Here is a 141,286-nt window from a genome sequence, read left to right as displayed (position 1 = left end):
TATTGGTACCATTACAAAGCGATATCAACTCATTTTCACAAAAAATAGCTAACAGAAGGTATCACCCCTCGTAGGTTCCTCGACAGAAATGGAGGAGAAGCCTGAGAAGGTATTATCATGTCCAGAGCTTTGTTGTAGAAATGATCTGTCCATCAATGTGTGACTTATTCCATGTATCAGAGAGATTCTCCGTCCAGGAGTCGCAGCCATGCAGGCCTCCCACACGACCCAATCTCACCGGAACCAAATCCTGGCATCCACATATTCCACTGGCGCTCAAGGTGCAGTTCAACATCCTGACTTCCAGCGTGTTTAACCCGCGGTGAGATGCCAGTTACATACAGCATTCGCCACACCAAGAAAAGTATCAGCAATCTGCGAAAGCTTTTCTTCAACAGTGTTAGCAGGTGGCCCATTTGGATCAATGTCTCACATCAGGTCCCACCACGCTTTCTTGCTTCAAACCAGATTGCCTTCTGGATTCATACCTCCCCCTGAGCCTGATGTTCCAGCACACAGGTATCTTTAAAAAAATTGTCTTTCTTTCTGGCTACAGAAAAGAAAGGAAACAGGAACAACTGTCTTAAGCATCTGCAGCCACCAGCAGGAGCAAGCAGCAAACACAATTGCAGCTGTGACGTGCTCTCATAACTAACAAGGCTAATTCGTCATTTGCAATAGCTTTCAGTTGTGAAGCTAGAGGCTGGTCACAGTCAAAGGGAGTGAGATTGACTTTCAGCAGTGAAACCACAGCAAACTCTGTCCTGGAAATGTTTGGTGGGCAGACAGACTGAAGCTGTGATGGCCCCTGTTATGGGCCTACACAATATTTAAAGATGGCTTGAAGGTCTCACAGGCACAAAGCCCCTCACTCCGCCGCCTCAGGGATGACCCCCAACCTGGTACGCTTCACCCCCCCCGACCAAGCCAAACACCCCCCCACCCCTCCCCCCCACCCAACCAAGCCGAACTCCACCCCCACCCCTCCCCCCACCCCCCACACCACCCACCCCTCCCCCCTCTCAACCCCCACCCCTCACAACCCTCCCCTCACCCCTCCCCCCATTGCTAGCAGTGTTAGTCCATTCAGGTAAATCATTTTAATTTTCAATGAGCTGATTTATTTGAGAAAATACTGCAGTTGTGCATCTGTAAACCCTCGGAAGGCTGAATTCGGAATTCCAGATAATTTTAGAAATAAATGATGTCTCCCTGTTTCAAATTTTTTTCGTGACGTCAGTGTGCTGTCCTGCTACTGCCTCCTCCTGATGTCAGTGCGCTGTCCCGATACTGCCTCCTCCTGACGTCAGTGCGCTGTCCCGGTACTGCCTCTACCTGACGTCAGTGCGCTGTCCCGGTACTGCCTCCTCCTGACGTCAGTGCGCTGTCCCGGTACTGCCGCTACCTGGCGTCAGTGCACTGTCCTGCTACTGCCTCCTCCTGACGTCAGTGCGCTGTCCCGGTACTGCCTCCTCCTGACGTCAGTGCGCTGTCCCGGTACTGCCTCCTCCTGATGTCAGTGCGCTGTCCCGGTACTGCCTCCTCCTGACGTCAGTGTGCTGTCCTGGTACTGTCTCCTCCTGATGTCAGTGCGCTGTCCCGGTATTGCCTCCTACTGACGTCAGTGCGCTGTCCCGTTACTGCCTCCTCCTGACGTCAGTGCGCTGTCCCATTACTGCCTCCTCCTGACATCAGTCCGCTGTCCCGGTACTGCCTCCTCCTGACGTCAGTGCGCTTTCCCGGTACTGCCTCTTCCTGACGTCAGTGCGCTGTCCCGGTACTGCCTCCTCCTGATGTCAGTGCGCTGTCCCATTACTGCCTCCTCCTGACGTCAGTGCGCTGTCCCGGTACTGCCTCCTCCTGACGTCAGTGCGCTGTCTCAGTACTGCCTCCTCCTGACATCAGTGCGCTGTCCCGTTACTGCCTCCTCCTGACGTCAGTGCGCTGTCCCGGTACTGCCTCCTCCTGACGTCAGTGCGCTGTCCCGGTACTGCCTCCTCCTGACGTCAGTGCGCTGTCCCGGTACTGCCTCCTCCTGACGTCAGTGCGCTGTCCCGTTACTGCCTCCTCCTGACGTCAGTGCGCTGTCCCGGTACTGCCTCCTCCTGACGTCAGTGCGCTGTCCCGGTACTGCCTCCTCCTGATGTCAGTGCGCTGTCCCGTTACTGCCTCCTCCTGACGTCAGTGCGCTGTCCCGTTACTGCCTCCTACTGACGTCAGTGCGCTGTCCCATTACTGCCTCCTACTGACGTCAGTGCGCTGTCCCATTACTGCCTCCTCCTGACGTCAGTGCGCTGTCCCATTACTGCCTCCTCCTGACGTCAGTGCGCTGTCCCGGGACTGCCTCCTCCTGACGTCAGTGCGCTGTCCCAGTACTGCCTCCTCGTGACGTCAGTGCGCTGTCCCGGTACTGCCTCCTCCTGACGCCAGTGCGCTGTCCCCGTACTGCCTCCTCCTGACGTCAGTGAGCTGTCCCCGTACTGCCTCCTCCTGACGTCAGTGCGCTGTCCCGGTACTGCCTCCTCCTGACGTCAGTGCGCTGTCCCGGTACTGCCTCCGACTGACGTCAGTGCGCTGTCCCGGTACTGCCTCCTCCTGACGTCAGTGCGCTGTCCCGGTACTGCCTCCGACTGATGTCAGTGCGCTGTCCCGGTACTGCCTCCGACTGATGTCAGTGCGCTGTCCCGGTACTGCCTCCTCCTGATGTCAGTGCGCTGTCCCATTAGTGCCTCCCACTGACGTCAGTGCGCTGTCCCATTACTGCCTCCTACTGACGTCAGTGCGCTGTCCCATTACTGCCTCCTCCTGACGTCAGTGCGCTGTCCCATTACTGCCTCCTCCTGACGTCAGTGCGCTGTCCCGGGACTGCCTCCTCCTGACGTCAGTGCGATGTCCCAGTACTGCCTCCTCCTGACGTCAGTGCGCTGTCCCGGTACTGCCTCCTCCTGACGCCAGTGCGCTGTCCCCGTACTGCCTCCTCCTGACGTCAGTGAGCTGTCCCCGTACTGCCTCCTCCTGACGTCAGTGCGCTGTCCCGGTACTGCCTCCTCCTGACGTCAGTGCGCTGTCCCGGTACTGCCTCCGACTGACGTCAGTGCGCTGTCCCATTACTGCCTCCTCCTGCGTCAGCGCGCTGTCCCATTACTGCCTCCTCCTGATGTCAGTGCGCTGTCCCGGTACTGCCTCCTCCTGATGTCAGTGCGCTGTCCCGGTACTGCCTCCTCCTGACGTCAGTGCGCTGTCCCGGTACTGCCTCCTCCTGACGTCAGTGCGCTGTCCCATTACCGCCTCCTCCTGATGTCAGTGCGCTGTCCCGGTACTGCCTCCTCCTGACGTCAGTGCGCTGTCCCATTACCGCCTCCTCCTGACGTCAGTGCGCTGTCCCGGTACTGCGTCCTCCTGACGTCAGTGCGCTGTCCCATTACCGCCTCCTGCTGACGTCAGTGCTCTGTCCCGGTACTGCGTCCTCCTGACGTCAGTGCGCTGTCCCATTACTTCCTCCTCCTGACGTCAGTGCGCTGTCCCGGTACTGCCTCCTCCTGATGTCAGTGCGCTGTCCCGGTACTGCCTCCTCCTGACGTCAGTGCGCTGTTCCGGTACTGCCTCCTCCTGACGTCAGTGCGCTGTCCCGGTACTGCCTCCTCCTGATGTCAGTGCGCTGTCCCGGTACTGCCTCCTCCTGACGTCAGTGCGCTGTTCCGGTACTGCCTCCCACTGACGTCAGTGCGCTGTCCCAATACTGCCTCCTCCTGATGTCAGTGCGCTGTCCCGGTATTGCCTCCTCCTGACGTCAGTGTGCTGTCCCGGTACTGCCTCCACCTGATGTCAGTGCGCTGTCCCATTACTGCCTCCTCCTGATGTCAGTGCCCTGTCCCGGTACTGCCTCCTCCTGACGTCAGTGCACTGTTCCGGTACTGCCTCCTACTGACGTCAGTGCTCTGTCCCGGTACTGCCTCCTCCTGACGTCAGTGCGCTGTCCCTTTACTGCCTCCTCCTGACGTCAGTGCGCAGTCCCATTACTGCCTCCTGCTGACGTCAGTGCGCTGTCCCATTACTGCCTCCTCCTGACGTCAGTGCGCTGTCGCGGTACTGCCTCCTCCTGACGTCAGTGCGCTGTCCCGTTATTGCCTCCTCCTGACGTCAGTGCGCTGTCCCGGTACTGCCTCCTCCTGACGTCAGTGCGCTGTCCCGGTACTGCCTCCTCCTGATGTCAGTGCGCTGTCCCGGTACTGCCTCCTCCTGATGTCAGTGCGCTGTCCCATTACTGCCTCCTCCTGATGTCAGTGCGCTGTCCCAATTCTGCCTCCTCCTGACGTCAGTGCGCTGTCCCATTACTGCCTCCTCCTGACGTCAGTGCGCTGTCCCGGTACTGCCTCCGCCTGATGTCAGTGCGCTGTCCCGGTACTGCCTCCTCCTGACGTCAGTGCGCTGTCCCGGTACTGCCTCCTCCTGATGTCAGTGCGCTGTCCCGGTACTGCCTCCTCCTGACGTCAGTGCGCTGTCCCGGTACTGCCTCCTCCTGATGTCAGTGCGCTGTCCCGGTACTGCCTCCTCCTGATGTCAGTGCGCTGTCCCGTTACTGCCTCCTCCTGATGTCAGTGCGCTGTCCCATTACTGCCTCCTCCTGACGTCAGTGCGCTGTCCCATTACTGCCTCCTCCTGACGTCAGTGCTCTGTCCCGGTACTGCCTCCTCCTGATGTCAGTGCGCTGTCCCGGTACTGCCTCCTCCTGATGTCAGTGCGCTGTCCCGGTACTGCCTCCTCCTGACGTCAGTGCGCTGTCCCGGTACTGCCTCCTCCTGACGTCAGTGCGCTGTCCCATTAATGACTCCTCCTGATGTCAGTGCGCTGTCCCGTTACTGCCTCCTCCTGACGTCAGTGAGCTGTCCCATTACTGCCTCCTCCTGACGTCAGTGCTCTGTCCCGGTACTGCCTCCTCCTGATGTCAGTGCGCTGTCCCGGTACTGCCTCCTCCTGACGTCAGTGCGCTGTCCCGGTACTGCCTCCTCCTGACGTCAGTGCGCTGTCCCATTACTGCCTCCTCCTGATGTCAGTGCGCTGTCCCGTTACTGCCTCCTCCTGACGTCAGTGCGCTGTCCCGGTACTGCCTCCTCCTGACATCAGTGCGCTGTCCCGGTACTGCCTCCTCCTGACGTCAGTGCGCTGTCCCATTACTGCCTCCTCCTGACATCAGTTCGCTATCCCGGTACTGCCTCCTCCTGACGTCAGTGCGCTGTCCCGGTACTGCCTCCTCCTGATGTCAGTGCGCTGTCCCGGTACTGGCTCCTCCTGACGTCAGTGCGCTGTCCCGGTACTGCCTCCTCCTGACGTCAGTGCGCTGTCCCGGTACTGCCTCCTCCTGATGTCAGTGCGCTGTCCCGTTACTGCCTCCTCCTGATGTCAGTGCGCTGTCCCGGTACTGCCTCTTCCTGACATCAGTGCGCTGTCCAATTACTGCCTCCTCCTGATGTCAGTGCGCTGTCCCGGTACTGCCTCCTCCTGATGTCAGTGCGCTGTCCCGTTACTGCCTCCTCCTGATGTCAGTGCGCTGTCCCGGTACTGCCTCTTCCTGACATCAGTGCGCTGTCCAATTACTGCCTCCTCCTGATGTCAGTGCGCTGTCCCGTTACTGCCTCCTCCTGATGTCAGTGCGCTGTCCCATTACTGCCTCCTCCTGATGTCAGTGCGCTGTCCCGGTACTGCCTCTTCCTGACATCAGTGCGCTGTCCAATTACTGCCTCCTCCTGATGTCAGTGCGCTGTCCCGGTACTGCCTCCTCCTGATGTCAGTGCGCTGTCCCGTTACTGCCTCCTCCTGACATCAGTGCGCTGTCCCGTTACTGCCTCCTACTGATGTCAGTGCGCTGTCCCATTACTGCCTCCTCCTGACGTCAGTGCGCTGTCCCGGTACTGCCTCCTCCTGATGTCAGTGCGCTGTCCCATTACTGCCTCCTCCTGACGTCAGTGCGCTGTCCCATTACTGCCTCCTCCTGACGTCAGTGCGCTGTCCCGGTACTGCCTCCTCCTGATGTCAGTGCGCTGTCCCGGTACTGCCTCTTCCTGACATCAGTGCGCTGTCCAATTACTGCCTCCTCCTGATGTCAGTGCGCTGTCCCGTTACTGCCTCCTCCTGACATCAGTGCGCTGTCCCATTACTGCCTCCTCCTGACGTCAGTGCGCTGTCCCGGTACTGCCTCCTCCTGACGTCAGTGCGCTGTCCCGTTACTGCCTCCTCCTGATGTCAGTGCGCTGTCCCGGTACTGCCTCCTCCTGATGTCAGTGCGCTGTCCCGTTACTGCCTCCTCCTGATGTCAGTGCGCTGTCCCGTTACTGCCTCCTCCTGATGTCAGTGCGCTGTCCCGTTACTGCCTCCTCCTGATGTCAGTGCGCTGTCCCGTTACTGCCTCCTCCTGATGTCAGTGCGCTGTCCCGGTACTGCCTCCTCCTGATGTCAGTGCGCTGTCCCGTTACTGCCTCCTCCTGATGTCAGTGCGCTGTCCCGGTACTGCCTCCTCCTGATGTCAGTGCGCTGTCCCGATACTGCCTCCTCCTGATGTCAGTGCGCTGTCCCGTTACTGCCTCCTCCTGATGTCAGTGCGCTGTCCCGGTACTGCCTCCTCCTGATGTCAGTGCGCTGTCTCGGTACTGCCCCCTCCTGACGTCAGTGCGCTGTCTCAGTACTGCCTCCTCCTGACATCAGTGTGCTGTCCCGGTACTGCCTCCTCCTGATGTCAGTGCGCTGTCCCATTACTTCCTCCTCCTGACGCCAGTGCGCTGTCTCGGTACTGCCCCCTCCTGACGTCAGTGCGCTGTCTCAGTACTGCCTCCTCCTGACATCAGTGTGCTGTCCCGGTACTGCCTCCTCCTGATGTCAGTGCGCTGTCCCGTCACTGCCTCCTCCTGACGTCAGTGCGCTGTCCCGGTACTGCCTCCTCCTGACGTCAGTGCGCTGTCCCATTACTGCCTCCTCCTGACGTCAGTGCGCTGTCCCGGTACTGCCTCCTCCTGACGTCAGTGCGCTGTCTCAGTACTGCCTCCTCCTGACGTCAGTGCGCTGTCCCATTACTGCCTCCTCCTGACGTCAGTGCGCTGTCCCGGTACTGCCTCCTCCTGACGTCAGTGCGCTGTCTCAGTACTGCCTCCTCCTGACGTCAGTGCGCTGTCCCATTACTGCCTCCTCCTGATGTCAGTGCGCTGTCCCGGTACTGCCTCCTCCTGACGTCAGTGCACTGTCCCATTACTGCCTCCTCCTGATGTCAGTGCGCTGTCCCATTACCGCCTCCTCCTGACGTCAGTGCGCTGTCCCTTTACTGCCTACTCCTGACGTCAGTGCGCTGTCCCGGTACTGCCTCCTCCTGACGTCAGTGCGCTGTCCCGGTACTGCCTCCTCCTGACGTCAGTGCGCTGTCCCATTACTGCCTCCTCCTGACGTCAGTGCGCTGTCCCGGTACTGCCTCCTCCTGACGTCAGTGCGCTGTCCCGGTACTGCCTCCTCCTGACGTCAGTGCGCTGTCCCATTACTGCCTCCTCCTGACGTCAGTGCGCTGTCCCGGTACTGCCTCCTCCTGACGTCAGTGCGCTGTCCCATTACTGCCTCCTCCTGACGTCAGTGCGCTGTCCCGGTACTGCCTCCTCCTGACGTCAGTGCGCTGTCCCATTACTGCCTCCTCCTGACGTCAGTGCGCTGTCCCTTTACTGCCTCCTCCTGATGTCAGTGCGCTGTCCCGGTACTGCCTCCTCCTGATGTCAGTGCGCTGTCCCATTACTGCCTCCTCCTGACGTCAGTGTGCTGTCCCATTACTGCCTCCTCCTGACGTCAGTGCGCTGTCCCGGTACTGCCTCCTCCTGACGTCAGTGCGCTGTCCCATTACCGCCTCCTACTGACGTCAGTGCGCTGTCCCATTACTGCCTCCTCCTGACGTCAGTGCGCTGTCCCGTTACTGCCTCCTTCTGACGTCAGTGCGCTGTCCCTTTACTGCCTCCTCCTGACGTCAGTGCGCTGTCCCGGTACTGCCTCCTCCTGACGTCAGTGCGCTGTCCCGATACTGCCTCCTCCTGACGTCAGTGCGCTGTCCCGGTACTGCCTCCTCCTGATGTCAGTACGCTGTCCCATTACTGCCTCCTCCTGACGTCAGTGCGCTGTCCCGGTACTGCCTCCTCCTGATGTCAGTGCGCTGTCCCGTTACTGCCTCCTCCTGATGTCAGTGCGCTGTCCCGGTACTGCCTCCTCCTGACGTCAGTGCGCTGTCCCATTACTGCCTCTTCCTGACATCAGTGCGCTGTCCCGGTACTGCCTCCTCCTGATGTCAGTGCGCTGTCCCGGTACTGCCTCCTCCTGACATCAGTGCGCTGTCCCATTACTGCCTCCTCCTGACGTCAGTGCGCTGTCCCGGTACTGCCTCTTCCTGACGTCAGTGCGCTGTCCCGGTACTGCCTCCTCCTGATGTCAGTGCGCTGTCCCATTACTGCCTCCTCCTGACGTCAGTGCGCTGTCCCGTTACTGCCTCCTCCTGATGTCAGTGCGCTGTCCCGGTACTGCCTCCTCCTGATGTCAGTGCGCTGTCCCAGTACTGCCTCCTCCTGATGTCAGTGCGCTGTCCCGTTACTGCCTCCTCCTGATGTCAGTGCGCTGTCCCGGTACTGCCTCCTCCTGATGTCAGTGCGCTGTCCCGGTACTGCCTCCTCCTGATGTCAGTGCGCTGTCCCGGTACTGCCTCCTCCTGATGTCAGTGCGCTGTCCCGTTACTGCCTCCTCCTGATGTCAGTGCGCTGTCCCATTACTTCCTCCTCCTGACGTCAGTGCGCTGTCTCGGTACTGCCCCCTCCTGACGTCAGTGCGCTGTCTCAGTACTGCCTCCTCCTGACGTCAGTGCGCTGTCTCAGTACTGCCTCCTCCTGACATCAGTGTGCTGTCCCATTACTGCCTCCTCCTGATGTCAGTGCGCTGTCCCATTACCGCCTCCTCCTGACGTCAGTGCGCTGTCCCGTTACTGCCACCTCCTGACGTCAGTGCGCTGTCCCTTTACTGCCTACTCCTGACGTCAGTGCGCTGTCCCGGCACTGCCTCCTCCTGACGTCAGTGCGCTGTCCCATTACTGCCTCCTCCTGACGTCAGTGCGCTGTCCCATTACTGCCTCCTCCTGATGTCAGTGCGCTGTCCCTTTACTGCCTACTCCTGACGTCAGTGCGCTGTCCCGGTACTGCCTCCTCCTGACGTCAGTGCGCTGTCCCTTTACTGCCTACTCCTGACGTCAGTGCGCTGTCCCGGTACTGCCTCCTCCTGATGTCAGTGCGCTGTCCCGGTACTGCCTCCTCCTGATGTCAGTGCGCTGTCCCATTACTGCCTCCTCCTGATGTCAGTGCGCTGTCCCATTACTGCCTCCTCCTGACGTCAGTGCGCTGTCCCATTACCGCCTCCTCCTGACGTCAGTGCGCTGTCCCGTTACTGCCTCCTTCTGACGTCAGTGCGCTGTCCCTTTACTGCCTCCTCCTGACGTCAGTGCGCTGTCCCGTTACTGCCTCCTCCTGGTGTCAGTGCGCTGTCCCGGTACTGCCTCCTCCTGACGTCAGTGCGCTGTCCCGGTACTGCCTCCTCCTGACGTCAGTGCGCTGTCCCATTACTGCCTCCTCCTGACGTCAGCGCGCTGTTCCGGTACTGCCTCCTCCTGACGTCAGTGCGCTGTCCCGATACTGCCTCCTCCTGACGTCAGTGCGCTGTCCCGGTACTGCCTCCTCCTGACGTCAGTGCGCTGTCCCGGTACTGCCTCCTCCTGACGTCAGCGCGCTGTTCCGGTACTGCCTCCTCCTGACGTCAGTGCGCTGTCCCGATACTGCCTCCTCCTGACGTCAGCGCGCTGTTCCAGTACTGCCTCCTCCTGACGTCAGTGCGCTGTCCCGGTACTGCCTCCTCCTGACGTCAGCGCGCTGTTCCGGTACTGCCTCCTCCTGACGTCAGTGCGCTGTCCCGATACTGCCTCCTCCTGACGTCAGTGCGCTGTCCCGGTACTGCCTCCTCCTGATGTCAGTGCGCTGTCCCGTTACTGCCTCCTCCTGACGTCAGTGCGCTGTCCCGATACTGCCTCCTCCTGATGTCAGTGCGCTGTCCCGTTACTGCCTCCTCCTGATGTCAGTGCGCTGTCCCGGTATTGCCTCCTACTGACGTCTGTGCGCAGTCCCGGTACTGCCTCCACCTGATGTCAGTGCGCTGTCCCATTACTGCCTCCTCCTGATGTCAGTGCGCTGTCCCGGTACTGCCTCCTCCTGACGTCAGTGCGCTGTCCCATTACTGCCTCCTCCTGATGTAAGTGCGCTGTCCCGGTACTGCCTCCTCCTGACGTCAGTGCGCTGTTGCGGTACTGCCTCCTCCTGACGTCAGTGCGCTGTCCCATTACTGCCTCCTCCTGATGTCAGTGCCCTGTCCCGGTACTGCCTCCTCCTGACGTCAGTGCGCTGTCCCATTACTGCCTCCTCCTGATGTCAGTGCGCTGACCCGGTACTGCCTCCTCCTGACGTCAGTGCGCTGTTGCGGTACTGCCTCCTCCTGACGTCAGTGCGCTGTTCCGGTACTGCCTCCTCCTGACGTCAGTGCGCTGTCCCATTACTGCCTCCTCCTGACGTCAGTGCGCTGTCCCATTACTGCCTCCTCCTGACGTCAGTGCGCTGTCGCGGTACTGCCTCCTCCTGACGTCAGTACGCTGTCCCGTTACTGCCTCCTCCTGACGTCAGTGCGCTGTCCCATTACTGCCTCCTCCTGACGTCAGTGCGCTGTCCCGGTACTGCCTCCTCCTGACGTCAGTGCGCTGTCCCATTACTGCCTCCTCCTGATGTCAGTGCGCTGTCCCATTACTGCCTCCTCCTGACGTCAGTGCGCTGTCCCGGTACTGCCTCCTCCTGACGTCAGTGCGCTGTCCCGGTACTGCCTCCTCCTGATGTCAGTGCGCTGTCCCATTACTGCCTCCTCCTGACGTCAGTGCGCTGTCCAATTACTGCCTCCTCCTGATGTCAGTGCGCAGTCCCGTTACTGCCTCCTCCTGACGTCAGTGCGCTGTCCCGTTACTGCCTCCTCCTGACGTCAGTGCGCTGTCCCGGTACTGCCTCCTCCTGACATCAGTGCGCTGTCCCGGTACTGCCTCCTTCTGACGTCAGTGCGCTGTCCCGTTACTGCCTCCTACTGAAGTCAGTGCGCTGTCCCGGTACTGCCTCCTCCTGATGTCAGTGCGCTGTCCGATTACTGCCTCCTCCTGACGTCAGTGCGTTGTCCCATTACTGCCTCCCACTGACGTCAGTGCGCTGTCCCGGTACTGCCTCCTCCTGACGTCAGTGCGCTGTCCCAGTACTGCCTCCTCCTGATGTCAGTGCGCTGTCCCGGTACTGCCTCCTCCTGACGCCAGTGCGCTGTCCCATTACTGCCTCCTCCTGACGTCAGTGCGCTGTCCCTTTACTGCCTCCTCATGACGTCAGTGAGCTGTCCCGGTACTGCCTCCTCCTGACGTCAGTGCGCTGTCCCGGTACTGCCTCCTCCTGACGTCAGTGCGCTGTCCCGGTATTGCCTCCTACTGACGTCAGTGCGCTGTCCCGTTACTGCCTCCTCCTGACGTCAGTGCGCTGTCCCATTACTGCCTCCTCCTGACATCAGTTCGCTGTCCCGGTACTGCCACCTCCTGACGTCAGTGCGCTTTCCCGGTACTGCCTCTTCCTGACGTCAGTGCGCTGTCCCGGTACTGCCTCCTCCTGATGTCAGTGCGCTGTCCCATTACTGCCTCCTCCTGACGTCAGTGCGCTGTCCCGTTACTGCCTCCTCCTGACGTCAGTGCGCTGTCCCGGTACTGCCTCCTCCTGACGTCAGTGCGCTGTCCCGTTACTGCCTCCTCCTGACGTCAGTGCGCTGTCTCAGTACTGCCTCCTCCTGACGTCAGTGCGCTGTCCCGTTACTGCCTCCTCCTGACGTCAGTGCGCTGTCTCAGTACTGCCTCCTCCTGACATCAGTGCGCTGTCCCGTTACTGCCTCCTCCTGACGTCAGTGCGCTGTCTCAGTACTGCCTCCTCCTGACGTCAGTGCGCTGTCCCGGTACTGCCTCCTCCTGACGTCAGTGCGCTGTCCCGTTACTGCCTCCTCCTGACGTCAGTGCGCTGTCTCAGTACTGCCTCCTCCTGACGTCAGTGCGCTGTCCCGTTACTGCCTCCTCCTGACGTCAGTGCGCTGTCTCAGTACTGCCTCCTCCTGACGTCAGTGCGCTGTCCCGTTACTGCTTCCTCCTGACGTCAGTGCGCTGTCTCAGTACTGCCTCCTCCTGACGTCAGTGCGCTGTCCCGGTACTGCCTCCTCCTGACGTCAGTGAGCTGTCCCGGTACTGCCTCCTCCTGATGTCAGTGCGCTGTCCCATTACTGCCTCCCACTGACGTCAGTGCGCTGTCCCGGTACTGCCTCCTCCTGACGTCAGTGCGCTGTCCCAGTACTGCCTCCTCCTGACGTCAGTGCGCTGTCCCGGTACTGCCTCCTCCTGACGCCAGTGCGCTGTCCCGGTACTGCCTCCTCCTGACGTCAGTGAGCTGTCCCGGTACTGCCTCCTCCTGACGTCAGTGCGCTGTCCCGGTACTGCCTCCTCCTGACGTCAGTGCGCTGTCCCATTACTGCCTCCTCCTGCGTCAGCGCGCTGTCCCATTACTGCCTCCTCCTGATGTCAGTGCGCTGTCCCGGTACTGCCTCCTCCTGATGTCAGTGCGCTGTCCCGGTACTGCCTCCTCCTGACGTCAGTGCGCTGTCCCATTACCGCCTCCTCCTGAGGTCAGTGCGCTGTCCCGGTACTGCCACCTCCTGACGTCAGTGCGCTTTCCCGGTACTGCGTCCTCCTGACGTCAGTGCGCTGTCCCATTACTGCCTCCTCCTGACGTCAGTGCGCTGTCCCATTACCGCCTCCTGCTGACGTCAGTGCGCTGTCCCGGTACTGCGTCCTCCTGACGTCAGTGCGCTGTCCCATTACTGCCTCCTCCTGACGTCAGTGCGCTGTCCCTTTACTGCCTCCTCCTGACGTCAGTGCGCTGTCCCATTACCGCCTCCTCCTGACGTCAGTGCGCTGTCCCGGTACTGCGTCCTCCTGACGTCAGTGCGCTGTCCCATTACCGCCTCCTGCTGACGTCAGTGCGCTGTCCCATTACTTCCTCCTCCTGACGTCAGTGCGCTGTCCCGGTACTGCCTCCTCCTGATGTCAGTGCGCTGTCCCGGTACTGCCTCCTCCTGACGTCAGTGCGCTGTTCCGGTACTGCCTCCTCCTGACGTCAGTGCGCTGTCCCGGTACTGCCTCCTCCTGATGTCAGTGCGCTGTCCCGGTACTGCCTCCTCCTGACGTCAGTGCGCTGTTCCGGTACTGCCTCCTCCTGACGTCAGTGCGCTGTCCCGTTACTGCCTCCCACTGACGTCAGTGCGCTGTCCCAATACTGCCTCCTCCTGACGTCAGTGCGCTGTCCCGGTACTGCCTCCTACTGACGTCAGTGCTCTGTCCCGGTACTGCCTCCTCCTGACGTCAGTGCTCTGTCCCGGTACTGCCTCCTACTGACGTCAGTGCTCTGTCCCGGTACTGCCTCCACCTGATGTCAGTGCGCTGTCCCATTACTGCCTCCTCCTGATGTCAGTGCCCTGTCCCGGTACTGCCTCCTCCTGACGTCAGTGCACTGTTCCGGTACTGCCTCCTACTGACGTCAGTGCTCTGTCCCATTACTGCCTCCTCCTGACGTCAGTGCGCTGTCCCTTTACTGCCTCCTCCTGACGTCAGTGCGCAGTCCCATTACTGCCTCCTCCTGACGTCAGTGCGCTGTCCCATTACTGCCTCCTCCTGACGTCAGTGCGCTGTCCCGGTACTGCCTCCTCCTGACGTCAGTGCGCTGTCCCGGTACTGCCTCCTCCTGACGTCAGTGCGCTGTCCCGTTATTGCCTCCTCCTGACGTCAGTGCGCTGTCCCGGTACTGCCTCCTCCTGACGTCAGTGCGCTGTCCCGGTACTGCCTCCTCCTGATGTCAGTGCGCTGTCCCGGTACTGCCTCCTCCTGATGTCAGTGCGCTGTCCCATTACTGCCTCCTCCTGATGTCAGTGCGCTGTCCCATTACTGCCTCCTCCTGACGTCAGTGCGCTGTCCCATTACTGCCTCCTCCTGACGTCAGTGCGCTGTCCCGGTACTGCCTCCGCCTGATGTCAGTGCGCTGTCCCGGTACTGCCTCCTCCTGACGTCAGTGCGCTGTCCCGGTACTGCCTCCTCCTGATGTCAGTGCGCTGTCCCGGTACTGCCTCCTCCTGACGTCAGTGCGCTGTCCCGGTACTGCCTCCTCCTGATGTCAGTGCGCTGTCCCGGTACTGCCTCCTCCTGATGTCAGTGCGCTGTCCCGTTACTGCCTCCTCCTGATGTCAGTGCGCTGTCCCATTACTGCCTCCTCCTGACGTCAGTGCGCTGTCCCATTACTGCCTCCTCCTGACGTCAGTGCTCTGTCCCGGTACTGCCTCCTCCTGATGTCAGTGCGCTGTCCCGGTACTGCCTCCTCCTGATGTCAGTGCGCTGTCCCGGTACTGCCTCCTCCTGACGTCAGTGCGCTGTCCCGGTACTGCCTCCTCCTGACGTCAGTGCGCTGTCCCATTAATGACTCCTCTTGATGTCAGTGCGCTGTCCCGTTACTGCCTCCTCCTGACGTCAGTGCGCTGTCCCATTACTGCCTCCTCCTGACGTCAGTGCTCTGTCCCGGTACTGCCTCCTCCTGATGTCAGTGCGCTGTCCCGGTACTGCCTCCTCCTGACGTCAGTGCGCTGTCCCGGTACTGCCTCCTCCTGACGTCAGTGCGCTGTCCCATTACTGCCTCCTCCTGATGTCAGTGCGCTGTCCCGTTACTGCCTCCTCCTGACGTCAGTGCGCTGTCCCGGTACTGCCTCCTCCTGACATCAGTGCGCTGTCCCGGTACTGCCTCCTCCTGACGTCAGTGCGCTGTCCCATTACTGCCTCCTCCTGACATCAGTTCGCTATCCCGGTACTGCCTCCTCCTGACGTCAGTGCGCTGTCCCGGTACTGCCTCCTCCTGATGTCAGTGCGCTGTCCCGGTACTGGCTCCTCCTGACGTCAGTGCGCTGTCCCGGTACTGCCTCCTCCTGACGTCAGTGCGCTGTCCCGGTACTGCCTCCTCCTGATGTCAGTGCGCTGTCCCGTTACTGCCTCCTCCTGATGTCAGTGCGCTGTCCCGGTACTGCCTCTTCCTGACATCAGTGCGCTGTCCAATTACTGCCTCCTCCTGATGTCAGTGCGCTGTCCCGGTACTGCCTCCTCCTGATGTCAGTGCGCTGTCCCGTTACTGCCTCCTCCTGATGTCAGTGCGCTGTCCCGGTACTGCCTCTTCCTGACATCAGTGCGCTGTCCAATTACTGCCTCCTCCTGATGTCAGTGCGCTGTCCCGTTACTGCCTCCTCCTGATGTCAGTGCGCTGTCCCGGTACTGCCTCTTCCTGACATCAGTGCGCTGTCCAATTACTGCCTCCTCCTGATGTCAGTGCGCTGTCCCGGTACTGCCTCCTCCTGATGTCAGTGCGCTGTCCCGTTACTGCCTCCTCCTGACATCAGTGCGCTGTCCCGTTACTGCCTCCTCCTGATGTCAGTGCGCTGTCCCATTACTGCCTCCTCCTGACGTCAGTGCGCTGTCCCGGTACTGCCTCCTCCTGATGTCAGTGCGCTGTCCCATTACTGCCTCCTCCTGACGTCAGTGCGCTGTCCCATTACTGCCTCCTCCTGACGTCAGTGCGCTGTCCCGGTACTGCCTCCTCCTGATGTCAGTGCGCTGTCCCGGTACTGCCTCTTCCTGACATCAGTGCGCTGTCCAATTACTGCCTCCTCCTGATGTCAGTGCGCTGTCCCGTTACTGCCTCCTCCTGACATCAGTGCGCTGTCCCATTACTGCCTCCTCCTGACGTCAGTGCGCTGTCCCGGTACTGCCTCCTCCTGACGTCAGTGCGCTGTCCCGTTACTGCCTCCTCCTGATGTCAGTGCGCTGTCCCGGTACTGCCTCCTCCTGATGTCAGTGCGCTGTCCCGTTACTGCCTCCTCCTGATGTCAGTGCGCTGTCCCGTTACTGCCTCCTCCTGATGTCAGTGCGCTGTCCCGTTACTGCCTCCTCCTGATGTCAGTGCGCTGTCCCGTTACTGCCTCCTCCTGATGTCAGTGCGCTGTCCCGGTACTGCCTCCTCCTGATGTCAGTGCGCTGTCCCGTTACTGCCTCCTCCTGATGTCAGTGCGCTGTCCCGGTACTGCCTCCTCCTGATGTCAGTGCGCTGTCCCGATACTGCCTCCTCCTGATGTCAGTGCGCTGTCCCGTTACTGCCTCCTCCTGATGTCAGTGCGCTGTCGCGGTACTGCCCCCTCCTGACGTCAGTGCGCTGTCTCAGTACTGCCTCCTCCTGACATCAGTGTGCTGTCCCGGTACTGCCTCCTCCTGATGTCAGTGCGCTGTCCCATTACTTCCTCCTCCTGACGCCAGTGCGCTGTCTCGGTACTGCCCCCTCCTGACGTCAGTGCGCTGTCTCAGTACTGCCTCCTCCTGACATCAGTGTGCTGTCCCGGTACTGCCTCCTCCTGACGTCAGTGCGCTGTCCCGTTACTGCCTCCTCCTGACGTCAGTGCGCTGTCCCGGTACTGCCTCCTCCTGATGTCAGTGCGCTGTCCCATTACTTCCTCCTCCTGACGTCAGTGCGCTGTCCCGGTACTGCCTCCTCCTGATGTCAGTGCGCTGTCCCGGTACTGCCTCCTCCTGACGTCAGTGCGCTGTTCCGGTACTGCCTCCCACTGACGTCAGTGCGCTGTCCCGGTACTGCCTCCTCCTGATGTCAGTGCGCAGTCCCGGTACTGCCTCCTCCTGACGTCAGTGCGCTGTCCCATTACCGCCTCCTGCTGACGTCAGTGCTCTGTCCCGGTACTGCGTCCTCCTGACGTCAGTGCGCTGTCCCATTACTTCCTCCTCCTGACGTCAGTGCGCTGTCCCGGTACTGCCTCCTCCTGATGTCAGTGCGCTGTCCCGGTACTGCCTCCTCCTGACGTCAGTGCGCTGTTCCGGTACTGCCTCCTCCTGACGTCAGTGCGCTGTCCCGGTACTGCCTCCTCCTGATGTCAGTGCGCTGTCCCGGTACTGCCTCCTCCTGACGTCAGTGCGCTGTTCCGGTACTGCCTCCCACTGACGTCAGTGCGCTGTCCCAATACTGCCTCCTCCTGATGTCAGTGCGCTGTCCCGGTATTGCCTCCTCCTGACGTCAGTGTGCTGTCCCGGTACTGCCTCCACCTGATGTCAGTGCGCTGTCCCATTACTGCCTCCTCCTGATGTCAGTGCCCTGTCCCGGTACTGCCTCCTCCTGACGTCAGTGCACTGTTCCGGTACTGCCTCCTACTGACGTCAGTGCTCTGTCCCGGTACTGCCTCCTCCTGACGTCAGTGCGCTGTCCCTTTACTGCCTCCTCCTGACGTCAGTGCGCAGTCCCATTACTGCCTCCTCCTGACGTCAGTGCGCTGTCCCATTACTGCCTCCTCCTGACGTCAGTGCGCTGTCGCGGTACTGCCTCCTCCTGACGTCAGTGCGCTGTCCCGTTATTGCCTCCTCCTGACGTCAGTGCGCTGTCCCGGTACTGCCTCCTCCTGACGTCAGTGCGCTGTCCCGGTACTGCCTCCTCCTGATGTCAGTGCGCTGTCCCGGTACTGCCTCCTCCTGATGTCAGTGCGCTGTCCCATTACTGCCTCCTCCTGATGTCAGTGCGCTGTCCCAATTCTGCCTCCTCCTGACGTCAGTGCGCTGTCCCATTACTGCCTCCTCCTGACGTCAGTGCGCTGTCCCGGTACTGCCTCCGCCTGATGTCAGTGCGCTGTCCCGGTACTGCCTCCTCCTGACGTCAGTGCGCTGTCCCGGTACTGCCTCCTCCTGATGTCAGTGCGCTGTCCCGGTACTGCCTCCTCCTGACGTCAGTGCGCTGTCCCGGTACTGCCTCCTCCTGATGTCAGTGCGCTGTCCCGGTACTGCCTCCTCCTGATGTCAGTGCGCTGTCCCGTTACTGCCTCCTCCTGATGTCAGTGCGCTGTCCCATTACTGCCTCCTCCTGACGTCAGTGCGCTGTCCCATTACTGCCTCCTCCTGACGTCAGTGCTCTGTCCCGGTACTGCCTCCTCCTGATGTCAGTGCGCTGTCCCGGTACTGCCTCCTCCTGATGTCAGTGCGCTGTCCCGGTACTGCCTCCTCCTGACGTCAGTGCGCTGTCCCGGTACTGCCTCCTCCTGACGTCAGTGCGCTGTCCCATTAATGACTCCTCCTGATGTCAGTGCGCTGTCCCGTTACTGCCTCCTCCTGACGTCAGTGAGCTGTCCCATTACTGCCTCCTCCTGACGTCAGTGCTCTGTCCCGGTACTGCCTCCTCCTGATGTCAGTGCGCTGTCCCGGTACTGCCTCCTCCTGACGTCAGTGCGCTGTCCCGGTACTGCCTCCTCCTGACGTCAGTGCGCTGTCCCATTACTGCCTCCTCCTGATGTCAGTGCGCTGTCCCGTTACTGCCTCCTCCTGACGTCAGTGCGCTGTCCCGGTACTGCCTCCTCCTGACATCAGTGCGCTGTCCCGGTACTGCCTCCTCCTGACGTCAGTGCGCTGTCCCATTACTGCCTCCTCCTGACATCAGTTCGCTATCCCGGTACTGCCTCCTCCTGACGTCAGTGCGCTGTCCCGGTACTGCCTCCTCCTGATGTCAGTGCGCTGTCCCGGTACTGGCTCCTCCTGACGTCAGTGCGCTGTCCCGGTACTGCCTCCTCCTGACGTCAGTGCGCTGTCCCGGTACTGCCTCCTCCTGATGTCAGTGCGCTGTCCCGTTACTGCCTCCTCCTGATGTCAGTGCGCTGTCCCGGTACTGCCTCTTCCTGACATCAGTGCGCTGTCCAATTACTGCCTCCTCCTGATGTCAGTGCGCTGTCCCGGTACTGCCTCCTCCTGATGTCAGTGCGCTGTCCCGTTACTGCCTCCTCCTGATGTCAGTGCGCTGTCCCGGTACTGCCTCTTCCTGACATCAGTGCGCTGTCCAATTACTGCCTCCTCCTGATGTCAGTGCGCTGTCCCGTTACTGCCTCCTCCTGATGTCAGTGCGCTGTCCCATTACTGCCTCCTCCTGATGTCAGTGCGCTGTCCCGGTACTGCCTCTTCCTGACATCAGTGCGCTGTCCAATTACTGCCTCCTCCTGATGTCAGTGCGCTGTCCCGGTACTGCCTCCTCCTGATGTCAGTGCGCTGTCCCGTTACTGCCTCCTCCTGACATCAGTGCGCTGTCCCGTTACTGCCTCCTACTGATGTCAGTGCGCTGTCCCATTACTGCCTCCTCCTGACGTCAGTGCGCTGTCCCGGTACTGCCTCCTCCTGATGTCAGTGCGCTGTCCCATTACTGCCTCCTCCTGACGTCAGTGCGCTGTCCCATTACTGCCTCCTCCTGACGTCAGTGCGCTGTCCCGGTACTGCCTCCTCCTGATGTCAGTGCGCTGTCCCGGTACTGCCTCTTCCTGACATCAGTGCGCTGTCCAATTACTGCCTCCTCCTGATGTCAGTGCGCTGTCCCGTTACTGCCTCCTCCTGACATCAGTGCGCTGTCCCATTACTGCCTCCTCCTGACGTCAGTGCGCTGTCCCGGTACTGCCTCCTCCTGACGTCAGTGCGCTGTCCCGTTACTGCCTCCTCCTGATGTCAGTGCGCTGTCCCGGTACTGCCTCCTCCTGATGTCAGTGCGCTGTCCCGTTACTGCCTCCTCCTGATGTCAGTGCGCTGTCCCGTTACTGCCTCCTCCTGATGTCAGTGCGCTGTCCCGTTACTGCCTCCTCCTGATGTCAGTGCGCTGTCCCGTTACTGCCTCCTCCTGATGTCAGTGCGCTGTCCCGGTACTGCCTCCTCCTGATGTCAGTGCGCTGTCCCGTTACTGCCTCCTCCTGATGTCAGTGCGCTGTCCCGGTACTGCCTCCTCCTGATGTCAGTGCGCTGTCCCGATACTGCCTCCTCCTGATGTCAGTGCGCTGTCCCGTTACTGCCTCCTCCTGATGTCAGTGCGCTGTCCCGGTACTGCCTCCTCCTGATGTCAGTGCGCTGTCTCGGTACTGCCCCCTCCTGACGTCAGTGCGCTGTCTCAGTACTGCCTCCTCCTGACATCAGTGTGCTGTCCCGGTACTGCCTCCTCCTGATGTCAGTGCGCTGTCCCATTACTTCCTCCTCCTGACGCCAGTGCGCTGTCTCGGTACTGCCCCCTCCTGACGTCAGTGCGCTGTCTCAGTACTGCCTCCTCCTGACATCAGTGTGCTGTCCCGGTACTGCCTCCTCCTGATGTCAGTGCGCTGTCCCGTCACTGCCTCCTCCTGACGTCAGTGCGCTGTCCCGGTACTGCCTCCTCCTGACGTCAGTGCGCTGTCCCATTACTGCCTCCTCCTGACGTCAGTGCGCTGTCCCGGTACTGCCTCCTCCTGACGTCAGTGCGCTGTCTCAGTACTGCCTCCTCCTGACGTCAGTGCGCTGTCCCATTACTGCCTCCTCCTGATGTCAGTGCGCTGTCCCGGTACTGCCTCCTCCTGACGTCAGTGCACTGTCCCATTACTGCCTCCTCCTGATGTCAGTGCGCTGTCCCATTACCGCCTCCTCCTGACGTCAGTGCGCTGTCCCTTTACTGCCTACTCCTGACGTCAGTGCGCTGTCCCGGTACTGCCTCCTCCTGACGTCAGTGCGCTGTCCCGGTACTGCCTCCTCCTGACGTCAGTGCGCTGTCCCATTACTGCCTCCTCCTGACGTCAGTGCGCTGTCCCGGTACTGCCTCCTCCTGACGTCAGTGCGCTGTCCCGGTACTGCCTCCTCCTGACGTCAGTGCGCTGTCCCATTACTGCCTCCTCCTGACGTCAGTGCGCTGTCCCGGTACTGCCTCCTCCTGACGTCAGTGCGCTGTCCCATTACTGCCTCCTCCTGACGTCAGTGCGCTGTCCCGGTACTGCCTCCTCCTGACGTCAGTGCGCTGTCCCATTACTGCCTCCTCCTGACGTCAGTGCGCTGTCCCTTTACTGCCTCCTCCTGATGTCAGTGCGCTGTCCCGGTACTGCCTCCTCCTGATGTCAGTGCGCTGTCCCATTACTGCCTCCTCCTGACGTCAGTGTGCTGTCCCATTACTGCCTCCTCCTGACGTCAGTGCGCTGTCCCGGTACTGCCTCCTCCTGACGTCAGTGCGCTGTCCCATTACCGCCTCCTACTGACGTCAGTGCGCTGTCCCATTACTGCCTCCTCCTGACGTCAGTGCGCTGTCCCGTTACTGCCTCCTTCTGACGTCAGTGCGCTGTCCCTTTACTGCCTCCTCCTGACGTCAGTGCGCTGTCCCGGTACTGCCTCCTCCTGACGTCAGTGCGCTGTCCCGATACTGCCTCCTCCTGACGTCAGTGCGCTGTCCCGGTACTGCCTCCTCCTGATGTCAGTACGCTGTCCCATTACTGCCTCCTCCTGACGTCAGTGCGCTGTCCCGGTACTGCCTCCTCCTGATGTCAGTGCGCTGTCCCGTTACTGCCTCCTCCTGATGTCAGTGCGCTGTCCCGGTACTGCCTCCTCCTGACGTCAGTGCGCTGTCCCATTACTGCCTCTTCCTGACATCAGTGCGCTGTCCCGGTACTGCCTCCTCCTGATGTCAGTGCGCTGTCCCGGTACTGCCTCCTCCTGACATCAGTGCGCTGTCCCATTACTGCCTCCTCCTGACGTCAGTGCGCTGTCCCGGTACTGCCTCTTCCTGACGTCAGTGCGCTGTCCCGGTACTGCCTCCTCCTGATGTCAGTGCGCTGTCCCATTACTGCCTCCTCCTGACGTCAGTGCGCTGTCCCGTTACTGCCTCCTCCTGATGTCAGTGCGCTGTCCCGGTACTGCCTCCTCCTGATGTCAGTGCGCTGTCCCAGTACTGCCTCCTCCTGATGTCAGTGCGCTGTCCCGTTACTGCCTCCTCCTGATGTCAGTGCGCTGTCCCGGTACTGCCTCCTCCTGATGTCAGTGCGCTGTCCCGGTACTGCCTCCTCCTGATGTCAGTGCGCTGTCCCGGTACTGCCTCCTCCTGATGTCAGTGCGCTGTCCCGTTACTGCCTCCTCCTGATGTCAGTGCGCTGTCCCATTACTTCCTCCTCCTGACGTCAGTGCGCTGTCTCGGTACTGCCCCCTCCTGACGTCAGTGCGCTGTCTCAGTACTGCCTCCTCCTGACGTCAGTGCGCTGTCTCAGTACTGCCTCCTCCTGACATCAGTGTGCTGTCCCATTACTGCCTCCTCCTGATGTCAGTGCGCTGTCCCATTACCGCCTCCTCCTGACGTCAGTGCGCTGTCCCGTTACTGCCACCTCCTGACGTCAGTGCGCTGTCCCTTTACTGCCTACTCCTGACGTCAGTGCGCTGTCCCGGCACTGCCTCCTCCTGACGTCAGTGCGCTGTCCCATTACTGCCTCCTCCTGACGTCAGTGCGCTGTCCCATTACTGCCTCCTCCTGATGTCAGTGCGCTGTCCCTTTACTGCCTACTCCTGACGTCAGTGCGCTGTCCCGGTACTGCCTCCTCCTGACGTCAGTGCGCTGTCCCTTTACTGCCTACTCCTGACGTCAGTGCGCTGTCCCGGTACTGCCTCCTCCTGATGTCAGTGCGCTGTCCCGGTACTGCCTCCTCCTGATGTCAGTGCGCTGTCCCATTACTGCCTCCTCCTGATGTCAGTGCGCTGTCCCATTACTGCCTCCTCCTGACGTCAGTGCGCTGTCCCATTACCGCCTCCTCCTGACGTCAGTGCGCTGTCCCGTTACTGCCTCCTTCTGACGTCAGTGCGCTGTCCCTTTACTGCCTCCTCCTGACGTCAGTGCGCTGTCCCGTTACTGCCTCCTCCTGGTGTCAGTGCGCTGTCCCGGTACTGCCTCCTCCTGACGTCAGTGCGCTGTCCCGGTACTGCCTCCTCCTGACGTCAGTGCGCTGTCCCATTACTGCCTCCTCCTGACGTCAGCGCGCTGTTCCGGTACTGCCTCCTCCTGACGTCAGTGCGCTGTCCCGATACTGCCTCCTCCTGACGTCAGTGCGCTGTCCCGGTACTGCCTCCTCCTGACGTCAGTGCGCTGTCCCGGTACTGCCTCCTCCTGACGTCAGCGCGCTGTTCCGGTACTGCCTCCTCCTGACGTCAGTGCGCTGTCCCGATACTGCCTCCTCCTGACGTCAGCGCGCTGTTCCAGTACTGCCTCCTCCTGACGTCAGTGCGCTGTCCCGGTACTGCCTCCTCCTGACGTCAGCGCGCTGTTCCGGTACTGCCTCCTCCTGACGTCAGTGCGCTGTCCCGATACTGCCTCCTCCTGACGTCAGTGCGCTGTCCCGGTACTGCCTCCTCCTGATGTCAGTGCGCTGTCCCGTTACTGCCTCCTCCTGACGTCAGTGCGCTGTCCCGATACTGCCTCCTCCTGATGTCAGTGCGCTGTCCCGTTACTGCCTCCTCCTGATGTCAGTGCGCTGTCCCGGTATTGCCTCCTACTGACGTCTGTGCGCAGTCCCGGTACTGCCTCCACCTGATGTCAGTGCGCTGTCCCATTACTGCCTCCTCCTGATGTCAGTGCGCTGTCCCGGTACTGCCTCCTCCTGACGTCAGTGCGCTGTCCCATTACTGCCTCCTCCTGATGTCAGTGCGCTGTCCCGGTACTGCCTCCTCCTGACGTCAGTGCGCTGTTGCGGTACTGCCTCCTCCTGACGTCAGTGCGCTGTCCCATTACTGCCTCCTCCTGATGTCAGTGCCCTGTCCCGGTACTGCCTCCTCCTGACGTCAGTGCGCTGTCCCATTACTGCCTCCTCCTGATGTCAGTGCGCTGACCCGGTACTGCCTCCTCCTGACGTCAGTGCGCTGTTGCGGTACTGCCTCCTCCTGACGTCAGTGCGCTGTTCCGGTACTGCCTCCTCCTGACGTCAGTGCGCTGTCCCATTACTGCCTCCTCCTGACGTCAGTGCGCTGTCCCATTACTGCCTCCTCCTGACGTCAGTGCGCTGTCGCGGTACTGCCTCCTCCTGACGTCAGTACGCTGTCCCGTTACTGCCTCCTCCTGACGTCAGTGCGCTGTCCCATTACTGCCTCCTCCTGACGTCAGTGCGCTGTCCCGGTACTGCCTCCTCCTGACGTCAGTGCGCTGTCCCATTACTGCCTCCTCCTGATGTCAGTGCGCTGTCCCATTACTGCCTCCTCCTGACGTCAGTGCGCTGTCCCGGTACTGCCTCCTCCTGACGTCAGTGCGCTGTCCCGGTACTGCCTCCTCCTGATGTCAGTGCGCTGTCCCATTACTGCCTCCTCCTGACGTCAGTGCGCTGTCCAATTACTGCCTCCTCCTGATGTCAGTGCGCAGTCCCGTTACTGCCTCCTCCTGACGTCAGTGCGCTGTCCCGTTACTGCCTCCTCCTGACGTCAGTGCGCTGTCCCGGTACTGCCTCCTCCTGACATCAGTGCGCTGTCCCGGTACTGCCTCCTTCTGACGTCAGTGCGCTGTCCCGTTACTGCCTCCTACTGAAGTCAGTGCGCTGTCCCGGTACTGCCTCCTCCTGATGTCAGTGCGCTGTCCGATTACTGCCTCCTCCTGACGTCAGTGCGTTGTCCCATTACTGCCTCCCACTGACGTCAGTGCGCTGTCCCGGTACTGCCTCCTCCTGACGTCAGTGCGCTGTCCCAGTACTGCCTCCTCCTGATGTCAGTGCGCTGTCCCGGTACTGCCTCCTCCTGACGCCAGTGCGCTGTCCCATTACTGCCTCCTCCTGACGTCAGTGCGCTGTCCCTTTACTGCCTCCTCATGACGTCAGTGAGCTGTCCCGGTACTGCCTCCTCCTGACGTCAGTGCGCTGTCCCGGTACTGCCTCCTCCTGACGTCAGTGCGCTGTCCCGGTATTGCCTCCTACTGACGTCAGTGCGCTGTCCCGTTACTGCCTCCTCCTGACGTCAGTGCGCTGTCCCATTACTGCCTCCTCCTGACATCAGTTCGCTGTCCCGGTACTGCCACCTCCTGACGTCAGTGCGCTTTCCCGGTACTGCCTCTTCCTGACGTCAGTGCGCTGTCCCGGTACTGCCTCCTCCTGATGTCAGTGCGCTGTCCCATTACTGCCTCCTCCTGACGTCAGTGCGCTGTCCCGTTACTGCCTCCTCCTGACGTCAGTGCGCTGTCCCGGTACTGCCTCCTCCTGACGTCAGTGCGCTGTCCCGTTACTGCCTCCTCCTGACGTCAGTGCGCTGTCTCAGTACTGCCTCCTCCTGACGTCAGTGCGCTGTCCCGTTACTGCCTCCTCCTGACGTCAGTGCGCTGTCTCAGTACTGCCTCCTCCTGACATCAGTGCGCTGTCCCGTTACTGCCTCCTCCTGACGTCAGTGCGCTGTCTCAGTACTGCCTCCTCCTGACGTCAGTGCGCTGTCCCGGTACTGCCTCCTCCTGACGTCAGTGCGCTGTCCCGTTACTGCCTCCTCCTGACGTCAGTGCGCTGTCTCAGTACTGCCTCCTCCTGACGTCAGTGCGCTGTCCCGTTACTGCCTCCTCCTGACGTCAGTGCGCTGTCTCAGTACTGCCTCCTCCTGACGTCAGTGCGCTGTCCCGTTACTGCTTCCTCCTGACGTCAGTGCGCTGTCTCAGTACTGCCTCCTCCTGACGTCAGTGCGCTGTCCCGGTACTGCCTCCTCCTGACGTCAGTGAGCTGTCCCGGTACTGCCTCCTCCTGATGTCAGTGCGCTGTCCCATTACTGCCTCCCACTGACGTCAGTGCGCTGTCCCGGTACTGCCTCCTCCTGACGTCAGTGCGCTGTCCCAGTACTGCCTCCTCCTGACGTCAGTGCGCTGTCCCGGTACTGCCTCCTCCTGACGCCAGTGCGCTGTCCCGGTACTGCCTCCTCCTGACGTCAGTGAGCTGTCCCGGTACTGCCTCCTCCTGACGTCAGTGCGCTGTCCCGGTACTGCCTCCTCCTGACGTCAGTGCGCTGTCCCATTACTGCCTCCTCCTGCGTCAGCGCGCTGTCCCATTACTGCCTCCTCCTGATGTCAGTGCGCTGTCCCGGTACTGCCTCCTCCTGATGTCAGTGCGCTGTCCCGGTACTGCCTCCTCCTGACGTCAGTGCGCTGTCCCATTACCGCCTCCTCCTGAGGTCAGTGCGCTGTCCCGGTACTGCCACCTCCTGACGTCAGTGCGCTTTCCCGGTACTGCGTCCTCCTGACGTCAGTGCGCTGTCCCATTACTGCCTCCTCCTGACGTCAGTGCGCTGTCCCATTACCGCCTCCTGCTGACGTCAGTGCGCTGTCCCGGTACTGCGTCCTCCTGACGTCAGTGCGCTGTCCCATTACTGCCTCCTCCTGACGTCAGTGCGCTGTCCCTTTACTGCCTCCTCCTGACGTCAGTGCGCTGTCCCATTACCGCCTCCTCCTGACGTCAGTGCGCTGTCCCGGTACTGCGTCCTCCTGACGTCAGTGCGCTGTCCCATTACCGCCTCCTGCTGACGTCAGTGCGCTGTCCCATTACTTCCTCCTCCTGACGTCAGTGCGCTGTCCCGGTACTGCCTCCTCCTGATGTCAGTGCGCTGTCCCGGTACTGCCTCCTCCTGACGTCAGTGCGCTGTTCCGGTACTGCCTCCTCCTGACGTCAGTGCGCTGTCCCGGTACTGCCTCCTCCTGATGTCAGTGCGCTGTCCCGGTACTGCCTCCTCCTGACGTCAGTGCGCTGTTCCGGTACTGCCTCCTCCTGACGTCAGTGCGCTGTCCCGTTACTGCCTCCCACTGACGTCAGTGCGCTGTCCCAATACTGCCTCCTCCTGACGTCAGTGCGCTGTCCCGGTACTGCCTCCTACTGACGTCAGTGCTCTGTCCCGGTACTGCCTCCTCCTGACGTCAGTGCTCTGTCCCGGTACTGCCTCCTACTGACGTCAGTGCTCTGTCCCGGTACTGCCTCCACCTGATGTCAGTGCGCTGTCCCATTACTGCCTCCTCCTGATGTCAGTGCCCTGTCCCGGTACTGCCTCCTCCTGACGTCAGTGCACTGTTCCGGTACTGCCTCCTACTGACGTCAGTGCTCTGTCCCATTACTGCCTCCTCCTGACGTCAGTGCGCTGTCCCTTTACTGCCTCCTCCTGACGTCAGTGCGCAGTCCCATTACTGCCTCCTCCTGACGTCAGTGCGCTGTCCCATTACTGCCTCCTCCTGACGTCAGTGCGCTGTCCCGGTACTGCCTCCTCCTGACGTCAGTGCGCTGTCCCGGTACTGCCTCCTCCTGACGTCAGTGCGCTGTCCCGTTATTGCCTCCTCCTGACGTCAGTGCGCTGTCCCGGTACTGCCTCCTCCTGACGTCAGTGCGCTGTCCCGGTACTGCCTCCTCCTGATGTCAGTGCGCTGTCCCGGTACTGCCTCCTCCTGATGTCAGTGCGCTGTCCCATTACTGCCTCCTCCTGATGTCAGTGCGCTGTCCCATTACTGCCTCCTCCTGACGTCAGTGCGCTGTCCCATTACTGCCTCCTCCTGACGTCAGTGCGCTGTCCCGGTACTGCCTCCGCCTGATGTCAGTGCGCTGTCCCGGTACTGCCTCCTCCTGACGTCAGTGCGCTGTCCCGGTACTGCCTCCTCCTGATGTCAGTGCGCTGTCCCGGTACTGCCTCCTCCTGACGTCAGTGCGCTGTCCCGGTACTGCCTCCTCCTGATGTCAGTGCGCTGTCCCGGTACTGCCTCCTCCTGATGTCAGTGCGCTGTCCCGTTACTGCCTCCTCCTGATGTCAGTGCGCTGTCCCATTACTGCCTCCTCCTGACGTCAGTGCGCTGTCCCATTACTGCCTCCTCCTGACGTCAGTGCTCTGTCCCGGTACTGCCTCCTCCTGATGTCAGTGCGCTGTCCCGGTACTGCCTCCTCCTGATGTCAGTGCGCTGTCCCGGTACTGCCTCCTCCTGACGTCAGTGCGCTGTCCCGGTACTGCCTCCTCCTGACGTCAGTGCGCTGTCCCATTAATGACTCCTCTTGATGTCAGTGCGCTGTCCCGTTACTGCCTCCTCCTGACGTCAGTGCGCTGTCCCATTACTGCCTCCTCCTGACGTCAGTGCTCTGTCCCGGTACTGCCTCCTCCTGATGTCAGTGCGCTGTCCCGGTACTGCCTCCTCCTGACGTCAGTGCGCTGTCCCGGTACTGCCTCCTCCTGACGTCAGTGCGCTGTCCCATTACTGCCTCCTCCTGATGTCAGTGCGCTGTCCCGTTACTGCCTCCTCCTGACGTCAGTGCGCTGTCCCGGTACTGCCTCCTCCTGACATCAGTGCGCTGTCCCGGTACTGCCTCCTCCTGACGTCAGTGCGCTGTCCCATTACTGCCTCCTCCTGACATCAGTTCGCTATCCCGGTACTGCCTCCTCCTGACGTCAGTGCGCTGTCCCGGTACTGCCTCCTCCTGATGTCAGTGCGCTGTCCCGGTACTGGCTCCTCCTGACGTCAGTGCGCTGTCCCGGTACTGCCTCCTCCTGACGTCAGTGCGCTGTCCCGGTACTGCCTCCTCCTGATGTCAGTGCGCTGTCCCGTTACTGCCTCCTCCTGATGTCAGTGCGCTGTCCCGGTACTGCCTCTTCCTGACATCAGTGCGCTGTCCAATTACTGCCTCCTCCTGATGTCAGTGCGCTGTCCCGGTACTGCCTCCTCCTGATGTCAGTGCGCTGTCCCGTTACTGCCTCCTCCTGATGTCAGTGCGCTGTCCCGGTACTGCCTCTTCCTGACATCAGTGCGCTGTCCAATTACTGCCTCCTCCTGATGTCAGTGCGCTGTCCCGTTACTGCCTCCTCCTGATGTCAGTGCGCTGTCCCGGTACTGCCTCTTCCTGACATCAGTGCGCTGTCCAATTACTGCCTCCTCCTGATGTCAGTGCGCTGTCCCGGTACTGCCTCCTCCTGATGTCAGTGCGCTGTCCCGTTACTGCCTCCTCCTGACATCAGTGCGCTGTCCCGTTACTGCCTCCTCCTGATGTCAGTGCGCTGTCCCATTACTGCCTCCTCCTGACGTCAGTGCGCTGTCCCGGTACTGCCTCCTCCTGATGTCAGTGCGCTGTCCCATTACTGCCTCCTCCTGACGTCAGTGCGCTGTCCCATTACTGCCTCCTCCTGACGTCAGTGCGCTGTCCCGGTACTGCCTCCTCCTGATGTCAGTGCGCTGTCCCGGTACTGCCTCTTCCTGACATCAGTGCGCTGTCCAATTACTGCCTCCTCCTGATGTCAGTGCGCTGTCCCGTTACTGCCTCCTCCTGACATCAGTGCGCTGTCCCATTACTGCCTCCTCCTGACGTCAGTGCGCTGTCCCGGTACTGCCTCCTCCTGACGTCAGTGCGCTGTCCCGTTACTGCCTCCTCCTGATGTCAGTGCGCTGTCCCGGTACTGCCTCCTCCTGATGTCAGTGCGCTGTCCCGTTACTGCCTCCTCCTGATGTCAGTGCGCTGTCCCGTTACTGCCTCCTCCTGATGTCAGTGCGCTGTCCCGTTACTGCCTCCTCCTGATGTCAGTGCGCTGTCCCGTTACTGCCTCCTCCTGATGTCAGTGCGCTGTCCCGGTACTGCCTCCTCCTGATGTCAGTGCGCTGTCCCGTTACTGCCTCCTCCTGATGTCAGTGCGCTGTCCCGGTACTGCCTCCTCCTGATGTCAGTGCGCTGTCCCGATACTGCCTCCTCCTGATGTCAGTGCGCTGTCCCGTTACTGCCTCCTCCTGATGTCAGTGCGCTGTCGCGGTACTGCCCCCTCCTGACGTCAGTGCGCTGTCTCAGTACTGCCTCCTCCTGACATCAGTGTGCTGTCCCGGTACTGCCTCCTCCTGATGTCAGTGCGCTGTCCCATTACTTCCTCCTCCTGACGCCAGTGCGCTGTCTCGGTACTGCCCCCTCCTGACGTCAGTGCGCTGTCTCAGTACTGCCTCCTCCTGACATCAGTGTGCTGTCCCGGTACTGCCTCCTCCTGACGTCAGTGCGCTGTCCCGTTACTGCCTCCTCCTGACGTCAGTGCGCTGTCCCGGTACTGCCTCCTCCTGACGTCAGTGCGCTGTCCCATTACTGCCTCCTCCTGACGTCAGTGCGCTGTCCCGTTACTGCCTCCTCCTGACGTCAGTGCGCTGTCCCGGTACTGCCTCCTCCTGATGTCAGTGCGCAGTCCCGGTACTGCCTCCTCCTGACGTCAGTGCGCTGTCCCATTACTGCCTCCTCCTGACGTCAGTGCGCTGTCCCGGTACTGCCTCCTCCTGACGTCAGTGCGCTGTCCCATTACTGCCTCCTCCTGACGTCAGTGCGCTGTCCCGTTACTGCCTCCTCCTGACGTCAGTGCGCTGTCCCGGTACTGCCTCCTCCTGACGTCAGTGCGCTGTCCCATTACTGCCTCCTCCTGACGTCAGTGCGCTGTCCCGTTACTGCCTCCTCCTGACGTCAGTGCGCTGTCCCGGTACTGCCTCCTCCTGATGTCAGTGCGCAGTCCCGGTACTGCCTCCTCCTGACGTCAGTGCGCTGTCCCGTTACTGCCTCCTCCTGACGTCAGTGCGCTGTCCCGGTACTGCCTCCTCCTGACGTCAGTGCGCTGTCCCATTACTGCCTCCTCCTGACGTCAGTGCGCTGTCTCAGTACTGCCTCCTCCTGACATCAGTGTGCTGTCCCGGTACTGCCTCCTCCTGATGTCAGTGCGCTGTTCCGGTACTGCCTCCTCCTGACGTCAGTGCGCTGTCTCAGTACTGCCTCCTCCTGACATCAGTGTGCTGTCCCATTACTGCCTCCTCCTGATGTCAGTGCGCTGTCCCATTACCGCCTCCTCCTGACGTCAGTGCGCTGTCCCTTTACTGCCTACTCCTGACGTCAGTGCGCTGTCCCGGTACTGCCTCCTCCTGACGTCAGTGCGCTGTCCCGGTACTGCCTCCTCCTGACGTCAGTGCGCTGTCCCATTACTGCCTCCTCCTGATGTCACTGCACTGTCCCATTACTGCCTCCTCCTGACGTCAGTGCGCTGTCCCGGTACTGCCTCCTCCTGACGTCAGTGCGCTGTCCCATTACTGCCTCCTCCTGACGTCAGTGCGCTGTCCCATTACTGCCTCCTCCTGACGTCAGTGCGCTGTCCCTTTACTGCCTACTCCTGACGTCAGTGCGCTGTCCCGGTACTGCCTCCTCCTGATGTCAGTGCGCTGTCCCATTACTGCCTCCTCCTGACGTCAGTGCGCTGTCCCGGTACTGCCTCCTCCAGACGTCAGTGCACTGTCCCATTACTGCCTCCTCCTGATGTCAATGCGCTGTCCCATTACTGCCTCCTCCTGATGTCAGTGCGCTGTCCCGTTACTGCCTCCTTCTGACGTCAGTGCGCTGTCCCTTTACTGCCTCCTCCTGACGTCAGTGCGCTGTCCCGGTACTGCCTCCTCCTGACGTCAGTGCGCTGTCCCGATACTGCCTCCTCCTGACGTCAGTGCGCTGTCCCGGTACTGCCTCCTCCTGATGTCAGTACGCTGTCCCATTACTGCCTCCTCCTGACGTCAGTGCGCTGTCCCGGTACTGCCTCCTCCTGATGTCAGTGCGCTGTCCCGTTACTGCCTCCTCCTGATGTCAGTGCGCTGTCCCGGTACTGCCTCCTCCTGACATCAGTGCGCTGTCCCATTACTGCCTCCTCCTGACGTCAGTGCGCTGTCCCGGTACTGCCTCCTCCTGATGTCAGTGCGCTGTCCCGTTACTGCCTCCTCCTGACGTCAGTGCGCTGTCCCGTTACTGCCTCCTCCTGACGTCAGTGCGCTGTCCCATTACTGCCTCTTCCTGACGTCAGTGCGCTGTCCCGGTACTGCCTCCTCCTGATGTCAGTGCGCTGTCCCATTACTGCCTCCTCCTGACGTCAGTGCGCTGTCCCGTTACTGCCTCCTCCTGATGTCAGTGCGCTGTCCCGGTACTGCCTCCTCCTGATGTCAGTGCGCTGTCCCGTTACTGCCTCCTCCTGATGTCAGTGCGCTGTCCCGGTACTGCCTCCTCCTGATGTCAGTGCGCTGTCCCGGTACTGCCTCCTCCTGATGTCAGTGCGCTGTCCCGGTACTGCCTCCTCCTGATGTCAGTGCGCTGTCCCGTTACTGCCTCCTCCTGATGTCAGTGCGCTGTCTCAGTACTGCCTCCTCCTGACGTCAGTGCGCTGTCCCGGTACTGCCTCCTCCTGACGTCAGTGCGCTGTCTCAGTACTGCCTCCTCCTGACATCAGTGTGCTGTCCCATTACTGCCTCCTCCTGATGTCAGTGCGCTGTCCCATTACCGCCTCCTCCTGACGTCAGTGCGCTGTCCCGTTACTGCCACCTCCTGACGTCAGTGCGCTGTCCCTTTACTGCCTACTCCTGACGTCAGTGCGCTGTCCCGGCACTGCCTCCTCCTGACGTCAGTGCGCTGTCCCATTACTGCCTCCTCCTGACTTCAGTGCGCTGTCCCATTACTGCCTCCTCCTGATGTCAGTGCGCTGTCCCTTTACTGCCTACTCCTGACGTCAGTGCGCTGTCCCGGTACTGCCTCCTCCTGACGTCAGTGCGCTGTCCCTTTACTGCCTACTCCTGACGTCAGTGCGCTGTCCCGGTACTGCCTCCTCCTGATGTCAGTGCGCTGTCCCATTACTGCCTCCTCCTGATGTCAGTGCGCTGTCCCATTACTGCCTCCTCCTGACGTCAGTGCGCTGTCCCATTACCGCCTCCTCCTGACGTCAGTGCGCTGTCCCGTTACTGCCTCCTTCTGACGTCAGTGCGCTGTCCCTTTACTGCCTCCTCCTGACGTCAGTGCGCTGTCCCGGTACTGCCTCCTCCTGACGTCAGTGCGCTGTCCCGGTACTGCCTCCTACTGACGTCAGCGCGCTGTTCCGGTACTGCCTCCTCCTGACGTCAGTGTGCTGTCCCGATACTGCCTCCTCCTGACGTCAGTGCGCTGTCCCGGTACTGCCTCCTCCTGATGTCAGTGCGCTGTCCCGTTACTGCCTCCTCCTGACGTCAGTGCGCTGTCCCGATACTGCCTCCTCCTGATGTCAGTGCGCTGTCCCGTTACTGCCTCCTCCTGATGTCAGTGCGCTGTCCCGGTATTGCCTCCTACTGACGTCTGTGCGCAGTCCCGGTACTGCCTCCACCTGATGTCAGTGCGCTGTCCCATTACTGCCTCCTCCTGATGTCAGTGCACTGTCCCGGTACTGCCTCCTCCTGACGTCAGTGCGCTGTCCCATTACTGCCTCCTCCTGATGTCAGTGCGCTGTCCCGGTACTGCCTCCTCCTGACGTCAGTGCGCTGTTGCGGTACTGCCTCCTCCTGACGTCAGTGCGCTGTCCCATTACTGCCTCCTCCTGATGTCAGTGCCCTGTCCCGGTACTGCCTCCTCCTGACGTCAGTGCGCTGTCCCATTACTGCCTCCTCCTGATGTCAGTGCGCTGACCCGGTACTGCCTCCTCCTGACGTCAGTGCGCTGTTGCGGTACTGCCTCCTCCTGACGTCAGTGCGCTGTTCCGGTACTGCCTCCTCCTGACGTCAGTGCGCTGTCCCATTACTGCCTCCTCCTGACGTCAGTGCGCTGTCCCATTACTGCCTCCTCCTGACGTCAGTGCGCTGTCGCGGTACTGCCTCCTCCTGACGTCAGTACGCTGTCCCGTTACTGCCTCCTCCTGACGTCAGTGCGCTGTCCCATTACTGCCTCCTCCTGACGTCAGTGCGCTGTCCCGGTACTGCCTCCTCCTGACGTCAGTGCGCTGTCCCATTACTGCCTCCTCCTGATGTCAGTGCGCTGTCCCATTACTGCCTCCTCCTGACGTCAGTGCGCTGTCCCGGTACTGCCTCCTCCTGACGTCAGTGCGCTGTCCCGGTACTGCCTCCTCCTGATGTCAGTGCGCTGTCCCATTACTGCCTCCTCCTGACGTCAGTGCGCTGTCCAATTACTGCCTCCTCCTGATGTCAGTGCGCAGTCCCGTTACTGCCTCCTCCTGACGTCAGTGCGCTGTCCCGTTACTGCCTCCTCCTGACGTCAGTGCGCTGTCCCGGTACTGCCTCCTCCTGACATCAGTGCGCTGTCCCGGTACTGCCTCCTTCTGACGTCAGTGCGCTGTCCCGTTACTGCCTCCTACTGAAGTCAGTGCGCTGTCCCGGTACTGCCTCCTCCTGATGTCAGTGCGCTGTCCGATTACTGCCTCCTCCTGACGTCAGTGCGTTGTCCCATTACTGCCTCCCACTGACGTCAGTGCGCTGTCCCGGTACTGCCTCCTCCTGACGTCAGTGCGCTGTCCCAGTACTGCCTCCTCCTGATGTCAGTGCGCTGTCCCGGTACTGCCTCCTCCTGACGCCAGTGCGCTGTCCCATTACTGCCTCCTCCTGACGTCAGTGCGCTGTCCCTTTACTGCCTCCTCATGACGTCAGTGAGCTGTCCCGGTACTGCCTCCTCCTGACGTCAGTGCGCTGTCCCGGTACTGCCTCCTACTGACGTCAGTGCGCTGTCCCGTTACTGCCTCCTCCTGACGTCAGTGCGCTGTCCCATTACTGCCTCCTCCTGACATCAGTTCGCTGTCCCGGTACTGCCTCCTCCTGACGTCAGTGCGCTTTCCCGGTACTGCCTCTTCCTGACGTCAGTGCGCTGTCCCGGTACTGCCTCCTCCTGATGTCAGTGCGCTGTCCCATTACTGCCTCCTCCTGACGTCAGTGCGCTGTCCCGTTATTGCCTCCTCCTGACGTCAGTGCGCTGTCCCGGTACTGCCTCCTCCTGACGTCAGTGCGCTGTCCCGTTACTGCCTCCTCCTGACGTCAGTGCGCTGTCTCAGTACTGCCTCCTCCTGACGTCAGTGCGCTGTCCCGTTACTGCCTCCTCCTGACGTCAGTGCGCTGTCTCAGTACTGCCTCCTCCTGACGTCAGTGCGCTGTCCCGTTACTGCCTCCTCCTGACGTCAGTGCGCTGTCTCAGTACTGCCTCCTCCTGACGTCAGTGCGCTGTCCCGGTACTGCCTCCTCCTGACGTCAGTGCGCTGTCCCGTTACTGCCTCCTCCTGACGTCAGTGCGCTGTCTCAGTACTGCCTCCTCCTGACGTCAGTGCGCTGTCCCGTTACTGCCTCCTCCTGACGTCAGTGCGCTGTCTCAGTACTGCCTCCTCCTGACGTCAGTGCGCTGTCCCGTTACTGCTTCCTCCTGACGTCAGTGCGCTGTCTCAGTACTGCCTCCTCCTGACGTCAGTGCGCTGTCCCGGTACTGCCTCCTCCTGACGTCAGTGAGCTGTCCCGGTACTGCCTCCTCCTGATGTCAGTGCGCTGTCCCATTACTGCCTCCCACTGACGTCAGTGCGCTGTCCCGGTACTGCCTCCTCCTGACGTCAGTGCGCTGTCCCAGTACTGCCTCCTCCTGACGTCAGTGCGCTGTCCCGGTACTGCCTCCTCCTGACGCCAGTGCGCTGTCCCGGTACTGCCTCCTCCTGACGTCAGTGAGCTGTCCCGGTACTGCCTCCTCCTGACGTCAGTGCGCTGTCCCGGTACTGCCTCCTCCTGACGTCAGTGCGTTGTCCCGGTACTGCCTCCTCCTGATGTCAGTGCGCTGTCCCGGTTCTGCTTCCGACTGACGTCAGTGCGCTGTCCCATTACTGCCTCCTCCTGCGTCAGCGCGCTGTCCCATTACTGCCTCCTCCTGATGTCAGTGCGCTGTCCCGGTACTGCCTCCTCCTGATGTCAGTGCGCTGTCCCGGTACTGCCTCCTCCTGACGTCAGTGCGCTGTCCCATTACCGCCTCCTCCTGAGGTCAGTGCGCTGTCCCGGTACTGCCACCTCCTGACGTCAGTGCGCTTTCCCATTACCGCCTCCTGCTGACGTCAGTGCGCTGTCCCGGTACTGCGTCCTCCTGACGTCAGTGCGCTGTCCCATTACTGCCTCCTCCTGACGTCAGTGCGCTGTCCCTTTACTGCCTCCTCCTGACGTCAGTGCGCTGTCCCATTACCGCCTCCTCCTGACGTCAGTGCGCTGTCCCGGTACTGCGTCCTCCTGACGTCAGTGCGCTGTCCCATTACCGCCTCCTGCTGACGTCAGTGCGCTGTCCCATTACTTCCTCCTCCTGACGTCAGTGCGCTGTCCCGGTACTGCCTCCTCCTGATGTCAGTGCGCTGTCCCGGTACTGCCTCCTCCTGACGTCAGTGCGCTGTTCCGGTACTGCCTCCTCCTGACGTCAGTGCGCTGTCCCGGTACTGCCTCCTCCTGATGTCAGTGCGCTGTCCCGGTACTGCCTCCTCCTGACGTCAGTGCGCTGTTCCGGTACTGCCTCCTCCTGACGTCAGTGCGCTGTCCCGTTACTGCCTCCCACTGACGTCAGTGCGCTGTCCCAATACTGCCTCCTCCTGATGTCAGTGCGCTGTCCCGGTACTGCCTCCTCCTGACGTCAGTGCGCTGTCCCATTACTGCCTCCTCCTGACGTCAGTGCGCTGTCCCGGTACTGCCTCCTCCTGACGTCAGTGCGCTGTCCCATTACTGCCTCCTCCGGATGTCAGTGCGCTGTCCCGGTACTGCCTCCTCCTGATGTCAGTGCGCTGTCCCGGTACTGCCTCCTCCTGACGTCAGTGCGCTGTCCCTTTACTGCCTCCTCCTGACGTCAGTGCGCTGTCCCGGTACTGCCTCCTCCTGATGTCAGTACGCTGTCCCATTACTGCCTCCTCCTGATGTCAGTGCGCTGTCCCATTACTGCCTCCTCCTGATGTCAGTGCGCTGTCCCATTACTGCCTCCTCCTGACGTCAGTGCGCTGTCCCATTACTGCCTCCTCCTGACGTCAGTGCGCTGTCCCGGTACTGCCTCCTCCTGATGTCAGTGCGCTGTCCCGTTACTGCCTCCTCCTGACGTCAGTGCGCTGTCCCGGTACTGCCTCCTCCTGACATCAGTGCGCTGTCCCGGTACTGCCTCCTCCTGACGTCAGTGCGCTGTCCCATTACTGCCTCCTCCTGACATCAGTTCGCTGTCCCGGTACTGCCTCCTCCTGACGTCAGTGCGCTGTCCCGGTACTGCCTCCTCCTGACGTCAGTGCGCTGTCCCGTTACTGCCTCCTCCTGACGTCAGTGCGCTGTCCCGGTACTGCCTCCTCCTGACGTCAGTGCGCTGTCCCGGTACTGCCTCCTCCTGATGTCAGTGCGCTGTCCCGTTACTGCCTCCTCCTGATGTCAGTGCGCTGTCCCGGTACTGCCTCTTCCTGACATCAGTGCGCTGTCCAATTACTGCCTCCTCCTGATGTCAGTGCGCTATCCCGTTACTGCTTCCTCCTGACGTCAGTGCGCTGTCCCATTACTGCCTCCTCCTGACGTCAGTGCGCTGTCCCGGTACTGCCTCCTCCTGATGTCAGTGCGCTGTCCCATTACTGCCTCCTCCTGACGTCAGTGCGCTGTCCCGTTACTGCCTCCTCCTGATGTCAGTGCGCTGTCCCATTACTGCCTCCTCCTGACGTCAGTGCGCTGTCCCATTACTGCCTCCTCCTGACGTCAGTGCGCTGTCCCGTTACTGCCTCCTCCTGATGTCAGTGCGCTGTCCCGTTACTGCCTCCTCCTGATGTCAGTGCGCTGTCCCGGTACTGCCTCCTCCTGATGTCAGTGCGCTGTCCCGTTACTGCCTCCTCCTGATGTCAGTGCGCTGTCCCGGTACTGCCTCCTCCTGATGTCAGTGCGCTGTCCCGATACTGCCTCCTCCTGATGTCAGTGCGCTGTCCCGTTACTGCCTCCTCCTGATGTCAGTGCGCTGTCCCGGTACTGCCTCCTCCTGATGTCAGTGCGCTGTCCCATTACTTCCTCCTCCTGACGCCAGTGCGCTGTCTCGGTACTGCCCCCTCCTGACGTCAGTGCGCTGTCTCAGTACTGCCTCCTCCTGACATCAGTGTGCTGTCCCGGTACTGCCTCCTCCTGATGTCAGTGCGCTGTCCCATTACTGCCTCCTCCTGATGTCAGTGCGCTGTCCCATTACCGCCTCCTCCTGACGTCAGTGCGCTGTCCCGTTACTGCCTCCTCCTGACGTCAGTGCGCTGTCCCTTTACTGCCTACTCCTGACGTCAGTGCGCTGTCCCGGTACTGCCTCTTCCTGACGTCAGTGCGCTGTCCCGTTACTGCCTCCTCCTGACGTCAGTGCGCTGTCCCATTACCGCCTCCTCCTGACGTCAGTGCGCTGTCCCGTTACTGCCTCCTTCTGACGTCAGTGCGCTGTCCCTTTACTGCCTCCTCCTGACGTCAGTGCGCTGTCCCGGTACTGCCTCCTCCTGACGTCAGTGCGCTGTCCCGGTACTGCCTCCTCCTGACGTCAGCGCGCTGTTCCGGTACTGCCTCCTCCTGACGTCAGTGCGCTGTCCCGATACTGCCTCCTCCTGACGTCAGTGCGCTGTCCCGGTACTGCCTCCTCCTGATGTCAGTGCGCTGTCCCGGTACTGCCTCCTCCTGATGTCAGTGCGCTGTCCCAGTACTGCCTCCTCCTGATGTCAGTGCGCTGTCCCATTACTGCCTCCTCCTGACGTCAGTGCGCTGTCCCGGTACTGCCTCCTCCTGATGTCAGTACGCTGTCCCATTACTGCCTCCTCCTGATGTCAGTGCGCTGTCCCATTACTGCCTCCTCCTGACGTCAGTGCGCTGTCCCATTACTGCCTCCTCCTGACGTCAGTGCGCTGTCCCGGTACTGCCTCCTCCTGATGTCAGTGCGCTGTCCCGGTACTGCCTCCTCCTGACGTCAGTGCGCTGTCCCGGTACTGCCTCCTCCTGACGTCAGTGCGCTGTCCCATTACTGCCTCCTCCTGATGTCAGTGCGCTGTCCCGTTACTGCCTCCTCCTGACGTCAGTGCGCTGTCCCGGTACTGCCTCCTCCTGACATCAGTTCGCTGTCCCGGTACTGCCTCCTCCTGACGTCAGTGCGCTGTCCCGTTACTGCCTCCTCCTGACGTCAGTGCGCTGTCCCGGTACTGCCTCCTCCTGACGTCAGTGCGCTGTCCCGTTACTGCCTCCTTCTGACGTCAGTGCGCTGTCCCTTTACTGCCTACTCCTGACGTCAGTGCGCTGTCCCGGTACTGCCTCCTCCTGACGTCAGTGCGCTGTCCCGGTACTGCCTCCTCCTGATGTCAGTGCGCTGTCCCGTTACTGCCTCCTCCTGATGTCAGTGCGCTGTCCCGGTACTGCCTCTTCCTGACATCAGTGCGCTGTCCAATTACTGCCTCCTCCTGATGTCAGTGCGCTGTCCCGTTACTGCCTCCTCCTGACGTCAGTACGCTGTCCCATTACTGCCTCCTCCTGACGTCAGTGCGCTGTCCCGGTACTGCCTCCTCCTGATGTCAGTGCGCTGTCCCATTACTGCCTCCTCCTGATGTCAGTACGCTGTCCCATTACTGCCTCCTCCTGACGTCAGTGCGCTGTCCCATTACTGCCTCCTCCTGACATCAGTTCGCTGTCCCGGTACTGCCTCTTCCTGACGTCAGTGCGCTGTCCCGGTACTGCCTCCTCCTGATGTCAGTGCGCTGTCCCATTACTGCCTCCTCCTGACGTCAGTGCGCTGTCCCGTTACTGCCTCCTCCTGATGTCAGTGCGCTGTCCCGTTACTGCCTCCTCCTGATGTCAGTGCGCTGTCCCGGTACTGCCTCCTCCTGATGTCAGTGCGCTGTCCCGTTACTGCCTCCTCCTGATGTCAGTGCGCTGTCCCGGTACTGCCTCCTCCTGATGTCAGTGCGCTGTCCCGGTACTGCCTCCTCCTGATGTCAGTGCGCTGTCCCATTACTGCCTCCTCCTGATGTCAGTGCGCTGTCCCGGTACTGCCTCCTCCTGATGTCAGTGCGCTGTCCCGGTACTGCCTCCTCCTGATGTCAGTGCGCTGTCCCATTACTTCCTCCTCCTGACGCCAGTGCGCTGTCTCGGTACTGCCCCCTCCTGACGTCAGTGCGCTGTCTCAGTACTGCCTCCTCCTGACATCAGTGTGCTGTCCCGGTACTGCCTCCTCCTGACGTCAGTGCGCTGTCCCATTACCTCCTCCTCCTGATGTCAGTGCGCTGTCCCATTACTTCCTCCTCCTGACGCCAGTGCGCTGTCTCGGTACTGCCCCCTCCTGACGTCAGTGCGCTGTCTCAGTACTGCCTCCTCCTGACATCAGTGTGCTGTCCCGGTACTGCCTCCTCCTGACGTCAGTGCGCTGTCCCATTACTGCCTCCTCCTGACGTCAGTGCGCTGTCCCGTTACTGCCTCCTTCTGACGTCAGTGTGCTGTCCCATTACTGCCTCCTCCTGATGTCAGTGCGCTGTCCCATTACCGCCTCCTCCTGACGTCAGTGCGCTGTCCCGTTACTGCCTCCTTCTGACGTCAGTGCGCTGTCCCTTTACTGCCTACTCCTGACGTCAGTGCGCTGTCCCGGTACTGCCTCCTCCTGACGTCAGTGCGCTGTCCCGGTACTGCCTCCTCCTGACGTCAGTGCGCTGTCCCGATACTGCCTCCTCCTGACGTCAGTGCGCTGTCCCGGTACTGCCTCCTCCTGATGTCAGTGCGCTGTCCCGGTACTGCCTCCTCCTGATGTCAGTGCGCTGTCCCGTTACTGCCTCCTCCTGACGTCAGTGCGCTGTCCCGATACTGCCTCCTCCTGATGTCAGTGCGCTGTCCCGTTACTGCCTCCTCCTGATGTCAGTGCGCTGTCCCGGTATTGCCTCCTACTGACGTCTGTGCGCAGTCCCGGTACTGCCTCCTCCTGATGTCAGTGCGCTGTCCCGGTACTGCCTCCTCCTGATGTCAGTGCGCTGTCCCGTTACTGCCTCCTCCTGATGTCAGTGCGCTGTCCCGGTACTGCCTCCTCCTGATGTCAGTGCGCTGTCCCGATACTGCCTCCTCCTGATGTCAGTGCGCTGTCCCGTTACTGCCTCCTCCTGATGTCAGTGCGCTGTCCCGGTACTGCCTCCTCCTGATGTCAGTGCGCTGTCCCATTACTTCCTCCTCCTGACGCCAGTGCGCTGTCTCGGTACTGCCCCCTCCTGACGTCAGTGCGCTGTCCCGGTACTGCCTCCTCCTGACGTCAGTGCGCTGTCCCATTACTGCCTCCTCCTGACGCCAGTGCGCTGTCTCAGTACTGCCTCCTCCTGACATCAGTGTGCTGTCCCGGTACTGCCTCCTCCTGACGTCAGTGCGCTGTCCCATTACTGCCTCCTCCTGACGTCAGTGCGCTGTCCCATTACTGCCTCCTCCTGATGTCAGTGCGCTGTCCCATTACCGCCTCCTCCTGACGTCAGTGCGCTGTCCCGTTACTGCCTCCTCCTGACGTCAGTGCGCTGTCCCTTTACTGCCTACTCCTGACGTCAGTGCGCTGTCCCGGTACTGCCTCTTCCTGACGTCAGTGCGCTGTCCCATTACTGCCTCCTCCTGACGTCAGTGCGCTGTCCCATTACCGCCTCCTCCTGACGTCAGTGCGCTGTCCCGTTACTGCCTCCTTCTGACGTCAGTGCGCTGTCCCTTTACTGCCTCCTCCTGACGTCAGTGCGCTGTCCCGGTACTGCCTCCTCCTGACGTCAGTGCGCTGTCCCGGTACTGCCTCCTCCTGACGTCAGTGCGCTGTCCCGATACTGCCTCCTCCTGACGTCAGTGCGCTGTCCCGGTACTGCCTCCTCCTGATGTCAGTGCGCTGTCCCGGTACTGCCTCCTCCTGATGTCAGTGCGCTGTCCCGTTATTGCCTCCTCCTGACGTCAGTGCGCTGTCCCGATACTGCCTCCTCCTGATGTCAGTGCGCTGTCCCGTTACTGCCTCCTCCTGATGTCAGTGCGCTGTCCCGGTATTGCCTCCTACTGACGTCTGTGCGCAGTCCCGGTACTGCCTCCTCCTGATGTCAGTGCGCTGTCCCGGTACTGCCTCCTCCTGACGTCAGTGCGCTGTCCCATTACTGCCTCCTCCTGATGTCAGTGCGCTGTCCCGGTACTGCCTCCTCCTGACGTCAGTGCGCTGTTGCGGTACTGCCTCCTCCTGACGTCAGTGCGCTGTTCCGGTACTGCCTCCTCCTGACGTCAGTGCGCTGTCCCATTACTGCCTCCTCCTGACGTCAGTGCGCTGTCCCGGTACTGCCTCCTCCTGACGTCAGTGCGCTTTCCCATTACTGCCTCCTCCTGACGTCAGTGCGCTGTCGCTGTACTGCCTCCTCCTGACGTCAGTACGCTGTCCCGTTACTGCCTCCTCCTGACGTCAGTGCGCTGTCCCATTACTGCCTCCTCCTGACGTCAGTGCGCTGTCCCGGTACTGCCTCCTCCTGACGTCAGTGCGCTGTCCCGGTACTGCCTCCTCCTGATGTCAGTGCGCTGTCCCATTACTGCCTCCTCCTGACGTCAGTGCGCTGTCCAATTACTGCCTCCTCCTGATGTCAGTGCGCAGTCCCGTTACTGCCTCCTCCTGACGTCAGTGCGCTGTCCCGTTACTGCCTCCTCCTGACGTCAGTGCGCTGTCCCGGTACTGCCTTCTCCTGACGTCAGTGCGCTGTCCCGTTACTGCCTCCTACTGACGTCAGTGCGCTGTCCCGGTACTGCCTCCTCCTGATGTCAGTGCGCTGTCCCATTACTGCCTCCTCCTGACGTCAGTGCGCTGTCCCATTACTGCCTCCCACTGACGTCAGTGCGCTGTCCCTTTACTGCCTCCTCCTGACGTCAGTGCGCTGTCCCATTACTGCCTCCCACTGACATCAGTGTGCTGTCCCGGTACTGCCTCCTCCTGACGTCAGTGCGCTGTCCCAGTACTGCCTCCTCCTGATGTCAGTGCGCTGTCCCGGTACTGCCTCCTCCTGACGTCAGTGCGCTGTCCCATTACTGCCTCCTCCTGACGTCAGTGCGCTGTCCCTTTACTGCCTCCTCATGACGTCAGTGAGCTGTCCCGGTACTGCCTCCTCCTGACGTCAGTGCGCTGTCCCGGTACTGCCTCCTCCTGACGTCAGTGCGCTGTCCCGGTACTGCCTCCTCCTGACGTCAGTGCGCTGTCCCATTAATGCCTCCTCCTGCGTCAGTGCGCTGTCCCATTACTGCCTCCTCCTGATGTCAGTGCGCTGTCCCGGTACTGCCTCCTCCTGATGTCAGTGCGCTGTCCCGGTACTGCCTCCTCCTGATGTCAGTGCGCTGTCCCGGTACTGCCTCTTCCTGACATCAGTGCGCTGTCCCAATACTGCCTCCTCCTGATGTCAGTGCGCTATCCCGTTACTGCCTCCTCCTGATGTCAGTGCGCTGTCCCAATACTGCCTCCTCCTGACGTCAGTGCGCTGTCCCATTACTGCCTCCTCCTGATGTCAGTGCGCTGTCCCGGTACTGCCTCCTCCTGACGTCAGTGCGCTGTCCCGGTACTGCCTCCTCCTGACGTCAGTGCGCTGTTCCGGTACTGCCTCCTCCTGACGTCAGTGCGCTGTCCCGATACTGCCTCCTCCTGATGTCAGTGCGCTGTCCCGTTACTGCCTCCTCCTGATGTCAGTGCGCTGTCCCGGTATTGCCTCCTACTGACGTCTGTGCGCTGTCCCGGTACTGCCTCCACCTGATGTCAGTGTGCTGTCCCGGTACTGCCTCCTCCTGACGTCAGTGCGCTGTCCCGGTACTGCCTCCTCCTGACGTCAGTGCGCTGTCCCATTACTGCCTCCTCCTGACGTCAGTGCGCTGTTCCGGTACTGCCTCCTCCTGACGTCAGTGCGCTGTCCCATTACTGCCTCCTCCTGACGTCAGTGCGCTGTCCCGGTACTGCCTCCTCCTGATGTCAGTGCGTTGTCCCGGTACTGCCTCCTCCTGATGTCAGTGCGCTGTCCCGGTACTGCCTCCTCCTGACATCAGTGCGCTGTCCCATTACTGCCTCCTCCTGACGTCAGTGCGCTGTCCCATTACTGCCTCCTCCTGATGTCAGTACGCTGTCCCGTTACTCCCTCCTCCTGACGTCAGTGCGCTGTCCCCTTACTGCCTCCTCCTGACATCAGTTCGCTGTCCCGGTACTGCCTCCTCCTGACGTCAGTGCGCTGTCCCGGTACTGCCTCCTCCTGATGTCAGTGCGCTGTCCCATTACTGCCTCCTCCTGACGTCAGTGCGCTGTCCCGGTACTGCCTCCTCCTAATGTCAGTGCGCTGTCCCGGTACTGCCTCCTCCTGATGTCAGTGCGCTGTCCAATTACTGCCTCCTCCTGATGTCAGTGCGCTGTCCCGTTACTGCCTCCTCCTGACGTCAGTGCGCTGTCCCGTTACTGCCTCCTCCTGACGTCAGTGCGCTGTCCCGTTACTGCCTCCTTCTGATGTCAGTGCGCTGTCCCATTACTTCCTCCTCCTGACGTCAGTGCGCTGTCCCGGTACTGCCTCCTCCTGACGTCAGTGCGCTGTCTCAGTACTGCCTCCTCCTGACGTCAGTGCGCTGTCCCGGTACTGCCTCCTCCTGACGTCAGTGCGCTGTCCCGGTACTGCCTCCTCCTGACATCAGTGCGCTGTCCCGGTCCTGCCTCCTCCTGACGTCAGTGCGCTGTCTCAGTACTGCCTCCTCCTGACGTCAGTGCGCTGTCCCGGTACTGCCTCCTCCTGATGTCAGTGCGCTGTCCCGTTACTGCCTCCTCCTGACGTCAGTGCGCTGTCCCGGTACTGCCTCCTCCTGACGTCAGTGCGCTGTCCCATTACTGCCTCCTCCTGACGTCAGTGCGCTGTCGCTGTACTGCCTCCTCCTGACGTCAGTACGCTGTCCCGTTACTGCCTCCTCCTGACGTCAGTGCGCTGTCCCATTACTGCCTCCTCCTGACGTCAGTGCGCTGTCCCGGTACTGCCTCCTCCTGACGTCAGTGCGCTGTCCCGGTACTGCCTCCTCCTGATGTCAGTGCGCTGTCCCATTACTGCCTCCTCCTGACGTCAGTGCGCTGTCCCATTACTGCCTCCTGCTGACATCAGTGCGCTGTCCCGTTACTGCCTCCTCCTGACGTCAGTGCGCTGTCCCGTTACTGCCTCCTCCTGACGTCAGTGCGCTGTCCCGTTACTGCCTCCTCCTGACGTCAGTGCGCTGTCCCGGTACTGCCTTCTCCTGACGTCAGTGCGCTGTCCCGTTACTGCCTCCTACTGACGTCAGTGCGCTGTCCCGGTACTGCCTCCTCCTGACGTCAGTGCGCTGTCCCGTTACTGCCTCCTCCTGACGTCAGTGCGCTGTCCCGTTACTGCCTCCTCCTGACGTCAGTGCGCTGTCCCGGTACTGCCTTCTCCTGACGTCAGTGCGCTGTCCCGTTACTGCCTCCTACTGACGTCAGTGCGCTGTCCCGGTACTGCCTCCTCCTGATGTCAGTGCGCTGTCCCATTACTGCCTCCTCCTGACGTCAGTGCGCTGTCCCATTACTGCCTCCCACTGACGTCAGTGCGCTGTCCCTTTACTGCCTCCTCCTGACGTCAGTGCGCTGTCCCATTACTGCCTCCCACTGACATCAGTGTGCTGTCCCGGTACTGCCTCCTCCTGACGTCAGTGCGCTGTCCCAGTACTGCCTCCTCCTGATGTCAGTGCGCTGTCCCGGTACTGCCTCCTCCTGACGTCAGTGCGCTGTCCCATTACTGCCTCCTCCTGACGTCAGTGCGCTGTCCCTTTACTGCCTCCTCATGACGTCAGTGAGCTGTCCCGGTACTGCCTCCTCCTGACGTCAGTGCGCTGTCCCGGTACTGCCTCCTCCTGACGTCAGTGCGCTGTCCCGGTACTGCCTCCTCCTGACGTCAGTGCGCTGTCCCATTAATGCCTCCTCCTGCGTCAGTGCGCTGTCCCATTACTGCCTCCTCCTGATGTCAGTGCGCTGTCCCGGTACTGCCTCCTCCTGATGTCAGTGCGCTGTCCCGGTACTGCCTCCTCCTGATGTCAGTGCGCTGTCCCGGTACTGCCTCTTCCTGACATCAGTGCGCTGTCCCAATACTGCCTCCTCCTGATGTCAGTGCGCTGTCCCATTACTGCCTCCTCCTGATGTCAGTGCGCTGTCCCGGTACTGCCTCCTCCTGACGTCAGTGCGCTGTCCCGGTACTGCCTCCTCCTGACGTCAGTGCGCTGTTCCGGTACTGCCTCCTCCTGACGTCAGTGCGCTGTCCCGATACTGCCTCCTCCTGATGTCAGTGCGCTGTCCCGTTACTGCCTCCTCCTGATGTCAGTGCGCTGTCCCGGTATTGCCTCCTACTGACGTCTGTGCGCTGTCCCGGTACTGCCTCCACCTGATGTCAGTGCGCTGTCCCATTACTGCCTCATCCTGATGTCAGTGCGCTGTCCCGGTACTGCCTCCTCCTGACGTCAGTGCGCTGTCCCATTACTGCCTCCTCCTGACGTCAGTGCGCTGTTCCGGTACTGCCTCCTCCTGACGTCAGTGCGCTGTCCCATTACTGCCTCCTCCTGACGTCAGTGCGCTGTCCCGGTACTGCCTCCTCCTGATGTCAGTGCGTTGTCCCGGTACTGCCTCCTCCTGATGTCAGTGCGCTGTCCCGGTACTGCCTCCTCCTGACATCAGTGCGCTGTCCCATTACTGCCTCCTCCTGACGTCAGTGCGCTGTCCCATTACTGCCTCCTCCTGATGTCAGTACGCTGTCCCGTTACTCCCTCCTCCTGACGTCAGTGCGCTGTCCCCTTACTGCCTCCTCCTGACATCAGTTCGCTGTCCCGGTACTGCCTCCTCCTGACGTCAGTGCGCTGTCCCGGTACTGCCTCCTCCTGATGTCAGTGCGCTGTCCCATTACTGCCTCCTCCTGACGTCAGTGCGCTGTCCCGGTACTGCCTCCTCCTAATGTCAGTGCGCTGTCCCGGTACTGCCTCCTCCTGATGTCAGTGCGCTGTCCAATTACTGCCTCCTCCTGATGTCAGTGCGCTGTCCCGTTACTGCCTCCTCCTGACGTCAGTGCGCTGTCCCGTTACTGCCTCCTCCTGACGTCAGTGCGCTGTCCCGTTACTGCCTCCTTCTGATGTCAGTGCGCTGTCCCATTACTTCCTCCTCCTGACGCCAGTGCGCTGTCCCGGTACTGCCTCCTCCTGACGTCAGTGCGCTGTCTCAGTACTGCCTCCTCCTGACGTCAGTGCGCTGTCCCGGTACTGCCTCCTCCTGACGTCAGTGCGCTGTCCCGGTACTGCCTCCTCCTGACATCAGTGCGCTGTCCCGGTCCTGCCTCCTCCTGACGTCAGTGCGCTGTCTCAGTACTGCCTCCTCCTGACGTCAGTGCGCTGTCCCGGTACTGCCTCCTCCTGATGTCAGTGCGCTGTCCCGTTACTGCCTCCTCCTGACGTCAGTGCGCTGTCCCGGTACTGCCTCCTCCTGACGTCAGTGCGCTGTCCCGGTACTGCCTCCTCCTGACGTCAGTGCGCTGTCCCGGTACTGCCTCCTATGACGTCAGTGCGCTGTCCCGGTACTGCCTCCTCATGACGTCAGTGAGCTGTCCCGGTACTGCCTCCTCCTGACGTCAGTGCGCTGTCCTGGTACTGCCTCCTCCTGACGTCAGTGCCCTGTCCCGGTACTGCCTCCTATGACGTCAGTGCGCTGTCCCGGTACTGCCTCCTACTGACGTCAGTGCGCTGTCCCAATACTGCCTCCTCCTGCGTCAGTGCGCTGTCCCATTACTGCCTCCTCCTGATGTCAGTGCGCTGTCCCGGTACTGCCTCTTCCTGACGTCAGTGCGCTGTCCTGGTACTGCCTCCTCCTGACGTCAGTGCTCTGTCCCGGTACTGCCTCCTCCTGACGTCAGTGCTCTGTCCCGGTACTGCCTCCTCCTGACGTCAGTGCGCTGTCCCGTTACTGCCTCCTCCTGATGTCAGTGCGCTGTCCCGTTACTGGCTCCTCCTGATGTCAGTGCGCTGTCCCGTTACTGCCTCCTCCTGACGTCAGTGCGCTGTCTCAGTACTGCCTCCTCCTGACGTCAGTGCGCCGTCCCATTACTGCCTCCTCCTGATGTCAGTGCGCTGTCCCGGTACTGCCTCCTCCTGACGTCAGTGCTCTGTACCGGTACTGCCTCCTCCTGACGTCAGTGCGCTGTCCCATTACTGCCTCCTCCTGACGTCAGTGCGCTGTCCCGGTATTGCCCCCTCCTGATGTCAGTGCGCTGTCCCGGTACTGCCTCCTCCTGATGTCAGTGCACTGTTCCGGTACTGCCTCCTCCTGACGTCAGTGCTCTGTCCCGGTACTGCCTCCTCCTGATGTCAGTGCGCTGTCCCGTTACTGCCTCCTCCTGACGTCAGTGCTCTGTCCCATTCCTGCCTCCTCCTGATGTCAGTGCGCTGTCCCGGTACTGCCTCCTCCTGACGTCAGTGCGCTGTCCCGTTACTGCCTCCTCCTGACGTCAGTGCGCTGTCCCGTTACTGCCTCCTCCTGATGTCTGTGCGCTGTCCCGGTACTGCCTCCTCCTGATGTCAGTGCGCTGTCCCGTTACTGCCTCCTCCTGATGTCAGTGCGCTGTCCCGGTACAGCCTCCTCCTGATGTCAGTGCGCTGTCCCGGTACTGCCTCCTCCTGATGTCAGTGCGCTGTCCCGGTACTGCCTCCTCCTGATGTCAGTGCGCTGTCCCGGTACTGCCTCCTCCTGACGTCAGTGCGCTGTCCCGGTACTGCCTCCTCCTGATGTCAGTGCGCTGTCCCGTTACTGCCTCCTCCTAATGTCAGTGCGCTGTCCCGGTACTGCCTCTTCCTGACGTCAGTGCGCTGTCCCATTCCTGCCTCCTCCTGATGTCAGTGCGCTGTCTCGGTACTGCCTCCTCCTGATGTCAGTGCGCGATCCCGGTGCTATCTCCTCCTGACGTCAGTGCGCTGTCCCATTACTGCCCCCTCCTGACGTCAGTGCGCTGTCTCATTACTGCCTCCTCCTGACGTCAGTGCGCTGTCTCAGTACTGCCTCCTCCTGACATCAGTGCGCTGTCCCGGTACTGCCTCCTCCTGACGTCAGTGCGCTGTCCCGGTACTGCCTCCTCCTGACATCAGTGCGCTGTCCCGGTACTGCCTCCTCCTGACGTCAGTGCACTGTCCCGGTACTGCCTCCTCCTGATGTCAGTGCGCTGTCCCGTTACTGCCTCCTCCTGACGTCAGTGCGCTGTCCCGGTACTGCCTCCTCCTGACGTCAGTGCGTTGTCCCATTACTGCCTCCCACTGACGTCAGTGCGCTGTCCCGGTACTGCCTCCTCCTGACGTCAGTGCGCTGTCCCAGTACTGCCTCCTCCTGATGTCAGTGCGCTGTCCCTTTACTGCCTCCTCCTGATGTCAGTGCGCTGTCCCGTTACTGCCTCCTCCTGACGTCAGTGCGCTGTCCCGGTACTGCCTCCTCCTGACGTCAGTGCGTTATGCCATTACTGCCTCCCACTGACGTCAGTGCGCTGTCCCGGTACTGCCTCCTCCTGACATCAGTGCGCTGTCCCGGTACTGCCTCCTCCTGACGTCAGTGCGTTATGCCATTACTGCCTCCCACTGACGTCAGTGCGCTGTCCCGGTACTGCCTCCTCCTGACATCAGTGCGCTGTCCCGGTACTGCCTCCTCCTGACGTCAGTGAGCTGTCCCGGTACTGCCTCCGACTGACGTCAGTGCGCTGTCCCGGTACTGCCTCCTCCTGCGTCAGTGCGCTGTCCCATTACTGCCTCCTCCTGATGTCAGTGCGCTGTCCCGGTACTGCCTCTTCCTGACGTCAGTGCGCTGTCCCGGTACTGCCTCCTCCTGACGTCAGTACTCTGTCCCGGTACTGCCTCCTCCTGACGTCAGTGCTCTGTCCCGGTACTGCCTCCTCCTGACGTCAGTGCGCTGTCCCGTTACTGCCTCCTCCTGACGTCAGTGCTCTGTCCCGGTACTGCCTCCTCCTGATGTCAGTGCGCTGTCCCGTTACTGCCTCCTCCTGACGTCAGTGCGCTGTCCCGTTACTGCCTCCTCCTGATGTCTGTGCGCTGTCCCGGTACTGCCTCCTCCTGATGTCAGTGCGCTGTCCCGTTACTGCCTCCTCCTGACGTCAGTGCGCTGTCCCGGTACTGCCTCCTCCTGACGTCAGTGCGCTGTCCCGGTACTGCCTCCTCCTGACGTCAGTGCGCTGTCCCGGTACTGCCTCCTATGACGTCAGTGCGCTGTCCCGGTACTGCCTCCTACTGACGTCAGTGCGCTGTCCCATTACTGCCTCCTCCTGCGTCAGTGCGCTGTCCCATTACTGCCTCCTCCTGACGTCAGTGCGCTGTCCCGGTACTGCCTCCTCCTGATGTCAGTGCGCTGTCCAATTACTGCCTCCTCCTGATGTCAGTGCGCTGTCCCGTTACTGCCTCCTCCTGACGTCAGTGCGCTGTCCCGTTACTGCCTCCTCCTGACGTCAGTGCGCTGTCCCGTTACTGCCTCCTCCTGATGTCAGTGCGCTGTCCAATTACTGCCTCCTCCTGATGTCAGTGCGCTGTCCCGTTACTGCCTCCTCCTGACGTCAGTGCGCTGTCCCGGTACTGCCTCCTTCTGATGTCAGTGCGCTGTCCCATTACTTCCTCCTCCTGACGCCAGTGCGCTGTCCCGGTAATGCCTCCTCCTGACGTCAGTGCGCTGTCTCAGTACTGCCTCCTCCTGACATCAGTGCGCTGTCCCGGTACTGCCTCCTCCTGACGTCAGTGCGCTGTCCCGGTACTGCCTCCTCCTGACATCAGTGCGCTGTCCCGGTACTGCCTCCTCCTGATGTCAGTGCGCTGTCCCGTTACTGCCTCCTCCTGACGTCAGTGTGCTGTCCCGGTACTGCCTCCTCCTGACGTCAGTGCGCTGTCCCGGTACTGCCTCCTCCTGATGTCAGTGCGCTGTCCCATTACTGCCTCCCACTGACGTCAGTGCGCTGTCCCGGTACTGCCTCCTCCTGACGTCAGTGAGCTGTCCCGGTACTGCCTCCTCCTGACGTCAGTGCGCTGTCCCGGTACTGCCTCCTCCTGACGTCAGTGCGCTGTCCCGGTACTGCCTCCTATGACGTCAGTGCGCTGTCCCGGTACTGCCTCCCATGACGTCAGTGCGCTGTCCCTTTACTGCCTCCTCATGACGTCAGTGAGCTGTCCCGGTACTGCCTCCTCCTGACGTCAGTGCGCTGTCCCGGTACTGCCTCCTCCTGACGTCAGTGCGCTGTCCCGGTACTGCCTCCTATGACGTCAGTGCGCTGTCCAAGTACTGCCTCCTCCTGATGTCAGTGCGCTGTCCCGGTACTGCCTCCTACTGACGTCAGTGCGCTGTCCCATTACTGCCTCCTCCTGCGTCAGTGCGCTGTCCCATTACTGCCTCCTCCTGATGTCAGTGCGCTGTCCCGGTACTGCCTCTTCCTGACGTCAGTGCGCTGTCCCGGTACTGCCTCCTCCTGACGTCAGTGCTCTGTCCCGGTACTGCCTCTTCCTGACGTCAGTGCGCTGTCCCGGTACTGCCTCCTCCTGACGTCAGTGCGCTGTCCCGGTACTGCCTCCTCCTGACGTCAGTGCGCTGTCCCGGTACTGCCTCCTCCTGACGTCAGTGCGCTGTCCCATTACTGCCTCCTCCTGATGTCAGTGCGCTGTCCCATTACTGCCTCCTCCTGATGTCAGTGCGCTGTCCCGGTACTGCCTCCTCCTGACGTCAGTGCTCTGTCCCGGTACTGCCTCCTCCTGATGTCAGTGCGCTGTCCCATTATTGCCTCCTCCTGACGTCAGTGCTCTGTCCCGGTACTGCCTCCTCCTGATGTCAGTGCACTGTTCCGGTACTGCCTCCTCCTGATGTCAGTGCACTGTTCCGGTACTGCCTCCTCCTGATGTCAGTGCTCTGTCCCGGTACTGCCTCCTCCTGATGTCAGTGCGCTGTCCCATTACTGCCTCCTCCTAACGTCAGTGCTCTGTCCCGGTACTGCCTCCTCCTGATGTCAGTGCACTGTTCCGGTACTGCCTCCTCCTGATGTCAGTGCTCTGTCCCGGTACTGCCTCCTCCTGACGTCAGTGCGCTGTCCCGGTACTGCCTCCTCCTGACGTCAGTGCGCTGTTCCGGTACTGCCTCCTCCTGACGTCAGTGCTCTGTCCCATTCCTGCCTCCTCCTGATGTCAGTGCGCTGTCCCGGTACTGCCTCCTCCTGACGTCAGTGCGCTGTCCCGTTACTGCCTCCTCCTGACGTCAGTGCGCTGTCCCGTTACTGCCTCCTCCTGATGTCTGTGCGCTGTCCCATTACTGCCTCCTCCTGACGTCAGTGCTCTGTCCCGGTACTGCCTCCTCCTGATGTCAGTGCACTGTTCCGGTACTGCCTCCTCCTGATGTCAGTGCAGTGTTCCGGTACTGCCTCCTCCTGACGTCAGTGCTCTGTCCCGGTACTGCCTCCTCCTGATGTCAGTGCTCTGTCCCGGTACTGCCTCCTCCTGACGTCAGTGCGCTGTTCCGGTACTGCCTCCTCCTGATGTCAGTGCGCTGTTCCGGTACTGCCTCCTCCTGACGTCAGTGCGCTGTCTCAGTACTGCCTCCTCCTGACATCAGTGCGCTGTCCCGGTACTGCCTCCTCCTGACGTCAGTGCGCTGTCCCGGTACTGCCTCCTCCTGACATCAGTGCGCTGTCCCGGTACTGCCTCCTCCTGACGTCAGTGCGCTGTCTCAGTACTGCCTCCTCCTGACGTCAGTGCGCTGTCCCGGTACTGCCTCCTCCTGATGTCAGTGCGCTGTCCCGTTACTGCCTCCTCCTGACGTCAGTGTGCTGTCCCGGTACTGCCTCCTCCTGACGTCAGTGCTCTGTCCCATTCCTGCCTCCTCCTGATGTCAGTGCGCTGTCCCGGTACTGCCTCCTCCTGACGTCAGTGCGCTGTCCCGTTACTGCCTCCTCCTGACGTCAGTGCGCTGTCCCGTTACTGCCTCCTCCTGATGTCTGTGCGCTGTCCCATTACTGCCTCCTCCTGACGTCAGTGCTCTGTCCCGGTACTGCCTCCTCCTGATGTCAGTGCACTGTTCCCTACTGCCTCCTCCTGATGTCAGTGCGCTGTCCCGGTACTGCCTCCTCCTGACGTCAGTGCGCTGTCCCGTTACTGCCTCCTCCTGACGTCAGTGTGCTGTCCCGGTACTGCCTCCTCCTGACGTCAGTGCGCTGTCCCGGTACTGCCTCCTCCTGATGTCAGTGCGCTGTCCCATTACTGCCTCCCACTGACGTCAGTGCGCTGTCCCGGTACTGCCTCCTCCTGACGTCAGTGAGCTGTCCCGGTACTGCCTCCTCCTGACGTCAGTGCGCTGTCCCGGTACTGCCTCCTCCTGACGTCAGTGCGCTGTCCCGGTACTGCCTCCTATGACGTCAGTGCGCTGTCCCGGTACTGCCTCCCATGACGTCAGTGCGCTGTCCCTTTACTGCCTCCTCATGACGTCAGTGAGCTGTCCCGGTACTGCCTCCTCCTGACGTCAGTGCGCTGTCCCGGTACTGCCTCCTCCTGACGTCAGTGCGCTGTCCCGGTACTGCCTCCTACTGACGTCAGTGCGCTGTCCCATTACTGCCTCCTCCTGCGTCAGTGCGCTGTCCCATTACTGGCTCCTCCTGATGTCAGTGCGCTGTCCCGGTACTGCCTCTTCCTGACGTCAGTGCGCTGTCCCGGTACTGCCTCCTCCTGACGTCAGTGCTCTGTCCCGGTACTGCCTCTTCCTGACGTCAGTGCGCTGTCCCGGTACTGCCTCCTCCTGACGTCAGTGCGCTGTCCCGGTACTGCCTCCTCCTGACGTCAGTGCGCTGTCCCGGTACTGCCTCCTCCTGACGTCAGTGCGCTGTCCCATTACTGCCTCCTCCTGATGTCAGTGCGCTGTCCCATTACTGCCTCCTCCTGATGTCAGTGCGCTGTCCCGGTACTGCCTCCTCCTGACGTCAGTGCTCTGTCCCGGTACTGCCTCCTCCTGATGTCAGTGCGCTGTCCCATTACTGCCTCCTCCTGACGTCAGTGCTCTGTCCCGGTACTGCCTCCTCCTGATGTCAGTGCACTGTTCCGGTACTGCCTCCTCCTGATGTCAGTGCACTGTTCCGGTACTGCCTCCTCCTGATGTCAGTGCTCTGTCCCGGTACTGCCTCCTCCTGATGTCAGTGCGCTGTCCCATTACTGCCTCCTCCTGACGTCAGTGCTCTGTCCCGGTACTGCCTCCTCCTGATGTCAGTGCACTGTTCCGGTACTGCCTCCTCCTGATGTCAGTGCTCTGTCCCGGTACTGCCTCCTCCTGACGTCAGTGCGCAGTCCCGGTACTGCCTCCTCCTGACGTCAGTGCGCTGTTCCGGTACTGCCTCCTCCTGACGTCAGTGCTCTGTCCCATTCCTGCCTCCTCCTGATGTCAGTGCGCTGTCCCGGTACTGCCTCCTCCTGACGTCAGTGCGCTGTCCCGTTACTGCCTCCTCCTGACGTCAGTGCGCTGTCCCGTTACTGCCTCCTCCTGATGTCTGTGCGCTGTCCCATTACTGCCTCCTCCTGACGTCAGTGCTCTGTCCCGGTACTGCCTCCTCCTGATGTCAGTGCACTGTTCCGGTACTGCCTCCTCCTGATGTCAGTGCACTGTTCCGGTACTGCCTCCTCCTGACGTCAGTGCTCTGTCCCGGTACTGCCTCCTCCTGATGTCAGTGCTCTGTCCCGGTACTGCCTCCTCCTGACGTCAGTGCGCTGTTCCGGTACTGCCTCCTCCTGACGTCAGTGCTCTGTCCCATTCCTGCCTCCTCCTGATGTCAGTGCGCTGTCCCGGTACTGCCTCCTCCTGACGTCAGTGCGCTGTTCCGGTACTGCCTCCTCCTGACGTCAGTGCTCTGTCCCATTCCTGCCTCCTCCTGATGTCAGTGCGCTGTCCCGGTACTGCCTCCTCCTGACGTCAGTGCGCTGTCCCGTTACTGCCTCCTCCTGACGTCAGTGCGCTGTCCCGTTACTGCCTCCTCCTGATGTCTGTGCGCTGTCCCGGTACTGCCTCCTCCTGATGTCAGTGCGCTGTCCCGGTACTGCCTCCTCCTGATGTCAGTGCGCTGTCCCGTTACTGCCTCCTCCTAATGTCAGTGCGCTGTCCCGGTACTGCCTCTTCCTGACGTCAGTGCGCTGTCCCATTCCTGCCTCCTCCTGATGTCAGTGCGCTGTCCCGGTACTGCCTCCTCCTGATGTCAGTGCGCGATCCCGGTACTATCTCCTCCTGAAGTCAGTGCGCTGTCTCATTACTGCCTCCATTCTGACGTCAGTGCGCTGTCTCATTACTGCCTCCTCCTGACATCAGTGCGCTGTCCCGGTACTGCCTCCTCCTGACGTCAGTGCGCTGTCCCGGTACTGCCTCCTCCTGACATCAGTGCGCTGTCCCGGTACTGCCTCCTCCTGACGTCAGTGCGCTGTCTCAGTACTGCCTCCTCCTGACGTCAGTGCGCTGTCCCGGTACTGCCTCCTCCTGATGTCAGTGCGCTGTCCCGTTACTGCCTCCTGCTGACGTCAGTGCGCTGTCCCGGTACTGCCTCCTCCTGACGTCAGTGCGTTGTCCCATTACTGCCTCCCACTGACGTCAGTGCGCTGTCCCATTACTGCCTCCTCCTGATGTCAGTGCGCTGTCCCGGTACTGCCTCCTCCTGACGTCAGTGCGCTGTCCCGTTACTGCCTCCCACTGACATCAGTGCGCTGTCCCGGTACTGCCTCCTCCTGACGTCAGTGCGCTGTCCCGGTACTGCCTCCTCCTGACGTCAGTGCGCTGTCCCGGTACTGCCTCCTATGACGTCAGTGCGCTGTCCCGGTACTGCCTCCTACTGACGTCAGTGCGCTGTCCCATTACTGCCTCCTCCTGATGTCAGTGCGCTGTCCCATTACTGCCTCCTCCTGATGTCAGTGCGCTGTCCCGGTACTGCCTCTTCCTGACGTCAGTGCGCTGTCCCGGTACTGCCTCCTCCTGACGTCAGTGCGCTGTCCCGGTACTGCCTCTTCCTGACGTCAGTGCTCTGTCCCGGTACTGCCTCCTCCTGACGTCAGTGCGCTGTCCCGGTACTGCCTCCTCCTGACGTCAGTGCGCTGTCCCGGTACTGCCTCCTCCTGACGTCAGTGCGTTGTCCCGGTACTGCCTCCTCCTGACGTCAGTGCGCTGTCCCGGTACTGCCTCCTCCTGATGTCAGTGCACTGTTCCGGTACTGCCTCCTACTGACGTCAGTGCTCTGTCCCGGCACTGCCTCCTCCTGATGTCAGTGCGCTGTCCCGGTACTGCCTCTTCCTGACGTCAGTGCTCTGTCCCGGTACTGCCTCCTCCTGACGTCAGTGCGCTGTCCCGGTACTGCCTCCTCCTGACGTCAGTGCGCTGTCCCGGTACTGCCTCCTCCTGACGTCAGTGCGCTGTCCCGGTACTGCCTCCTCCTGACGTCAGTGCGCTGTCCCGGTACTGCCTCCTCCTGATGTCAGTGCACTGTTCCGGTACTGCCTCCTACTGACGTCAGTGCTCTGTCCCGGTACTGCCTCCTCCTGATGTCAGTGCGCTGTCCCGTTACTGCCTCCCTAAACGTCAGTGCGCTGTCCCGGTACTGCCTCCTCCTGATGTCAGTGCGCTGTCCCGGTGCTGCCTCCTCCTGACGTCAGTGCTCTGTCCCATTCCTGCCTCCTCCTGATGTCAGTGCACTGTCCCGGTACTGCCTCCTCCTGACGTCACTGCGCTGTCCCGTTACTGCCTCCTCCTGACGTCAGTGCGCTGTCCCGTTACTGCCTCCTCCTGATGTCTGTGCGCTGTCCCGGTACTGCCTCCTCCTGATGTCAGTGCGCTGTCCCGTTACTGCCTCCTCCTGACGTCAGTGCGCTGTCCCGGTACTGCCTCCTCCTGACGTCAGTGCGCTGTCCCGGTACTGCCACCTTCTGACGTCAGTGCGCTGTCCCGGTACTGCCTCCTATGACGTCAGTGCGCTGTCCCGGTACTGCCTCCTACTGACGTCAGTGCGCTGTCCCATTACTGCCTCCTCCTGCGTCAGTGCGCTGTCCCATTACTGCCTCCTCCTGATGTCAGTGCGCTGTCCCGGTACTGCCTCTTCCTGACGTCAGTGCGCTGTCCCGGTACTGCCTCCTACTGACGTCAGTGCGCTGTCCCATTACTGCCTCCTCCTGCGTCAGTGCGCAGTCCCATTACTGCCTCCTACTGACATCAGTGCGCTGTCCCGGTACTGCCTCCTCCTGATGTCAGTGCGCTGTCCCGGTACTGCCTCTTCCTGACGTCAGTGCGCTGTCCCATTACTGCCTCCTCCTGCGTCAGTGCGCTGTCCCGGTACTGCCTCTTCCTGCTGTCAGTGCGCTGTTCCGGTACTGCCTCCTCCTGATGTCAGTGCGCTGTCCCATTACTGCCTCCTCCTGATGTCAGTGCACTGTCCCGGTACTGCCTCCTCCTGATGTCAGTGCACTGTCCCGGTACTGCCTCCTCCTGATGTCAGTGCACTGTCCCGGTACTGCCTCCTCCTGACGTCAGTGCTCTGTCCCATTCCTGCCTCCTCCTGATGTCAGTGCGCTGTCCCGGTACTGCCTCCTCCTGACGTCAGTGCGCTGTCCCGTTACTGCCTCCTCCTGACGTCAGTGCGCTGTCCCGTTACTGCCTCCTCCTGATGTCTGTGCGCTGTCCCGGTACTGCCTCCTCCTGATGTCAGTGCGCTGTCCCGTTACTGCCTCCTCCTGACGTCAGTGCGCTGTCCCGGTACTGCCTCCTCCTGATGTCAGTGCGCTGTCCCGGACTGCCTCCTCCTGATGTCAGTGCGCTGTCCCGTTACTGCCTCCTCCTAATGTCACTGCGCTGTCCCGGTACTGCCTCTTCCTGACGTCAGTGCGCTGTCCCATTCCTGCCTCCTCCTGATGTCAGTGCGCTGTCCCGGTACTGCCTCCTCCTGATGTCAGTGCGCGATCCCGGTACTATCTCCTCCTGACGTCAGTGCGCTGTCCCATTACTGCCTCCTCCTGACGTTAGTGCGCTGTCCCGGTACTGCCTCCTCCCGATGTCAGTGCGCTGTCCCAGTACTGCCTCCTCCTGACGTCAGTGCGCTGTCCCATTACTGCCTCCTCCTGATGTCAGTGCGCTGTCCCGGTACTGCCTCCTCCTGATGTCAGTGCACTGTCCCGGTACTGCCTCCTCCTGACGTCAGTGCGCTGTCACGGCACTGCCTCCTCCTGATGTCAGTGCGCTGTCCCGGTACTGCCTCCTCCTGACGTCAGTGCGCTGTCCCGGTACTGCCTCCTCCTGACGTCAGTGCGCTGTCCCGGTACTGCCTCCTCCTGACGTCAGTGCGCTGTCCCGGCACTGCCTCCTCGTGATGTCAGTGCGCTGTCCCGGCACTGCCTCCTCCTGATGTCAGTGCGCTGTCCCGGTACTGCCTCCTCCTGATGTCAGTGCACTGTCCCGGTACTGCCTCCTCCTGACGTCAGTGCGCTGTCCCGGTACTGCCTCCTCCTGACGTCAGTGCGCTGTCCCGGTACTGCCTCCTCCTGATGTCAGTGCACTGTCCCGGTACTGCCTCCTCCTGACGTCAGTGCGCTGTCCCGGTACTGCCTCCTCCTGATGTCAGTGCGCTGTCCCGGTACTGCCTCCTCCTGATGTCAGTGCACTGTCCCGGTACTGCCTCCTCCTGACGTCAGTGCGCTGTCCCGGTACTGCCTCCTCCTGACGTCAGTGCGCTGTCCCGGTACTGCCTCCTCCTGACGTCAGTGCACTGTCCCGGTACTGCCTCCTCCTGACGTCAGTGCGCTGTCCCGGTACTGCCTCCTCCTGACGTCAGTGCGCTGTCCCGGTACTGCCTCCTCCTGATGTCAGTGCGCTGTCCCGGTACTGCCTCCTCCTGACGTCAGTGCGCTGTCCCGGTACTGCCTCCTCCTGACGTCAGTGCGCTGTCCCATTACTGCCTCCTCCTGACGTCAGTGCGCTGTCCTGGTACTGCCTCCTCCTGACGTCAGTGCACTGTCCCGGTACTGCCTCCTCCTGACGTCAGTGCGCTGTCCCGGTACTGCCTCCTCCTGACGTCAGTGCGCTATCCCGGTACTGCCTCCTCCTGCTGTCAGTGCGCTGTCCCGGTACTGCCTCCTCCTGATGTCAGTGCGCTGTCCCGGTACTGCCTCCTCCTGATGTCAGTGCTGTCATGATATTCAAACAAACATCATAACACATACATAATGATATAAAGACCAATGGACAAATTAGCACACATAACACGACAGCCAATCACAGACAAGAGCAGTCACAGTATAAGACAAGAAACACGACACTTCCTGGGCAGTTCATCTGGAGACGGCACAGGGCCAGGAGCTCATAGCAAGCCACTCACACAGTCACAACGTGCTGAGTAACAGGTCTGATGTATAAATAGTTAGATGGAATAAAACTGCGTTGTCCCAATCGCAACCTTGTTGGTTCGTCTGTACCTCAGAGCACCCAACACCTCAAGTGTGCTGTCACATTACAGCATCCTCCTGATGTCAGTGCGCTGTCACATTACTGCCTCCTCCTGACGTCAGTGCGCTGTCCCATTACTGCCTCCTCCTGACATCAGTGCGCTGTCCCATTACTGCCTCCTCCTGATGTCAGTGCGCTGTCCCGGTACTGCCTCCTCCTGATGTCAGTGCGCTGTCCCGGTACTGCCTCTTCCTGACATCAGTGCGCTGTCCCATTACTGCCTCCTCCTGATGTCAGTGCGCTGTCCCATTACTGCCTCCTCCTGATGTCAGTGCGCTGTCCCGGTACTGCCTCCTCCTGACGTCAGTGCGCTGTCCCATTACTGCCTCCTCCTGATGTCAGTGCGCTGTCCCATTACTGCCTCCTCCTGATGTCAGTGCGCTGTCCCGGTACTGCCCCCTCCTGATGTCAGTGCGCTGTCCCATTACTGCCTCCTCCTGACGTCAGTGCGCTGTCCCGGTACTGCCTCCTCCTGACGTCAGTGCGCTGTCCCGTTACTGCCTCCTCCTGATGTCAGTGCGCTGTCCCATTACTGCCTCCTCCTGATGTCAGTGCGCTGTCCCGGTACTGCCTCCTCCTGACGTCAGTGCGCTGTCCCGGTACTGCCTCCTCCTGATGTCAGTGCGCTGTCCCATTACTGCCTCCTCCTGACGTCAGTGCGCTGTCCCATTACTGCCTCCTCCTGACGTCAGTGCGCTGTCCCATTACTGCCTCCTCCTGACGTCAGTGCGCTGTCCCGTTACTGCCTCCTCCTGATGTCAGTGCGCTGTCCCATTACTGCCTCCTCCTGACGTCAGTGCGCTGTCCCGTTACTGCCTCCTCCTGATGTCAGTGCGCTGTCCCATTACAGCCTCCTCCTGACGTCAGTGCGCTGTCCCGCTACGGCCTCCTACTGACGTCAGTGCGCTGTCCCATTACTGCCTCCTCCTGACGTCAGTGCGCTGTCCCGGTACTGCCTCCTCCTGACGTCAGTGCGCTGTCCCATTACTGCCTCCTCCTGATGTCAGTGCGCTGTCCCATTACTGCCTCCTCCTGATGTCAGTGCGCTGTCCCATTACAGCCTCCTCCTGACGTCAGTGCGCTGTCCCGGTACTGCCTCCTCCTGACGTCAGTGCGCTGTCCCATTACTGCCTCCTCCTGATGTCAGTGCGCTGTCCCATTACAGCCTCCTCCTGACGTCAGTGCGCTGTCCCGCTACTGCCTCCTACTGACGTCAGTGCGCTGTCCCATTACTGCCTCCTCCTGACGTCAGTGCGCTGTCCCATTACTGCCTCCTCCTGATGTCAGTGCGCTGTCCCGGTACTGCCTCCTCCTGACGTCAGTGCGCTGTCCCATTACTGCCTCCTCCTGATGTCAGTGCGCTGTCCCATTACTGCCTCCTCCTGATGTCAGTGCGCTGTCCCATTACTGCCTCCTCCTGATGTCAGTGCGCTGTCCCATTACTGCCTCCTCCTGACGTCAGTGCGCTGTCCCGTTACTGCCTCCTCCTGATGTCAGTGCGCTGTCCCGGTACTGCCTCCTCCTGACGTCAGTGCGCTGTCCCGGTACTGCCTCCTCCTGATGTCAGTGCTCTGTCCCATTACTGCCTCCTCCTGATGTCAGTGCGCTGTCCCGGTACTGCCTCCTCCTGACGTCAGTGCGCTGTCCCGGTACTGCCTCCTCCTGATGTCAGTGCTCTGTCCCGGTACTGCCTCCTCCTGATGTCAGTGCGCTGTCCCATTACTGCCTCCTCCTGACGTCAGTGCTCTGTCCCATTACAGCCTCCTCCTGACGTCAGTGCGCTGTCCCGCTACTGCCTCCTACTGACGTCAGTGCTCTGTCCCATTACAGCCTCCTCCTGATGTCAGTGCGCTGTCCCATTACTGCCTCCTCCTGACGTCAGTGCGCTGTCCCATTACTGCCTCCTCCTGATGTCAGTGCGCTGTCCCGGTACTGCCTCCTCCTGACGTCAGTGCGCTGTCCCATTACTGCCTCCTCCTGATGTCAGTGCGCTGTCCCATTACTGCCTCCTCCTGATGTCAGTGCGCTGTCCCATTACCGCCTCCTCCTGACGTCAGTGCGCTGTCCCGTTACTGCCTCCTCCTGACGTCAGTGCGCTGTCCCGGTACTGCCTCCTCCTGATGTCAGTGCTCTGTCCCGGTACTGCCTCCTCCTGATGTCAGTGCGCTGTCCCATTACTGCCTCCTCCTGATGTCAGTGCGCTGTCCCGGTACTGCCTCCTCCTGATGTCAGTGCGCTGTCCCGGTACTGCCTCCTCCTGACGTCAGTGCGCTGTCCCGGTACTGCCTCCTCCTGATGTCAGTGCGCTGTCCCGGTACTGCCTCCTCCTGACGTCAGTGCGCTGTCCCATTACTGCCTCTTCCTGACGTCAGTGCGCTGTCCCGGTACTGCCTCTTCCTGACGTCAGTGCGATGTCCCTTTACTGCCTCCTCCTGACGTCAGTGCGCTGTCCCGGTACTGCCTCCTCCTGATGTCAGTGCGCTGTCCCGGTACTGCCTCCTCCTGACGTCAGTGCGCTGTCCCGGTACTGCCTCCTCCTGATGTCAGTGCGCTGTCCCGGTACTGCCTCCTCCTGATGTCAGTGCGCTGTCCCGGTACTGCCTCCTCCTGACGTCAGTGCGATGTCCCTTTACTGCCTCCTCCTGACGTCAGTGCGCTGTCCCGTTACTGCCTCCTCCTGACGTCAGTGCGCTGTCCCTTTACTGCCTCCTCCTGACGTCAGTGCGCTGTCCCATTACCACCTCCTCCCGACGTCAGTGCGCTGTCCCATTACTGCCTCTTCCTGACGTCAGTGCGCTGTCCCGGTACTGCCTCCTCCTGATGTCAGTGCGCTGTCCCGTTACTGCCTCTTCCTGACGTCAGTGCGCTGTCCCTTTACTGCCTCCTCCTGACGTCAGTGCGCTGTCCCATTACCACCTCCTCCCGACGTCAGTGCGCTGTCCCATTACTGCCTCCTCCTGATGTCAGTGCGCTGTCCCGTTACTGCCTCTTCCTGACATCAGTGCGCTGTCCCGGTACTGCCTCATCCTGATGTCAGTACGCTGTCCCGGTACTGCCTCCTCCTGATGTCAGTGCGCTGTCCCATTACTGCCTCCTCCTGATGTCAGTGCGCTGTCCCATTACTGCCTCCTCCTGATGTCAGTACGCTGTCCCGTTACTGCCTCCTACTGACGTAAGTGCGCTGTCCCGGTACTGCCTCCTCCTGACGTCAGTGCGCTATCCCGGTACTGCCTCCTCCTGATGTCAGTGCGCTGTCCCGGTACTGCCTCCTCCTGATGTCAGTGCGCTGTCCCGGTACTGCCTCCTCCTGACGTCAGTGCGCTGTCCCATTACTGCCTCCTCCTGACGTCAGTGCGCTGTCCCATTACTGCCTCCTCCTGACGTCAGTGCGCTGTCCCATTACTGCCTCCTCCTGACGTCAGTGCGCTGTCCCGGTACTGCCTCCTCCTGATGTCAGTGCGCTGTCACGGTACTGCCTCATCCTGATGTCAGTGCGCTGTCCCATTACTGCCTCCACCTGACGTCAGTGCGCTGTCACGGTACTGCCTCCTCCTGATGTCAGTACGCTGTCCCGTTACTGCCTCCTACTGATGTCAGTGCGCTGTCCCGGTACTGCCTCCTCCTGACGTCAGTGCGCTATCCCGGTACTGCCTCCTCCTGATGTCAGTGCGCTGTCCCGGTACTGCCTCCTCCTGATGTCAGTGCGCTGTCCCGGTACTGCCTCCTCCTGATGTGAGTGCTGTCATGATATTCAAACAAACATCATAACACATACATAATGATATAAAGACCAATGGACAAATTAGCACACATAACACGACAGCCAATCACAGACAAGAGCAGACACAGTATAAGACAAGAAACACGACACTTCCTGGGCAGTTCATCTGGAGACGGCACAGGGCCAGGAGCTCATAGCAAGCCACTCACACAGTCACAACGTGCTGAGTAACAGGTCTGATGTATAAATAGTTAGATGGAATAAAACTGCGTTGTCCCAATCGCAACCTTGTTGGTTCGTCTGTACCTCAGAGCACCCAACACCTCAAGTGTGCTGTCACATTACAGCCTCCTCCTGATGTCAGTGCGCTGTCACATTACAGCCTCCTCCTGACGTCAGTGCGCTGTCCCATTACTGCCTCCTACTGACGTCAGTGCGCTGTCCCATTACTGCCTCCTTCTGATGTCAGTGCGCTGTCCCATTACTGCCTCCTCCTGATGTCAGTGCGCTGTCCCGGTACTGCCTCCTACTGACGTCAGTGCGCTGTCCCATTACTGCCTCCTACTGACGTCAGTGCGCTGTCCCATTACTGCCTCCTCCTGACGTCAGTGCGCTGTCCCGGTACTGCCTCCTCCTGACGTCAGTGCGCTGTCCCATTACTGCCTCCTCCTGACGTCAGTGCGCTGTCCCGTTACTGCCTCCTCCTGACGTCAGTGCGCTGTCCCATTACTGCCTCCTCCTGATGTCAGTGCGCCGTCCCATTACAGCCTCCTCCTGACGTCAGTGCGCTGTCCCGCTACTGCCTCCTACTGACGTCAGTGCGCTGTCCCATTACTGCCTCCTCCTGACGTCAGTGCGCTGTCCCATTACTGCCTCCTCCTGATGTCAGTGCGCTGTCCCGGTACTGCCTCCTCCTGACGTCAGTGCGCTGTCCCATTACTGCCTCCTCCTGACGTCAGTGCGCTGTCCCGGTACTGCCTCTTCCTGACGTCAGTGCGCTGTCCCTTTACTGCCTCCTCCTGACGTCAGTGCGCTGTCCCATTACCACCTCCTCCCGACGTCAGTGCGCTGTCCCGGTACTGCCTCCTCCTGATGTCAGTGCGCTGTCCCGGTACTGCCTCCTCCTGACGTCAGTGCGCTGTCCCGGTACTGCCCCCTCCTGATGTCAGTGCGCTGTCCCGGTACTGCCTCATCCTGACGTCAGTGCGCTGTCCCGGTACTGCCTCCTCCTGACGTCAGTGCGCTGTCCCATTACTGCCTCCTCCTGACGTCAGTGCGCTGTCCCATTACTGCCTCCTCCTGACGTCAGTGCGCTGTCCCATTACTGCCTCCTCCTGATGTCAGTGCGCCGTCCCATTACAGCCTCCTCCTGACGTCAGTGCGCTGTCCCGCTACTGCCTCCTACTGACGTCAGTGCGCTGTCCCATTACTGCCTCCTCCTGACGTCAGTGCGCTGTCCCATTACTGCCTCCTCCTGATGTCAGTGCGCTGTCCCGGTACTGCCTCCTCCTGACGTCAGTGCGCTGTCCCATTACTGCCTCCTCCTGACGTCAGTGCGCTGTCCCGGTACTGCCTCTTCCTGACGTCAGTGCGCTGTCCCATTACTGCCTCCTCCTGACGTCAGTGCGCTGTCCCGGTACTGCCTCTTCCTGACGTCAGTGCGCTGTCCCTTTACTGCCTCCTCCTGACGTCAGTGCGCTGTCCCATTACCACCTCCTCCCGACGTCAGTGCGCTGTCCCGGTACTGCCTCCTCCTGATGTCAGTGCGCTGTCCCGGTACTGCCTCCTCCTGACGTCAGTGCGCTGTCCCGGTACTGCCCCCTCCTGATGTCAGTGCGCTGTCCCGGTACTGCCTCATCCTGACGTCAGTGCGCTGTCACGGTACTGCCTCATCCTGATGTCAGTACGCTGTCCCGGTACTGCCTCCTCCTGATGTCAGTGCGCTGTCCCATTACTGCCTCCACCTGACGTCAGTGCGCTGTCACGGTACTGCCTCCTCCTGATGTCAGTACGCTGTCCCGTTACTGCCTCCTACTGACGTAAGTGCGCTGTCCCGTTACTGCCTCCCACTGACGTCAGTGCGCTGTCCCGGTACTGCCTCCTCCTGACGTCAGTGCGCTGTCCCGGTACTGCCACCTCCAGACGTCAGTGCGCTGTCCCGTACTGCCACCTCCTGACGTCAGTGCGCTGTCCCGGTACTGCCTCCTCCTGACGTTAGTGCGCTGTCCCATTACTGCCTCCTCCTGATGTCAGTGCGCTGCCCCATTACTGCCTCCTCCTGATGTCAGTGCTCTGTCCCGGTACTGCCTCCTCCTGATGTCAGTGCGCTGTCCCGGTACTGCCTCCTCCTGATGTCAGTGCGCTGTCCCGGTACTGCCTCCTCCTGACGTCAGTGCGCTGTCCCGGTACTGCCTCCTCCTGACGTCAGTGCTCTGTCCCGGTACTGCCTCCTCCTGACGTCAGTGCTCTGTCCCGGTACTGCCTCCTCCTGACGTCAGTGCGCTGTCCCGTTACTGCCTCATCCTGACGTCAGTGCGCTGTCCCGTTACTGCCTCCTCCTGATGTCTGTGCGCTGTCCCGGTACTGCCTCCTCCTGATGTCAGTGCGCTGTCCCGGTACTGCCTCCTCCTGATGTCAGTGCGCTGTCCCGGTACTGCCTCCTCCTGATGTCAGTGCGCTGTCCCGCTACTGCCTTCTCCTAATGTCAGTGCGCTGTCCCGGTACTGCCTCTTCCTGACGTCAGTGCGCTGTCCCATTCCTGCCTCCTCCTGATGTCAGTGCGCTGTCCCGGTACTGCCTCCTCCTGATGTCAGTGCGCGATCCCGATACTATCTCCTCCTGACGTCAGTGCGCTGTCTCATTACTGCCTCCTCCTGACGTCAGTGCGCTGTCTCATTACTGCCTCCTCCTGACATCAGTGCGCTGTCCCGGTACTGCCTCCTCCTGACGTCAGTGCGCTGTCCGGGTACTGCCTCCTCCTGACATCAGTGCGCTGTCCCGGTACTGCCTCCTCCTGACGTCAGTGCGCTGTCCCGTTACTGCCTCCTCCTGACGTCAGTGCGCTGTCCCGGTACTGCCTCCTCCTGACGTCAGTGCGTTGTCCCATTACTGCCTCCCACTGACGTCAGTGCGCTGTCCCGGTACTGCCTCCTCCTGACGTCAGTGCGCTGTCCCGGTACTGCCTCCTCCTGACGTCAGTGCGCTGTCCCGGTACTGCCTCCTATGACGTCAGTGCGCTGTCCCGGTACTGCCTCCTACTGACGTCAGTGCGCTGTCCCATTACTGCCTCCTCCTGCGTCAGTGCGCTGTCCCATTACTGCCTCCTCCTGATGTCAGTGCGCTGTCCCGGTACTGCCTCTTCCTGACGTCAGTGCGCTGTCCCGGTACTGCCTCCTCCTGACGTCAGTGCTCTGTCCCGGTACTGCCTCCTCCTGACGTCAGTGCGCTGTCCCGGTACTGCCTCCTCCTGACGTCAGTGCGCTGTCCCGGTACTGCCTCCTCCTGACGTCAGTGCGCTGTCCCGGTACTGCCTCCTCCTGACGTCAGTGCGCTGTCCCGGTACTGCCTCCTCCTGACGTCAGTGCGCTGTCCCGGTACTGCCTCTTCCTGACGTCAGTGCGCTGTCCCGGTACTGCCTCCTCCTGATGTCAGTGCACTGTTCCGGTACTGCCTCCTACTGACGTCAGTGCTCTGTCCCGGTACTGCCTCCTCCTGATGTCAGTGCGCTGTCCCGTTACTGCCTCCCTAAACGTCAGTGCGCTGTCCCGGTACTGCCTCCTCCCTATGTCAGTGCGCTGTCCCGGTACTGCCTCCTCCTGACGTCAGTGCTCTGTCCCATTCCTGCCTCCTCCTGATGTCAGTGCACTGTCCCGGTACTGCCTCCTCCTGACGTCAGTGCGCTGTCCCGTTACTGCCTCCTCCTGATGTCTGTGCGCTGTCCCGGTACTGCCTCCTCCTGATGTCAGTGCGCTGTCCCGTTACTGCCTCCTCCTGACGTCAGTGCGCTGTCCCGGTACTGACTCCTCCTGACGTCAGTGCGCTGTCCCGGTACTGCCTCCTATGACGTCAGTGCGCTGTCCCGGTACTGCCTCCTACTGACGTCAGTGCGCTGTCCCATTACTGCCTCCTCCTGCGTCAGTGCGCTGTCCCATTGCTGCCTCCTCCTGATGTCAGTGCGCTGTCCCGGTACTGCCTCTTCCTGACGTCAGTGCGCTGTCCCGGTACTGCCTCCTCCTGACGTCAGTGCTCTGTCCCGGTACTGCCTCCTCCTGACGTCAGTGCGCTGTCCCGGTACTGCCTCCTCCTGATGTCAGTGCTCTGTCCCGGTACTGCCTCCACCTGATGTCAGTGCACTGTCCCGGTACTGCCTCCTCCTCATGTCAGTGCACTGTCCCGGTACTGCCTCCTCCTGACGTCAGTGCTCTGTCCCATTCCTGCCTCATCCTGATGTCAGTGCGCTGTCCCGGTACTGCCTCCTCCTGACGTCAGTGCGCTGTCCCGTTACTGCCTCCTCCTGACGTCAGTGCGCTGTCCCGTTACTGCCTCCTCCTGATGTCTGTGCGCTGTCCCGGTACTGCCTCCTCCTGATGTCAGTGCGCTGTCCCGTTACTGCCTCCTCCTGACGTCAGTGCGCTGTCCCGGTACTGCCTCCTCCTGATGTCAGTGCGCTGTCCCGGACTGCCTCCTCCTGATGTCAGTTCGCTGTCCCGTTACTGCCTCCTCCTAATGTCAGTGCGCTGTCCCGGTACTGCCTCTTCCTGACGTCAGTGCGCTGTCCCATTCCTGCCTCCTCCTGATGTCAGTGCGCTGTCCCGGTACTGCCTCCTCCTGATGTCAGTGCGCGATCCCGGTACTATCTCCTCCTGACGTCAGTGCGCTGTCTCATTACTGCCTCCTCCTGACATCAATTCGCTGTCCCGGTACTGCCTCCTCCTGATGTCAGTGCGCTGTCCCGGTACTGCCTCCTCCCGATGTCAGTGCGCTGTCCCGGTACAGCCTCCTCCTGACGTCAGTGCGCTGTCCCGGTACTGCCTCCTCCTGATGTCAGTGCGCTGTCCCAGTACTGCCTCCTCCTGACGTCAGTGCGCTGTCCCATTACTGCCTCCTCCTGATGTCAGTGCGCTTTCCCGGTACTGCCTCCTCCTGATGTCAGTGCGCTGTCCCGGTACTGCCTCCTCCTGACGTCAGTGCGCTGTCCCGGTACTGCCTCCTCCAGACGTCAGTGCGCTGTCCCGGTACTGCCTCCTCCTGACGTCAGTGCGCTGTCCCGGCACTGCCTCCTCGTGATGTCAGTGCGCTGTCCCGGCACTGCCTCCTCCTGATGTCAGTGCGCTGTCCCGGTACTGCCTCCTCCTGACGTCAGTGCGCTGTCCCGGTACTGCCTCCTCCTGACGTCAGTGCGCTGTCCCGGTACTGCCTCCTCCTGATGTCAGTGCCCTGTCCCGGTACTGCCTCCTCCTGACGTCAGTGCGCTGTCCCGGTACTGCCTCCTCCTGATGTCAGTGCGCTGTCCCGGTACTGCCTCCTCCTGATGTCAGTGCACTGTCCCGGTACTGCCTCCTCCTGACGTCAGTGCGCTGTCCCGGTACTGCCTCCTCCTGACGTCAGTGCGCTGTCCCGGTACTGCCTCCTCCTGACGTCAGTGCGCTGTCCCGGTACTGCCTCCTCCTGATGTCAGTGCACTGTCCCGGTACTGCCTCCTCCTGACGTCAGTGCGCTGTCCCGGCACTGCCTCCTCCTGATGTCAGTGCGCTGTCCCGGTGCTGCCTCCTCCTGATGTCAGTGCTGTCATGATATTCAAACAAACATCTAAACACATACATAATGATAGAAAGACCAACGGACAAATTAGCACACATAACACGACAGCCAATCACAGACAAGAGCAGACACAGTATAAGACAAGAAACACGACACTTCCTGGGCAGTTCATCTGGAGACGGCACAGGGCCAGGACCTCAAAGCAAGCCACTCACACAGTCACAACGTGCTGAGTAACAGGTCTGATGTATAAATAGTTAGATGGAATAAAACTGCGTTGTCCCAATCGCAACCTTGTTGGTTCGTCTGTACCTCAGTGCACCCAACACCTCAAGTGTGCTGTCACATTACAGCCTCCTCCTGATGTCAGTGCGCTGTCCCATTACTGCCTCCTCCTGACATCAGTGCGCTGTCCCGGTACTGCCTCCTCCTGACGTCAGTGCGCTGTCCCATTACTTCCTCCTCCTGACGTCAGTGCGCTGTCCCGGTACTGCCTCCTCCTGACGTCAGTGCTCTGTCCCGGTACTGCCTCCTCCTGACGTCAGTGCGCTGTCCCGTTACTGCCTCATCCTGACGTCAGTGCGCTGTCCCGTTACTGCCTCCTCCTGATGTCTGTGCGCTGTCCCGGTACTGCCTCCTCCTGATGTCAGTGCGCTGTCCCGGTACTGCCTCCTCCTGATGTCAGTGCGCTGTCCCGGTACTGCCTCCTCCTGATGTCAGTGCGCTGTCCCGCTACTGCCTCCTATGACGTCAGTGCGCTGTCCCGGTACTGCCTCCTCCTGACGTCAGTGCTCTGTCCCATTCCTGCCTCCTCCTGATGTCAGTGCACTGTCCCGGTACTGCCTCCTCCTGACGTCAGTGCGCTGTCCCGTTACTGCCTCCTCCTGATGTCTGTGCGCTGTCCCGGTACTGCCTCCTCCTGATGTCAGTGCGCTGTCCCGTTACTGCCTCCTCCTGACGTCAGTGCGCTGTCCCGGTACTGACTCCTCCTGACGTCAGTGCGCTGTCCCGGTACTGCCTCCTATGACGTCAGTGCGCTGTCCCGGTACTGCCTCCTACTGACGTCAGTGCGCTGTCCCATTACTGCCTCCTCCTGCGTCAGTGCGCTGTCCCATTGCTGCCTCCTCCTGATGTCAGTGCGCTGTCCCGGTACTGCCTCTTCCTGACGTCAGTGCGCTGTCCCGGTACTGCCTCCTCCTGACGTCAGTGCTCTGTCCCGGTACTGCCTCCTCCTGACGTCAGTGCGCTGTCCCGGTACTGCCTCCTCCTGATGTCAGTGCTCTGTCCCGGTACTGCCTCCACCTGATGTCAGTGCACTGTCCCGGTACTGCCTCCTCCTCATGTCAGTGCACTGTCCCGGTACTGCCTCCTCCTGACGTCAGTGCTCTGTCCCATTCCTGCCTCATCCTGATGTCAGTGCGCTGTCCCGGTACTGCCTCCTCCTGACGTCAGTGCGCTGTCCCGTTACTGCCTCCTCCTGACGTCAGTGCGCTGTCCCGTTACTGCCTCCTCCTGATGTCTGTGCGCTGTCCCGGTACTGCCTCCTCCTGATGTCAGTGCGCTGTCCCGTTACTGCCTCCTCCTGACGTCAGTGCGCTGTCCCGGTACTGCCTCCTCCTGATGTCAGTGCGCTGTCCCGGACTGCCTCCTCCTGATGTCAGTTCGCTGTCCCGTTACTGCCTCCTCCTAATGTCAGTGCGCTGTCCCGGTACTGCCTCTTCCTGACGTCAGTGCGCTGTCCCATTCCTGCCTCCTCCTGATGTCAGTGCGCTGTCCCGGTACTGCCTCCTCCTGATGTCAGTGCGCGATCCCGGTACTATCTCCTCCTGACGTCAGTGCGCTGTCTCATTACTGCCTCCTCCTGACATCAATTCGCTGTCCCGGTACTGCCTCCTCCTGATGTCAGTGCGCTGTCCCGGTACTGCCTCCTCCCGATGTCAGTGCGCTGTCCCGGTACAGCCTCCTCCTGACGTCAGTGCGCTGTCCCGGTACTGCCTCCTCCTGATGTCAGTGCGCTGTCCCAGTACTGCCTCCTCCTGACGTCAGTGCGCTGTCCCATTACTGCCTCCTCCTGATGTCAGTGCGCTTTCCCGGTACTGCCTCCTCCTGATGTCAGTGCGCTGTCCCGGTACTGCCTCCTCCTGACGTCAGTGCGCTGTCCCGGTACTGCCTCCTCCAGACGTCAGTGCGCTGTCCCGGTACTGCCTCCTCCTGACGTCAGTGCGCTGTCCCGGCACTGCCTCCTCGTGATGTCAGTGCGCTGTCCCGGCACTGCCTCCTCCTGATGTCAGTGCGCTGTCCCGGTACTGCCTCCTCCTGACGTCAGTGCGCTGTCCCGGTACTGCCTCCTCCTGACGTCAGTGCGCTGTCCCGGTACTGCCTCCTCCTGATGTCAGTGCACTGTCCCGGTACTGCCTCCTCCTGACGTCAGTGCGCTGTCCCGGTACTGCCTCCTCCTGATGTCAGTGCGCTGTCCCGGTACTGCCTCCTCCTGATGTCAGTGCACTGTCCCGGTACTGCCTCCTCCTGACGTCAGTGCGCTGTCCCGGTACTGCCTCCTCCTGACGTCAGTGCGCTGTCCCGGTACTGCCTCCTCCTGACGTCAGTGCGCTGTCCCGGTACTGCCTCCTCCTGATGTCAGTGCACTGTCCCGGTACTGCCTCCTCCTGACGTCAGTGCGCTGTCCCGGCACTGCCTCCTCCTGATGTCAGTGCGCTGTCCCGGTGCTGCCTCCTCCTGATGTCAGTGCTGTCATGATATTCAAACAAACATCTAAACACATACATAATGATAGAAAGACCAACGGACAAATTAGCACACATAACACGACAGCCAATCACAGACAAGAGCAGACACAGTATAAGACAAGAAACACGACACTTCCTGGGCAGTTCATCTGGAGACGGCACAGGGCCAGGACCTCAAAGCAAGCCACTCACACAGTCACAACGTGCTGAGTAACAGGTCTGATGTATAAATAGTTAGATGGAATAAAACTGCGTTGTCCCAATCGCAACCTTGTTGGTTCGTCTGTACCTCAGTGCACCCAACACCTCAAGTGTGCTGTCACATTACAGCCTCCTCCTGATGTCAGTGCGCTGTCCCATTACTGCCTCCTCCTGACATCAGTGCGCTGTCCCGGTACTGCCTCCTCCTGACGTCAGTGCGCTGTCCCATTACTTCCTCCTCCTGACGTCAGTGCGCTGTCCCGGTACTGCCTCCTCCTGACGTCAGTGCTCTGTCCCGGTACTGCCTCCTCCTGACGTCAGTGCGCTGTCCCGTTACTGCCTCATCCTGACGTCAGTGCGCTGTCCCGTTACTGCCTCCTCCTGATGTCTGTGCGCTGTCCCGGTACTGCCTCCTCCTGATGTCAGTGCGCTGTCCCGGTACTGCCTCCTCCTGATGTCAGTGCGCTGTCCCGGTACTGCCTCCTCCTGATGTCAGTGCGCTGTCCCGCTACTGCCTCCTCCTAATGTCAGTGCGCTGTCCCGGTACTGCCTCTTCCTGACGTCAGTGCGCTGTCCCATTCCTGCCTCCTCCTGATGTCAGTGCGCTGTCCCGGTACTGCCTCCTCCTGATGTCAGTGCGCGATCCCGATACTATCTCCTCCTGACGTCAGTGCGCTGTCTCATTACTGCCTCCTCCTGACGTCAGTGCGCTGTCTCATTACTGCCTCCTCCTGACATCAGTGCGCTGTCCCGGTACTGCCTCCTCCTGACGTCAGTGCGCTGTCCGGGTACTGCCTCCTCCTGACATCAGTGCGCTGTCCCGGTACTGCCTCCTCCTGACGTCAGTGCGCTGTCTCAGTACTGCCTCCTCCTGACGTCAGTGCGCTGTCCCGGTACTGCCTCCTCCTGATGTCAGTGCGCTGTCCCGTTACTGCCTCCTCCTGACGTCAGTGCGCTGTCCCGGTACTGCCTCCTCCTGACGTCAGTGCGTTGTCCCATTACTGCCTCCCACTTACGTCAGTGCGCTGTCCCGGTACTGCCTCCTCCTGACGTCAGTGCGCTGTCCCGGTACTGCCTCCTCCTGACGTCAGTGCGCTGTCCCGGTACTGCCTCCTATGACGTCAGTGCGCTGTCCCGGTACTGCCTCCTACTGACGTCAGTGCGCTGTCCCATTACTGCCTCCTCCTGCGTCAGTGCGCTGTCCCATTACTGCCTCCTCCTGATGTCAGTGCGCTGTCCCGGTACTGCCTCTTCCTGACGTCAGTGCGCTGTCCCGGTACTGCCTCCTCCTGACGTCAGTGCTCTGTCCCGGTACTGCCTCCTCCTGACATCAGTACGCTGTCCCGGTACTGCCTCCTCCTGACGTCAGTGCGCTGTCCCGGTACTGCCTCCTCCTGACGTCAGTGCGCTGTCCCGGTACTGCCTCCTCCTGACGTCAGTGCGCTGTCCCGGTACTGCCTCCTCCTGACGTCAGTGCGCTGTCCCGGTACTGCCTCTTCCTGACGTCAGTGCGCTGTCCCGGTACTGCCTCCTCCTGATGTCAGTGCACTGTTCCGGTACTGCCTCCTACTGACGTCAGTGCTCTGTCCCGGTACTGCCTCCTCCTGATGTCAGTGCGCTGTCCCGTTACTGCCTCCCTAAACGTCAGTGCGCTGTCCCGGTACTGCCTCCTCCCTATGTCAGTGCGCTGTCCCGGTACTGCCTCCTCCTGACGTCAGTGCTCTGTCCCATTCCTGCCTCCTCCTGATGTCAGTGCACTGTCCCGGTACTGCCTCCTCCTGACGTCAGTGCGCTGTCCCGTTACTGCCTCCTCCTGATGTCTGTGCGCTGTCCCGGTACTGCCTCCTCCTGATGTCAGTGCGCTGTCCCGTTACTGCCTCCTCCTGACGTCAGTGCGCTGTCCCGGTACTGACTCCTCCTGACGTCAGTGCGCTGTCCCGGTACTGCCTCCTATGACGTCAGTGCGCTGTCCCGGTACTGCCTCCTACTGACGTCAGTGCGCTGTCCCATTACTGCCTCCTCCTGCGTCAGTGCGCTGTCCCATTACTGCCTCCTCCTGATGTCAGTGCGCTGTCCCGGTACTGCCTCTTCCTGACGTCAGTGCGCTGTCCTGGTACTGCCTCCTCCTGACGTCAGTGCTCTGTCCCGGTACTGCCTCCTCCTGACGTCAGTGCGCTGTCCCGGTACTGCCTCCTCCTGATGTCAGTGCTCTGTCCCGGTACTGCCTCCACCTGATGTCAGTGCACTGTCCCGGTACTGCCTCCTCCTGATGTCAGTGCACTGTCCCGGTACTGCCTCCTCCTGACGTCAGTGCTCTGTCCCATTCCTGCCTCATCCTGATGTCAGTGCGCTGTCCCGGTACTGCCTCCTCCTGACGTCAGTGCGCTGTCCCGTTACTGCCTCCTCCTGACGTCAGTGCGCTGTCCCGTTACTGCCTCCTCCTGATGTCTGTGCGCTGTCCCGGTACTGCCTCCTCCTGATGTCAGTGCGCTGTCCCGTTACTGCCTCCTCCTGACGTCAGTGCGCTGTCCCGGTACTGCCTCCTCCTGATGTCAGTGCGCTGTCCCGGACTGCCTCCTCCTGATGTCAGTTCGCTGTCCCGTTACTGCCTCCTCCTAATGTCAGTGCGCTGTCCCGGTACTGCCTCTTCCTGACGTCAGTGCGCTGTCCCATTCCTGCCTCCTCCTGATGTCAGTGCGCTGTCCCGGTACTGCCTCCTCCTGATGTCAGTGCGCGATCCCGGTACTATCTCCTCCTGACGTCAGTGCGCTGTCTCATTACTGCCTCCTCCTGACATCAATTCGCTGTCCCGGTACTGCCTCCTCCTGATGTCAGTGCGCTGTCCCGGTACTGCCTCCTCCCGATGTCAGTGCGCTGTCCCGGTACAGCCTCCTCCTGACGTCAGTGCGCTGTCCCGGTACTGCCTCCTCCTGATGTCAGTGCGCTGTCCCAGTACTGCCTCCTCCTGACGTCAGTGCGCTGTCCCATTACTGCCTCCTCCTGATGTCAGTGCGCTTTCCCGGTACTGCCTCCTCCTGATGTCAGTGCGCTGTCCCGGTACTGCCTCCTCCTGACGTCAGTGCGCTGTCCCGGTACTGCCTCCTCCAGACGTCAGTGCGCTGTCCCGGTACTGCCTCCTCCTGACGTCAGTGCGCTGTCCCGGCACTGCCTCCTCGTGATGTCAGTGCGCTGTCCCGGCACTGCCTCCTCCTGATGTCAGTGCGCTGTCCCGGTACTGCCTCCTCCTGACGTCAGTGCGCTGTCCCGGTACTGCCTCCTCCTGACGTCAGTGCGCTGTCCCGGTACTGCCTCCTCCTGATGTCAGTGCACTGTCCCGGTACTGCCTCCTCCTGACGTCAGTGCGCTGTCCCGGTACTGCCTCCTCCTGATGTCAGTGCGCTGTCCCGGTACTGCCTCCTCCTGATGTCAGTGCACTGTCCCGGTACTGCCTCCTCCTGACGTCAGTGCGCTGTCCCGGTACTGCCTCCTCCTGACGTCAGTGCGCTGTCCCGGTACTGCCTCCTCCTGACGTCAGTGCGCTGTCCCGGTACTGCCTCCTCCTGATGTCAGTGCACTGTCCCGGTACTGCCTCCTCCTGACGTCAGTGCGCTGTCCCGGCACTGCCTCCTCCTGATGTCAGTGCGCTGTCCCGGTGCTGCCTCCTCCTGATGTCAGTGCTGTCATGATATTCAAACAAACATCTAAACACATACATAATGATAGAAAGACCAACGGACAAATTAGCACACATAACACGACAGCCAATCACAGACAAGAGCAGACACAGTATAAGACAAGAAACACGACACTTCCTGGGCAGTTCATCTGGAGACGGCACAGGGCCAGGACCTCAAAGCAAGCCACTCACACAGTCACAACGTGCTGAGTAACAGGTCTGATGTATAAATAGTTAGATGGAATAAAACTGCGTTGTCCCAATCGCAACCTTGTTGGTTCGTCTGTACCTCAGTGCACCCAACACCTCAAGTGTGCTGTCACATTACAGCCTCCTCCTGACATCAGTGCGCTGTCCCGGTACTGCCTCCTCCTGACGTCAGTGCGCTGTCCCATTACTTCCTCCTCCTGACGTCAGTGCGCTGTCCCGGTACTGCCTCCTCCTGACGTCAGTGCGCTGTCCCGTTACTGCCTCCTCCTGACGTCAGTGCGCTGTCCCATTACTTCCTCCTCCTGACGTCAGTGCGCTGTCCCGGTACTGCCTCCTCCTGACGTCAGTGCGCTGTCCCATTACTTCCTCCTCCTGACGTCAGTGCGCTGTCCCGGTACTGCCTCCTCCTGACGTCAGTGCGCTGTCCCGCTACTGCCTCCTACTGACGTCAGTGCGCTGTCCCATTACTGCCTCCTCCTGACATCAGTGTGCTGTCCCGGTACTGCCTCCTCCTGATGTCAGTGCGCTGTCCCGGTACTGCCTCCTCCTGACGTCAGTGCGCTGTCACGGTACTGCCTCCTCCTGATGTCAGTGCGCTGTCCCGGTACTGCCTCCTCCTGACGTCAGTGCGCTGTCCCGGTACTGCCTCCTCCTGATGTCAGTGCGCTGTCCCATTACTGCCTCCTCCTGACGTCAGTGCGCTGTCCCGGTACTGCCTCCTCCTGATGTCAGTACGCTGTCCCGTTACTGCCTCCTACTGACGTAAGTGCGCTGTCCCGTTACTGCCTCCCACTGACGTCAGTGCGCTGTCCCGGTACTGCCACCTCCAGACGTCAGTGCGCTGTCCCGGTACTGCCACCTCCTGACGTCAGTGCGCTGTCCCGGTACTGCCACCTCCTGACGTCAGTGCGCTGTCCCGGTACTGCCTCCTCCTGACGTTAGTGCGCTGTCCCATTACTGCCTCCTCCTGACGTCAGTGCGCTGTCCCATTACCACCTCCTCCCGACGTCAGTGCGCTGTCCCGGTACTGCCCCCTCCTGATGTCAGTGCGCTGTCCCATTACTGCCTCCTCCTGATGTCAGTGCGCTGTCCCATTACTGCCTCCTCCTGACGTCAGTGCGCTGTCACGGTACTGCCTCCTCCTGATGTCAGTGCGCTGTCCCGGTACTGCCTCCTCCTGACGTCAGTGCGCTGTCCCGGTACTGCCTCCTCCTGATGTCAGTGCGCTGTCCCATTACTGCCTCCTCCTGACGTCAGTGCGCTGTCCCGGTACTGCCTCCTCCTGATGTCAGTACGCTGTCCCGTTACTGCCTCCTACTGACGTAAGTGCGCTGTCCCGTTACTGCCTCCCACTGACGTCAGTGCGCTGTCCCGGTACTGCCACCTCCAGACGTCAGTGCGCTGTCCCGGTACTGCCACCTCCTGACGTCAGTGCGCTGTCCCGGTACTGCCACCTCCTGACGTCAGTGCGCTGTCCCGGTACTGCCTCCTCCTGACGTTAGTGCGCTGTCCCATTACTGCCTCCTCCTGATGTCAGTGCGCTGCCCCATTACTGCCTCCTCCTGATGTCAGTGCGCTGTCCCGGTACTGCCTCCTCCTGATGTCAGGACCAGGATCTCATAGCAAGCCACTCACACAGTCACAACATGCTGAGTAACAGGTCTGATGTATAAATAGTTAGATGGAATAAAACTGCGTAGTCCCAATCGCAAACTTGTTGGTTCGTCTGTACCTCAGAGCACCCAACACCTCAAGTGTGCTGTCACATTACAGCCTCCTCCTGATGTCAGTGCGCTGTCCCGGTACTGCCTCCTCCTGATGTCAGTGCGCTGTCACATTACAGCCTCCTCCTGATGTCAGTGCGCTGTCGCATTACTGCCTCCTCCTGACGTCAGTGCGCTGTCCCGGTACTGCCACCTCCAGACGTCAGTGCGCTGTCCCGGTACTGCCTCCTCCTGATGTCAGTGCGCTGTCACGGTACTGCCTCCTCCTGACGTCAGTGCGCTGTCCCGGTACTGCCACCTCCAGACGTCAGTCCGCTGTCCCGGTACTGCCTCCTCCTGATGTCAGTGCGCTGTCCCGGTACTGCCACCTCCAGACGTCAGTGCGCTGTCCCATTACTGCCTCCTCCTGACGTCAGTGCGCTGTCCAATTACTGCCTCCTCCTGATGTCAGTGCGCTGTCCCGGTACTGCCTCCTCCTGACGTCAGTGCTCTGTCCCGGTACTGCCTCCTCCTGACGTCAGTGCTCTGTCCCGGTACTGCCTCCTCCTGACGTCAGTGCTCTGTCCCGGTACTGCCTCCTCCTGACGTCAGTGCTCTGTCCCGGTACTGCCTCCTCCTGACGTCAGTGCTCTGTCCCGGTACTGCCTCCTCCTGACGTCAGTGCGCTGTCCCGTTACTGCCTCCTCCTGATGTCAGTGCGCTGTCCCGTTTCTGCCTCCTCCTGACGTCAGTGCGCTGTCCCGGTACTGCCTCCTCCTGATGTCAGTGCGCTATACCGTTACTGCCTCCTCCTGACGTCAGTGCGCTGTCCCGTTACTGCCTCCTCCTGATGTCAGTGCGCTGTCCCGTTACTGCCTCCTCCTGACGTCAGTGCGCTGTCCCGGTACTGCCTCCTCCTGATGTCAGTGCGCTGTCCCATTACTGCCTCCTCCTGACCTCAGTGCGCTGTCCTGCTACTGCCTCCTCCTGACGCCAGTGCGCTGTCCCGGTACTGCCTCCTCCTGATGTCAGTGCGCTGTCCCGGTACTGCCTCCTCCTGATGTCAGTGCGCTGTCCCGGTACTGCCTCCTCCTGCCGTCAGTGCTCTGTCCCGGTACTGCCTCTTCCTGACGTCAGTGCTCTGTTCCGGGACTGCCTCCTCCTGACGTCAGTGCGCTGTCCCGTTACTGCCTCCTCCTGATGTCAGTGCGCTGTCCCGTTACTGCCTCCTCCTGACGTCAGTGCTCTGTCCCGGTACTGCCTCTTCCTGACGTCAGTGCGCTGTCCCGGTACTGCCTCCTCCTGACGTCAGTGCGCTGTCCCGGTACTGCCTCCTCCTGATGTCAGTGCGCTGTCCCGGTACTGCCTCCTCCTGCCGTCAGTGCTCTGTCCCGGTACTGCCTCTTCCTGACGTCAGTGCTCTGTTCCGGTACTGCCTCCTCCTGATGTCAGTGCACTGTTCCGGTACTGCCTCCTCCTGACGTCAGTGCTCTGTCCCGGTACTGCCTCCTCCTGATGTCAGTGCGCTGTCCCATTACTGCCTCCTCCTGACGTCAGTGCTCTGTCCCATTCCTGCCTCCTCCTGATGTCAGTGCGCTGTCCCGGTACTGCCTCCTCCTGACGTCAGTGCGCTGTCCCGGTACTGCCTCCTCCTGACGTCAGTGCTCTGTCCCATTCCTGCCTCCTCCTGATGTCAGTGCGCTGTCCCGGTACTGCCTCCTCCTGACGTCAGTGCGCTGTCCATTTACTGCCTCCTCCTGACGTCAGTGCGCTGTCCCGTTACTGCCTCCTCCTGACGTCAGTGCTCTGTTCCGGTACTGCCTCCTCCTGATGTCAGTGCACTGTTCCGGTACTGCCTCCTCCTGACGTCAGTGCGCTGTCCCGGTACTGCCTCCTCCTGATGTCAGTGCGCTGTCCCGGTACTGCCTCCTCCTGACGTCAGTGCGCTGTCCATTTACTGCCTCCTCCTGACGTCAGTGCGCTGTCCATTTACTGCCTCCTCCTGACGTCAGTGCGCTGTCCCGGTACTGCCTCCTCCTGACGTCAGTGCGCTGTCCATTTACTGCCTCCTCCTGACGTCAGTGCGCTGTCCCGGTACTGCCTCCTCCTGATGTCAGTGCGCTGTCCCGGTACTGCCTCCCCCTGATGTCAGTGCGCTGTCCCGTTACTGCCTCCTCCTAATGTCAGTGCGCTGTCCCGGTACTGCCTCTTCCTGACGTCAGTGCGCTGTCCCATTCCTGCCTCCTCCTGATGTCAGTTCGCTGTCCCGGTACTGCCTCTTCCTGACATCAGTGCGCTGTCCCATTACTGCCTCGACCTGATGTCAGTGCGCTGTCCCATTACTGCCTCCTCCTGATGTCAGTGCACTGTCCCGGTACTGCCTCCTCCTGACGTCAGTGCTCTGTCCCGGTACTGCCTCCTCCTGACGTCAGTTCTCTGTCCCGGTACTGCCTCCTCCTGACGTCAGTGCGCTGTCCCGTTACTGCCTCTTCCTGATGTCAGTGCGCTGTCCCGTTACTGCCTCCTCCTGACGTCAGTGCTCTGTCCCGTTACTGCCTCCTCCTGATGTCAGTGCGCTGTCCCGTTACTGCCTCCTCCTAACGTCAGTGCGCTGTCCCGGTACTGCCTCCTCCTGATGTCAGTGCGCTGTCCCGGTACTGCCTCCTCCTGATGTCAGTGCGCTGTCCCGTTACTGCCTCCTCCTAACGTCAGTGCGCTGTCCCGGTACTGCCTCCTCCTGATGTCAGTGCGCTGTCCCATTACTGCATCCTCCTGATGTCAGTGTGCTGTCCCGGTACTGCCTCCTCCTGACGTCAGTGCGCTGTCCCGTTACTGCCTCCTCCTGACGTCAGTGCGCTGTCCCGTTACTGCCTCCTCCTGATGTCTGTGCGCTGTCCCGGTACTGCCTCCTCCTGATGTCAGTGCGCTGTCCCGTTACTGCCTCCTCCTAACGTCAGTGCGCTGTCCCGGGACTGCCTCCTCCTGATGTCAGTGCGCTGTCCCGGTACTGCCTCCTCCTGATGTCAGTGCGCTGTCCCGTTACTGCCTCCTCCTAATGTCAGTGCGCTGTCCCGGTACTGCCTCCTCCTGATGTCAGTGCGCTGTCCCGGTACTGCCTCTTCCTGACATCAGTGCGCTGTCCCATTCCTGCCTCCTCCTGATGTCAGTGCGCTGTCCCATTACTGCCTCCTCCTGATGTCAGTGCGCTGTCCCGGTACTGCCTCCTCCTGATGTCAGTGCGCTATCCCGGTACTATCTCCTCCTGACGTCAGTGCGCTGTCTCATTACTGCCTCCTCCTGACATCAATGCGCTGTCCCGGTACTGCCTCCTCCTGATGTCAGTGCGCTGTCCCGGTACTGCCTCCTCCTGACATCAATGCGCTGTCCCGGTACTGCCTCCTCCTGACGTTAGTGCGCTGTCCCGGTACTGCCTCCTCCTGACATCAATGCGCTGTCCCGGTACTGCCTCCTCCTGACGTTAGTGCGCTGACCCGGTACTGCCTCCTCCTGACATCAATGCGCTGTCCCGGTACTGCCTCCTCCTGACATCAATGCGCTGTCCCGGTACTGCCTCCTCCTGATGTCAGTGCGCTGTCCCGGTACTGCCTCCTCCTGACATCAATGCGCTGTCCCGGTACTGCCTCCTCCTGACGTTAGTGCGCTGTCCCGGTACTGCCTCCTCCTGACATCAATGCGCTGTCCCGGTACTGCCTCCTCCTGATGTCAGTGCGCTGACCCGGTACTGCCTCCTCCTGATGTCAGTGCGCTGTCCCGGTACTGCCTCCTCCTGACGTCAGTGCGCTGTCCCGGTACTGCCTCCTCCTGACGTCAGTGCGCTGTTCCATTACTGCCTCCTCCTGATGTCAGTGCGCTGTCCCGGTACTGCCTCCTCCTGATGTCAGTGCACTGTCCCGGTACTGCCTCCTCCTGACGTCAGTGCGCTGTCCCGGGACTGCCTCCTCCTGATGTCAGTGCGCTGTCCCGGTACTGCCTCCTCCTGATGTTAGTGCTGTCATGATATTCAAACAAACATCTAAACACATACATAATGATAGAAAGACCAACGGACAAATTAGCACACATAACACGACAGCCAATCACAGACAAGAGCAGACACAGTATAAGACAAGAAACACGACACTTCCTGGGCAGTTCATCTGGAGACGGCACAGGGCCAGGACCTCATAGCAAGCCACTCACACAGTCACAACGTGCTGAGTAACAGGTCAGATGTATAAATAGTTAGATGGAATAAAACTGCGTTGTCCCAATCGCAACCTTGTTGGTTCATCTGTACCTCAGAGCACCCAACACCTCAAGTGTGCTATCACATTACAGCCTCCTCCTGATGTCAGTGCGCTGTCACATTACAGCCTCCTCCGGATGTCAGTGCGCTGTCACATTACAGCCTCCTCCGGATGTCAGTGCGCTGTCCCATTACTTCCTCCTCCTGACGTCAGTGCGCTGTCCCGGTACTGCCTCCTCCTGACGTCAGTGCGCTGTCCCATTACTGCCTCCTCCTGACGTCAGTGCGCTGTCCCATTACTGCCTCCTCCTGACATCAGTGCGCTGTCCCGGTACTGCCTCCTCCTGATGTCAGTGTGCTGTCCCGGTACTGCCTCCTCCTGATGTCAGTGCGCTGTCCCGGTACTGCCCCCTCCTGATGTCAGTGCGCTGTCCCGTTACTGCCTCCTCCTGACGTCAGTGCGCTGTCCCATTACTGCCTCCTCCTGACATCAGTGCGCTGTCCCGGTACTGCCTCCTCCTGACATCAGTGCGCTGTCCCGGTACTGCCCCCTCCTGATGTCAGTGCGCTGTCCCATTACTGCCTCCTCCTGATGTCTGTGCGCTGTCCCGGTACTGCCCCCTCCTGATGTCAGTGCGCTGTCCCATTACTGCCTCCTCCTGATGTCAGTGCCCTGTCCTGGTACTGCCTCCTCCTGACATCAGTGCGCTGTCCCGGTACTGCCTCCTCCTGACGTCAGTGCGCTGTCCCGGTACTGCCCCCTCCTGATGTCAGTGCGCTGTCCCGGTACTGCCTCCTCCTGACGTCAGTGCGCTGTCCCGGTACTGCCCCCTCCTGATGTCAGTGCGCTGTCCCGGTACTGCCACCTCCTGATGTCAGTGCGCTGTCCCATTACTGCCTCCTCCTGACGTCAGTGCGCTGTCACGGTACTGCCTCCTCCTGATGTCATTGCGCTGTCCCGTTACTGCCTCCTACTGATGTCAGTGCGCTGTCCCGGTACTGCCTCCTCCTGATGTCAGTGCGCTGTCCCGGTACTGCCTCCTCCTGATGTCAGTGCGCTATCCCATTACTGCCTCCTCCTGATGTCAGTACGCTGTCCCGGTACTGCCTCCTCCTGATGTCAGTGCGCTGTCCCATTACTGCCTCCTCCTGATGTCAGTGCGCTGTCCCATTACTGCCTCCTCTAGATGTCAGTGCGCTGTCCCGGTACTGCCTCCTCCTGATGTCAGTGCGCTGTCCCGGTACTGCCCCCTCCTGATGTCAGTGCGCTGTCCCGGTACTGCCTCCTCCTGACGTCAGTGCGCTGTCCCGGTACTGCCTCCTCCTGACGTAAGTGCGCTGACCCATTACTGCCTCCTCCTGATGTCAGTGCGCTGCCCCATTACTGCCTCCTCCTGATGTCAGTGCGCTGTCCCGGTACTGCCTCCTCCTGATGTCAGGGCCAGGACCTCATAGCAAGCCACTCACACAGTCACAACATGCTGAGTAACAGGTCTGTTGTATAAATAGTTAGGTGGAATAAAACTCGGTAGTCCCAATCGCAACCTTGTTGGTTCGTCTGTACCTCAGAGCACCCAACACCTCAAGTGTGCTGTCACATTAAAGCCTCCTCCTGATGTCAGTGCGCTGTCCCATTACTGCCTCCTCCTGACGTCAGTGCGCTGTCCCGGTACTGCCACCTCCAGACGTCAGTGCGCTGTCCCGGTACTGCCTCCTCCTGATGTCAGTACGCTGTCCCATTACCAGCTCCTCCAGACGTCAGTGCACTGTCCCGGTACTGCCCCCTCCTGACGTCAGTACGCTGTCCCATTACTGCCTCCTCCTGATGTCAGTACGCTGTCCCGGTACTGCCCCCTCCTGATGTCAGTGCGCTGTCCCATTACTGCCTCCTCCTGATGTCAGTACGCTGTCCCATTACTGCCTCCTCCTGATGTCAGTACGCTGTCCCATTACTGCCTCCTCCTGATGTCAGTGCGCTGTGCCGGTACTGCCTTCTCCTGCTGTCAGTGCGCTGTCCCGGTACTGCCTCCTACTGATGTCAGTGCGCTGTCCCATTACTGCCTCCTCCTGATGTCAGTGCGCTGTCCCGGTACTGCCTCCTACTGACGTCAGTGCGCTGTCCCATTACTGCCTCCTCCTGATGTCAGTGCGCTGTCCCGTTACTGTCTCCTACTGACGTCAGTGCGCTGTCCCTGTACTGCCTCCTCCTTATGTCAGTGCGCTGTCCCGTTACTGCCTTTTACTGACGTCAGTGCGCTGTCCCGGTACTGCCTCCTACTGACGTCAGTGCGCTGTCCCGTTACTGCCTCCTCCTGACGTCAGTGCGCTGTCCCGGTACTGCCTCCTACTGACGTCAGTGCGCTGTCCCGGTACTGCCTCCTCCTGATGTCAGTGCGCTGTCCCGGTACTGCCTCTTCCTGACGTCAGTGCGCTGTCCCTTTACTGCCTCCTCCTGATGTCAGTGCGCTGTCCCGGTACTGCCTCCTCCTGACGCCCGTGCGCTGTCCCGGTACTGCCTCTTCCTGACGTCAGTGCGCTGTCCCATTCCTGCCTCCTCCTGATGTCAGTGCGCTGTCCCGGTACTGCCTCCTCCTGACGTCAGTGCGCTGTCCCGGCACTGCCTCCTCCTGACGTCAGTGCTCTGTCCCGGTACTGCCTCCTCCTGACGTCAGTGCGCTGTCCCATTCCTGCCTCCTCCTGACGTCAGTGCGCTGTCCCATTACTGCTTCCTCCTGATGTCAGTGCTCTGTCCCGGTACTGCCTCCTACTGACGTCAGTGCCCTGTCCCATTACTGCCTCCTCCTGACATCAGTGTGCTGTCCCGGTACTGCATCCTCCTGATGTCAGTGCACTGTCCCGGTGCTGCCTCCTCCTGACGTCAGTGCGCTGTCCCGGTACTGCCTCCTCCTGACGTCAGTGCGCTGTCCCGGTACTGCCACCTCCTGATGTCAGTGCTCTGTCCCGGTGCTGCCTCCTCCTGATGTCAGTGCGCTGTCCCGGTACTGCCTCCTCCTGACGTCAGTGCGCTGTCCCATTACTGCCTCCTCCTGATGTCAGTGCGCTGCCCCATTACTGCCTCCTCCTGATGTCAGTGCGCTGTCCCGGTACTGCCTCCTCCTGATGTCAGTGCGCTGTCCCATTCCTGCCTCCTCCTGACGTCAGTGCGCTGTCCCATTTCTGACTTCTCCTGATGTCTGTGCGCTGTCCCGGTACTGCCTCCTCCTGATGTCAGTGCGCTGTCCCGGTGCTGCCTCCTCCTGATGTCAGTGCTGTCATGATATTCAAACAAACATCATAACACATACATAATGATAGAAAGACCAACGGACCAATTAGCACACATAACACGACAGCCAATCACAGACAAGAGCAGACACAGTATAAGACAAGAAACACAACACTTCCTGGGCAGTTCATCTGGAGACGGCACAGGGCCAGGACCTCATAGCAAGCCACTCACACAGTCATAACGTGCTGAGTAACAGGTCTGATGTATAAATAGTTAGATGGAATAAAACTGCGTTGTCCCAATCGCAACCTTGTTGGTTCGTCTGTACCTCAGAGCACCCAACACCTCAAGTGTGCTGTCACATTACAGCCTCCTCCTGATGTCAGTGCGCTGTCACATTACAGCCTCCTCCTGACATCAGTGCGCGGTCCCGGTACTGCCTCCTACTGACGTCAGTGCGCTGTCCCATTACTGCTTCCTCCTGACGTCAGTGCGCTGTCCCGTTACTGCCTCCTCCTGATGTCAGTGCGCTGTCCCGGTACTGCCTCTTCCTGACGTCAGTGCGCAGTCCCATTACTGCCTCCTCCTGACGTCAGTGCGCTGTCCCGGTACTGCCTCCTCCTGACGTCAGTGCGCTGTTCCGGTACTGCCTCCTCCTGATGTCAGTGCGCTGTCCCGTTACTGCCTCCTCCTGACGTCAGTGCGCTGTCCCATTACTGCCTCCTCCTGATGTCAGTGCGCCGTCCCATTACTGCCTCCTCCTAATGTCAGTGCGCCGTCCCATTACTGCCTCCTCCTGACGTCAGTGCGCTGTCCCATTACTGCCTCCTCCTGATGTCAGTGCGCCGTCCCATTACTGCCTCCTCCTAATGTCAGTGCGCTGTCCCGGTACTGCCTCCTCTTGACGTCAGTGCGCAGTCCCATTACTGCCTCCTCCTGACGTCAGTGCGCTGTCCCGGTACTGCCTCCTCCTGACGTCAGTGCGCTGTTCCGGTACTGCCTCCTCCTGATGTCAGTGCGCTGTCCCGTTACTGCCTCCTCCTGACGTCAGTGCGCTGTCCCATTACTGCCTCCTCCTGATGTCAGTGCGCCGTCCCATTACTGCCTCCTCCTAATGTCAGTGCGCTGTCCCGGTACTGCCTCCTCTTGATGTCAGTGCGCTGTCCCATTCCTGCCTCCTCCTGACGTCAGTGCGCTGTCCCATTACTGCCTCCTCCTGATGTCAGTGCGCTGTCCCGTTACTGCCTCCTCCTAACGTCAGTGCGCTGTCCCGGTACTGCCTCCTCCTGATGTCAGTGCGCTGTCCCGGTACTGCCTCCTCCTGACGTCAGTGCGCTGTCCCGTTACTGCCTCCTCCTGATGTCTGTGCGCTGTCCCGGTACTGCCTCCTCCTGATGTCAGTGCGCTGTCCCGTTACTGCCTCCTCCTAACGTCAGTGCGCTGTCCCGGTACTGCCTCCTCCTGATGTCAGTGCGCTGTCCCGGTACTGCCTCCTCCTGATGTCAGTGCGCTGTCCCGTTACTGCCTCCTCCTAACGTCAGTGCGCTGTCCCGGTACTGCCTCCTCCTGATGTCAGTGCGCTGTCCCGGTACTGCCTCCTCCTGACGTCAGTGCGCTGTCCCGGTACTGCCTCTTCCTGACGTCAGTGCGCTGTCCCATTCCTGCCTCCTCCTGATGTCAGTGCGCTGTCCCGGTACTGCCTCTTCCTGACATCAGTGCGCTGTCCCATTACTGCCTCCTCCTGATGTCAGTGCGCTGTCCCATTACTGCCTCCTCCTGATGTCAGTGCGCTGTCCCGGTACTGCCTCCTCCTGATGTCAGTGCGCTATCCCGGTACTATCTCCTCCTGACGTCAGTGCGCTGTCCCGGTACTGCCTCCTCCTGACATCAATGCGCTGTCCCGGTACTGCCTCCTCCTGACGTTAGTGCGCTGTCCCGGTACTGCCTCCTCCTGACATAAATGCGCTGTCCCGGTACTGCCTCCTCCTGACGTTAGTGCGCTGTCCCGGTACTGCCTCCTCCTGACATAAATGCGCTGTCCCGGTACTGCCTCCTCCTGACGTTAGTGCGCTGACCCGTTACTGCCTCCTCCTGATGTCAGTGCGCTGTCCCGGTACTGCCTCCTCCTGACGTCAGTGCGCTGTCCCGGTACTGCCTCTTCCTGACATCAGTGCGCTGTCCCATTACTGCCTCCTCCTGATGTCAGTGCGCTGTCCCATTACTGCCTCCTCCTGATGTCAGTGCGCTGTCCCAGTACTGCTTCCTCCTGATGTCAGTGCGCTGTCCCGGTACTGCCTCCTCCTGACGTCAGTGCTCTGTCCCGGTACTGCCTCCTCCTGATGTCAGTGCACTGTTCCGGTACTGCCTCCTCCTGACGTCAGTGCGCTGTCCCGGGACTGCCTCATCCTGATGTCAGTGCGCTGTCCCGGTACTGCCTCCTCCTGATGTTAGTGCTGTCATGATATTCAAACAAACATCTAAACACATACATAATGATAGAAAGACCAACGGACAAATTAGCACACATAACACGACAGCCAATCACAGACAAGAGCAGACACAGTATAAGACAAGAAACACGACACTTCCTGGGCAGTTCATCTGGAGACGGCACAGGGCCAGGACCTCATAGCAAGCCACTCACACAGTCACAACGTGCTGAGTAACAGGTCAGATGTATAAATAGTTAGATGGAATAAAACTACGTTGTCCCAATCGCAACCTTGTTGGTTCATCTGTACCTCAGAGCACCCAACACCTCAAGTGTGCTGTCACATTACAGCCTCCTCCTGATGTCAGTGCGCTGTCACATTACAGCCTCCTCCGGATGTCAGTGCGCTGTCACATTACAGCCTCCTCCGGATGTCAGTGCGCTGTCCCATTACTTCCTCCTCCTGACGTCAGTGCGCTGTCCCGGTACTGCCTCCTCCTGACGTCAGTGCGCTGTCCCATTACAGCCTCCTCCTGATGTCAGTGCGCTGTCCCATTACTGCCTCCTCCTGACGTCAGTGCGCTGTCCCGGTACTGCCTCCTCCTGACGTCAGTGCGCTGTCCCGGTACTGCCCCCTCCTGATGTCAGTGCGCTGTCCCGGTACTGCCTCCTCCTGACGTCAGTGCGCTGTCCCATTACTGCCTCCTCCTGATGTCAGTGCGCTGTCCCGCTACTGCCTCCTACTGACGTCAGTGCGCTGTCCCATTACTGCCTCCTCCTGATGTCTGTGCGCTGTCCCGGTACTGCCTCCTCCTGACGTCAGTGCGCTGTCCCGGTACTGCCTCCTCCTGACGTCAGTGCGCTGTCCCATTACTGCCTCCTCCTGACGTCAGTGCGCTGTCCCGGTACTGCCTCCTCCTGACGTCAGTGCGCTGTCCCGGTACTGCCCCCTCCTGATGTCAGTGCGCTGTCCCGGTACTGCCTCCTCCTGACGTCAGTGCGCTGTCCCATTACTGCCTCCTCCTGATGTCAGTGCGCTGTCCCGCTACTGCCTCCTACTGACGTCAGTGCGCTGTCCCATTACTGCCTCCTCCTGACGTCTGTGCGCTGTCCCGGTACTGCCTCCTCCTGACGTCAGTGCGCTGTCCCGGTACTGCCTCCTCCTGATGTCAGTGCGCTGTCCCGTTACTGCCTCCTACTGACGTAAGTGCGCTGTCCCGTTACTGCCTCCCTAAACGTCAGTGCGCTGTCCCGGTACTGCCTCCTCCTGATGTCAGTGCGCTGTCCCGGTACTGCCTCCTCCTGATGTCAGTGCGCTGTCCCATTACAGCCTCCTCCTGATGTCAGTGCGCTGTCACTTTACAGCCTCCTCCTGATGTCAGTGCGCTGTCGCATTACTGCCTCCTCCTGACGTCAGTGCGCTGTCCCATTACTGCCTCCTCCTGACGTCAGTGCGCTGTCCCGGTACTGCCACCTCCAGACGTCAGTGCGCTGTCCCGGTACTGCCTCCTCCTGATGTCAGTGCGCTGTCCCGGTACTGCCTCCTCCTGATGTCAGTGCGCTGTCCCATTACTGCCTCCTCCTGATGTCAGTGCGCTGTCCCGGTACTGCCTCCTCCTGATGTCAGTGCGCTGTCCCATTACTGCCTCCTCCTGATGTCTGTGCGCTGTCCCGGTACTGCCTCCTCCTGACGTCAGTGCGCTGTCCCGGTACTGCCTCCTCCTGATGTCAGTGCGCTGTCCCATTACTGCCTCCTCCTGATGTCAGTGCGCTGTCCCATTACTGCCTCCTCCTGATGTCTGTGCGCTGTCCCGGTACTGCCTCCTCCTGACGTCAGTGCGCTGTCCCGGTACTGCCTCCTCCTGACGTCAGTGCGCTGTCCCATTACTGCCTCCTCCTGATGTCAGTGCGCTGTCCCGGTACTGCCTCCTCCTGATGTCTGTGCGCTGTCCCGGTACTGCCTCCTCCTGACGTCAGTGCGCTGTCCCGGTACTGCCTCCTCCTGACGTCAGTGCGCTGTCCCATTACTGCCTCCTCCTGATGTCTGTGCGCTGTCCCGGTACTGCCTCCTCCTGACGTCAGTGCGCTGTCCCGGTACTGCCTCCTCCTGACGTCAGTGCGCTGTCCCATTACTGCCTCCTCCTGACGTCAGTGCGCTGTCCCATTACCACCTCCTCCAGATGTCAGTGCGCTGTCCCGGTACTGCCTCCTCCTGATGTCAGTGCGCTGTCCCGTTACTGCCTCCTCCTGATGTCAGTGCGTTGTCCCGGTACTGCCTCCTCCTGATGTCAGTGCGCTGTCCCGGTACTGCCTCCTCCTGACGTCAGTGCGCTGTCCCGGTACTGCCCCCTCCTGATGTCAGTGCGCTGTCCCGGTACTGCCCCCTCCTGATGTCAGTGCGCTGTCCCATTACTGCCTCCTCCTGATGTCAGTGCGCTGTCCCGGTACTGCCCCCTCCTGATGTCAGTGCGCTGTCCCGGTACTGCCCCCTCCTGATGTCAGTGCGCTGTCCCATTACTGCCTCCTCCTGACGTCAGTGCGCTGTCCCGGTACTGCCCCCTCCTGATGTCAGTGCGCTGTCCCGGTACTGCCCCCTCCTGATGTCAGTGCGCTGTCCCATTACTGCCTCCTCCTGACGTCAGTGCGCTGTCCCGGTACTGCCCCCTCCTGATGTCAGTGCGCTGTCCCATTACTGCCTCCTCCTGATGTCAGTGCGCTGTCCCGGTACTGCCCCCTCCTGATGTCAGTGCGCTGTCCCATTACCACCTCCTCCAGACGTCAGTGCGCTGTCCCGGTACTGCCTCCTCCTGATGTCAGTGCGCTGTCCCGGTACTGCCTCCTCCTGATGTCAGTGCGCTGTCCCGGTACTGCCTCCTCCTGACGTCAATGCGCTGTCCCGGTACTGCCCCCTCCTGATGTCAGTGCGCTGTCCCATTACTGCCCCCTCCTGATGTCAGTGCGCTGTCCCGGTACTGCCCCCTCCTGATGTCAGTGCGCTGTCCCATTACTGCCTCCTCCTGACGTCAGTGCACTGTCCCGGTACTGCCTCCTCCTGACGTCAGTGCGCTGTCCCGGTACTGCCTCCTCCTGATGTCAGTGCGCTGTCCCGGTACTGCCTCCTCCTGATGTCAGTGCGCTGTCCCGGTACTGCCTCCTCCTGATGTCAGTGCGCTGTCCCATTACTGCCTCCTCCCGACGTCAGTGCGCTGTCCCGGTACTGCCTCCTCCTGATGTCAGTGCGCTGTCCCGTTACTGCCTCCTACTGACGTTAGTGCGCTGTCCCTGTACTGCCTCCTCCTTATGTCAGTGCGCTGTCCCGTTACTGCCTTTTACTGACGTCAGTGCGCTGTCCCGGCACTGCCTCCTCCTGATGTCAGTGCGCGGTCCCGGTACTGCCTCCTACTGACGTCAGTGCGCTGTCCCATTACTGCCTCCTCCTGACGTCAGTGCGCTGTCCCGGTACTGCCTCCTCCTGACGTCAGTGCGCTGTCCCATTACTGCTTCCTCCTGATGTCAGTGCGCTGTCCCGTTACTGCCTCCTACTGACGTCAGTGCGCTGTCCCATTACTGCCTCCTCCAGACGTCAGTGCGCTGTCCCGGTACTGCCTCCTCCTGACGTCAGTGCGCTGTCCCATTACTGCTTCCTCCTGACGTCAGTGCGCTGTCCCATTACTGCCTCCTCCAGACGTCAGTGCGCTGTCCCGGTACTGCCTCCTCCTGATGTCAGTGCGCTGTCCCATTACTGCCTCCTCCTGATGTCAGTGCGCTGTCCCGTTACTGCCTCCTCCTGATGTCAGTGCGCTGTCCCGGTACTGCCTCTTCCTGACGTCAGTGCGCTGTCCCATTACTGCCTCCTCCTGACGTCAGTGCGCTGTCCCGGTACTGCCTCCTCCTGATGTCAGTGCGCTGTCCCGGTACTGCCTCCTCCTGACGTCAGTGCGCTGTCCCATTACTGCCTCCTCCTGATGTCAGTGCGCTGCCCCATTACTGCCTCCTCCTGATGTCAGTGCGCTGTCCCGGTACTGCCTCCTCCTGATGTCAGTGCGCTGTCCCGGTACTGCCTCCTCCTGACGTCAGTGCGCTGTCCCATTTCTGCCTCCTTCTGATGTCAGTGCGCTGTCCCGGTACTGCCTCCTCCTGATGTCAGTGCGCTGTCCCGGTGCTGCCTCCTCCTGATGTCAGTGCTGTCATGATATTCAAACAAACATCATAACACATACATAATGATAGAAAGACCAACGGACCAATTAGCACACATAACACGACAGCCAATCACAGACAAGAGCAGACACAGTATAAGACAAGAAACACGACACTTCCTGGGCAGTTCATCTGGAGACGGCACAGGGCCAGGACCTCATAGCAAGCCACTCACACCGTCACAACGTGCTGAGTAACAGGTCTGATGTATAAATAGTTAGATGGAATAAAACTGCGATGTCCCAATCGCAACCTTGTTGGTTCGTCTGTACCTCAGAGCACCCAACACCTCAAGTGTGCTGTCACATTACAGCCTCCTCCTGACGTCAGTGCGCTGTCACATTACAGCCTCCTCCTGACATCAGTGCGCGGTCCCGGTACTGCCTCCTCCTGACGTCAGTGCGCTGTCCCATTACTGCTTCCTCCTGATGGCAGTGCGCTGTCCCGTTACTGCCTCCTACTGACGTCAGTGCGCTGTCCCATTACTGCCTCCTCCTGATGTCAGTGCGCTGTCCCGTTACTGCCTCCTCCTGATGTCAGTGCGCTGTCCCATTACTGCCTCCTCCTGATGTCAGTGCGCCGTCCCATTACTGCTTCCTCCTGATGGCAGTGCGCTGTCCCATTCCTGCCTCCTCCTAATGTCAGTGCGCTGTCCCGTTACTGCCTCCTCCTGATGTCAGTGCGCTGTCCCATTACTGCCTCCTCCTAATGTCAGTGCGCTGTCCCGGTACTGCCTCCTCTTGATGTCAGTGCGCTGTCCCATTACTGCCTCCTCCTGATGTCAGTGCGCTGTCCCGTTACTGCCTCCTCCTGATGTCAGTGCGCTGTCCCATTACTGCCTCCTCCTGATGTCAGTGCGCCGTCCCATTACTGCCTCCTCCTAATGTCAGTGCGCTGTCCCGTTACTGCCTCCTCCTGATGTCAGTGCGCTGTCCCATTACTGCCTCCTCCTGATGTCAGTGCGCTGTCCCGTTACTGCCTCCTCCTGATGTCAGTGTGCTGTCCCATTCCTGCCTCCTCCTGACGTCAGTGCGCTGTCCCATTACTGCCTCCTCCTGATGTCAGTGCGCTGTCCCGGTACTGCCTCCTCCTGATGTCAGTGCGCTGTCCCGGTACTGCCTCCTCCTGATGTCAGTGCGCTGTCCCATTACTGCCTCCTCCCGACGTCAGTGCGCTGTCCCGGTACTGCCTCCTCCTGATGTCAGTGCGCTGTCCCGTTACTGCCTCCTACTGACGTCAGTGCGCTGTCCCTGTACTGCCTCCTCCTTATGTCAGTGCGCTGTCCCGTTACTGCCTTTTACTGACGTCAGTGCGCTGTCCCGGCACTGCCTCCTCCTGATGTCAGTGCGCTGTCCCGGTACTGCCTCCTACTGACGTCAGTGCGCTGTCCCGGTACTGCCTCCTCCTGACGTCAGTGCGCTGTCCCATTACTGCTTCCTCCTGATGTCAGTGCGCTGTCCCGTTACTGCCTCCTACTGACGTCAGTGCGCTGTCCCATTACTGCCTCCTCCAGACGTCAGTGCGCTGTCCCGGTACTGCCTCCTCCTGACGTCAGTGCGCTGTCCCATTACTGCTTCCTCCTGATGTCAGTGCGCTGTCCCGTTACTGCCTCCTACTGACGTCAGTGCCCTGTCCCATTACTGCCTCCTCCTGACATCAGTGTTCTGTCCCGGTACTGCATCCTCCTGATGTCAGTGCGCTGTCCCATTACTGCCTCCTCCTGATGTCAGTGCGCTGTCCCGTTACTGCCTCCTCCTGATGTCAGTGCGCTGTCCCGGTACTGCCTCTTCCTGACGTCAGTGCGCTGTCCCATTACTGCCTCCTCCTGACGTCAGTGCGCTGTCCCGGTACTGCCTCCTCCTGATGTCAGTGCGCTGTCCCGGTACTGCCTCCTCCTGACGTCAGTGCTCTGTCCCATTACTGCCTCCTCCTGATGTCAGTGCGCTGCCCCATTACTGCCTCCTCCTGATGTCAGTGCGCTGTCCCGGTACTGCCTCCTCCTGATGTCAGTGCGCTGTCCCGGTACTGCCTCCTCCTGACGTCAGTGCGCTGTCCCATTTCTGCCTCCTCCTGATGTCAGTGCGCTTTCCCGGTACTGCCTCCTCCTGATGTCAGTGCGCTGTCCCGGTGCTGCCTCCTCCTGATGTCAGTGCTGTCATGATATTCAAACAAACATCATAACACATACATAATGATAGAAAGACCAACGGACCAATTAGCACACATAACACGACAGCCAATCACAGACAAGAGCAGACACAGTATAAGACAAGAAACACGACACTTCCTGGGCAGTTCATCTGGAGACGGCACAGGGCCAGGACCTCATAGCAAGCCACTCACACCGTCACAACGTGCTGAGTAACAGGTCTGATGTATAAATAGTTAGATGGAATAAAACTGCGATGTCCCAATCGCAACCTTGTTGGTTCGTCTGTACCTCAGTGCACCCAACACCTCAAGTGTGCTGTCACATTACAGCCTCCTCCTGACATCAGTGCGCGGTCACATTTCAGCCTCCTCCTGACATCAGTGCGCGGTCCCGGTACTGCCTCCTCCTGATGTCAGTGCGCTGTCACATTACAGCCTCCTCCTGACATCAGTGCGCGGTCCCGGTACTGCCTCCTCCTGACGTCAGTGCGCTGTCCCATTACTGCTTCCTCCTGATGGCAGTGAGCTGTCCCGTTACTGCCTCCTACTGACGTCAGTGCGCTGTCCCATTACTGCCTCCTCCTGATGTCAGTGCGCTGTCCCGTTACTGCCTCCTCCTGATGTCAGTGCGCTGTCCCATTACTGCCTCCTCCTGATGTCAGTGCGCCGTCCCATTACTGCCTCCTCCTAATGTCAGTGCGCTGTCCCGGTACTGCCTCCTCTTGATGTCAGTGCGCTGTCCCATTCCTGCCTCCTCCTGACGTCAGTGCGTTGTCCCATTACTGCCTCCTCCTGATGTCAGTGCGCTGTCCCGGTACTGCCTCCTCCTGATGTCAGTGCGCTGTCCCGGTACTGCCTCCTCCTGATGTCAGTGCGCTGTCCCATTACTGCCTCCTCCTGATGTCAGTGCGCTGTCCCGGTACTGCCCCCTCCTGATGTCAGTGCGCTGTCCCATTACTGCCTCCTCCTGATGTCAGTACGCTGTCCCGGTACTGCCTCCTCCTGATGTCAGTGCGCTGTCCCGTTACTGCCTCCTACTGACGTCAGTGCGCTGTCCCGGCACTGCCTCCTCCTGATGTCAGTGCGCTGTCCCGTTACTGCCTCCTCCTGACGTCAGTGCGCTGTCCCTGTACTGCCTCCTCCTTATGTCAGTGCGCTGTCCCGTTACTGCCTTTTACTGACGTCAGTGCGCTGTCCCGGTACTGCCTCCTACTGACGTCAGTGCGCTGTCCCATTACTGCCTCCTCCTGACGTCAGTGCGCTGTCCCGGTACTGCCTCCTCCTGACGTCAGTACGCTGTCCCATTACTGCTTCCTCCTGATGTCAGTGCGCTGTCCCGTTACTGCCTCCTACTGACGTCAGTGCGCTGTCCCATTACTGCCTCCTCCTGACGTCAGTGCGCTGTCCCGGTACTGCCTCCTCCTGACGTCAGTGCGCTGTCCCATTACTGCTTCCTCCTGATGTCAGTGCGCTGTCCCGTTACTGCCTCCTACTGACGTCAGTGCCCTGTCCCATTACTGCCTCCTCCTGACATCAGTGTGCTGTCCCGGTACTGCATCCTCCTGATGTCAGTGCGCTGTCCCATTACTGCCTCCTCCTGATGTCAGTGCACTGTCCCGTTACTGCCTCCTCCTGATGTCAGTGCGCTGTCCCGGTACTGCCTCTTCCTGACGTCAGTGCGCTGTCCCATTACTGCCTCCTCCTGACGTCAGTGCGCTGTCCCGGTACTGCCTCCTCCTGATGTCAGTGCGCTGTCCCGGTACTGCCTCCTCCTGACGTCAGTGCGCTGTCCCATTACTGCCTCCTCCTGATGTCAGTGCGCTGCCCCATTACTGCCTCCTCCTGATGTCAGTGCGCTGTCCCGGTACTGCCTCCTCCTGATGTCAGTGCGCTGTCCCATTCCTGCCTCCTCCTGACGTCAGTGCGCTGTCCCATTTCTGCCTCCTCCTGATGTCAGTGTGCTGTCCCGGTACTGCCTCCTCCTGATGTCAGTGCGCTGTCCCGGTACTGCCTCCTCCTGATGTCAGTGCACTGTCGCAGTACTGCCTCCTCCTGATGTCAGTGCGCTGTCCCGGTGCTGCCTCCTCCTGATGTCAGTGCTGTCATGATATTCAAACAAACATCATAACACATACATAATGATAGAAAGACCAACGGACCAATTAGCACACATAACACGACAGCCAATCACAGACAAGAGCAGACACAGTATAAGACAAGAAACACGACACTTCCTGGGCAGTTCATCTGGAGACGGCACAGGGCCAGGACCTCATAGCAAGCCACTCACACAGTCACAACGTGCTGAGTAACAGGTCTGATGTATAAATAGTTAGATGGAATAAAACTGCGTTGTCCCAATCGCAACCTTGTTGGTTCGTCTGTACCTCAGAGCACCCAACACCTCAAGTGTGCTGTCACATTACAGCCTCCTCCTGATGTCAGTGCGCTGTCACATTTCAGCCTCCTCCTGATGTCAGTGCGCTGTCACATTACTGCCTCCTCCTGACGTCAGTGCGCTGTCCCGGTACTGCCTCCTCCTGATGTCAGTGCGCTGTCCCATTACTGCCTCCTCCTGACATCAGTGCGCGGTCCCGGTACTGCCTCCTCCTGACGTCAGTGCGCTGTCCCATTACTGCCTCCTCCTGACGTCAGTGCGCTGTCACATTACTGCCTCCTCCTGACATCAGTGCGCTGTCCCATTACTGCTTCCTCCTGATGTCAGTGCGCTGTCCCGTTACTGCCTCCTACTGACGTCAGTGCGCTGTCCCGGTACTGCTTCCTCCTGATGTCAGTGCGCTGTCCCGTTACTGCCTCCTACTGACGTCAGTGCGCTGTCCCGGTACTGCCTCCTCCTGATGTCAGTGCGCTGTCCCGTTACTGCCTCCTACTGACGTCAGTGCGCTGTCCCGGTACTGCCTCCTACTGACGTCAGTGCGCTGTCCCGGTACTGCCTCCTCCTGACGTCAGTGCGCTGTCCCATTACTGCCTCCTCCTGATGTCAGTGCGCTGTCCCGTTACTGCATCCTCCTGATGTCAGTGCGCTGTCCCGGTACTGCCTCTTCCTGACGTCAGTGCGCAGTCCCATTACTGCTTCCTCCTGACGTCAGTGCGCTGTCCCGGTACTGCCTCCTCCTGACGTCAGTGCGCTGTTCCGGTACTGCCTCCTCCTGATGTCAGTGCGCTGTCCCGTTACTGCCTCCTCCTGACGTCAGTGCGCTGTCCCATTATTGCCTCCTCCTGATGTCAGTGCGCCGTCCCATTACTGCCTCCTCCTGACGTCAGTGCGCTGTCCCATTACTGCCTCCTCCTGACGTCAGTGCGCCGTCCCATTACTGCCTCCTCCTGACGTCAGTGCGCTGTCCCATTACTGCCTCCTCCTGACGTCAGTGCGCTGTCCCATTACTGCCTCCTCCTAATGTCAGTGCGCTGTCCCGGTACTGCCTCCTCTTGATGTCAGTGCGCTGTCCCATTCCTGCCTCCTCCTGACGTCAGTGCGCTGTCCCATTACTGCCTCCTCCTGACGTCAGTGCGCTGTCCCGGTACTGCCCCCTCCTGATGTCAGTGCGCTGTCCCGGTACTGCCTCCTCCTGACGTCAGTGCGCTGTTCCGGTACTGCCTCCTCCTGATGTCAGTGCGCTGTCCCATTACTGCCTCCTCCTGATGTCAGTGCGCCGTCCCATTACTGCCTCCTCCTAATGTCAGTGCGCTGTCCCGGTACTGCCTCCTCCTGACGTCAGTGCGCTGTCCCATTACTGCCTCCTCCTGATGTCAGTGCGCCGTCCCATTACTGCCTCCTCCTAATGTCAGTGCGCTGTCCCGGTACTGCCTCCTCTTGATGTCAGTGCGCTGTCCCATTCCTGCCTCCTCCTGACGTCAGTGCGCTGTCCCATTACTGCCTCCTCCTGACGTCAGTGCGCTGTCCCGGTACTGCCTCCTCCTGACGTCAGTGCGCTGTCCCATTACTGCCTCCTCCTAATGTCAGTGCGCTGTCCCGGTACTGCCTCCTCTTGATGTCAGTGCGCTGTCCCATTCCTGCCTCCTCCTGACGTCAGTGCGCTGTCCCATTACTGCCTCCTCCTGACGTCAGTGCGCTGTTCCGGTACTGCCTCCTCCTGACGTCAGTGCGCTGTCCCATTACTGCCTCCTCCTGATGTCAGTGCGCTGTCCCATTACTGCCTCCTCCTGACGTCAGTGCGCTGTCCCATTACTGCCTCCTCCTGATGTCAGTGCGCTGTCCCATTACTGCCTCCTCCTGACGTCAGTGCGCTGTCCCATTACTGCCTCTTCCTGACGTCAGTGCGCTGTCCCATTACTGCCTCCTCCTGATGTCAGTGCGCTGTCCCATTACTGCCTCCTCCTGACGTCAGTGCACTGTCCCGGTACTGCCTCCTCCTGATGTCAGTGCGCTGTCCCGGTACTGCGTCCTCCTGATGTCAGTGCGCTGTCCCGGTACTGCCTCCTCCTGACGTCAGTGCGCTGTCCCGTTACTGCCTCCTACTGACGTCAGTGTGCTGTCCCGGTACTGCCTCCTCCTGACGTCAGTGCGCTGTCCCATTACTGCCTCCTCCTGATGTCAGTGCGCTGTCCCATTACTGCCTCTTCCTGACGTCAGTGCACTGTCCCGGTACTGCGTCCTCCTGATGTCAGTGCGCTGTCCCGGTACTGCCTCCTCCTGATGTCAGTGCGCTGTCCCGTTACTGCCTCCTCCTGACGTCAGTGCGCTGTCCCTTTACTGCCTCCTCCTGATGTCAGTGCGCTGTCCCATTACTGCCTCCTCCTGACGTCAGTGCGCTGTCCCGGTACTGCCTCCTCCTGACGTCAGTGTGCTGTCCCATTACTGCCTCCTCCTGATGTCAGTGCGCTGTCCCTTTACTGCCTCCTCCTGATGTCAGTGCGCTGTCCCGGTACTGCCTCCTCCTGATGTCAGTGCCCTGTCCCATTACTGCCTCCTCCTGACGTCAGTGCGCTGTCCCATTACTGCCTCCTCCTGATGTCAGTGCGCTGTCCCTTTACTGCCTCCTCCTGATGTCAGTGCGCTGTCCCATTACTTCCTCCTCCTGATGTCAGTGCGCTGTCCCATTACTTCCTCCTCCTGACATCAGTGCGCTGTCCCGGTACTGCCTCCTCCTGACGTCAGTGCGCTGTCCCATTACTGCCTCCTCCTGACGTCAGTGCGCTGTCCCGGTGCTGCCTCCTCCTGACGTCAGTGCGCTGTCCCATTACTGCCTCCTCCTGATGTCAGTGCGCTGTCCCGGTACTGCCTCCTCCTGACGTCAGTGCGCTGTCCCGGTACTGCCTCCTCCTGACGTCAGTGCGCTGTCCCAGTACTGCCTCCTCCTGACGTCAGTGCGCAGTCCCATTACTGCCTCCTCCTGACGTCAGTGCGCAGTCCCATTACTGCCTCCTCCTGATGTCAGTGCGCTGTCCCGGTACTGCCTCCTCCTGACGTCAGTGCGCTGTCCCATTACTGCTTCCTCATGATGTCAGTGCGCTGTCCCGTTACTGCCTCCTACTGACGTCAGTGCGCTGTCCCGGTACTGCCTCCTCCTGATGTCAGTGCGCTATTCCCATTACTGCCTCCTACTGACGTCAGTGCGCTGTCCCATTACTGCCTCCTGACATCAGTGCGCTGTCCCATTACTGCCTCCTCCTGATGTCAGTGTGCTGTCCCGGTACTGCCTCCTCCTGACGTCAGTGCGCTGTCCCATTACTGCCTCCTCCTGATGTCAGTGCGCTGTCCCGTTACTGCCTCCTCCTGATGTCAGTGCGCTGTCCAGGTACTGCCTCTTCCTGACGTCAGTGCGCAGTCCCATTACTGCCTCCTCCTGACGTCAGTGCGCTGTCCCGTTACTGCCTCCTCCTGATGTCAGTGCGCTGTCCCATTACTGCTTCCTCATGATGTCAGTGCGCTGTCCCGTTACTGCCTCCTACTGACGTCAGTGCGCTGTCCCATTACTGCCTCCTGACATCAGTGTGCTGTCCCGGTACTGCCTCCTCCTGATGTCAGTGCGCTGTCCCGTTACTGCCTCCTCCTGACGTCAGTGCGCTGTCCCATTACTGCCTCCTCCTGACGTCAGTGCGCTGTCCCATTACTGCCTCCTCCTGATGTCAGTGCGCTGTCCCGTTACTGCCTCCTCCTGACGTCAGTGCGCTGTCCTGGTACTGCCTCCTCCTGACGTCAGTGCGCTGTCCCGTTACTGCCTCCTCCTGATGTCAGTGCGCTGTCCCGTTACTGCCTCCTCCTGACGTCAGTGCGCTGTCCTGGTACTGCCTCCTCCTGACGTCAGTGTGCTGTCCCATTACTGCCTCCTCCTGACGTCAGTGCGCTGTCCCATTACTGCCTCCTCCTGATGTCAGTGCGCTGTCCCGTTACTGCCTCCTCCTGATGTCAGTGCGCTGTCCAGGTACTGCCTCTTCCTGACGTCAGTGCGCTGTTCCGGTACTGCCTCCTCCTGATGTCAGTGCGCAGTCCCATTACTGCCTCCTCCTGACGTCAGTGCGCTGTCCAGGTACTGCCTCTTCCTGACGTCAGTGCGCTGTCCCATTACTGCCTCCTCCTGATGTCAGTGCGCAGTCCCATTACTGCCTCCTCCTGACGTCAGTGCGCTGTCCCGTTACTGCCTCCTCCTGATGTCAGTGCGCTGTCCCGTTACTGCCTCCTCCTGATGTCAGTGCGCTGTCCCGGTACTATCTCCTCCTGATGTCAGTGCGCTGTCCCATTCCTGCCTCTTCCTGACGTCAGTGCGCAGTCCCATTACTGCCTCCTCCTGACGTCAGTGCGCTCTCCCGGTACTGCCTCCTCCTGACGTCAGTGTGCTGTCCCATTACTGCCTCCTCCTAATGTCAGTGCGTTGTCCCGGTACTGCCTCCTCTTGATGTCAGTGCGCTGTCCCATTCCTGCCTCCTCCTGACGTCAGTGCGCTGTCCCATTACTGCCTCCTCCTGATGTCAGTGCGCTGTCCCGGTACTGCCTCCTCCTGATGTCAGTGCGCTGTCCCATTACTGCCTCCTCCTGACGTCAGTGCGCTGTCCCATTACTGCCTCCTCCTGATGTCTGTGCGCTGTCCGGTACTGCCTCCTCCTGATGTCAGTGCGCTGTCCCATTCCTGCCTCCTCCTGACGTCAGTGCGCTGTCCCATTACTGCCTCCTCCTGATGTCAGTGCGCTGTCCCGGTACTGCCTCCTCCTGATGTCAGTGCGCTGTCCCATTACTGCCTCCTCCTAATGTCAGTGCGTTGTCCCGGTACTGCCTCCTCTTGATGTCAGTGCGCTGTCCCATTCCTGCCTCCTCCTGACGTCAGTGCGCTGTCCCATTACTGCCTCCTTCTGATGTCAGTGCGCTGTCCGGTACTGCCTCCTCCTGATGTCAGTGCGCTGTCCCATTCCTGCCTCCTCCTGACGTCAGTGCGCTGTCCCATTACTGCGTCCTCCTGATGTCAGTGCGCTGTCCCGGTACTGCCTCCTCCTGATGTCAGTGCGCTGTCCCGGTACTGCCTCCTCCTGATGTCAGTGCGCTGTCCCGGTACTGGCTCCTCCTGACGTCAGTGCGCTGTCCCGGTGCTGCCTCCTCCTGACGTCAGTGCGCTGTCCCATTACTGCCTCCTCCTGATGTCAGTGCGCTGTCCCGGTACTGCCTCCTACTGACGTCAGTGCGCTGTCCCATTACTGCTTCCTCATGATGTCAGTGCGCTGTCCCGTTACTGCCTCCTACTGACGTCAGTGCGCTGTCCCATTACTGCCTCCTGACATCAGTGTGCTGTCCCGGTACTGCCTCCTCCTGATGTCAGTGCGCTGTCCCGTTACTGCCTCCTACTGACGTCAGTGCGCTGTCCCATTACTGCCTCCTGACATCAGTGTGCTGTCCCGGTACTGCCTCCTCCTGATGTCAGTGCACTGTCCCGGTACTGCCTCCTCCTGATGTCAGTGCGCTGTCCCGGTACTGCCTCCTCCTGATGTTAGTGCGTTGTCCCGGTACTGCCTCCTCCTGATATCAGTGCGCTGTCCCGGTACTGCCTCCTCCTGATGTTAGTGCTGTCATGATATTCAAACAAACATCACAACACATACATAATGATAGAAAGACCAACGGACCAATTAGAACACATAACACGACAGCCAATCACAGACAAGAGCAGACACAGTATAAGACAAGAAACACGACACTTCCATGGCAGTTCATCTGGAGACGGCACAGGGCCAGGACCTCATAGCAAGCCACTCACACAGTCACAACGTGCTGAGTAACAGGTCTGATGTATAAATAGTTAGATGGAATAAAACTGCGTTGTCCCAATCGCAACCTTGTTGGTTCGTCTGTACCTCAGAGCACCCAACACCTCAAGTGTGCTGTCACATTACAGCCTCCTCCTGATGTCAGTGCGCTGTCCCGGTACTGCCTCCTCCTGATGTTAGTGCTGTCATGATATTCAAACAAACATCACAACACATACATAATGATAGAAAGACCAACGGACCAATTAGAACACATAACACGACAGCCAATCACAGACAAGAGCAGACACAGTATAAGACAAGAAACACGACACTTCCATGGCAGTTCATCTGGAGACGGCACAGGGCCAGGACCTCATAGCAAGCCACTCACACAGTCACAACGTGCTGAGTAACAGGTCTGATGTATAAATAGTTAGATGGAATAAAACTGCGTTGTCCCAATCGCAACCTTGTTGGTTCGTCTGTACCTCAGAGCACCCAACACCTCAAGTGTGCTGTCACATTACAGCCTCCTCCTGATGTCAGTGCGCTGTCCCATTACTGCCTCCTCCTGACATCAGTGCGCTGTCCCGGTACTGCCTCCTCCTGACGTCAGTGCGCTGTCTCATTACTGCCTCCTCCTGACGTCAGTGCGCAGTCCCATTACTGCCTCCTCCTGATGTCAGTGCGCTGTCCCGGTACTGCCTCCTCCTGACGTCAGTGCGCTGTCCCGGTACTGCCTCCTCCTGATGTCAGTGCGCTGTCCCGGTGCTGCCTCCTCCTGACGTCAGTGCGCTGTCCCATTACTGCCTCCTCCTGATGTCAGTGCGCTGTTCCGGTACTGCCTCCTCCTGACGTCAGTGCGCTGTCCCGGTACTGCCTCCTCCTGACGTCAGTGCGCTGTCCCGGTGCTGCCTCCTCCTGACGTCAGTGCGCTGTCCCATTACTGCCTCCTCCTGATGTCAGTGCGCTGTCCCGGTACTGCCTCCTCCTGACGTCAGTGCGCAGTCCCATTACTGCCTCCTCCTGACGTCAGTGCGCAGTCCCATTACTGCCTCCTCCTGATGTCAGTGCGCTGTCCCATTACTGCTTCCTCATGATGTCAGTGCGCTGTCCCATTACTGCCTCCTCCTGATGTCAGTGCGCTGTCCCGGTACTGCCTCCTCCTGACGTCAGTGCGCTGTCCCATTACTGCTTCCTCATGATGTCAGTGCGCTGTCCCGGTACTGCCTCCTCCTGACGTCAGTGCGCTGTCCCGGTACTGCCTCCTCCTGATGTCAGTGCGCTGTCCCGGTACTGCCTCCTCCTGACGTCAGTGCGCTGTCCCGGTACTGCCTCCTCCTGATGTCAGTGCGCTGTCCCGGTACTGCCTCCTACTGACGTCAGTGCGCTGTCCCATTACTGCCTCCTGACATCAGTGTGCTGTCCCGGTACTGCCTCCTCCTGATGTCAGTGCGCTGTCCCGGTACTGCCTCCTCCTGATGTCAGTGCGCTGTCCCATTACTGCCTCCTCCTGATGTCAGTGCGCTGTCCCGTTACTGCCTCCTCCTGATGTCAGTGCGCTGTCCAGGTACTGCCTCTTCCTGACGTCAGTGCGCAGTCCCATTACTGCCTCCTCCTGACGTCAGTGCGCTGTCCCGTTACTGCCTCCTCCTGATGTCAGTGCGCTGTCCCATTACTGCTTCCTCATGATGTCAGTGCGCTGTCCCGTTACTGCCTCCTACTGACGTCAGTGCGCTGTCCCATTACTGCCTCCTGACATCAGTGTGCTGTCCCGGTACTGCCTCCTCCTGATGTCAGTGCGCTGTCCCGTTACTGCCTCCTCCTGACGTCAGTGCGCTGTCCCATTACTGCCTCCTCCTGATGTCAGTGCGCTGTCCCGTTACTGCCTCCTCCTGATGTCAGTGCGCTGTCCAGGTACTGCCTCTTCCTGACGTCAGTGCGCAGTCCCATTACTGCCTCCTCCTGACGTCAGTGCGCTGTCCCGTTACTGCCTCCTCCTGATGTCAGTGCGCTGTCCCGTTACTGCCTCCTCCTGATGTCAGTGCGCTGTCCCGGTACTATCTCCTCCTGATGTCAGTGCGCTGTCCCATTCCTGCCTCTTCCTGACGTCAGTGCGCAGTCCCATTACTGCCTCCTCCTGACGTCAGTGCGCTGTCCCGGTACTGCCTCCTCCTGACGTCAGTGTGCTGTCCCATTACTGCCTCCTCCTAATGTCAGTGCGTTGTCCCGGTACTGCCTCCTCTTGATGTCAGTGCGCTGTCCCATTCCTGCCTCCTCCTGACGTCAGTGCGCTGTCCCATTACTGCCTCCTCCTGATGTCAGTGCGCTGTCCCGGTACTGCCTCCTCCTGATGTCAGTGCGCTGTCCCGGTACTGCCTCCTCCTGATGTCAGTGCGCTGTCCCGGTACTGCCTTCTCCTGATGTCAGTGCGCTGTCCCGGTACTGCCTCTTCCTGACGTCAGTGCGCTGTCCCGGTACTGCCTCCTCCTGATGTCAGTGCGCTGTCCCATTACTGCCTCCTCCTGATGTCAGTGCGCGGTCCCGGTACTGCCTCCTCCTGACGTCAGTGCGCTGTCCCATTACTGCCTCCTCCTGATGTCAGTGCGCTGTCCCGGTACTGCCTCCTCCTGATGTCAGTGCGCGGTCCCGGTACTGCCTCCTCCTGACGTCAGTGCGCTGTCCCATTACTGCCTCCTCCTGATGTCAGTGCGCTGTCCCGGTACTGCCTCCTCCTGATGTCAGTGCGCTGTCCCGGTACTGCCTCCTCCTGATGTCAGTGCGCTGTCCCGTTACTGCCTCTTCCTGATGTCAGTGCTCTGTCCCTTTACTGCCTCCTCCTGACGTCAGTGCGCTGTCCCGGTGCTGCCTCCTCCTGATGTCAGTGCGCTGTCCCGGTACTGCCTCCTCCTGATGTTAGTGCTGTCATGATATTCAAACAAACATCACAACACATACATAATGATAGAAAGACCAACGGACCAATTAGAACACATAACACGACAGCCAATCACAGACAAGAGCAGACACAGTATAAGACAAGAAACACGACACTTCCATGGCAGTTCATCTGGAGTCGGCACAGGGCCAGGACCTCATAGCAAGCCACTCACACAGTCACAACGTGCTGAGTAACAGGTCTGATGTATAAATAGTTAGATGGAATAAAACTGCGTTGTCCCAATCGCAACCTTGTTGGTTCGTCTGTACCTCAGAGCACCCAACACCTCAAGTGTGCTGTCACATTACAGCCTCCTCCTGATGTCAGTGCGCTGTCCCATTACTGCCTCCTCCTGACATCAGTGCGCTGTCCCGGTACTGCCTCCTCCTGACGTCAGTGCGCTGTCTCATTACTGCCTCCTCCTGACGTCAGTGTGCTGTCCCATTACTGCCTCCTCCTGACGTCAGTGCGCTGTCCCGTTACTGCCTCCTACTGACGTCAGTGCGCTGTCCCGTTACTGCCTCCTACTGACGTCAGTGCGCTGTCCCGTTGCTGCCTCCTACTGACGTCAGTGCGCTGTCCCGTTACTGCCTCCTACTGACGTCAGTGCGCTGTCCCGTTACTGCCTCCTCCTGACGTCAGTGCGCTGTCCCGTTACTGCCTCCTACTGACGTCAGTGCGCTGTCCCGTTACTGCCTCCTACTGACGTCAGTGCGCTGTCCCGGTACTGCCTCCTCCTGATGTCAGTGCGCTGTCCTGTTACTGCCTCCTACTGACGTCAGTGCGCTGTCCCGGTACTGCCTCCTCCTGACGTCAGTGCGCTGTCCCATTACTGCCTCCTCCTGACGTCAGTGCGCTGTCCCATTACTGCCTCCTGCTGACATCAGTGCGCTGTCTCATTACTGCCTCCTCCTGATGTCAGTGCGCTGTCCTGTTACTGCCTCCTCCTGATGTCAGTGCGCTGTCCCGGTACTGCCTCTTCCTGACATCAGTGCGCTGTCCCGGTACTGCCTCCTCCTGATGTCAGTGCGCTGTCCCGGTACTGCCTCTTCCTGACGTCAGTGCGCTGTCCCTTTACTGCCTCTTCCTGACGTCAGTGCGCTGTCCCGGTACTGCCTCTTCCTGACGTCAGTGCGCTGTCCCGGTACTGCCTCCTCCTGACGTCAGTGCGCTGTCCCTTTACTGCCTCCTCCTGATGTCAGTGCGCTGTCCCGGTACTGCCTCCTCCTGACGTCAGTGCGCTGTCCCTTTACTGCCTCTTCCTGACGTCAGTGCGCTGTCCCGGTACTGCCTCCTCCTGATGTCAGTGCTCTGTCCCGTTACTGCCTCTTCCTGACGTCAGTGCGCTGTCCCTTTACTGCCTCTTCCTGATGTCAGTGCGCTGTCCCGGTACTGCCTCCTCCTGATGTCAGTGCGCTGTCCCGGTACTGCCTCTTCCTGACGTCAGTGCGCTGTCCCTTTACTGCCTCCTCCTGATGTCAGTGCGCTGTCCCGGTACTGCCTCTTCCTGACGTCAGTGCGCTGTCCCATTCCTGCCTCCTCCTGATGTCAGTGTGCTGTCCCGGTACTGCCTCCTCCTGATGTCAGTGCGCTGTCCCATTACTGCCTCCTCCTGACGTCAGTGCGCTGTCCCGGCACTGCCTCCTCCTGATGTCAGTGCGCTGTCCCGGTGCTGCCTCCTCCTGATGTTAGTGCTGTCATGATATTCAAACAAACATCACAACACATACATAATGATAGAAAGACCAACGGACCAATTAGCACACATAACACGACAGCCAATCACAGACAAGAGCAGTCACAGTATAAGACAAGAAACACGACACTTCCTGGGCAGTTCATCTGGAGACGGCACAGGGCCAGGAGCTCATAGCAAGCCACTCACACAGTCACAACGTGCTGAGTAACAGGTCTGATGTATAAATAGTTAGATGGAATAAAACTGCGTTGTCCCAATCGCAACCTGTTGGTTCGTCTGTACCTCAGAGCACCCAACACCTCAAGTGTGCTGTCACATTACAGCCTCCTCCTGATGTCAGTGCGCTGTCACATTACTTCCTCCTCCTGACGCCAGTGCGCTGTCCCGGTACTGCCTCCTCCTGACGTCAGTGCGCTGTCCCATTACTGCCTCCTCCTGATGTCAGTGCGCTGTCCCATTACTGCCTCCTCCTGACGTCAGTGCGCTGTCCCGGTACTGCCTCCTCCTGACGTCAGTGCGCTGTCCCATTACTGCCTCCTCCTGATGTCAGTGCGCTGTCCCGGTACTGCCTCCTCCTGACGTCAGTGCGCTGTCCCATTACTGCCTCCTCCTAATGTCAGTGTGCTGTCCCATTACTGCCTCCTACTGACGTCAGTGCGCTGTCCCATTACTGCCTCCTCCTGACGCCAGTGCGCCGTCCCATTACTGCCTCCTACTGACGTCAGTGCGCTGTCCCATTACTGCCTCCTCCTGATGTCAGTGTGCTGTCCCATTACTGCCTCCTACTGACGTCAGTGCGCTGTCCCATTACTGCCTCCTCCTGATGTCAGTGCGCTGTCCCATTACTGCCTCCTCCTGATGTCAGTGCGCTGTCCCGGCACTGCCTCCTACTGACGCCAGTGCGCTGTCCCATTACTGCCTCCTCCTGACGTCAGTGCGCTGTCCCGGTACTGCCTCCTCCTGACGTCAGTGCGCTGTCCCATTACTGCCTCCTCCTGATGTCACTGCGCTGTCCCGGTACTGCTTCCTCCTGATGTCAGTGCGCTGTCCCGGTACTGCCTCCTCCTGACGTCAGTGCGCTGTCCCATTACTGCCTCCTCCTGATGTCAGTGCGCTGTCCCGGTACTGCTTCCTCCTGATGTCAGTGCGCTGTCCCGGTACTGCCTCCTCCTGACGTCAGTGCGCTGTCCCATTACTGCCTCCTCCTGATGTCAGTGCGCTGTCCCGGTACTGCTTCCTCCTGATGTCAGTGCGCTGTCCCGGTACTGCCTCCTCCTGACGTCAGTGCGCTGTCCCATTACCGCCTCCTCCTGACATCAGTGTGCTGTCCCATTACCGCCTCCTCCTGACATCAGTGCGCTGTCCCGTTACTGCCTCCTCCTGACGTCAGTGCACTGTCCCATTACCGCCTCCTCCTGACGTCAGTGCGCTGTCCCGGTACTGCCTCCTCCTGACGTCAGTGCGCTGTCCCATTACCGCCTCCTCCTGACATCAGTGTGCTGTCCCATTACCGCCTCCTCCTGACGTCAGTGCGCTGTCCCATTACTGCCTCCTCCTGATGTCAGTGCGCTGTCCCATTACCGCCTCCTCCTGACGTCAGTGCGCTGTCCCGGTACTGCCTCCTCCTGACGTCAGTGCGCTGTCCCATTACCGCCTCCTCCTGACGTCAGTGCGCTGTCCCATTACCGCCTCCTCCTGACATCAGTGTGCTGTCCCATTACTGCCTCCTCCTGACGTCAGTGCGCTGTCCCATTACCGCCTCCTCCTGACATCAGTGTGCTGTCCCATTACCGCCTCCTCCTGACATCAGTGCGCTGTCCCATTACTGCCTCCTCCTAACATCAGCATGCTGTTCCAGTACTGATTTTGTTTTTGAATAAAAAAGGAATGCCGCTGCAACTGGCTGTGTTAAATACAAACGATGGAGTCTTCCTGCCAGAAGCGTTGGCAGAGCGCAGGTTACGCACCCATCTTGCACACTGATGTCATCCGACCAGTATGTCCCTGCTTTGAGCGCAAAATCAGGGAGGAAAGATTTCTCCATTTTCTTGCTGTGAGCAAGCAAGAAACAGAACTGTGAAGAACCAAAGTTGGATCATTTTATAATTAAGGAGAGAGGACCAGGGACGCAAACAGGCCAGGAGCTCACAATTGAATCTGCTGGAGCGAGCTGCCCAGGAGAGTTCACAGCAGGATAAAGCAGTGCTGGTGTGAGCTTTAGACGGATCCCCAGGGCCTCTGCTCAACAACCCATTGAGATGAAACTGAAATCAGGAACAAAGCTGTATAAAGATGATTTCTTGAGGTCTGACTTTGTTAATTGTACCAAATCAGGATGCAAAGCCCATGTGTTTTATATGCAGGGAAGTACTGGCAAGTGAAAGTTCAAAATCCTCAAAACTTTAAAGGCATTTGAAGACTGGTGTGTTCGAGGACAAACCTCTTCATTTTTTTCAAAGGATGCAGGGAGAACTTCATTCCCCAGCTGAGGTCCTTAGCAGAAACGTAACATTGAATGACAAAGTAATTGAGATTGTGAGGACCAAGCAGTCTCATCTGTCACATTAAAGATAAGCGGAACTGGTGGGTCACGATGGTTGGCCGGAGTGGGTCCCAAAGGTCAGCCAGTCACAAAGGTCAGCCGGCATGGGTCCCAAAGGTCGGCCGGCATCGATCTTGAAGGTCAGTCGGCATCGGTCCCGAAAGTTGGTAAATATGGGTCCCAGTAAAAAAAGTTTGAATGACACTAGTCGAAGCCATGTTCAGTACTTAGGCTGAATGTAAAGGTGAAGAATGATATATTAACCCCCAGCTACATTTTGATCAGCAGAAAATGTTTCCAAATGTCAAAAGGTGGAGCAAATAATCATTTTAATATTTTAAATCGGCACGGTAGCTCGGTGGTTAGCACAGTCGCTTCACAGCTCCAGGGTCCCAGGTTCGATTCCTGGCTTGGGTCACTGCCTATGTTGAGTCTGCACGTTCTCCCCGTATCTGCGTGGGTTTCCTTCGGGTGGTCCGGTTTCCTCCCACAGTCCAAAGGTTTGCAGATTAGGTGGATTGGCCATGCTAAAATTGCCCTTAGTGTCCAAAAAAGGTTAGTTCGGGTTACGGGGATTGGGTGGAGGTGTGGGCTTAAGTGGGGTGCTCATTACAAGGGCCGGTGCAGACTCAATGGGCCAAATGGACTCCTTCTGCCCTGTAAATTCTAGGATTCTATGAAATCTAAACAGAATTTAAGTGGATAACCAGTGAAAAGAACTGTGGCCAATGTTAATGACCAATGTTAACTGCAAATTAAACCTTCTGATACTTCAACAGTAATGAGATCAATTAACATATTTTTTATTTAATCTGTTTACTATTTCTTTATGATGTTGTATTTTTGTTTTAGTAACTGTACAATTTGTAAATGAAGGCAGAGGAAGGGAACAAAATGCAATGCTTCTGGTGATCATCTGCTGAACTGAAGCCAGGATTATTATTATCGAAGTAGTTTTCGGCCTTTTACCAAGCTAAGTGACTCAAACTAACCCAAGTTCATTGAACTCAGTGCCAGCGATGATACAGTCACTAGTTCCTGAATATACATCATTGAGAAAGGAATGGATTTGTCACTCTGTATGACTGTATCAAAACTTAATTTTGCACAGCTCCATCAAAATTTTATTTGGAACAATTTTACTCTGCTCGCATCCCGTTAGTATACAATTGAGCCCAAGATATTCACAGTCAAAGATAAAAGATTCAAAAGTGCTGATTTTAGACAGATGATTGCAATGTTCTCCATCAGCTGCCTACAGTGGTAGATCCCAGAAGCCCAGCAACAAGCAATACAAAGGTCAAATTCCTGCTCATCAATAAAAATGCATGAAGAACCCACAAGTTTTAACATTCATGCAAAATATTCACCAAGTGTTGTTTTGGTTTGGCCGCCAATACTTCATCAAAATGCTGCTTCTTGTTTTAACAATGATGAGGTGGGGCTTGTAACTACCTCCCTCGTTGCCAGCTAGTGGAATTGGTGCGTTGGTTGGCAAATCAGTCTAGTGGAAGACCTGTTACACTTTGAAGACAAGGCCTCATGGAAGCCTCTGGTTGGCGCTAATCTCATTATCCTTGTTGCAACCAGAAGAATACTTCTGCTCCTTAGGGCCCCACAAAAATATTTTCAACACCCTTCGCCTCGTGGGTGCAGTGATCTGATTGCTCGCCACTCCTGTCCCTTACCGCAATTCATGGGGTCCCTGCGGCCTCTCGAGCTGCTGCTTCCTAGCATTTTTGTTGTTTGTGTTGTCATTGAGGATGAGGAGATGTTTTAATCCGATTTTGCGGGCTAAATTCGCTCAAAAGTGCCTATTTTATTGTCTTTTGTTGTCTTACGGAGGAGAGCCACCTGATGTGCGACTACTCAGCACCTCCCCGTCACCAGAAGTCCCCCTTCTTTGAGGCAGTTGAGAAGAGATTTCTGTAACCGATTTTCTGTTGTGTTTCACCATATAACTGTGTCTTGTCTTCATGCTGCATCATGTGTGTCACATGGAAGTGCAATTTTAAAATGATGATTGAATGCATCTGGTTTTACACCCTATCTGCTGTTGCTCTTTTTAATGAGCGGAATACTATCCCACCAGTGTCACCATTAATGTTTCCAATCGGCAAAAATAATGTTGCCAAATTAACTAGATATAGCAGTTATTAATGATAATATTGCTTTTCAGAGTCGCCAGGTATCAATTGATACCACCACAAGGCTTTACCGGATATCGATCAAAGACCAAACAACCAGTTAGTCAGTTCAAGTTCAAAGATAGTTTATTTACACACAAGGATTACTTCGACATGCAACATAAAACACTACAAGTTAAACTACACCTAACAACTACAATAACCTATACTTAACTTCAGGGCAACCGGCTCAATGCAGATGGACAAGGCCATTGTCCGGATCTTGCGTGGCTGAGTGGAAGAAGTGGCTCTGTTTCTGCTGGGCTCATCCGTCTGGTAGCGATCGTTGGTCTCGAACTTGTCTGTCTGGTCATTATGCTGCACTTGGGTTGGCATAGGCAGGATCCAAAAGAGACAGAAATCATGGCTGTATTGTCTTTTAACTGGCTTGAAATTTCCCCGCCCCTTTTGTGGGCAGTTTCTGGGTCACTGTCAATCAATTCCTCAGGGCTCTACCCTCTGATTGGTCACATCCAATCAGGGGCTGCCACATCACTTTTGGGGTGGGCATCAGTGGCCAATCCTTGGAGGGCTCCGAGCAGGACCTCGGTGCCGCCTAGTCTGGAAGATGATGCGATGGACCTGATGGTCCCATTGTAATTTTAATTGCCTTGAATGGCCCATTTGCAGGTGTGAATTCCTGCATACTTCTAGGCTGCCATTTGCAAAGATACAAGCTGCAGCTTGTCTGTGTTCCAAACCTGGCCATAATTCCCATCATTCTTTGCAGGTGGTCATCTCAGATGGCTACACTGCAGCTTCCAGATATCAATTCTGGAGCTATTTCCCACATACTAAACTCAAGTTGCTGACGTTGTGGTTACAATATTCATCTCAATTGCCTGGAAGGATCTCGAAATGCATAACGCCACCTTGAAAGTATTTCAAAGTATTACAGAAAGCAGTGAGTCTCGACCCAAGCTGGGAGGGAATCAGCAGCTGCAGCAGCAACTTCAGATAAACAGGGCAGGTCAGTGACCGATTTTAAGAAAGCCCCTCCGAGAGAGAGTGTGAACCTGTTGGCTTTCAGTCTTCTGGCCACAGGCATCTGCATTGCAGGATATCAGTCACACATTGACTTGGAATGCACTACCTGAAAGGGTGGTAGAATCAGATTCCATGGGAACTTTCCGAAGACAATTGACAATGTATGTGACCAGGACCAATTTGCAGATTATGTGAGATTGTTCACCTTGGACATAAGAATAGCAAAGACAAATATATGTTTTAAAAGGCTCATGAAACTTGTGAATGTTGATGTTCAGAGAGACTTGAGGTGTGCTTAGACAAGGAACTCAAAGTTAGCATGCAAGTGCAGCAAACAATCAGGAAGACAAATGACATGTTGGCCTTTATATTGCAGGGGATTGGAAGATAAGAATAAAAAAGAGAGACGGTGGCACAGCGGTTAGCACAGCTGCCTCACAGCACCTGGGACCCGCGTTCAATTCCGGCCTTGGGTGACTGCATGGAGTTTGCACTTTCTCCCTGTGTCTGTGTGGGTTTCCTCTGGGTGCGCCGGTTTCCTCCCGCAGTCCAAAGATGGGCAGGTCAGGTGGATTGGCCATGATAAATTCTCCCTTATTGTCCAAAATGTTAGGTTGGGTTACGGGGATAGGGTGGGACCCGGGCCGAGGTAGGGTGCTCTTTGCAAGGACCGGTGCAAACTCAATGGGTCAAATGGCTTCCGTCTGCACTGTAGGGATTCTATAGCTTACTTTATTGAGTCTCTTCCACTTGCCTGCTTTATTATTTTACCTTGGGGTACCTCGGCATTGCTCCGCCCAGTAGGCTGTTCAAATTCCATTCAGGTCCTTAGTGCAAATTTTTGAAGGGCTCTGATTTGAGTGGATTCATTAGCCTCCAATCTGATGCAGGCAAGCATCTGGACTGCTTAGCAGAAAGACCCAGAAACATGGCAGCAAAGCAACAATGGAATGGTAATGCTTAGAATGTGGAATTCATTGGAGTAGTTGAAATGATTGATATCAATATATTTAAGGGGAAGTGAGGTAAACATATGTGGGGAAAGGATAGGGTGGCACGATGACATAGCGGTTACGACAGCTGCCTCACAACGCCAGGGACCCAGGTTCAATTCCGACCTTGCACATTCTCCACGTGTCTGCGTGGGTTTCCTCCGGGTGCTCCGCTTTCCTTCCACAGTCCAAAGGTGTGCAGGTTAGGTGGATTGACCACGCTAAATTGCACCTTAATATCCAAAGTTTAGGTGGGGTCACAGGGATAGGATGGGCTAGTAGACCGAGGTAGGGTGTCCTTTTGGAGAATTGGTGCAGACTCAATTGGCCGAATGGCCTCCTTCTGCACTGTAGGCATTTTATGATTCTTCCATAATTCTATGAAGATAGGTGGGAGGAAATTCATGTGGAGTGAAGATAGGTGGGAGGAAATTCATGTGGAGCATAAACACTAGCATGGACCAGTTGGGTCAGCGGCCTGTTTCGGTGTTGTATGTTCGATGCAATTCTATGTAAGTCCACAACATTGATTTTAATTTCACCACTTCACCACTTTCCTTAATATAATCATGTGATATGACCACATGTCAGTAATGGCAGAGTATTCTTGCCTATGTCACAAGGTTTAAATCCCTCTCCAAACTTGAGCTCAACAATCTAAGCGACAAGTCAGTGTAGCGCACAAAGACTCCATGAGACGAATATAGTGAAGTCGATGAGGCTTTATTAAGCGTGTCTGTTCCTCAGCAGCTCGATAGTAAACTGGCCTGCGGGGGAAGACACCGGCTTCTTATACTTCGCCTTCAGGACGGAGCTTGAGGTCAACGGCCAACCAGGACCCGGGGTCTGTCAGCCAATGACATTAGGGCTTCCAGTCCCACATGACCCCCAATACATACTGCCACATTCACCCCTTGTCAAAAAATGAACCCGGCGGGGTGATGCTTCGTATGGTGGTAAGGGTTTACAGGGCTGGTCCTGGGAGGATAGAACATTCACATGGTAGTACAGTATTGGACAGTTCCGTCCTGTTGCAACTATTTACAGAGGGTATAGGAAAAAAACAAAATGTTCTTTGAACAGTCCATCTTTGTTTTACATCGACGCCACGAGTTGGTCGGGCGGTCTGGTCGTCCGTGTCGATCGCCTCGGCCCCGGCGGTGGTGGTGGTGCTTGTACCAGTGTTGTCGCCTCCAGGAGCCGTACGGTTTCAGCTGTCGGTGCAAAGGGGAGGGGGACTGATCCTCCTGGGAAGGGGGCAGTCGCGGGGTGCGGCGGTGGCAGGAGTTGGGTTGATGGTGTCGGGGGTGTGTGCGTGGTGCCGGCGGGCGCCAGATCCCGCAGGGAGACTGTGTCTTGTCGGCCGTCGGGGTACTCCACGTAGGCGTACTGGGGGTTTGCGTGGAGGAGGTGAACCCTTTCGACCAACGGGTCCGCCTTATGTGCCCGCACATGCTTTCGGAGCAGGATGGGTCCTGGGGCCGCCAGCCAGGTCGGCAGCGACGTTCCAGAGGAGGACCTCCTAGGGAAGACAAGGAGACGCTCGTGCGGCGTTTGATTAGTGCTTGTACATAATAACGACCGGATGGAATGGAGAGCGTCCGGGAGGACCTCCTGCCACCGTGAAACTGGGAGATCCCTGGACCGTAGGGCCAGTAGGACGGCCTTCCAGACCGTGCCGTTCTCCCTTTCTACTTGCCCGTTCCCCCGGGGGTTGTAGCTGGTCGCCCTGCTTGAGGCTATGCCCTTGCTGAGCAGGAACTGGCGCAGCTCGTCACTCATGAAAGAGGACCCCCTGTCGCTGTGGACGTATGCGGGGTAACCGAACAATGTGAAGATGCTGTTCAGGGCTTTAATGACTGTGGCCGCGGTCATGTCGGAGCAGGGAATGGCAAAAGGGAAGCGGGAGTATTCGTCCACTACATTAAGAAAATATGCGTTGCGGTCGGTGGAGGGGAGGGGCCCTTTGAAATCGAGACTGAGGCGTTCAAAGGGGCGGGAAGCCTTAATCAGGTGCGCTCCATCTGGCCTGAAAAAATGCGGCTTGCATTCCGCGCAGATGTGGCAGTCCCTTGTGACTGTACGGACCTCTTCTAAAGAGTATTGGAGATTGCGGGACTTGATGAAGTGGTAAAACCGAGTGACCCCCGGGTGGCAGAGGTCCTCTTGGAGGGTTTGGAGGTGGTCAATTTGTGCGTTGGCACATGTGCCGCGGGATAGGGCATCGGACGGCTCGTTCAGCTTTCCGGGCCGGTACAAGATCTCATAGTTGAAGGTGGAGAGCTCGATCCTCCACCTTAAGATCTTGTCATTTTTAATTTTGCCCCGCTGTGCATTATCGAACATGAAAGCTACCGACCGTTGGTCAGTGAGGAGAGTGAATCTCCTGCCGGCCAGGTAATGCCTCCAATGTCGCACAGCTTCCACTATGGCTTGGGCTTCCTTTTCCACTGAAGAGTGGCGGATTTCTGAGGCGTGGAGGGTTCGGGAGAAAAAGGCCACGGGTCTGCCCGCTTGGTTAAGGGTGGCCGCTAGAGCTACGTCGGAGGCGTCGCTCCCGACCTGGAAGGGGAGGGACTCGTCGATGGCGCGCATCGTGGCCTTTGCGATGTCCGCTTTGATGCGGCTGAAGGCCTGGCAAGCCTCTGTCGACAGAGGGAAGGTCGTGGTCTGTATTCGGGGGCGGGCCTTGTCTGCGTACTGGGGGACCCACTGGGCGTAGTACAAAAAGAACCCCAGGCAGCGTTTCAGGGCTTTTGGGCAGTGCGGGAGGGGAAATTCCATGAGTGCGCGCATACGTTCGGGGTCGGGGCCTATTATCCCATTGCGTACTATGCAGCCCAGAATGGCTAGCCGGTCGGTGCTAAAAACGCACTTGTCCTCGTTGTACGTGAGGTTCAAGGCTTTGGCGGTCTGGAGGAATTTTTGGAGGTTGGCGTCGTGGTCCTGCTGATCGTGGCCGCAGATGGTTACATTGTCGAGATACGGGAACGTGGCCCGTAACCCATGTTGATCAACCATCCGGTCCATCTCCCGTTGGAAGACCGAGACCCCGTTTGTGACGCCAAAAGGGACCCGTAGGAAATGGTATAATCGCCCGTCTGCCTCGAAGGCTGTGTACTTGCGATCACTTGGGCGGATGGGGAGCTGATGGTAGGCGGACTTGAGGTCCACGGTGGAGAAGACTTTATACTGGGCAATCCGATTGACCATGTCGGATATGCGGGGGAGAGGGTACGCGTCTAGTTGTGTGTACCTGTTGATGGTCTGGCTATAGTCAATGACCATCCTTTGTTTCTCCCCTGTCTTCACTACTACCACCTGCGCTCTCCAGGGACTATTGCTGGCCTGGATTATGCCCTCCTTTAGTAGCCGCTGGACTTCGGACCGAATGAAGGTCCGGTCCTGGGCGCTGTACCATCTGCTCCTAGTGGCGACGGGTTTGCAATCCGGGGTGAGGTTCGCAAACAAGGACGGGGGTTGCACCTTGAGGGTAGCCAGGCCGCAGATAGTGAGTGGGGGTATGGGGCCGCCGAATTTAAACGTAAGGCTCTGTAGATTACATTGGAAATCTAATCCCAGCAAGGTGGGGGCACAGAGTTGGGGAAGGACGTTAAGTTTGTAGTTTTTGAACTCCCTCTGCTGCACCGTTAGGGTAACTATGCAGAATCCCTGGATCTGTACGGAGTGGGATCCTGCAGCTAGGCAAATCTTTTGTGCGCTGGGATAGGTGGTCAAGGAACAGCGTCTTACCGTGTCGGGGTGTATAAAGCTTTCTGTGCTCCCGGAGTCGACTAGGCATGGCGTCTCGTGGCCGTTAATTAGGACCGTTGTCGTCGTCGCCTGGAGTGTCCGGGGCCGAGCCTGATCGAGCGTAACCGAAGCGAGCCGTGTTTGTAGTAGTGAGGTGGGGTCCGTTGTTGCCGTCCAAGATGGCGTCGGGATGGACAAAATGGCCGCCCCCATACATCGCACGTGGCTGGGGGGTCACAAGATGGCGGCGGGGGTGGACAAAATGGCCACCCCCATGCGTCGTACAGGTCTGGGGTGGTCCAAGATGGCGGCGCCCTTCCTCCCCTCGTGGTGGCCGGGACCCAAAATGGCGGCGTCTGCGGGTCGCACATGGTGTGCTGGGGGGTCTGGGGAGTGCTAGGACCGCGAGCGCTAGGACCGCGCAGAGCTTCTTCACTGCGAGCGCTAGGACCGCGAGCGCTAGGACCGCGCGGAGCTCCCTCACCGCGAGCGCTCGGACCGCGAGCGCTAGGACCGCGCGGAGCTCCCTCACCGGGGACAGCGGTGGTCGGGGCCCAAGTCGGCGGCGCCGGCGGGTCAGGCGTGGGGCCGCGAGCGCTGGGACCGTGCAGAGCTCCCTTGCCGGGGACAGCGGTGATCGGGGTCCAAGTAGGTGGCGCCGGCGGGTCAGGCGTGGGGCTGCGAGCGCTGGGACCGTGCAGAGCTCCCTTGCCGGGGACAGCGGTGGTCGGGGCCCAAGTCGGCGGCGCCGGCGGGTCAGGCGTGGGGCGCGGGACGGGGGTTAGGGTGGCGTTAGGGACGCGAAAAACCCCCTCCTCTCCGTGGGGAGTGTTGGCCGGGACCCAACGCGGTAGCGCCGGCGGCGGGTCATACGTGGGCTGCGGGAAGGGGGGTTGGGGAGCGTAGGCGGCGTGCAGGGCTCCCAGTTCTCCCGGGGCCGCGGTGGTCGGGACCCAGAGCGGCTGCGCCTGCGGGTCGCACATGGCGTGCTGGGGGGGTTGGGGCGCATAGACTGCTTGTAGGGCTCCCTGTGGCCCCGGGACGGCGGCTACCTCGCGGGATCGGCACACCACCGCATAATGGCCCTTTTTCCCGCAGCTTTTGCAGATGGCTGCGCGGGCCGGACAGCGCTGTCGGGGGTGTTTCGCCTGGCCGCAGAAATAACAGCGGGCGCCCCCGGTGCGACTCGGCGTTTGGACTGCGCAAGCCTGTGGGGCGTCCGGGAGGGGGGGTAGGGGGTTTGCCGCGACGGATACGTACGGGGCCCAATGGCCTGCCGCGCGGTCGGGGCCGTAGGCGCGGGTATTACGCGCGGCCACGTCTAGGGAGGCTGCTAGGGCCCGTGCCTCTGAGAGTCCTAGCGACTCTTTTTCTAGAAGTCTTTGGCGGATTTGGGAGGATTGCATACCTGCCACAAAAGCGTCGCGCATTAACATGTCCGTGTGTTCGTTTGCGTTCACCGACGGGCAGCTGCAGGCTCGTCCCAAAATCAGCAGCGCGGCGTAGAACTCGTCCATCGATTCTCCGGGAGCTTGCCGTCTCGTCGCGAGCTGGTAGCGAGCGTAGATTTGGTTAACTGGGCGAACGTAGAGACTTCTCAGTGCTGTGAACGCCGTCTGGAAATCGTCGGTGTCTTCAATGAGGGTGAAAATCTCCGTGCTCACCCTCGAGTGCAGGACCTGCAGTTTTTGTTCGTCTGAGACTCGGCCGGTGGTCATCCTGATGTAGGCCTCGAAGCAAGTCTGCCAGTGTTTGAAGGCTGCTGCCACATTCACTGCGTGGGGGCTGATCCTCAGGCATTCTGGAATGATCCTGAGCTCCATAGTCCTTTTTAGGCACGCTTAATAAATTGTAGCGCACAAAGACTCCATGAGACGAATATAGTGAAGTCGATGAGGCTTTATTAAGCGTGTCTGTTCCCCAGTAGCTCGATAGTAAACTGGCCTGCGGGGGAAGACACCGGCTTCTTATACTTCGCCTTCAGGGCGGAGCTTGAGGTCAACGGCCAACCAGGACCCGGGGTCTGTCAGCCAATGACATTAGGGCTTCCAGTCCCACATGACCCCCAATACATACTACCACAGTCAGTGCAACGCTGAGGCAGCACTTTACTGCTGGAGGTCAGATGAGAGATTAAACTCAGGCCCAATTGCCTTCCCATATGGACATAAAAGATTTCATGGCACTGTTTCTCAAAAGAAGTGGAGTTTCCCTCATGTCCTGGTGAATATTTATCCCTCAACCAATAGTTCAAACTCAGACTATCTGGTCATTTTCATATTGCTGTTTGTGGGCAATTGTTATGCCCATCTTCCCTATATTACAACATTCTAAATTGGCTGTAAAGCATTTTGGAGTGTTCAGTGGCATAAATGCAAGGGGCTGGATTCTCAGCAGCCCAGTGCCGAAATTGCGTTTGGCGCGGGGGTGGAGAATCAAAGTTCCCGACGGAATCGGGCCCGGCGCAGCTCCACGATTCTCCAGGCCCCGAATATCCACGGATTATGCCGCGCGGCTGGGGGGTCGTTGCCAGAGGCCCGCCCAGCGATACTCCGCTCCCGACCGGCCAAGTTCCCAACAGCATGGAACTCATATGGTCTGGCCGGTCGGGTCTCTCGCGCGGCGGCTGCGGACTCAGTCCCCAACCGGCCTGGTGGCGGCGGCGGGTGGAGGTGGGGCCTTATGGGCAGCCGGGGCAGCGATCGAGCCGGTCCGGTGCAGGGGCGCACAGTCGATCTGGGGGGCCTAGTTTGCTTGTTGGTCCGCGGTCTGAACCCGCCATGGCGCTCGGCGCGACCGCTAGAGGCCGCCGCCGTGCGCATGCGCGGCCTCGGAACCGGAAGTGCGGGGGCCCGTTTCCGCGGCCAAAGCAGCGTGAAGCTCCCCAGGTCCCTGCCAGCCCCCTGCAGGTAAGTGAATCGGGTTGTTTTTTTCCAGGAAACTCGGGAGTGCAACGCCAGGGTTTTTATGCCAGCGTGGGGACATAGACCCATTTTGGGAGAATCCAGACCAAGATTTTTTATGAAGTGACAATAAGGTGTGGGGGGATGGTTGTTGGGGAGGTTGGGTAGGACTAACATATTAGAACCAACACTACTTTTTACTTGATGTCGGTACTGGCAAACTTCCAGCAAGAGTGTCTCAAACGCAAGGGCAAAACCTGAGCAATTTTCTTCTCACTCAAGAGATGAGGAGAAAGTTTTTCTCTCAGTGGGCCTTGAATCTTTGGAACTCTCTTCCTCAGAGAGCAATAGAGTCAAGATCATTGAATATTTTTAAGGCAGAGTTAGATAGATTCTTGACTAGCAAGGGAGTCAAAGGTTATTGGGGGAAGGTGGGAAAGTGGCACTGAGGACACAATCTGATCAGCCATGATTTTATTGAATCGTGGAGCAGGCTCTAGGAGCTGAATGTGCTGCTCCTGCTCCTAATTTGTCTGTTTGTATGTTCTTATACATGTTTGTATGTTCACTCGATGTTTTTCGGCCAACTGTAGCTCCCTTATGCCAGCAGTGAAATTTGGTGTCACAGTTGGGTCTGGGGATTGTAGCTGTGACCTTTCCACAGCACATGGCTGGATTCTCCGTTTCAGACACTAAATGCTGACACCGGGACTGAATCGGTGCTGTTCTACGACCACGGAAGCGGCGCCGGTCCTGGAGCAATTCAGGATCCATTAATGGGCTAGCACCAGCGGCACGTGGAACTAGAGCAATTCCAATGAAAAACGGTGGCCGATTCCCCGGGGTCGGGATTGGCACTCGAGAGGATGACAAATGCAGCTACATATAAGCACTCCACTCCCCACACACACTAAGTCCAGCCAAGAAGCTGGCACCCCGAAACGCAGCACCCCATTTCACAGATGCGGATCGCGCTGGACACCATGGAGGAGAGGTGGGGAACCCTGTAGCCAGGGTAAGGAAGAGGCTGTCACCCGCCGCGTACACCAGGCTTGGGCGCAGGTGGCAGAGGACGTGAGTGCCGCAGGTCCAAATGCCAGAAACGGCCAGCAGTGCCAGAAAAAACTGCACAACCTCCTTAGGGTGGTCAGGATGAATAGCCAGCACCATGTCCCTGGTCCCAACCCCCGCCTCACATACCAGTAACTGCAACTCCCCCACCTTCCAGCCAGAGGGCGACCAAATCCCACCCGCCGGCAGTCTGCTTGCAACCCACCTTGCACCACATACCAGCACCCATACTGCCTGCCATGGCCGGGTGCCCTGTTCACAAAGGCCTCCAGCTGCCACCCCTGTGTTGCCCGCATCCAAGTGCCTAACACTGTGCATTTTCTGTCTTCCCCACCCCACCCACAGGAGAAGTGGGCGCCCAACAGCAGAGAGAGACAGAAGACTGGAGGGGACTCAGCAGACCTGTGGCCCCTCGTTGTCACGGAGTGGCAGCATTGGACCTGGTTGATGGGACCGGAGAGAGGGCGGTCGCTGAGGTGGAGGTTGACTTCGGGGATCTAAGTGAGCCCCCTTTGAGTTGTGGTATCCTTATGGCACACGTGGCACAACCCCCACACCACCCCCACACCACACCACCTCCACTACACAACCCCTCCACTACAAGGGGCCATTCTGGTGTCTCCAGCCCCAGTCACAACCCGAGTGACGAGGCGGCACCGTACAGCGGTGCACAGGTGCATCTGCATCGTCAGAGGCTCTATATGCCCGGTCGGCAAAATATATCAGCTGCAATGTGGACCACCAGGATGTCTGGGCGATCCCTGACAGGTCCCCCGTTCCAGGCACCTGGAAGGACTCAGTGGCTAAAACGTTCTGGGTGACCGTCATCTTGACAGCCTCCAGGAGTGGTGTCCTCCCCCATACCTCCATTGTTCCAGGTGAACCATGATCCTGCTCAGTCGGAGTCTCCGACAGCATGCCCGGTCTGGCATGTCCTCGGATGACAGGCGCTGCCGGTACACATGAGGCCTAATCCGGCACTTCCTTTCCACCTCCTCCTCAGCCTAGTCAGCGACCAACTCTCCATCCTCACCGGCTGGCTCCTGTTCCTCTGGGGCAATCTTCACTGCTGCAGCGTCTTCCCTGAGCAGGTGCTGCTCATACAGTCTCAGTGCATCCCCCAGGGAAAAGACAGCTGGCATCCATTCCTGGTGGAATTCCGAAATCCATTGTCTGCAGGGGCTGAAAGGCAGACATGTTAGCATGGTGCCTATGCCCGTGACCAAATAGATCCAACGGGCTACACGGTGGCCCCGGCCTACACTGCAGGCCCTGTCCCTGCATGTCACCCGTCCACCTCTCCCTCCTCCCCCATCCCCACACCCACCCTCAGCTGTTCCCCCGGCACTCAGCCCTCCGCACTGCACCCCTGGCCCTGTCGGTATCCGACATTTGGGTGCCTCTGGCCCCGGCACCAGTCCCTGTCAGCAGGGATACCCATGCAAGCGGTATGCTCTGCGATGCCCATACGGCGCTCTCCTTTAGGGGCTACTGTGGGCGTTCTCCTTGAGTGGGCCACATGATGCCCTCCAGCGGGTGGCACCTGGTTACGGTTTCGGGGGGTTGGTGGGTGGAGGTGGGGTGGCAGGAGGGGTTGGGGATAGGGTGGGTGCACCATATGGCCGTGTCTCTCAACGCAACCATGAGCCACCATGCACAGTCAGTGGGGTGCGCACAATGATGGCTGCCTTACAGGCCGTGGCAATGGTGGTCCGTGCCTGGACACCCAGTCCCAGGGTGGTCACCCCGACCCCATAGCCCTTCCCATGGTCACCCCCAGCTACACCCCCAGCCCTGGCAGATCTCTCCCCACACCTCCCCAGCCAGCCATGCAGTAGAATCGGCAGCCCACGGACGGGCCTCTGGGAACATGACCTACGTTCACGCTCTCCCTCAGCAGCTACTGAACCTGTTTCCCGATTTTTAAAACTGCAAGTAAAACTCGCCACCAGTAAGCGGAGCATCACAGAAGCCCCGGAGAATACCCGTTAATGATATGCCAACTTTGTTTACTGTCTGTGCGGCATAGAATGCATTCAGGCAGCTGTCGAGGCACTGGAGCATGGCATATCATCAGGCGCCTGGCGCGGCCTCAATTTTCGGCTGACGTGTGATTCTCCGCCCAATCGTATTACCCGATTCTGGCATCAGCCAACAGAGAATGCCGCTCCTTGTCTCTGACTGAAGCTACTTGGGCTGTCTCACAGTTTCCCAGACCAAAATAGACTTTACAGACTATGTGGAGCCCATAGCTCACAATTACTCATTTCAAGGAAGAGAGAGAGAGAGAGAGACAACTAAGAGTGGTAATTGTAGTGGTTTGGGGAGGAGGGGGGAAGCACATTCATGTGTGAGTCAATAAAAAAATGGGACTTTCCCTTGCATGAGGAACCCTGCGGTATCTGAAACCATTTAGTTTTCCATATCAATCAATGGGACAGGTTTATTTTTGTTCATTAAATAGTGTCATTAAAGATTTAATTGAAATAAAAATGATTGTTGCTTTTTTCTTTGCACCACCATATCAAATGTTATTATTTGTTTGCAATGTCATTCTCCTTCATGTCATGCTGTTGAAACAATCTGACTGTGAGGGTACATATTGCAAATAGTAACCACAATATACTTGAATTTGATATTAGGTTCAAGATGAAGGAGGGAAAACCGCAAACCAAATTTAAATTTAAGTAAAATGAACTTTGAAGAATGATAAATAAATTGACCACAGTACACTAGGCTGATTTCATAGAATTTACAGTGCAGAAGGAGACCATTCGGCCCATCGAGTCTGCACCGGCTCTTGGAATGAGCACCCTACCCAAGGTCCACACCTCCACCCTCTCCCCATAACCCAGTAACCCCACCCAACCCCACCCAACATTTACTAATAGGTAACCTATAAACTAACAGTGGGAAAGAATTCAAAGAAGCTTTGACAAAACCTTCGCCGTAAAAGGCAAAAGCTCCACTTGCTCAGTTAAGTATGATCGACAAACAAAATAAGAGACAGCTTCAAGCTGAAACAAAATATAGCTTATAAAAATGAAAAGAAAATTGGTAATCCTACAGCCTGGAATGGTTGCATATTGCCACTAGAGTTCCAATTCAGATGCCGGAATGAATTTCGGAGGAACGAGTGGCAGGACATTGGACATAATCTTCCCAGAGATGGCCATTTAAGAAACCTCCCATCTGGGAACTCTATTCAATGAAGGTCAGTGGCTGAGTTCCAACAATAGAAATTCCAATCAGTATGGTCTGTGGCGATGGGGGCTGGCTGCCTTCACAGAATAGGTGATACCCAGCTATCAAGAGAAGCTGCTGAGGTGCCATGGAGGCATTTTAAGTTGGAGGGAAGTGCCTGCTATTGAAACAGAACAATCATTGGTAGAGACACCAATCTCCATGAAGTGGCTGCAAAGGCTGCTTGGGGAGGAATCCTCTTTGTGAATTACTGCCAATAAATATATGTGAACCTGCAATTGGGTCACAGCTCAGACCACCCGGTGTGAAGACACTTCTTATCAATTGCTGGGCTCCTGAGTGTTGCAGTGAGCGGGAATTGCCGTGAGCTTCCCGGCGCTCGGCCGGCAACGCTACTCAACATTAATTAGTCCACTTAACGTGGCCTCACGGGCTTCTTTCCGCAAATGAAGGCTTGCCAGCTGATTTGCCTCGATCGCCTTCACCAGCCTCCCGCTAACAAGGTCGAGCAACACTTAAGCTGCACTTGCTCAGCCAATCCCAGCCAGCCCGCAACAATGGTGCAGAGGAGACCAGCCCCAAGATTCGGGGACGCAGACCTGGGGAGGCTGCTGGATGCTGTGGAGGCCAGGAGGGATGTCCTGTTCCCTCTAGGGTCAAGGAGAGTCAGCCAGAGCCACCGGAACGAGGTGGCGGCGGCAGTGAGTTTGGGGAGTGTGACCAGGAGGACTAGCCTCCAGTGCAGGAAGAAGGCCAATGACCTATGCTGGGCAAATCGAGTCAGAAGACACCAATGCTCCACCACAAGTCGTCTCCTCACGGTAGTGTCCACCCCCCATCCCGCTTCAACCCCCTAAACCCTTCCTCCACTCCCTGAGGATGCCACCATACTAACTGTGCCACATCTGTCATCCCCACCCTCCACCAGCGCAGTTACACGCACCTCGGTGGGAAATATTAGTGGTCAGGCTTCTGGGGTACAATCTGCTGAGCACCACACTGCTCGTGATGTACATCAGGTGGAGGCAGGAACCCCCGGATGAGCCAGCAGTCAGAGGGCTGCTGGATCCCAGGACCAGGCTGGGTCCCAGCCTGATGCTGAGCCTCTGGAAGTGGGTTACCCCGGAGCTAATGGAGATGATAGGAAGTGGCCGGGATACACAGAGGGAGATATCAGCGTCACTCCAGCAGATCCATAGCCGCTTGGAGGAGTCCCAAAGACTACGGGTGCAGGAGTTGGCACCAAAATTGAGTGGCACTGAGGCCAACACTGCTAGGGTGGCGACCGCAGTGAAGAACCTGGTGCACGACATCGGCACCATGAGTGAAGGTGTCCAAGGCGTCGCGCAGTCGGTAACGGCATTGGCTGAGGGTCCCGACCAAGTGTCTGACTCACTGGGGGATGTCATTCAGTACGAGGCTGACCTTGATGGGGTTCTGCGGGACATGTCCCGCTCTCAGATGGGCATGGCGGAGGCACTGCGGAGCTTGTCCCAGTCGCAGATCGGCATGGCTGCACAAGCAAGAAAAAGTCCATTCGTCTATGACGCCTACAGTGATTGTATAGAACAGGTAATTGCATTTTGAGGTCTCATCTCAGAAACAATTGCAAAGTTTTAGGATAGTGTAAAGCCAATAGGAGGTGGCATCCTTTATGTTCCCAGGGGATTTGAGTGTCTATTCCGTTTCATCCCATTTGGTGGAATGCAAGATTGCGTATTGTAGCTGGTTTGCAGTCCTCCATTAACCTAATTTAATTGCAGTTTATGGTTTTTAAAAGAAAACGAGAAAAAGAAATAGAAGTTTTTGCATGATCCCAGAGCTAAGACATCAGCATGTGGATGGACCAGTACAAGGTGTTTGTCTGCTTTCATCCTTTGCTGCAGTCCACCAAGGGTTGTGAATGGTCTGGCAATATCTGTGGAGAGGGAATCAGAGTTGAGGGGCATCATTCTCCGCCGGCGGGTGTCTCTGTTTTGCCAGTGCCCAGCGGTTTCCCGACGGCGTGGGGCTGCCCCACAATGGGAAACCCCATTGACCGGCCGGTGTAACGGAGCATCCCGCCGGCGGGTCGGGGCAGAAATGTGGCGGGGCGGGATGGAGAATTTCACTTAATGTTTCAGGCCTATGGCCTTTCAAAAGAATGAAATGAGGTTAACTCTCTTTGAATAGAGGGCCTCAATGGCCTCTCCTATGCAGCAATGGCTGGCAAACTGAGAAATGTTCTGAACATCTCCTACTCCAGCCAGACTCATAAATATTCAGATCACCTTCATATAAACTGGCAATGCCAACCTGCCCTGCTCTGAGGCTGAAGTTATATCAGTGGACAGATTTCCGCGAGGATTTCCTGAGTAAGGCAAAGGTGGCTCAAAGATTGTTCCTCACTGAAGTTCAGGTAAGAAAATTGCTCGCTAAACACCCTGAGTGGATATATTCTCTCGGACACCCCTCTCCAGCAGCTTGCCCTGCTTTCCTTGACCGCTGCTCTTTCTCTCTGTCATGCTTAATTCTAAGGGGAAAGTCGACTAGTGCATTAACGTCTGGGAGCAACTGGTTTGTGCAAAAGTCTCAGAAGTCATTGAAAAGTATTTTGACACCTGCCACACCACTCCCTGTAAGCATCTGAAACTTGAAACAACTATGGAAAGAGGCAGAAATACGTCAGAAAAACTCAGCCAAAAGCTAACTGTAAACGGTTGATGAAACGTCTAAATTGTACTGATTTGGGATGGAGAGCAGTAGTGGTGGGATTCTTCCTATTGCTTAAAGTCTGTCCAGGTATATAACGTTCAGAGAGGGTGTTAGCTGAAACATTGAGATCCAAAATATAAGCGTTTATTCCACGCTGATTGACATTGTGATCTACCTACTACATAGTTTTGGTGGGCATTAACCAGTCACAGGCTAATGCCTTTGGACGGTATCCAGGCCAAGAAACATTTGTCTGACAAAAGTGTGCCTGCACATGGATACCATTTTGCAAACCTGAGAGCATTCATCATGCCCCAAAAGAATAATATCCAATTTCTCACCCTTGATGTCCGTACAGCTGTTTTCTGGAAGCAAGAGATTGATATATCCCAGTTAGATCAAAGGTGTCGAAATGTTCAGTTCCTCACAGAGAAACTCTGAGGCCAATCATTGGGCCTTCAATGCTGTGCCAGTTGAGATTAACCTGCGGAAGCATATGTGAGCTGAAAGCAGTATTTTCACACTTTGCTGTAAGACTGACAGCCCCTCAACATTGATAAAAAAATATCCCAAAGTGTAACAATGCCAATGAGCCACTTGTGAACTCTGGGACACTTTTACTCTTAGGATTTCCAGCATAAAAATGATACTCGTTGGAGGGCAGCATTTTGGATAAAAAGAAAATCTCTTTTCTTGGTTCATCAATGATGGTGTGTTGCATCGGTCTAACACTTCATATTGTTACATCTTTGCTTAGCTTTATAGTTGCCTGATTCTGAAACTGGAAACAAGCTAGTGGCCATGGTTATCCCAACTGTAAATACATTTTAAAAATCACACAGCAAACACATATAACTTCTATCGATGTTTTAAAATAAAGTACCATACTGAGAATATGAAAATACAGCATATGAATTGTAATAGCTATTTGTGTCACTTTTATCTGGAATATTCCTTTAATGACAGGGACATTTGATTAAAGCTGAGTTGTATTAAGAAATAAACTAAATAAGCAGTACATTTTGAAATAATCAACAAAGAGAATGATCAAAAACACATGCTTCGTGCTTTCTAACTGCAAGACACAGTCATTTGAAACCACACGCATCGTAACTGCATATTGTACAATTCAATGCAAAATGTACCGCTGTGATAAATAGGACAAGGGTCAGGCACTGGAAAACTTCTTGTTTATTACTGTGGCACTTAATTGCAGGCTGTGAGTGACATTAAAAAGACTTATGGAAACAGGCTGAAGACAACTAATGCTGCATCAATGCTTGGAAATTACAGTTTATAACTCCTTTTGTGCAGCAAAAGTAAGAAAGGATAAGTGCATACCTTCATAATTGCATAGAAAATTGTGGGAAAAGTTGCATAATTAAAGGGAATGGAACATCTAGGAGGAATAGTTTTTAATGAAAAGCTGCTCTCTCTTCTAGAAAAATATGTGCAGTAGAACCACACTGTACTGAAGTACTGAACTACAGTTTATAGAGATCGGATTTAGTGAAGGGCTCGCAGGCACATTGACTCACTTTCCTGCATGTAAAGCTGTCTATTTTGTGGTGGCATTTATCAAACTTGAAATGTAGCTCATTTTCGCCGTTTGAATTTCACAGGCACAGGGATTGCGTTCTCTGTCCTCTTCCCTCTTTGGTGGATTTAATCCACTACATTAGTCAAACACAAATCTAACAAATGGTATTGCTGGCTAAGTTTGAAGTAGGGTGTGTCCTGACAAAATAGTGAAACTGATCAGGGAATGAACATAGAACTGACCCGGAGGCAACAATCCTGGGCATGCGCTAGGGCATGATACAGGTGGGCTTTTCACCATGGTTTAAACAAAAAACTCTATTTACAACAGGACACTTTGCATTAAGGAGAACCTCTATATGACCATGAGGCCTTGTCAATAATAACCTCAAGCGCACACTGAAAAAGGGTTTCAAGGATAAGGTTTGAAAGGGCTGCAGTCCAGGAGGCAGTGAAGAGGAATCATCTAGAGAGCATATATATGCTGACTTCAATCTAATACACTTGGATAGATTTGAAGACTTTGAGAAGAAGCAAGGCAAGAAAAGATAATGGAAGAAATGAAAAGCTGCTTATGCATTGCCAGCTGACCAGCCCTTCCTGGATTGGTACTTGCTGTACAACTAGTGTGTTATATATCATTTTACATACTGTTTAAACTTGACATACCCATAAAATAGATACCAGTCTATCCTGTCTTTAAAATATATTACACCATGAGTGCCTGGGGCTGGAAGTCTTTAGTAAATCAAAAGCTTTGTTTGTCCCCGGTAGGTATGGTGAGATCCTATTATTCAACTCTGAAGTTGCTAAAATCTACCATGCTGAATGGCCCCAAAGCTGGATTAATTTGAAATGATTAGATTCTATCATCTGAATAGCTATAACTGCCAATCAGCCACCCTGGTGTATTTTCCCTGTCAAGGCCTTACCATTTTAGAACCATTGAATAGAACCATAGAAGTTCAACAGTGCGGAAGGAGGCCATTCGGCCCATCATGTCTGCACCGACCCTCTGAAAGAGCACTCTATCTAGACCCACTACCCCGCCCTATCCCCGCAAACCCCATAATCCCACCAACCTGCACACATTTGGACCGTGGGAAGAAACCGGAGCACCTGGAGGAAACCCAGGCCGACACGGGAGAAAAAGTGCGAACTCCACTCAGACAGTCACCCAAGGCCAGAATTGAACATGAGTCCCTGGAGCTGTGATGCAGCAGTGGTAACCACTGTGCAACTGTGCCGCCCCATGCAGGCCTACAAGTAAGCACTGGAAGAAGGGTAGACCAAAAAGGCCAGATTAAAGAAGGGCCAGCAGGACTCGCAGTAATTTTGTGGAGTAAAGAGGAATGGCTATGCTCCATCTGACTCCACAGAATGCTAAAAGTATTCCAAGTTTTTATTTTCCTTTCTGAACCAGCCAGATTTAAGGGCCACAGGTCAGGTTGCTCGAAATATGGAAACTCCACCCAGAGCTTGAAAAGAGTAAGCTCCAATGAAGACAAACAAATCTAGCAATCCAGTTCTGCAATGAGCTCAGGAGCGTCATTTCAATATCGAAGTGAAATTGACACTTATTTCAGGCAGCCACCATGTCTGCCAATAAACCGGCACTGTTCAATTCAGCATTGGGCTGAACTCCAGTGAAAGAAACGTGAAGGCCTCTGCACTGCTTATTCTTCAGCATGTTTTAGACCGATATAATAAGCACAATTATATTAAATTTAGATCCCAACGTACCTGGTATATTAGGAATGTTATGCAACAGTCCCGCCAACGTAAATTAGACAAGGTCCGTACCGGCGGGACCTGGCTCTGCGGGCGGCCTGCGGAGTTCTCGGGGGGGGGGGGGGTGCGAGGGGATCTGGCCCCGGGGGGGGCGGGGGGGGGGCCTGGCCCGCGATCGGGCCCACCGATCCACGGGCGGGCCTGTGCCTTGGGGGCACTCTTTCCCTCCGCGCCGGCCGCTGTAACGGTCCGTCATGGCCGGCGCGGAGATGAACCCCCCTGCGCATGCGCTGGCCGGCGCGAGCTCCCGTGCATGCGCCAACTGGCGCCGGTTGGCGTGGCACCAACCTCGCCGGCGCCGGCCTAGCCCCTGAAGGTGCAGAGGATTCCGCACTTTCCGGGCGGCCCGACGCTGGACTGGTTCATGCCACTCCTCGGCGCCGGTACGGCCCGCCACGCCTATTGGCGGAAAATCCCGCCCCATACATATGTCTAAATCATAAATGAGTGATCTTGATCATTATTATATATTTATTTGTTCATTTTATCTCAGTGTTTTAACAGCCAGATACATAGGGAAATTTCAGGCAACGTGTCGCAGATTCAAGATTGTTTGGTTTAGCAACAGTGGTTGAGGTAGTTGTGAGGTTTAGCTGCAGTCCTTGGCAGGGGTACTGATCTTTAGATGTATTGGCCGGGAGAATCCCTGGGGGGAGGCGCAAATCCCGCCCCGACGACCCGACGCCAGCTTCACCATTCTCCGCTGCCATTTTTCGGACGCCGGCGCGATTCCCGCCACGCCAGTCAGCGGCCGTTCACAGAGGCCCCCCGGCGATTCTCTGGGCCCTGGTGGTCGACAGGTTTTGTCAACTCCCGCCGGTGTGAATTACTCACCTCACACACGGCGACGAGACAAAGAACAAAGAAATGTACAGCACAGGAACAGGCCCTTCGGCCCTCCAAGCCTGTGCCGACCATGCTGCCCGACTATCTTCTACACTTCCTGGGTCCGTATCACTCTATTCCCATCCTATTCATGTATTTGTCAAGATGCCCCTTAAATGTCACTATCGTCCCTGCTTCCACCACCTCCTCCGGTAACGAGTTCCAGGCACCCACTACCCTCTGTGTAAAAAACTTGCCTCGTACATCTACTCTAAACCTTGCCCCTCTCACCTTAAACCTATGCCCCCTAGTAATTGACCCCTCTACCCTGGGGAAAAGCCTCTGACTATCCACTCTGTCTATGCCCCTCATAATTTTGTAGACCTCTATCAGGTCGCCCCTCAGCCTTCTTCGTTCTAGTGAGAACAAACCGAGTTTATTCAACCGCTCCTCATAGACCTGGCAGGTAAGTGTGCCATCCTGGGTGGGGGGCCCCCACGGTGGCCTGGTCCGCGATCGGGCCCTACCGATCGGCGGGCAGACTGGTTCCATGGAGGCCTTCTTCCTCCGCGCCGGCCCCTTTAGGGCTCCAACATATTGCCCGGCAGCCGGTGCGGAGAAGGGAACCCATTGCACATGCGCGGAAATACTCCGGCCATTCTGCGCATGCTCGGAAATACACCGGTCATTCTGTGCATGCTCGGAAATACACTGGCCATTCTGCGCATGCGCGAACTCGCGCCGGCTGGAGCTGCTTGAACCACTCCGGAGTCAACCTAGCCCCCTAGAAAGGGGAGAATTCCTCACTTTCGGGGACCATTGAAGCCGGAGTGGATGGCGCCGGTACGCCGGCGTGGGGACATAGCCTCATTATTGGAGAATCCCGCCCATTGAGTTGGTTCTAGGAGTGGAAGTTCTGTATGGGAGAAACATGGGCTCGGATTACTGGGAGGGTGGAATGTGGAGTTTGGTTTATTTGGGTCTCCAAGAGCCTTACAGTACTGGTGTAGTTTAGCTTCTGGCAGCAGTGGGCTGGGTGTTCGGGGATATGGTAGCACTCTTGGGGGTGCAGTCCCAAAGCATAAGTCTGAGGCACCCCAGGTTTGGTCAATAATATGCATAGAGAGTTAGAACATAGAACATAGAAAATACAGCACAGAACAGGCCCTTCGGCCCACGATGTTGCGCCGAACCTTTGTCCTAGATTAATCATAGATTATCATTGAATTTACAGTGCAGAAGGAGGCCATCTGGCCCTCTGAGTCTGCACCAGCTCTTGGAAAGAGCACCCTGCCCAAACTCAACATCTCCACCCAACACCAAGGGCAATTTGGACATTAAGGGCAATTTATCATTGGCCAATTCACCTAACCCGCACATCTTTGGACTGTGGGAGGAAACCGGAGCACCCGGAGGAAACCCACGCAGACACGGGGAGGACGTGCAGACTCCGCACAGACAATGACCCAAGCCAGAATCGAACCTGGGACCATGGATCTGTGAAGCAATTGTGCTATCCACAATGCTACCGTGCTGCCCTTAAGAACAAATAAATCTACACTATATCATTTTCCCGTAATCCATGTACCTATCCAACAGCTGCTTGAAGGTCCCTAATGTTTCCGACTCAACTACTTCCACAGGCAGTGCATTCCATGCCCCCACTACTCTCTGGGTAAAGAACCTACCTCTGATATCCCTCCTATATCTTCCACCTTTCACCTTAAATTTATGTCCCCTTGTAATGGTGTGTTCCACCTGGGGAAAAAGTCTCTGACTGTCTACTCTATCTATTCCCCTGATCATCTTATAAACCTCTATCAAGTCGCCCCTCATCCTTCTCCGCTCTAATGAGAAAAGGCCTAGCACCCTCAACCTTTCCTCGTAAGACCTACTCTCCATTCCAGGCAACATCCTGGTAAATCTTCTTTGCACCTTTTCCAGAGCTTCCACATCCTTCCTAAAATGAGGCGACCAGAACTGTACACAGTACTCCAAATGTGGCCTTACCAAAGTTTTGTACAGCTGCATCATCACCTCACGGCTCTTAAATTCAATCCCTCTGTTAATGAACGCGAGCACACCATAGGCCTTCTTCACAGCTCTATCCACTTGAGTGGCAACTTTCAAAGATGTATGAACATAGACCCCAAGGTCTCTCTGCTCCTCCACAATGCCAAGAACTCTACCGTTAACCCTGTATTCCGCATTCATATTTGTCCTTCCAAAATGGACAACCTCACACTTTTCAGGGTTAAACTCCATCTGCCACTTCTCAGACCAGCTCTGCATCCTATCTATGTCTCTTTGCAGCCGACAACAGCCCTCCTTACTATCCACAACTCCACCAATCTTCGTATCGTCTGCAAATTTACTGACCCACCCTTCAACTCCCTCATCCAAGTCATTAATGAAAATCACAAACAGCAGAGGACCCAGAACTGATCCCTGCGGTACACCACTGGTAACTGGGATCCAGGCTGAATATTTGCCATCCACCACCACTCTCTGACTTCTATCGGTTAGCCAGTTCGTTATCCAACTGGCCAAATTTCCCACTATCCCATGCCTCCTTACTTTGTGCAGAAGCCTACCATGGGGAACTTTATCAAATGCCTTACTAAAATCCATGTACACTACATCCACTGCTTTACCTTCATCCACATGCTTGGTCACCTCCTCAAAGAATTCAATAAGATTTGTAAGGCAAGACCTACCCCTCACAAATCCGTGCTGACTATCCCTAATCAAGCAGTGTCTTTCCAGATGCTCAGAAATCCTATCCTTCAGTACCCTTTCCATTACTTTGCCTACCACCGAAGTAAGACTAACTGGCCTGTAATTCCCAGGGTTATCCCTAGTTCCTTTTTTGAACAGGGGCACGACATTCGCCACTCTCCAATCCCCTGGTACCACCCCTGTTGACAGTGAGGACGAAAAGATAATTGCCAACGGCTCTGCAATTTCATCTCTTGCTTCCCATAGAATCCTTGGATATATCCCGTCAGGCCCGGGGGACTTGTCTATCCTCAAGTTTTTCAAAATGCCCAACACATCTTCCTTCCTAACAAGTATTTCCTCGAGCTTACCAATCTGTTTCACACTGTCCTCTCCAACAATATCGCCCCTCTCATTTGTAAATACAGAAGAAAAGTACTCATTCAAGACCTCTCCTATCTCTTCAGACTCAATACACAATCTCCCGCTACTGTCCTTGATCGGACCTACCCTCGCTCTAGTCATTCTCATATTTCTCACATATGTGTAAAAGGCCTTGGGGTTTTCCTTGATCCTACCCGCCAAAGATTGTTCATGCCCTCTCTTAGCTCTCCTAATCCCTTTCTTCAGTTCCCTCCTGGCTATCTTGTATCCCTCCAATGCCCTGTCTGAACCTTGTTTCCTCAGCCTTACATAAGTCACCTTTTTTCTCTTAACAAGACATTCAACCTCTCTTGTCAACCATGGTTCCCTCACTCGACCATCTCTTCCCTGCCTGACAGGGACATACATATCAAGGACACGTAGCACCTGTTCCTTGAACAAGTTCCACATTTCACTTGTGTCCTTCCCTGCCAGCCTATGTTCCCAACTTATGCACTTCAATTCTTGTCTGACAACATCGTATTTACCCTTCCCCCAATTGTAAACCTTGCCCTGTTGCGCGTACCTATCCCTCTCCATTACTAAAGTGAAAGTCACAGAATTGTGGTCACTATCTCCAAAATGCTCCCCCACTAACAAATCTATCACTTGCCCTGGTTCATTACCCAGTACTAAATCCAATATTGCCCCTCCTCTGGTCGGACAATCTACATACTGTGTTAGAAAAGCTTCCTGGACACACTGCACAAACACCACCCCATCCAAGCTATTTGATCTAAAGAGTTTCCACTCAATATTTGGGAAGTTAAAGTCACCCATGACTACTACCCTGTGACTTCTGCACCTTTCCAAAATCTGTTTCCCAATCTGTTCCTCCACATCTCTGCTACTATTGGGGGGCCTATAGAAAACTCCTAACAAGGTGACTGCTCCTTTCCTATTTCTGACTTCAACCCATACTACCTCAATAGGGTGATACTCCTCGAACTGCCTTTCTGCAGCTGTTATACTATCTCTAATTAATAATGCCACCCCCCCACCTCTTTTACCACCCTCCCTAATCTTATTGAAACATCTATAACCAGGGACCTCCAACAACCATTTCTGCCCCTCTTCTATCCAAGTTTCCGTGATGGCCACCACATCGTAGTCCCAAGTACCGATCCATGCCTTAAGTTCACCCACCTTATTCCTGATGCTTCTTGCGTTGAAGTATACACACTTCAACCCATCTCCGTGCCTGCAAATATTCTCCTTTGTCAGTGTTCCCTTCCCCACTGCCTCATTACATGCTTTGGCGTCCTGAATATCGGCTACCTTAGTTGCTGGACTACAAATCCGGTTCCCATTCCCCTGCCAAATTAGTTTAAACCCTCCCGAAGAGTACTAGCAAACCTCCCTCCCAGGATATTGGTGCCCCTCTGGTTCAGATGCAACCCGTCCTGCTTGTACAGGTCCCACCTTCCCCAGAATGCGCTCCAATTATCCAAATACCTGAAGCCCTCCCTCCTACACCATTCCTGCAGCCACGTGTTCAACTGCACTCTCTCCCTATTCCTAGCCTCGCTATCACGTGGCACCGGCAACAAACCAGAGATGACAACTCTGTCTGTCCTGGCTTTCAACTTCCAGCCTAACTCCCTAAACTTGTTTATTACCGCCACACCCCTTTTCTTACCTATGTCGTTGGTACCAATGTGCACCACGACTTCTGGCTGCTCACCCTCCCCCTTAAGGATCCTGAAGACACGATCCGAGACATCCCTGGCCCTGGCACCCGGGAGGCAACATACCTTCCGGGAGTCTCGCTCGCGACCACAGAATCTCCTATCTATTCCCCTAACCATTGAATCTCCTACAACTATTGCTTTTCTATTCTCCCCCCTTCCCTTCTGAGCCCCAGAGCCAGGCTCAGTGCCAGAGACCTGGCCGCTAGGGCCTTCCCCAGGTAGGTCATCCCCCCCCAACAGCATCCAAAATGGTATACTTGTTTTGAAGGGGAACGGCCACGAGGGATCCCTGCACTGTCTGCCTGTTTGTTTTTTTCCCCCTGACTGTAACCCAGCTATTCTTGTCCTGTACCTTGGGTGTTGTTACCTCCCTGTAACTCTTCTCAATCACCCCCTCTGCCTCCCGGATGATCCGAAGTTCATCCAGCTTCAGCTCCAGTTCCCTAACACGGTCTTTGAGGAGCTGAAGTTGGGTGCACTTCCCGCAGGTATAGGCAGTGGGGACACCGGTGGTATCCCTCACCACCCACATCCTACAGGAGGAGCATGTAACTGGCCTAGCCTCCATCCCCTCTTACCTTACAGAATATAGCTGCTGTGTGGACTAACTAGATCTCCGCCCTCCGACTCTGCTCCCAGTCAGCTACACTTCCTGTAAACTCCTGGCTCTCTTCGCACTCTTTGCGGAAATGTCGGAAACAAAATGAAAGGAGCACCTTACTCCCTCCTCACCTAACTCCCTCGGTCACCAAACTCTCACTATATCACTCAAATGCACCAAATTCAGCACTCCCTCGGTCACCAAACTCTCACTATCGCACTCAAAAAGCACCAAATTCAGCACTCCCTCGGTCACCAAACTCTCACTGTCGCACTCAAAAAGCACCAAATTCAGCACTCCCTCGGTCACCAAACTCTCACTATATCACTCAAATGCACCAAATTCAGCACTCCCTCGGTCACCAAACTCTCACTATCGCACTCAAAAAGCACCAAATTCAGCACTCCCTCGGTCACCAAACTCTCACTGTCGCACTCAAAAAGCACCAAATTCAGCACTCAGTGCAAACAAAGTCTGCACTGTAGGGGATCACTTTTATACTGTGAATCTAGCCTCTGAAAAACTGGCCTAATCCAATTAACTAATTAACAAGCTCCAGCTGCAAGTGCCTAGAAGTAGAAGCCTGTTTAAAGCTGATTGAAAATTCACCTTCTTCTAAACCAAACAGCAACTTTTAAGTTAATTAACTAAATAAAAGAAAGACTAAACTTTAGATAAAAATGAAGCCTTATACTCCCTCGGTCACCAAACTCTCACTATCGCACTCAAAAAGCACCAAATTCAGCACTCAGTGCAAAACCATGTTATATGATGCAGTGGTAGCAATGAGGCAGACAAAGATGGCAGCTGGTAGAACTGAGCAGTGATGTTTAGCAATTTCAACAATTTGCATGTGTATATCGCCTTTAATGAAGTCTTAAGGTGTATCACAAAAATTGATACAGACAAAACAAAACTGACAATGAGACAAAGGAGGAAACATTAGTGTAAATGACCAAAAGCTTGGTCAAAAGAGAGAGATTTTAAGGAGAGTTCGAAAGAAGTAAAGAGAGTGGTTGGAGAAGGTATAGCAAGGATTTGCAAAGTTTAGTGCAAGACAGCTGAAGGTTTGGTCACCAATGGTGGGGCAATGGAAGTTGGGGATGCCCAAGATATCACATCGAGGAATGTAAAGTACTCAACAGGTTTTAGGCTGGAGTAGGCCACAAATATAGGGAGGGATGGAGCCACTAAAGGATTTCAACATATGGATGAGAATTTAAAAATCAAAGAATCTGGGGACTGAGAAGCAAATAAAGTGAGCGAGCACAGGATAGATGGGTTAGACTTTGTGTGAGTTAGAATACGGACAGCAGAGAAGTCAAGGTAACACATGAAAGCTGAAATTTTAAAAAACAGAAGAAGAAGAAGTCATAGAATCCCTTCGAGTCTGCACCGACCCTTCTAAAAAGCACCCTATCTAGACCCATGCCCCCTTCCGATCTCCGTGACCCCACCTAACATTTGGACACTAATGGTCAATTTAGCATGGCCAATCCAGCTAACCTGCACAGCTTTGGATTGTGGGAGGAAACTGGAGCACCCGGAGGAAATCCATGCAGACACTTGGAAAAAGTTCAAACTTCACAGTCACCCAAGGTCAGAATCAAACCCGGTGCCTGGCGCTGTGAGGCAGAGTGCTAATCATTGTGCCACTGTGCCGTCCTTGGCATTACAAACAAAGACCTTCTGCATACCACACAATTGAACAATGGCATGTACGAATTTCAGTGTCGGTTCAATGCCAGGTACATAGGCCATGCATCCCATCGATTGGCTGATGTAATTAAACAGCTCATTCCTTTGATTGTTCATAATAGGCAGAGTACAGAACATATTCAACCAGCACTTGCTTGCAAAATCAAAAAACAAAACATCTGCTGTTATATGTGATTCTGGATTAGGCAGCGCTCATTGAACAATCCTGAGTGTGCTAATAGCTACACTAACAACCAATTTAAGATAATCAGTTGAACTTGTAACATGACAGCACAGTAGCACACATGGCTAGCACTGTGGCTTCACAGCTCTAGGGTCCCAGGTTAGATTCCCCGCTGGGTCACTGTCTGTGCGGAGTCTGCATGATCTCCCTGTGTCTGCGTGGGTTTACTCCGGGTGCTCCGGTTTCCTCCCACAGTCCAAAGACGTGCAGGTTAGGTGTATTGGCCATGCTAAATTGCCCTTAGTGTCCAAAAAGGTTAGGAGGGTTTGTTGGGTTATGGGGATAGGGTGGAAGTGAGGGCTTAAGTGGGTCGGTGCAGACTCGATGGGCCGAATGGCCTTCTTCTGCACTGTATGTTCTATGTATGTATCTATGTATGACTCATTTAAGCAGGCATGCTATAAATGATGTACATTCAGACGCAGGGAGCCGTTCTCTGCAAATAAAATGAATATGTTCAACCAATCCACCTTTTTTGAATTACCTAGGAGCTTGGGCAGTTTATAGTTAGTTCCCTGTTACTTTCTCCAAGGCAACGTCTCAGTTGCCTTGGTAACTTCATTGCAGTGTTAATGTAAGCCTACTTGTGACAATAAAGATTATTATAAGTAGGCTTATATTAACACTGCAATGAAGATACTGTGAAAAGTCCAGTGCCTGTCCGGGTACACAGAGGGAGAATTCAGAATGTCCAGCAGGTCTTTCAGGACTTGTGGGAGGATATCAGTGCCCCCTGAGGAAACCCATGCAGACATAGGGAGAACGTGCAGACTCCGCAGACAGTGACCCAAGCCAGGAATCGAATCTGGGAACCTGGCGCTGTGAAGCAACAGTGCAAACCACTGTGCTACCTTGTCGCCCATTATTCCTAAGTCTGAATCATTAATGATGAATTATGGTGTTTCCAGCACTGGTATTGTGGAAAACTGTTTCCTACCTCTAACCTGAATAATTATCTTTTACCCCAACTCTTTGCTTTCTATTTTTTATCAATTGGCTCTCCATTCAGTTGTTTGTTTCCTGATTCTTTTCTTTTATTCATTGTGGAAAGTTGTGGGCATTTATTGCCCATCCCCAACTGCCCTCCATTTCAGAGGGCATTTCTCTCTCTCTTTTTTAATAATTTTAGAGTACCCAATTTATTTTTCCCAATTAAGGGGCAATTTAGTGTGACCAATCGCCCTCCCCTGTACATCTTTGGGTTGTGGGGGCGAAACCCACGTAAACACGGGGAGAATGTGCAAACTCCCCACGGACAGTGACCCAGAGCCGGGATCGAACCTGGGACCACGGCGTGGTGAGGCAGCTAACCACTGCGCCACCGTGCTGCCCTGCAGAGGACATTTTTAAGAGTCAACTGCATTGCTGTGGATCTGGAGTCACATGTAGGCCAGAGCAGGTAAAGATGGCAGATTTCCTTCCCAAAAAAACATTTGTCAAGCAGATGAATTTTTATCACAATTGACAATGGTTTACTTTATGGTCACCATTAGTGCATCTGCCATGGGAGAGGGTATGGAGGAGGAGTTTTGGTGCGAGGTGCTCCAGAGGCTGAATGCCTACTCTTGCGCGAGGTTGGGGCTGATACTGCTAAAGGTGGTATATGGAGCGCACCTCACCTGGGCGAGGATGAGTCGGCTCTTTGAGGGGGTAGAAGATGTTTGTGAACGTTGCGGGGGGGGGCTCGCAAATCACGTTCATACGTTTTGGTCCTGTCCAAAGCTGGAGGATTACTGGAAGGCGGTTTTAGAGTAATCTCTAAAGTGGTGCGCGTGAAACTGGACCCGGGCCCTCGGGAGGCCATATTCGGGGTGTCGGACCAGCTGGGGTTGGAAATGGGTGCAGAAATTGTAGCCTACGCCTCGTTGATTGCCCGAAGGCGGATCCTGTTGGGATGAAGATCAACCTCTCCATCCTGTGCCCTGGCATGGCGGGGAAACTGCTGGACTTCTTGATTGTTGAGAAGGTCAAGTTTGAACTGAGGGGAACGATGGAGGGGTTCTACAATTTATGGGCATTATTCATTATGCACTTTTGAGAATTGAATTACATCGAACATTAGGGTGGGGGGAGTTGAGGGGGGAACTGTATGTTTTAATGGTGACTATGGTTGATTCCTGATTCCTTTTTGTTATTTGTTTATGATAACATGCAGGCTGCTGTTTGGGGGTCTGGTGGGAGGATGAGATTGTTGTTGTCGATATGGGGACTGACATTGCATTCGTTACTGATTGTTGGTGGGTGTAAATTTGGGAAAAAATGTCAAAAAGGAGAATAAAAATATTTTTTTAAAAAGGAAACATATGGAATGCTTACCTTCATTGGACGGGACATCGAATATAAAAACTGGCAAGTCATGATACAGTTCTATAGAACCTTGGTAAGACCGCACTTGGAATATTGCGTGCAATTCTGGTCGCCACACTACCAGAAGGATGTGGAGGCTTTAGAGAGGTGCAGAGGCGGTTTACCAGGATGTTGCCTGGCCTGGAGGGTGTTAGCTCTGTGGAGAGGCTGAATAGACTCGGACTGTTTTCATTAGAAAGACGGAGGTTGAGGGGTGAACTGATAGAGATCTACAAGATTATGAGGGGCATGGATAGAGTGCATGGGCAGGCACTCTTTCCCAGGGTGGAGGTGTCAGTCAACTAGGTGTGGTGAACCACTGTATTAGGGGATGTAAGGTAGGACCTGCACTACAGGTTCGCTGGTAGCCCCTGCTGGTTGGCTCCGCCCACTAAGATCTGTATAAATATGCATGACCTCCATTGCCCTGCCATTTCACCAGCTGCAGCAGGAGGCCACGCATCTGACTGCAATAAGGCGACAGTTGTACCCAATCTGCGTCTTTGTGCAATTGATTGCGCATCAATTTATTGCAGGCAGATTTTTCCACAGAATGGATATCAGAATCAAACCAGATCGCCTGCAGTTGGATCCGCACTCGCCCGACGCCAGAAAAGACTTTACTCACTGGCTAGCCTGTTTTGAGGTCTACATCAACGCTGCGGACCCCGCGCCAACGGAGGCTCAGAAGATAAA

The sequence above is a fragment of the Scyliorhinus torazame genome, chromosome 6, assembly GCF_047496885.1.
Source record: "Scyliorhinus torazame isolate Kashiwa2021f chromosome 6, sScyTor2.1, whole genome shotgun sequence".
NCBI classification, from domain to species: Eukaryota; Metazoa; Chordata; class Chondrichthyes; order Carcharhiniformes; family Scyliorhinidae; genus Scyliorhinus; species Scyliorhinus torazame.
The sequence above is the reverse complement of the archived record's forward strand: the minus strand, read 5'-3'. Positions refer to the sequence as shown.